The sequence below is a fragment of the Crocodylus siamensis genome, chromosome 9 (assembly GCF_052110815.1).
Source record: "Crocodylus siamensis isolate JL-2025a chromosome 9, ASM5211081v1, whole genome shotgun sequence".
NCBI lineage: Eukaryota > Metazoa > Chordata > Crocodylia > Crocodylidae > Crocodylus > Crocodylus siamensis.
The window spans coordinates 54,731,882-54,876,060 of NC_143403.1; the positions used below are offsets into that span (position 1 = coordinate 54,731,882).

Genomic DNA, 144,179 nt, shown 5'->3' on the forward strand with positions numbered 1-144,179 from the left:
CACCAGACTAGGATGAAGTGGGGGATGAGGCTTTCTTCAAACAGCTAGCAGAAGTTTCAGTCACAAGCCCTGGTTCTCATGGGGGACTTCAGTCACCTTGACATCTGCTGAGAGGGCAATACAGAAGTGTGCAGGCAATCCAGGAAGTTTTTGGAGAGTGTTAGGGACAAGTTCCTGGTACAAATGCTACAGTGGCCAATTAGTGACCATTCTTTTCTCGACCTGCAGCTCACAAACGGAAGAATTGGTGGGGGATGCAGTAGTGGATGGCAACTTGGGCAGCAGTGTGTGTCCCTTACTGAATGGGGGAGGCAACCCTGACAGGAGGCAGAGAAGGCTGAAGTGCTCAATGCCTTGTTTGCTTGTCTCCACAGGCAGAGGTCAGCTCCCAGATTACTGCACCAGGCAGCAGTTTGGGGAAGAGATGAGCAGCCAACAGTGGCATGGCAGCTTGGGCTCCCTCTATCCCCTGCAGTGGCAAAAGAACAGATTAGGAACTAAACTGGACGCACACAAGTCTATGGGACCAGATGGGATGGGATGGGATGCACCCGAGGGTGCTGAGGGAGTTGGCTGATGTGAATGCAGAGCTACTGGACATCATCTTTGAAAACTCATGGTGATCAGGAGAGGTCCCAGCTGATTGGAAAAGGCCAAACATAGTGCCCATGTCTAAGAAAGGGAAAAAGGAGGATCCAGGGAACTACAGACCAGTCAGCCTCACCTCAGGCCCTGGAAAAATGCAGCAGATCCTCAAGGAATCCATTTCTAAGCACTTAGAGGAGAAAAAGGTGATTAGGAACAATTGGCATGGGTTCACCAAGGGCAAGTCATGTCTGACTAGCCTGACTGTTTTCTGTGATGAGGTGACTGGCTCTGGATGTGAGGATACCGGTGGATGTGATATACCTTGATTTTAGCAAGGCTTTTGATATGGTCTCCCACAGCATTCTTACAGGCAAGCTAAGGAAGTGAGGGCTGTGTAAGGTGAACAGAAAAGGGGCTGAAGCATCAGGCTCAGAGGGTAGTAATCAATGGCACAATGTCTAGTTGGCAGCCGGTATCGGGTGGAGTGCCTCGGGGTCAGTCCTGGGGCTGGTTTTCTTCAATGTCTTCATCAATGACCCAGAAGAAGGCATAGAGTGCACCCTCAGCAAGTTTGCAGATGACACCAAGCTGGGGAGAGTAGTAGATATGAAGGGTAGAGCTAGGATTCAGTGACCTAGGCAAATTGAAGGATTGGGCCAAAAGGAATTTTATGAGGTTCAACAAGGACAAGTGCAAAGTCCTGCACTTAGGGCAGAGCAATCCCATGCACCGGTACAGACGGGGGTTACAGTGGACAATAAGCTGAATATGAGCCAAGTGTGCCCTTGTTGCCAAGGCTAACAGCATACCAGGCTGCATTGGTAGGTGTGTTGCCAGCAAGTCAAGGGAAGTGATTATTCCCCTCTATTCAGCACTGAGGCTACATCTGGAGTACTGTGTTCAACTTTGTCCCCCCACTACAAAAAAAGATGTGAACAAATTGGAGATTCCAGTTGTGGGCAGCAAAAATGGTGAGGGGGCTGGGGGACATGACTTATGAGGAGAGGTGGAGGGAACTGGGTTTTAGTTTGAAGAAGACTGAGGGGGGATTTAACAGCAGCCTTCAACTACCTGCAGGGAGGTTCCAGAGGACTGAGCTAGACTGTTCTCAGTAGAGGTGCACAGATATAAAGAAAATTGATTGCACAGGAAATTGGCCTGATTTGGCTGATAAATGCTCATGCATGTGCACAACTGCAGCGCAGCATGTAGGCAGTGAGGAGCACAGCCCGGCAGTTTGGAGAGCTGTGTGCAGCTAGTAAGTCTGTTGTAGTAGAAAGGGAGGAGAGAGGGAAGGGGTGTGCAGCGGTAGATCAATGCCCCCTGTGATGAGTGGGGCAGGGACAGGCACTGTGGCTTGTCTAGGGGGGCAGGGGGGTGGCTCCTGCTGCTTCGCACACCCTGGGAAGGCATGGGGGGTGCCCCCAGATCTATGCAGTGGGAGGCTGCAGCTATAGGCTGGGGCCAGGGCTGCATTGGGCTCTTCCTGGTGCATGGGGGTTGCACTCAGGTGGGTGGCACTGGGAGGGGACTATGGGGGGGGGGGGAGTATGGTGAAATTTGGGGTGGGTGCAGCCCTCCTTGTAACTCCCCTCCCAGTGCCACCCACATGCCAGGAAGAGCCTGGTGCAGCTGCAGCCTGTGCAGATCTGGGGCATGCCACTCCCTCCATGCTCCATTGGGCTGCATACAGTGGTGGGAGTCAGTCCCCACACCACCCCCCAGACAAGCTATGGCTCTATCCCACGCCTTGCCCTACCCCAGCTGGGCAGCGCCTGCCCTTGCTCCATTCCCTCCTTCACCACATGACCTGCCCCCCCAAAAACCCTTTCCCTTCCCCCTCCCCATCCACCACAATGGACTTACCAATTGCACACAGCTGTATCAGATCAGTAACAGCCAATATGCCTCCTTAAAAATCGGCTTTCAGTATTGGCCCCAAAATCTCTATCGGTGCACTTCTAGTTCTCAGTGGTAGCAGACGACAGAACAAGGAGCAATGGTCTCAAGTTGCAGCAAGGGAAGTTTAGGTTACATATTAGGAAGAATTTTCTCACGAGGAGGGTAGTCAAACACTGGAACAGGCTACCCAAAGAGGTGGTGGAAGCTCCATCCTTGGAGGTTTTCCAGAGCCAGATAAATAAAGCTTTGGCTGGGGTGATCTATCTGGGGGTGGTCCAGCTTTGAGCAGGGATTTGGACTAGATGACTTCCAGAGTTTCTTTCCAAGCCTAATTTTCCATGATTCTATTAATTCTCCATTGCTCTGCTTCTCTATCCCATCCCCATTATCAACTCCTCATAATTACCCAGTAGGGACTGATTTCCCTTTATTGGCTTTCCCCTTGGAGTGGTAAATTTAACCAGTTTACTGAAATAACTTAAGGTACCAAAAGCTACCTTGCTCTTGGATACCAGTTCCACTTTTTGTTTTGGGTCTGCACCATAGCTCTTCACTATCCCAGAGAAATTGCTTAACCCCTCTTGGAGATGCCTGGGTATCCTGATAGTAAACTGCCTTACCAGTGTGTTAACATTTTGTTGTCAAAAAGCTACACAGAATTCAGTGGCAGAGGGTGACAGGAATGTAGAACACACATTGCATGGCTCTCCTTTTAGTTTCCTGAAACTCAGTATTTATGGAATAAGCAGGTCCCACTTGCTCTAGCTAACTGGTTCACTTGTCTTGAGCTTTCTAGCAGTGCTGCAGTTGGGAGAGCCTATGGTAGATAAGCATAAATTTTCTCATAGGGAACCATTTTGGGTACGTGGGCTTGTTTTTATTTAATGTGTAGGCTGCATCATTGAAATGCATAATTTCCCACTAGTACCCTCTCCCAAGCGCATCAGTCCTGCAGTTATGCCTGTTGGTGTGGGTCCGGAATTGGTCTGTACAGCTTTTCTTGGTGGTGTCCAAAACACACTGAAGTGAGGGGAGCAGCACTGCTGGCGCACAGAGAACTCATGATATAATCTGACCTCAGGCCTAAAGCCCCAAAGGGATTTTGGCACTGTTTGGTGTCCAGGTCTAAATCTAGATCCTCTGAACCCTGGAACACTTAAAATCTGTAGGAATTAGATCTGCAAGTGACTCTTCCAGTTTACAAGCTAAGTTGGGGATGGGATACTCACTCCAGCTTGTGGAAACTATTCCATTTCAAATATTCATTGGGACAATGAAATTCATTGGGACAATTTATTTTGTGAAGGCACAGTTACTGCCACTGCAACGTGTAGGGCTCAGTTCATGAAGAATGCCTCAGGTTTGTGGATTTCTCTGAAGTCAGGCAGCAGCTAAGCTAAGCTAGGAGTTTCAGGGTTGTAAGTATGTTTGGACTTAAATACCATGCTCAGAGAGAGTAAAGCTCTCCTTTGTTTGAGGAATTGCCCAAATTACAGGGATGGTTAGTCATACACCCACTTTTAAAAGAAAGTATATTAAGCAATGGTTGCACTGCTGCCTGACAATAGCATTTATTCATATAATCTTAAGCCTTTCCTTAAGTCCTCTTCTTTTCTCTTCTTGTGTTCAGGGGGAGTGTGTAGTGCCCTGGGAATTAGTGCCATCATTCCACAGCCATGGCAGTAAACAAACCACCTCTTCTCTGTCCCCTTCCCCCCTGACAAGGATAATACTGTGTAGCTAAAACTCTGCACTGAAAGTCAGCTCTTTACCCCGGATAGTACAACGCTGGCTGGTGATGTAGCCCAGTTGCGGAGGGAGGGTCAGAGGACAGAGATAACTGTACATTGTTAATTTTGATTATTTAAAAATTCTTCTTTTGGGGAAAATAAAAGGTTTCCGGAGCAACCTACTGAAAACTCTGGCTTTTAGTCATAACTAAGTAGCCAGCCATTAGTCAACTGTGGTGGGCAGCTTTTTTTGTCATCCCTTTCACTGTTCCTGTCTTGGTAGCTGTAGTGCCATTGTCACTATCTATGCTGTCTTGCAAGTGTTCTGATTATTTGTATTCAAGAAGCCAGCTGTATTTGCTGAACAGCAGACTCTGCTTTGTTCCAGACCTAGTAATTAAGTACCACAAATAGAGCATCAGCTATACACACTACAATTAGTCCCATGTTTTATATCGAGACTTACAAATAGAGCCTGAAGGTTTAATGCCTTCACAGCTGAACTGCAAAAAGGTTTGAGGCAGAGTTAAGACTTTGCTCTGTTATATATGGAAACTAAAGGGTTCTGGGCCCATGCAGAATTCAGCTCTTGTCCAGGGACTCTAAACCGGTGTCTCCCCCAGCTCAGCTGCAGGACAATCCTATTAAACTGTCAGTTCAGGTCAAGTCATTCTATCCCCAAACAGCTGAAATGCAAAACGCCCAAAATCTAGTGTATGCTTTATATAGCCAAGACTTGTCTTTGACAAGCAAGTGACAATAACTGCACCAACTCATAATGAAAAAGATCATACTGCACAGCATTCCAGCAGCACTGGGTGCACGCTAATGGAACAGGAGGTTTGATTCAAACTCATCTTAAGCATTGAAGCTATACACTGAGGAGCGATTCACACTTTATTTGACAACATGCTGTGTTCTTCAGTTTTGACCTTTTGGAAAGCAACAGCACTACCTGAAATGTCACTCGGGCAATGTGCTGCACGCATGACTACTCCAACCACAAGCACAAAAGTTCCAAAACATCGCAGCAACCAGGTGTTTAACTACAAAAAAACCACAAGTGTCCTGCCAAATTCAGTCCTTGTTAAAGAATTGGATTCTATTTAATATGGGGTTTTGTACCACCCCGGTGCCATGAGTAATGTAATAATTTACCCGATGTTTGTTCTCTCCTTTGAGGGGAGAAGCCAGGGACGCCTTGCTTTGGTGGGTTTTCTTCTGTTAGTTTCCTATACTAGGTGAATGAATTGGGTTAATCACATTCTGTTCAGTTACTGGAAGAATGAAATTCCTCCAAAGACCAAAGCTGGGTGAAGAGTTGGATTTATTAGCTGCTACTTTATATTCCCCCACCCACTGCTGACAATCTGTACTGTTATGTTTATTTTTGGCTGTTGCTAGGAGGCTACAGTTTTAGGTAGATGCACAGCTCCTTGTTACATTCACTTCTGGACAATAACATTAGGCTATTTGAATAAACCCATGACAGTGTAGCCACTGCAAAATGAAGTTTTCATTGCCCCCAGTCATTTTCAGCAGTAAGGTGAGTTAATGAGCCAGTAAGAATTTGTGCAGTGTTCTTGATAATCAAAAGGCTTAGTAAATATTTTACTTCACCAGTTTCTGGATTATTTTAGTTTTACAATTCTGATCATGCATCATAGGACTGAAACAATGACTTTTAAATAAGTATTCTGTGTGCACATTAAAATAGAAATAAAGGAACATTTAACAAGTCAGCATTTCATCATATACATCAGATAGTAGGCACAATAGATAAATCAAGCAGTTTGGTTTGATGTAGAGCATTTCCATGAAAAATGTCATGTAGACCAAAATGTAACAGTAGCTATTAGTAACCCTCCCCCACACCCTCCAACAAAAACCTTTATTGGGGGCGGTTATATGCACAAAACCAAAAACACTGATCTGTAGGAGGACAAATTAAGTTACTGTAGGCAGCAGTGCATATTAAAAACTCTTCCTGTGAAAGAATACTTCAGACCCTGTAAAAATTGGTTTTGTTAAAAATAGATGTATTTACATTTTAAGTCTGATCTAGAGAGTTTTCCTACCAGGTGTAAATTAAGATGTACAGTAACTTGGCAGATTGAGTACAATCTGAATTATATTTGTTGGTCTTTAAAAAATTGCAGCTCTTAGGCATTACAGCACCAGACTATTAAAATGGTGGGATGAATGAACTAACTCTGTTCCCTTTGCTATTGGTACATTGCCAGGATACTCCAGAACCCATCATTAGATTATGTTGTTGGTAATTAAAAGTGCTTTCCTGGCTCAAAAATCTGTGGGTTGTTTACCAGGGGCCAGATTCTTCTTCCAGATACTCACATGCCTCTCTACCAATGTCAGTGGGTGGGGTATCTGAGGGCAGAATTTAGCTCAAGGTGTTTGCAGCTGACTGCTGCTATAGTAAATGAAAACAAAGGTAAATCCCACCTCAGTTCACATCAACATGCTTTAACTTTCTGAAGTCACTTATGCTACTTGCTCAGGGTACTAAAAGGCTGAATATTCTGAAGGTTAGCTCTTTGGTAAGCTTATACTGCTATAGATAATATAGCTCCTACTGCTGGCTGCTCTGTTAGGATGGCTTAGTGGTATTTTACATGGAAGGAAACGTTCATTTCACCATGCCGGTCAATATTATTTGTTTTATTTGGTTATTGTTCAACAACAAAGTTCAATACTTTCCCGGTGGAGCTTGAACTGATCCTCTGGTTCCCTTGCTTGTTGATAATAAAAGATAATGAAGAAAACAAATCCTGCACTTTTTGATACCTAAAACCTCATTAATGCTAACAAGCTTTCAATTGCAATTTGATGGTACAATATTTCTTCATGGGCTCTGGGAGGATTAAGCTGAGGCCCCTCCAGCATCTGAAGATGGCTGTCCACAACCACCATTAAAACAAAAAAGCTAGTGTTGAAAAATGCACAGTTTACAATAAAAAAGTAGAAACTGATTCAATTCCCTTTTGTTACGAATATAAAGTTTCTTGTAAATATTTACAGTCCTTTGAGCTATTTCTATAGCAGGAAGCATTTCACGAACAAGACACAAGGTATACACTTTCAGGACTTGACAAGCCCATATCTCAGGTCACAAAGATTTTCCGTGAGATGCAAAGATTTAAAGACTGATCTCAGTGACCTTTCAAAATACTCAGACCAGGAGACAAAGTTTTCAGCAAGTTTCCTGCCAAATCATCTGGTCTAAAATAACCCAACAGACAAGAGAACAGAATACAATATCCATGAAACTCGCCAAAGTACATTGACAAGGCATTTGTGTTTTATGGGGGTCTAGAACAGGTTAGCACTGGCTGGCAAGGGACAAGCGGAAGATATAGAACTTGGCCAAAGGGAAAATTGGATGCAGTTTTGCTCTTTTCCATTTATAGAGAACATGGTTGTTCACTAAGAATGTTGCCAAAGCAGACTGAATGGTCAAAACCTGCCTTGAAAATCATTTGCTCTCTGCCTGAATTATAAGAGATAAAATTCATGGCAAAGGAGAATACGAAGCAATAAATGGCTTGTTTAAAAAAAAAACAAACCAAAAATGTGAGATGTTGGGTAATTGCAAAAGCTGTTTATTGCGAGTATCCTCTAGTGCCATGACTCCTAGTTCTTATGGTACGACAAGATAGAGCCCTCAAACAGGCAAGAAGGATTTTGCTTTGAGCTGACAATTGTGTACTGCTGCTTTCATGCTTTCTTGGTGGTAGAGCCAAACTGGCCACTGTCCTGGGGAGATGACTATAGGGATTGTGATACAATTTCTGAATGGGATGGTGTTTAATATTGAGAAGGCAAGAAGCAGCAACAGTGATTCTTGTCATATAATAAGGATTGCAACTTTTCTTTGCCAAATTCCCCAGTAAATAATGGCAATTATTTTGCAGCATACTCTAAAGGCTTCAATTAATTTACAGGTGAGGTACAATACAATACTTAGCAAAGCAACCTAAAAGGAGAGAGCGGCCAGAGTGATGGTGCAGCAGCATGCAGTGAACTGCCATGCAGAGGACCTGGATAAAGAGTCTTACACCCCAGTATGTTGGAAAGAATGCACTTTGTCTTTGGACATGGGGACAGTGACTAATCAGTCAGGGGATCTCCCTTTCAATCAGCTGAACACAGAGCTGCATTGGGGCAGTTGTGGTAAGAGTTTTGGAAAGTGACAGGTGAACAAACTGATCTGGATTAATTCTCTGTAGTTCATCAGAGAATACCCAGTCACAGTGTCTTTTAAACACCAGTCACTGTGGCCTTCCAGTTTACAAGGCCATCAAGAATTCCAGTACCTTTGTTTTTTCCAAACTATGATTTATTATCTGGTAAATGGTGCTAACCACATTAAAGACTTGGGGTGGGATCCTCATCCCATTGGATTTTTTTGATGAACTGGTATGGACTAAAGCTAAGTACAAAAAGTTCATGAACTGCTTGAAAGAGTAACAGTAGTACAAAGTGCAAAAATATGACTGCAGGAAGGTGCAGGGAAATAAACTGAGATGCAGACAATCCTTGAAAGCATCATGTGTCTCCTGACATGGAGCCAGTTCTGGCCCAATAATGCTGTTTAGATGACTGGGCAGAAGTATGGAGCGCATATACTCAGTACATTTCCTTTGTTTTTCCTGCAGATCAAGATGAGGAGTAAATTTGTCTAGCTGAGACTTATACTGAAGACTGGTCCCAGACCTAGTAGGGAAATAAAATGACAGTTACAGGAGACATGACAATCAGGTTTTCCACGTTGAGACTTGCTACAACTGAATGTGTATTTTAAAGTGGAGTAGGACCAGAGTTCTTTTCCCAGATAATTGGCTTTTCATGGTGTACACAGGTCCCCCCCATTGATAAAGTGAGATTCTTTCCTGTGACAAGGAACTGTCAAGGGCTCCCAGCTTACCTTGTTAACTTGTGAGAGTGGTGTTCTTGCACCTCCCACAGGCATACGTCCCCTGCTGCTCTCCTCAAACAACCTCCCAGGGGACCTTTCCCTGCGGGTGCTCAGAAGTCTGCCTGGAGATTTCTCCCTCTCCAGTGGTCGCCCAGGAGACTTGTCCCTGCGCAGCTCTGTCCTTCCCTCTCGGTACCGATGTGGTGTGCTTGGTTCTCGAGGGTGGCTTGGTCCTTCTGGTGGTCCTGGGCTTGATGCTACCCGCTTGGTTATGTGCTCATTATATGTAGGGGGACCTCTTTTATTAGGGCTACTGTCATTCAAAAATAATGGACGTGGACAGCTGAGCGACAAAAACCTTAAAGTTACATTTCCATTAGGAGCATAGCCACCCCACTCCCCTCCCCCAGTGTTCCCACAAGAGGGTCCCATTTAGCGAGGACTGCAAATGCTTCCCTGTAATTTTAGGACAGACATACACCGTGGGTATACAATAGCACCAACCCAAAAGTCTGTTACCAACTACTAGGCCTGTGCAAAGCGGCTAGTATTCACTTCGGATTCATCCAGTTAGGAGGACAGTGATTCAATTCGGTGATTTGAATCACTGTCCTGAACCAATCTGGCCGAATCACCCAGGCCAGGCCCATCCCTCACCCTTCTCCCAGCCCAGCAACAGCTGCCCTACCGGCCCCAGTTCTCAGCACTTGGGGGGAAAAAACCCACTTACCAGGTGCTGCAGGGCAGGAGGGAGCTCCCTGCTGCCCCATGATGGGTGGGGAGCTCTGCATGAGCCCTCCCCACCCCCCCTGCTTCCCCAGCCCCACCCCATGGCTGCCCCACCCACCCCAGCTCTTTTTTTTTTTCTTTTTTCTTAAAGAGAAAAACCCCTGGACTCACCATTCCAGCCAGCAGGGGGCAATACCCACTGCCCTGTGCCACATGGGGAGCTCTTCCACGAGCCCCTCCAAAGTCCCAAGGCCACTGCAGGAGTGGTGAGTCCCACTGTTTTTCCTCGGGTTTTTTTCCCTTAAAGAGCCGGAGCTGAGGCGGGCAGGCAAGGGCAGCCATGTGGGGGCTGGGACAGCGGGGAGTGGGGCTCATGCAGAGCACACCATGGAGCATGGGGCAACAGGGATCCCACCAGGCAGGACCCAGTGAATCGGGACCTTTTTTTTAAAGCACTGGGAGCTGGGGCAGGTGGGGCAGCCATGGGGGGACTGAGGGAGCGAGTGGGGGTTAAGGCAGGGGATGGGGCCTGGCAGGGGCGCCCATGGTCCCCTCCCCCACTACTTACCAGCTCTGAGTCCGGCTGCAGTTCCGTGCTGCAGCGGGCAGGGACCATCTGAATCATCAAAGCTCTCCCAATCTTTTCCAAAGATTGGGACAGCTTTGAATCAATTCGGACCTTTTAATTGGTCTCCTGATTCAATTCAGACTTGGAGATTCAGCCACTGAATTGGGCCATATCGCCTCCAAATTAAATCAGTACCTGCAGCTTCACACAGCTTAACCAGCTACTGTACACAAGAGTCAACTGGCTGAGCGGCCATGATTAGGAATGGCATAGTCTTTTTGTATCATTTTCTCTTTAACATGAAGTCCTGAAGAGGCTGAAATGACCATTAATAAGAAGAGACTAGCTGGTGTGGCTGAAAGAAGGTTATAACCTCCAGTAATCAACTGTTAAAAACCAATGTTATGCTTGCTAAAATACTGCCACACAAGCCTCTGCATCTAGAGATTACATGACTTCAGAAGGCTCTGTTAAATAAGGCATTCCAGCTCAAGGAATAATGAAAGCTTAGCACAAATCAAGGCTCCATAGAACACCTACAAGAACTACTTTTTTTTTTTTTTTTTTAAGGAATACAACAGTCACTTTTGCCTATATAAAAAATATTAAAATTAGTTTATCCCTTCTCAGTTGTAAGATTTTAAAGGGACAGCAAAAATTATGGAGATACTGAAATAAACATCTGATTACATTTCGTGTGGGTGACTAGCTTACGTTGCTTATAGGAAACACTGTTCTCTTTCCAAGTGGTTGCTGTTAGTCACAATAAATACTTATCTGCCCAATTTGTCTTTCCTGTGTTGCACAGACCAAGATCTTATCACCTTATGGCAGCATCACCACAGTCCCCTACATTATTACTTTAAGACTCATACAGCATTCAGGGATTTTGTTTTTAAAAACATTTTAGCAATCCATGGTTTATTTTTATGTCAAAATAGAATGTGAACATTTGTCTCTCCAGTCACAGCTGCAGTAAAGCATCACTTCTACCCCAATCTTCTGCTTGCAGCCCCAGCTGTTGGAGCTTGGGAATAATACCATGGCTACAGACGACTAGTTTCATTGATTCTAAAATATTTCATTTAGGAAATCTATGTTTAAAAATCAAAATGTTGTTGTTGCCTGTATATTCAGCTGCAACAGAACATTTATACAGTTTTTACAATCACAGTAAGAGGACAATAGCCTCACAATTTCATGTGGCAAGAATTCATCACTAATTCATCCAGTCTAATTGGACTGGTTGAAGATTCCTGAGCAACTGACTATCCCCGTTTCTGTAAAGAGGATTACTGTTTTTGACAGCAACACAGAAGGCCTTCTCAAGTTACTGATCAGCATAACCTAACCATAGAAATGGAAATCAGCATAACCCAGCCATGTACTGGTGCTAGAGGCAAACATGGTTGTGGCACAATTTCTGAAAGGGGTCAAACATGCAACATTTTCCTCTTTTTGACAACTATTGCTATCTGAAAGTGGATGCAAAAACCATGCCATGCAAGCCCTACCCCAGGACAGATCATCTGTGGTTAGAATACCTGGAAAGATTATGCCCTTGAAAAAATTGGTTTGGATTTAGTAGTCAAAATAATTTCAGAATGATTTAAAACAACACTGACGTACACAAGATTCCTGAGCACTTGCAACCACAAGCATTGCTTCCTAGGCATATAGAAACATCCAGAAATTTTTGAGTAATAACATCCAGATTATAAGACTTTTTTATCTTGAAGGTATTTGTGGAGGAAGTTACCTCAGCCCAGGAAGCCCAGCTTTCCTAAGGGGAGGTCCTAGCGCAGTAGAACTGTTGTATTTGCCACTGATCCCTGCAGCATTTTTAGATGCTCCTGAGAGAAGCTGACCTTTACCCAAGACTGAAACAGGGCTCTCACACAATAATCCTCAAAAAGCAGTCTTGATGTAATGCTGCAGGCATGGCAGACAAGAGAGAGGCAGGAACACAGCATGTTGACTTCATACCTGCGTGTAGCAGAAGTTCCTCTGTGATGTTCATTGTTGGACTCCTTTACTAGATTTCCCTTGCAGCAAATCACCCTTAATTTGTCCTGGTAGGATGAGGCCAAGTAAATAGCTCCAGATGAAATTGCTGGCCCCAGATACCGAGGATTAGGGATCTCCAAATGGGCTCGGGCAGGAGTGCTGAGTGAAGGGGAGGAAAAATATCAGTATGATCTGGTTATTGTCCATGGTTCTTAGAAGCCTACCACGACTGCATATGGACATGCTGTTCAAAGTGCTGAGCAGATAACTTACCCTAGAGAAGCACGTGCCTGAATCTCAATCACTTCAAGGGAATTGAAATGGGTCACAAACAGATAGGGTTCTCTATAGGCTGCAGCACCACCACAGTCACAGAAAAAACACAGCACAAAGAATCTACATTAGCACGAATTTGTTAGGAAACTCACAGTGTGAACATGACAGCTTCCTGCCCTCCTACAGCCCATGGTTTGCTTTGTAGCTCCTATAGTCCATGGTTTGCTTTCCTTTGCTTTGTAGCTCTCTGTTTCTATAGTATTATGGCAGGCAGAATGTCACACAGAAGGGATTAAAGAGTAGACTGAACTGAACAAAGGCCCTAAGGTTTCATTCTGATATGATAGATTCTTGAGTACTTCACAGACTTCCAAGCATCATTAAAAATGACACTGGCCCATTTAGCCACTGTCAGTGGGAACACTAACCAAATGCATCAATTTGATTTAATCTTCCTCTATTTCTTCACGCTTCAGAAGGTCTGCTGTTTCCCAAGGCTTATAATTATCTGTTACCACAGGAAAAATTACACTATTTCTAAGAGAGTTAGAAAAACACTGAATCAGAAGCCCGCCCTTATCACCAGGATGCCTCCCCGTTATCACAGCGCCTACAATATTGAACATTCCAGAACAACGGAAATGGGCAAAACCAGAACAATTCTAGTGAGTGTTGCTCTATACCTACCAAAAGCCAAAGGCAAGCGACTCCATTTCAGGTCATCTGTCCGACTGCGTCTTCCATAGGAATCCACAAAGACACCAAATTCTGCCAAGAACCGATGTCACATGTTTGCAGCATTTACTTTTTTTTTTTGGCAAAGACTAATTTAAAAAAAAACCCACCAAAAATAAAAGCATATCCAAAAGGAAATCAATATGCAAACTTCTAAAAAAGGAAAGGCTTACTCTGAGCTGTAAGCTCAAATTTATTATGAACAAAATCACGCCAAACTTGATCTCCTTCAACAGAGTAACTACTTGGGTGGATGAAGGGAATGCATGGAGCAGCAACCTATGTCCCATGACCAGATCTGGCCTGCTTAGAGATTGGATCCAGCCCATTTTACCAGTGGCGAGCTGAAACCTTATTGCAGCCTAGCTATGGGATGCAGCGCAAATTCCACATTCTACATTTTACTAAAGGACAGCTAATCCTGCTGCTCCACATAATCCCAACCCTGGCTCTGTGCACAGGGCTGCTCTCTCCTCCAACACCGCACTGAAAAATCACTCTGAAAAACTAAGCAAGAAATCATTTAAAGGAGGCTTTGGGGGAGGGAGCAAGAGATCAGTCCTTCTCAGCAGTAACAACTGGGCACAGCAAGGGATGGGCAGCCCACAGTGCCAGCTGAGTCACAAACAAGTAAAAGGTTGCCACTCCTACACTAGACAAAACTGCTGCAGTGGGGATAGACAACTGACTCAACAGCCACAAGAAAGAATGGCAGGAGGTTTTAAGTGGAGTCTGACAAGGGTCTGTCCTGCACCCAGTGCTGTTCAGTGTGTTTGTTAGCTATGTGGATGCAGGAACAGAGAGCTTCTTGAGAAAATATGCAGAGGGCAAACCAGGGAAGGACTAAACATGCTGGAGAATGGAAGCACAAGTCACAAGGATCTTGACATATCAGAAAGTTGGCTGGGGTTAACAGGGTGAAGTTCAATGCTGACAAATGCAAGGTACTACACCTTGGGAAGAATAATCAAAAATACAATACAAAATGGGTAACACCTAGCTGGATAGCAGCTCCTTGGAGAAAAATCTAGGAGTCTTGATCATAGATTCAATGAGTCTGCAGTGTGATACAGCTGCATAAAAGGCAAATGCCATTTTGGGCTGCATCTGTAGGAACATCAGATACAAGACATGGGAGGTGATACTGCCTCTTTCACAGCACTGGTCAGGCATCATCTAAAGTACTCCACATTTTAAAAAGGACATGGAGAACTTAGAGAGGGTCTAACGATAGGCAACAAAATGATAAATGGTTTGGAAGGCAAGCCATATGAGGAGACATTGAAGGAAACAGGCCTGTTCAGCTTGCAGAAAAGAGACTTGAGAAGGGACAGGATTGCAGTCTTAGCCTTCAAATATCTGAAGAGCTGCCATAAAGAACACCTTCTGTCTCTCACTGCAGAGAGTACGATGCAAACCAATGTCTTGAAGTTGCAGTAAAGTAGTTTTAAATTAGATATCAAGAAATTTCTTCACTGTTTGAACTGCGAGGCAGTGGAACAGACCACCTAGGGAAGCTGTGGAATCTCTATCATGGGAGCTGTTCAAGAAGAGGCTGGATAAGCACTGGTCAGGGATGATCTAAGAGTAGCTATACCTATGATATACTATAGGCATTTCCTATTCTTCTGGGCTTTGCTGAATGCCGCATGGGGCCAGGAAGGAATGTTTTTTTTCACCTCCTATTGCTACAGCTGCCAGGGTTTTACTCCATCTTCCCCAGAAGTATTGGTTGTTGGCTGCAGTCAAGGCTGGGAATTTTGACTAGGATGTGCCATGTCTCCTGCCGGGACTTAAACCCAGAGGTTCCTGGTCAAACAATGTTACCCCTCCACTCAGGTTCTGACCAATCACCATGTTTAGGGTCAGAAAGCAATTTTACCCCCTAGTCAGACTGGTAAGGACTTCAGGCGGTTTTGCTTTCCTCTTTTGAGGAGGGTGTGACCTTTCATTGCATCTCTTAAGTATACTTCTGCAGCAGCAGGACACTAACCACCACTGTCCCCTTGCCTCACCTGTGGCAGGTTAGGATGCTATGCCTTGTAGCTGTATGACAGGGCTGCTTTTGTAATTCTAATAAGTTAACAAGGATTTGCATGGGATGGTTTGGATAGGGATGATTCTCCCACAGGTTCCTTCCAGCTCTACTTTTCTGTGATGCGATGATTCTATGAAAAGGCCACTTTTCTTTTTCAGCTGTTATAGCCTCCAGAATAACTGACAGTGCATTTTGCAAATATTACTGGACTTAGGGATAATTTCAATACTGAAGCTGTTAGAACTTGAGTTCTCCTTACACTAATTAAGGTAAAGCTGTTACTTCTTATCCTGCTAGGAACCCAGCATCTGTAAATGGCTGGAAGACATATGCTAGTCACAAAAGTGTGCCTGCTGCCCAAAGAGGCTCTTACTGTAAGTTGCAGAAGAATTACTGTTGTCATGGCTAAAGGTGCCTTGTGAATTTTTGGGATATCGACCTAAAGGCTCAACAAAAACCATTACATAAAGAAATAGCTTACAACCTTTCCTTTCTCTGCGGGAAAAGTAAAGCAATCTGTTCCTATGGAAGCTAAATCAAAACAGTTCATCAACTATTTACACTAGACATTCATTGAAGAGATAACATTACAATCCCTCAGCATCTCACATAGATATTTAGTAGCAGCAACTGATCAATAAGCACAGAGAATTTAACATAACCTGGAAGAGATCTGACCAAAGCATGTCTAAATCAGAATGTTGCCATTTTAGTTTCAATATCCTGTACATCTTACTATGAAGACCAGCTATTGTTTGCCAAGCATTCTCTGGTGCTTTTAGACCTCACCACTGTCAGCAGTTAAGATTATCAAATGTTTTGGATACCATGCACCACTCAGGTAATTCAAATGCCTAGGTTCCCCAAACCACAGTTCCTACAAAAATAAAATGGCAGGTTAGTCCAACAGCTTACCATAGACTTACCGTGGAAACAAAGCAAATATTCTTCCCTCTGCCCTGTGGGGTTCACCTGTATGATACTGATTGGGAAACTGTTGGTGGAAGCAGCAAATACAGCAGAGGCTAAGGAGTGGTCATTCTTATCCAAAAACTCTGGAAGAGGGTGAAGTAAGAGACCAGTGTCAGCACCAGCTTGTCTGTAAACTAATATCTCTGGCTCCCACTTAACTAGACATGTATTTGGCCCCAAACACATTTACAGTTCTGTTTAGTGTGTGTGACAAGAACCAACTCTTACCCTCCAGTGTATACTGTTTCAGCTCAATTTCATAGAACTTGTTGGTTCCAATGACAATACTGTAACTGGTCAAATGGATACAGCTGCATGGCTCTGAAGTTTCAATTTCCTGGAACAGAAGGGCAAGTTATAGATCAACATTAATTCCCCTATATTGCTCTTACATATTTTTCTGAGTTCTAATACAATACATCCTCAGATATTCAAATCTCTTTAGAAATCAACTGCCAAAGCTGCTCAGATAAGTGAAGCCACAGGATCTTGTGAGGAATCAATATATGCTAATACATGATACATGATGTAAAATTGTACCTAACTTAGTAGGGGTGAATTGATAAAGATTTTTTTTGTCTGATACCAATGACCGATTATTAACCAGCCATACTGGCCAATACCGATTCTATAGATGATTTACAGAAATGCAGCCTGGCAGCTTGAAGAGCTGCATTCAGCCAGGAAGTCTATGCAGGAGGAAAGGGCAGATCGAGGCCCCCATGGTGAGGGAGGGAGTGGGGCAGGGGCAGGTGCTGCCCAGCCAGGGCAGGGCATGGGACAGAGCTGTGGGAAGCTCATCTGGGAGTGCAGGGGGGTGCGCGCCTCCATGCTGCTGCGCACAACCCTGAGAGACACATGGGAGGCATGTACCCCCCTGGATTTGTGTTCAGGGTGAGTGCAGGCTGCTCACCATGGGCTCAGAACCAGGAGCTATGCCAGTCTCTATCCAGTGGGGGCTGGGCAGGGCTGCACTCAGGGCAGGCAGTGGTGCTGGGAGGGGAGGCTACTGGGATACCACAGCAGAATTTTGGGGTGGCTGTAACACCCCTCCCCTCAGCGCTGCTACCACCCCCCCTCCCCCCCCCGGGCAGAGGCTGGTGCAGTCCTTGACCTTGAGCCCTTGCTCACCCTTGCCCCATGCACAAATTCAGGGGACATGCACAACAGCAGGGAACCGCCCCCCTGCTTCTATGGATGAGCTGCCAGCAGCTCCGCCCCATGCCCTGCCCCAGCTGTCATTTGGATAATTGAAGGTTTGGATAACCAAGGAACACCAAACCAAGAGCCACCCACAAGAACAGCCCAGCCAAGACAGGCAACTAGCACAAGAAATACCCAGGTAAGAGACAGGGGCCCAGATAGTCCTTGGATTAGGGGGGCAGTGCATACACCTCCAGGAGGTCTTAAATGCCTCTACACTAATGCTCATAGCATGGGGAACAAGCAGGAGGAGCTTGCCCTCCTGCTAGCTTACACTAACCCGGACATAGTGGGGCTCACTATGTGAAACTATGTGAAACTTGGTGGGATCCAACGCATGACTGGGCAGTAAACATCAAGGGCTATAGGCTGTACAGGAGAGATAGAACAGGGAGGAAAAGTTGGGGTGTGACACTCTACGTCAAAGAGCAATACACATCCTCAACAAACAGCACTGGGTCAGAGGAGGGACAGACTGAAGTGCTCTGGGTCCGTATACAAGGGGGTCGGGGGAAAGGGATTTAATGGTAGGGGTTTACTACAGGCCACCCAACCAGGGGGAAGAGCTGGACTGAGAATTCTCAGGTCAGCTTGCAGAGGCAGTTAAGTCAAGGGACATGGCCATCATGCATGACCTAACTACCCAGACATCTGCTGGGAAGAACAGTCAGCCAGGTCTGACTGCTCACATAGGTTCCTAGCCGAGTTACAGGACCTCCATCTAACCCAGAAGGTGCAGTCCCACCAGGGAAAATGCCTTGTTGGACCTGGCACTGGCTACAGGAGATGACCTGGTGAGTGGACAGCGGGTTCTCAACCATCGCCTACTGGAATTCACCATCCAGTGCAGGGTGTCAAAGGCCTGCAGCAAGGCAAAAGTCCTGGACTTCAGGAGGGCAGATTTCAATGAGGTAAGAAAACTAGTTAGGGAAGCACCAAGGTCCTGGAGGGGAGGGGAGTTAGGAGTCCAGGAAGAGTGGTCGTTCCTTAAGGAGACAATCCTCCAAGCCCAAAGGGTGACAATTCCAATGCGGATCAAAGCGGGCAAGAGTACTCAAAAGCCCCCATGGCTCACCAAAAGCATCCAGGAATGTCTCAAAGCCAAAAAGGAGGCGTACACCCAATGGAAGGGAGGGGCCATCACCAAGAACGATTATACCTCCATTGCTCAGGACTGTAGGGGGGCTGTTAGGAAGGCTAAGGCAGAAATGGAACTGGGACTAGCATCCCAGATCAAGGATAACAAGAAGTCCTTTTTTAAATATATGGGGGGGTAAAAAGAAGGTACTGGGTAAAGCGGGGCCTGTGCAGGACACGCTAGGAAATCTAGTGGTCACACCAGACAACAAAGCTAACCTATTTAACAATTTCTTTGCCTCCCATCTTTTTGAGTAGGGACCGGGGTATCCCCTACACTGGAATCCCTGATGGACCCAGGGGAGGCGCAGCCAGGCCCAGGGTCAGTGAGGACCTAGTCAGGAAACTTCTGGTGGGACTAGACGTGTTCAATCAGCAGGTCCTGACCATCTCCACCCCTGAGTGCTGAGGGAATTAGCAGAGGTCATTGTGGGACCCCTGACACAGCTTTATGAGCACTCGTGGTGCTCTGGCGAGGTACCAGAGGACTGGAAAAGGAACAATGTGGTCCCCATTTTCAAAAAAGGGAGGAAGGAGGACCCAGGAAACTACAGGCCCGTCAGTCTTACCTCGGTCCTGCAGAAGCTCTTTGAGAAAATTATCCAGGAGCATATCTGCGAGGGACCAGCAGGGGGGATCATGCTTAGGGGCAACCAACATGGGTTCATTAGAGGCAGGTCCTGTCAGACCAACCTGGTGGCCTTCTACGACCAGGTCACAAAACCCTTGGACACAGGTGTAGCGGTGGATGTAGTCTTTCTGTACTTTAGGAAGGCCTTCGACACTCTCACCCCATTCTCATTAAGAAATTAGGCAACTATGGCGTCGATGCCTAAACAGTCAGATGGGTCGCTAATTGGCCAGAGGGCCACATCCACAGAGTGGTGGTGGATGGGTCATTTTCGACCTGGAGGGATGTGGGCAGTGGGGTCCCCCAGGGCTCGGTCCTCAGGCCTGTACTGTTCAACATCTTCATCAGCAACTTGGATGAGGGGGTGAAAAGCACCCTGTTCAAATTCGCGGATGACACTAAGATGTGGGGAGAAGTGGGCACGCTGGAGGAGAGGGATAGGCTGCAACTAGATCTAGACAGGTTGATGGGATTCTATACTGACAAGTGCAAGGTGATGCACCTAGGGAGGAAGAACAAGCAGCATACCTACAGGCTGGGGAATTCCCTTCTAGTCAGCACAGAGGCAGAAAAGGATCTTGGTGTCATTATTGATTCCAAAATGAACATGGGCTGCCAATGTCAGGACACGGTCAAGAAGGCTAACTGTACCTTGTCATGCATCCACAGATGCATCACAAGCAGGTCCAAGAAGGTGATCCTCCCCCTCTATGCGACATGGGTCAGGCCGCAGTTGAAGTACTGCATCCAGTTCTGGACGCCACACTTTAGGAAGGATGTGGACAGCATCGAGAGGGTCCAAAGGAGGGCCACTCGCATGATCAGGGGCAGCAAGGCAGGCCCTACGAGGAGAGGCTACGGGTTCCTGAACCTGTTCCGCCTCCACAAGAGCAGGCTGGGGGGGGATCTGGTGGCGGTCTACAAACTGGCCAAGGCGGATCAGGTTATATGAGAGTACCTGTTCCCCCGAGCACTACTGGGAGTAACGAGGATTAATGGTCATAAGTTGACTGAGAGTAGATTCAGGCTAGATATCAGGAGGCACTACTTCACAGTCAGGGCGGCTAGGGAAGTGGTGCTCCCTCCTACCCTGAGGATCTTCAGAAGGAGGCTAGATTATCACCTGGCTGGGGTCATTTGACCCCAGGTTTCTTTCTTTCCTGCTGTGGCAGGGGGCTGGACTTGATGATCTGCTCAGGTCCCTTCCAACCCTACCAACTATGAAACTACGATGGACTGTATTCCTGGTACTGGCAGTCTCAACGTCTTCAGCTGTCTCTCTCCAATAGTTAGAACAATGCTCATGCTACTAGGATAACTATTACAAATCTGCCTGCTATATGAGCAAATCCCCCTCTTCTTTGACCGCATTTGCTAGCTATTTGTAGGACAGATGTCTATGTAAGGAAGCTTAACTACCATGAGAAAAGCAGTTAGCAACTGCTACAGCCACATCAGCTTTTACATTCCTGTACAACAAAAGGTTGCCTTTTTTTCTTTCAGATAAAATTCAAAGTACTCTCTGTAGGGTACTTTACAGGAAGACAAGCCAAATAATAGCTGTTGAACACCTACACTGCTCACAAAGGAAGAAGCTGACTTAAGCACCTTGGACAACCGTTTCAGAGGTGTGCAGCTTACTTCCTCTACAGCAACTGTTTTCTTAAAAAGGGTTTTGTCCGTATCAGTTCTACTGTAATGGATGCAAATGCACCTCACATATGCAAGGTAAGAATTTCTATTTAGTACCAATGAACACTACAATTGCCAATATGCTCTGTGCCTCCCTACACTATCATTCGCACCTTCACACAGAAAAGCAGCTGCAACTCTTCCTCGTTTCCTTGCAATTCAAACTCTGTTAGTTGAGGACTCCAAAAAGCAGGGATGGAGGGTCCAAACCCACTACAACATCTCAGAGAATATGGTAAGCATTCTTTTTTCTAATGCGTCAGCATGGATCCTACGATAAGTGACTGGTAACCAGCACTCGCTCAGAAGATGGAAGGCACAAGGGATTCCAGCTGAATCAGTGGAACAGTGACTGCAGAAATGCTGTCCTAAATCTGGCATCTCAACTAGCAGCTAAGTCCAAAACAGAATCTTTGACAAAGGTGAGTGGGTTACTTCCTGACTCAGGAAAAAGGATTCTTGATATGTGATTTGAGAGGTACATCCAGCTGGTAACACAATTAAAGTTAGTGCATTATCTGTTTTGATGTTCTTTGTAATGAGATGGCTTAACCCCTAGAATATCCAGATCGGGAAAGGCCGAAGGGTGTGATCCTATCAAGATAACAGAATAAACCCCTTGATACATATAATATAAGCAGATTCTTTTCTCTCCATGTCAAGTTGGGGTTTAGGAATAAAGCAAGTGTTTTGGTTGAGGTGAAATTCTGACAACGCTATAAGCATAAATTTAAAGCCAGGTATTAGCACCACTGGGCTGACAGATGCTATTGTATGGGCAGGGATGAATGAAAGGGAGTCAGTTGAAGTGGCTGATGTAAACCACGTCTCCTGAATGATGCACAACCACTAAGACAACTGTCTTCAGTGTGACGTATTGAAAGAAGCATTCTGAGAAAGGTTCAAAGAGAGGTTCCATGATCACCATGAGCATCATGAAGTCCCAGCAGGTATAGACTTTCTAGCTAGTGGTTAAGATGGAACAAAACTGTACACTAAGACAGTTAACTCAGATTGCTGTAAGGCAGCCCTTTCTAGACGTGAACAATAGGTCAGCCTGTTATAAATGAAATAATTAGTTGAGGATCTTCAGTACTGAGGCCTGGAGTGGGTGCAAATCTTTGGCTGGAGTTCCTAAGAACCTCTTCCGTTAAGAAAATATGTTCCCCTGGTAAATACTTTTTTGCTCTGTATCAGGATTTTCTGGACGTGCAGGGAGAAGTCCCTTTCTGCAGTATTCGACCAGCCAGAAACCACAGTGACTTTGTGTCTGGATAGAGTACCTGGGTAGGGTGCCATGAAACTATTTCTGAGTAGCTTGAGAGCTAGATTAGAGACTGTACATTTATCAGCCAAAGTCATCTTGACCACTATGGAGCTAAAATAACAATATTGGCTTTGTCTCTTGATTCTGGAAACTGCTTGTAAATCAAGGTTAATTTGTCACTTCAAGAGCACTGGTAATGATGACTAATTATCAGTAATTACCAGGGATCCAGGTTTTCCATTTGCTATGGAAAAATACAGTAAAACCCATATTTTCTCATTTTAAGGAGAAAAACCTGGATTTCTCTTTTAAGGAGAAAAGCCCAGCTTTTCTCCTTTAAAGGAGAAAAATGTAAGTTAAGGAGGCTTTCCCCTTCCAGGCTAGCAGAGTTCCAGCCTGCAAGGGGCTGGGAGGAATGGGAGGAAGGCGGTCAGGCAGGGAGCACCATGTGCATGGACACACATACACATGCACATGGCCACCAGGCAGCCTGGAGAGCAACTCCCACAGGTAAATTTGGGGGAAGACAGGACGGGAGACAGAGGCCCTCATAGTGAAGAAGGGACAGAACTGGGAAGGGCTGGGTGTGGGCCCTGGGCCACATGTGGTTGCCAGGCCCAGGCAGGGAGTAGGATGGAGCTGTGGGCAATTTGTTTTGAGGCTGGGGGGGCTGGCTCCCTGCCACTGCACACACACTCCCAGGGGGACATGGGAAGCACATGCCCCCGGATCTGTGAATGGGGCAGGGATGGGTGCAGGCTGCCCACTGTGGGCTTGGGCTCCCCGCCCTACTGCCCTCCCCATGGGGCTTCCAGGCACGACCCAGCAGGGAAGCTCAGTGCTGCCACCACAAGCCCCATGTTGCAATGATGAGGCGAGGCACCCCCTGCCCGCCCAGCAGCAGCAAGGAACACAACCCTGTGCTGCCACCTCCACTGCTACTGGGCAGGCAGGGGGCACCTCGCCATGGCAGTGCAGAGCTTGCAGCAGGAGCACCAAGCTCCCCTGCCCCACTGGGTCCCACCCACTGGGTTGCAGAGGCCCTTGGGGGAGGGCAGCGAGGCGGAGAGCCTAAGCCCGCAGCAGGCAGCCTGCACCCCCTTTCCCCATGGCTCTGCTCCAGCCATGCTGCCTGTGAGGGAGGGCGCACACTCTGCTCCCTGCTGGGGCCACAGCAGCCACCACCTCTTGTGGGAGCATCCGACATTTGGACACTGCTGTGGAGGGCAGGGGGTTGCGGACCCAGGAACATGGCCCCATACCTTGGCAACTTGGGGGCCCCCCTCTGGCAGGGCCGAGGAAGCGGGGGGGCTGTGGATGGGGGGTTGAGGGCTTTGGCATGGGCAGGGCACTGGCATATCAGGGCTGCTCAGTGCCACAAGGCAGTTGCGGGGTGGGGAGGAAGAGAAGCCACAGCTGGACCCACATCCTGGTGAGCTAAGAGGGCAGGGACAGCTCTGATTTTCCATGATAAGAAACCCAAAAATAAAATTCCAAAATTTATAGGTATTTAGAATGTATTTTACTATAGTAATTGGGGCACTGGTAGGCTACCAAATTGCTTTAAAATTGTAACTATATCAATAAAAATTGTATTCAATTGATTAGTGGCGTTTCATTTTAATCACAGATTTTAAATCAGAGAATTTGCAGTTTTTAAACAGAGAAAACCAGGATCCCTGGTAATTACCCATTTTAGCCCTTTGTAAGATATATTTTGCATGTCACATCAATACTTAGTATAGAGTTTTTTTTTATATTTATAATGAAGAAAAAATATATTAAGAATGCTGGGTGTAAACTGAACATATTTTGCTATATGAGAATTGGATGATTATACATACAGATGCTTGAAGTACAATTTCGTAGTACAAAAATTTAAAGTGCAGATTATGATGGAATAGAATAACAACAGATTTTTTTTTTGCTTCACTCCCTTATATGTACTCATTGCCGAAACAAACGATAATTCTACACAACGGGACAATTAATCATCTATATCTTGCTGAGCCAAGAAAGGCTGAAGAGTATCCATTGCTTCGCAAACTATCAGCTGGCTTGACAGGTGCTATGGAAAAGATAGGTCAGTACTTTTAAAGATGACTAATTATCAGAAGCAAATTTCCACTGTAATTTAGTAAGCATAGACATTTATAAATGACTACACTTTAGCAGATGATCCATTAGCCAAGTATTGTGTATATAAATCAGTATGATAATGATGAAGATTCAGTATACCAACTACACAAACATAGAAATGAGTTAAGCTAGGCAATTGATTAACCAAATCTTACTTTATTACCTCACTTATCTGGTGTTTCATTGTGGAATAGACTTGCCCAAGTCAGAGCTGGAGCAGTCACAGAGTCATATTATGTTTTTAATATGCTGGAGCAGTCACAGATACATGGGTGTCATATGTTTTTATATGAACCTGTGATGTAGGAGTCCCAGCCATGTCCCTACCACTGTGGCTGGGTTTGATTCTAACCTGAGCAGTAGTAATTGCATTGACAGAAATGTCTGCAGTTCCTGGAATCAAACAAGGTTCCTATGACCTCTATCTCTGTAATAGCTTAAGGGGCATTTTCCCTAGTTCACCAAGAGAGCTAGCAAGAGAGCAGGGAAAGGGTTGCTGTCATCTCCTTTTAGAAATCTGCCTTTAACACCATTTAGATAAGCATAAGTGGATGTCCCTCCTACTGAGAAGCATCCCTGCTACAAATCCACACTTGTGGAGACCTTTGGTGCTGTGGAGAGTTTGAACATGTACTAGTAATGAACAGGCTCCATTGTGAATCATGCATTTCTTATGGAGTTTGGTATCCTGCTTCTGAGTTGATAGAGGTACTGGCAGCAAGGAAGCTGGTACTGGTGCTGGAGTCATCAGCACCAAGACCTTACTCACTGAGGAGTTCACTGCCTTTGAGGGAAGTAATGTCAACATCACAGGTTTTGCCTTCTTTCCATTGCTCAATCCCATAGTATGACAGTCTAAATGCTAGCTGATACTGGGCTGCTCAGCCTCCCTCTCCTCATAGACATCATCTGTGGACCCAAAATTATGTGGTAGGACTGCTCTAAAAGATGTAACAAACTCAGCCACCCTAGCCTTGTGGGTCCAGCAGGGAAAGGATTTTCACACAGAACACCAATCCAGGATGGAGCTCTCTTTTAACTAGAGGAGATTCTGACTATAGCTGTCCCTTTTAGGGATTATTCTGTCATAGGACAGATAGGGTTTAAATCCTGAGGTTTGGATTCTGCCCCCAAAGGTGATTTCCAATCCATTAAAGAAAGTCCTGTAGATGAGTGTGAGGAAATAAAATTTCTTCAGAAACACTGGCTGGAAAACATCCACTTAGGATCTCTGAACAAAATACCACAATAGATACTTGTAGGTTTGTCTCATTGTCACTGACTCTAAGATTGTAAGAGGCAGTAAGAGGAAGAATTATGACTGCTATGCCCTTTTATACCCTTCTTACATGGGAGGCAAGGTAGCCCAGGGAACACACACAACCTTCTTGGACACAAGTACTAAAAAAATTCAGGTCTTGTGCACATGAAGTGCATACACATTAATAATGGGATCTGCATTGACAAATACACAAAGAAATCTGTCTAACTGTCTCACATTGTTGGCTGAGAGGAACCAAATACATACATCAGGGCTAGTATAGGTGACGAGAGATACAGTAAGTTATTTTAACCTTTGGTACATAGGTGTTTTCATTGCATAAAGTATAGTTCAGAGTATTTGTTGCTTCTTCAAGTGAGTTGCTCCGTTAACATTTTTAAGGAAAGATGGTTAAAAGCAATTCCTCCTGATTGCACAGAAGTCAACTAAGAGGGCCAGGGAACATTCCCAAATGTTTATGAGGAAAGCAATGCTTTGGGGAGATGGACAAGGCCAAGTTTAGATATGCCCACATGTTCTGCTTCCTTCCCCATTTGCTAACTCTTGTTATAGGAAATTCCTATCTGTTCTGATTTTAGCTAGGACAAAGTAAAAGCTTCCCACAAGTTTAGTTGGCAAGCACAGTCCATACAGATTCTATAGGCTTTAGCTGCTAAAGCAGAGTGGAGCCTTACATGGGACTGTTGTGAATACACTACTAACAGAGAAACCAGACCTACCTTCCTAATGCAGAACTTGCTTAGGCTCTCGTTATAGCGCAGAATGACCACTTTGTTGGGCATGGCTGCACAAATGCAGAGTCCATTCTCAATCTGTAGGGAAGATTAGAAATACTGTGTCATTCCAAAGCTATGGAAAACATTCTGAATACATGAGAGAGTGCAGTTTACCTCTCACTAAAGAGTGATTTGTGAAGATCGGCAGGTATATTCGTAATAGGATAGCAAAGAATAACTGCAGATTAGTAAAAAGGCTCTTTACATTCTCAAAGGAGAGAAAGTATCTAAACTGCTTCTATGATTTTTTGTGTATCTAAGGCAAATGTATTAAAAGAACTGCAAGCTTTTAATAGAAAGGAGTTTTCATTAAGAGAGATAATGAATCCAAACAAGTTACAACTAGATCCAACATGAGTAGATTAACCCCTTGAATTTGTATCTTGAACAATGCGTTAAACTGAATGATGTTCAGCTTTCCCAAGGACCTGAGTCATCTGCATAGACAGTTTCTGCTAAGAAATTTTTGTAGTGGCCAAAATTCCACATTGAAACTGGAAATTGGCACACATGCTGGACACTAGGAAATGGTACAACTGCATGAATAAACTGTCTACCTTGGAAAGAACTACACTGTTCAAGAATGAAAACAGGACTTCATTAATCATAAGAGTCTAAAAATGGAAATCAATTATCTATAGTTATGCTGTGTTTATCTCACGTCCTTATTATGTAACAGGACATCGTATAATGTCACTTAGTTGCCTGTTTATATTTGCGGTTCTTTCTTCAAATCCTGTCCCCACTCTATTCTCTTCCTCTCTTAGCTTGGAGAAAAATAATTAAGACAGGAACACAGAACCTGGACTCAAATTATGACAGAGGATAAAGTTGTTGACTTGCATATTTCTTCCATATCTCATTGTGCGTGGGAGCATCATATGGAGAGGCTGAAATACAGTGCAGGGCATTAAGGAACTATATCTTACCTTGCCAGCAGCAAAAAGGTGACACCCTTTGACAGCCTCAAAGATGTTTGGTGAGATATCAGGCTGGGCCGGGAGGTGAGACTGGGCTAGAGACTGCTTTACTTTCTTTACATCAATAAGACAAAGAGCTCTCTCTTCTCCTGAGAACAAAAATGGTTACATTTTGTCAATACTATGTAGTTGAGCAAAAAAAGAATCTCATTCTTTTTTCTGCAAGACCCTATTCTCTTATACAACCAGTAGCTTCTCATTATGGGAACTCAGGTAACAACCACAGAATGCTATGTGTAAAAAAATAATTCCATAATATACTTGTTAAAAGTGCAAGAGGAGTTTACATTTCTTTCCTACAAACAAGAAATGTTTTTTAAAAGGCCAGAGCATAGTGTACAGCAAGAGTCATCTCCAAGGTATCCATACTTTTTTTTGTTAATCCCTTACACAGAAGTTTCAGTCATTATAATGTGATTACTACTAGATCTCCAAGCCAAAGGCAGGCTCTACAGCTCAACATTTTCACAGGCAGAATGTTCTGTCCAGTAGACATGTAGCCAGGGAGACATATTGGTACCATTTTTTCCTGCTTTTTTTTTTATAAGCAGAAGATGAAAATAACCCTAGTTACGTTACATGGGCAGGTATTATGAGCTCTTGAAGATGTCTGCATCAAGAGAAAATAAATTGGTAGCTGATTAAAAATTGAAATGTGCTCCCTGACCAGCCCTACAATTTTTTAACTGAAGTGTTTATCTCAGTCCTGTTGGTGCAAGGTGACATTCAAGGACCTAACAAACCATCCCCATTTCCGCTGTGGCCCCCTGAGCATCTAAACTGTGAGCTCCAATTGGGATCTAAATTGGGATCACTCCAAACAAAAGCTATTTCTTCTCTGCTATAGCTGCTCAGAAGCATCCCATACTGCATCGCAGAAGAGCAGTAAGCTGCTTCTGTTGTTCCACTGCCTCCTCCTGATGCACTACAGGAGTGCCGGAAAGAACAGTAAGGACTGGAACTATCTGAACCCAGTCAGCTCCTAGCCAAGAATGGTATCCTTCCCCATATCCACCCAGGTCTCCTGCAAGATAAGAAGAAGAAACTGGGAAGCAACAACAGTACATTTATGGACTGACTTCAAATGAAAAATGTGTAGGATCAGCACCTCTGATAAACCAGACACTTACCTAGGTGCTACATCTGAGTTACAAAACTTAGTTTCAGTAACCCAGTTTTCTGACCTGTTGCCCAGTTCCTCAGATGTAAGAGAGAGAGATATCACTGCCTTTCACACAGAGGACATTAGCAACTGATTACTAATACATTAGCAAGTCTACTGAATACAGGTTTCCCTCGCTTTATGCAGGTGCTGTATATGCAAATTCACTCTTATGCGATGACCCTTTTTATACCCAAAATTCATTATATGCAAGGTAAATTTACTCTTATAAGATCAGCATAGGCACACTCCTCCCCACCCAGCAGATAAATCTGTGGGGGAAGGGCAGGGGGAAGGGAAAGGGCCTTGGGCAAGGGGGAAGATCGAGGTCTCAGTGGTGAGGGAGAGAGCAGGACACAGGCAGGAGCTGGGGCTCGGGTGAGTGGGTCCCTGGCCAGGCTATGTGGTGGAATAAGTGGAGGCCCAGGGGACACATGTCTCCCCAGTTGGTATGCGGGGTGCAGGCAACTACTGCTGCATGCTGCACTTTACTCCATGCTTCAGCTGCCCTGGGAGCAGCTCTTATCTCCCACCAAGCAGTGTTTCATTTTAATCACAGAAAAATGTATTTGGGGTTACTTTTTTTAACCTGAAAATTGGGGATTTTTTTAAAATCAGAAAATCAGGATCCCTGGTAATCAATGGCTCGATGTCTAGTTTGCAGCCGGTATCAAGTGAGTGCCCCAGGGGTTGGTCCTGGGGCTGGTTTTGTTCAACGTCTTCATCACCAGTCTGGATGATGGCATAGAGTGCACCCTCAACAAGTTTGCAGATGACACCCAGCTGGGGGTAGTAGTGGATATGCTGGAGGGTAGGGCTAGGATTCAGAAAAACCTAGACAAATTGGAGGATTGGACCAAAAGAAATCTCATAAAATTCAGTTAGGACAAGTGCAAAGTAATGCACTTAGAATGGAACAATCCTGTTCACCAGTACAGGTTGGGGACCAAATGGCTAAGCGGCAGCTCTGCACAGAGTATGCGGGAGTTACAGTGGACAATAAGCTGAATATGAACCAGCAGTGTGCTCTTGGTGTGAAGATGGCTAATGGCATACTGGGCTGCATTAGTAAGTATTGCCAGTAGGTCAAGGGAAGTGATTATTTCCCTCTATTCAGCACCAGTGAGGCTACATCTGGAGTACTGTGTTCAGTTTTGCACCCCACCCCGCCATTACAGAAAGGATGTGGAAAACCTGGAGAGTCCAATGGAGGGCAATGGAAATGGTTCAGGGGCTAGGGCATATGACTTCTGAGGAGAGGCTGAGGAAACTGAGCTTATTTAGTTTGGAGAAGAAAGACTGAGGGGAGGGATGGGGGGATTTAATAGCAGCCTCCAACTACCTGAATGGTGGCTACACAAAGAGGATGCAGCTGGACCAGGGTGGGCAAAATGCAGCCCACCTGGCCATTCTATCCAGCCCGCGGGGCCCCTAAAATATTTAGAAAATTAATATTTATCTGCCCGTCTGCCTGTCATGCAGCCCTCAATGGTTTGCCAAACTCAGTAAGCAACCCTCTGCCCAAAATAACTGCCCACCCCTAGCAGATGATAGAACAAGAAGCAATGGTTTGAATTGCAGCAAAGGAAATTTAGGTTAGATACGAGGAAAAACTCTCTCGAGGCGGGTAGAGCACTAGAACAGGGTATCCAGAGAGGTTGCAGTGTCTCCATCCTTGGAGGTTTATAAGATGTGGCTAGACAAAGCCCTGGCTGGGATAATATAGTTGTACATGGTCCTGCTTTGAGAAAGGGGTTGGACTAGACGACCTCCTGAGGTTCCTTCAAACCCTAATTTTCTATGATTCTATTGCTAATTAAGAACTGTTATATATTATTTACTTTCTAAATGGTAGTATAAGAGTGATGCTGTAGCTGTGGTGGTCCAGAAATTATGCAAGAGGCAAGAAATTCATTCCATTGTAAAGACGTAATAAATTCAACTTTATTACTATAGTTGCTTGAATAAAAAGTTTAAAAAGAAGCAACTCATTGGCATATGTAGTAAATGACCCCAAAAAGCCTGTAATAGAGGAACTCAAGAAAAGCAGGTCTTTTGTGGCAGGGCCCCTTAACCATCACAATCTGAGTACCTCTCAAAGGGTTTCTGCAAAGGTCAAAAGGCATTATACCTGCTATTATATCTGGCATTATACCTGCTATCATGAGTAGCTTATCCAGGTCCTTGATGAGATGGATTTGAAAGACAGCACCAACTCCTGGGATGTGTGTTAAGGAATTTTTCAATACATTCAGGGCATACAAACCTTCCTCTGCACCCACTAGTACTACCTATAAATACAAAAATTCAGTCAACATGGCATGAAAGGAAACAAAGAATGTTCCAAGATTTGTGCACATCAGCTAATGGCAAAAGGAATCCACCCACCACGCATGAAACCAAACATGTTCTTATTAAGAACTTTGTCATTACATACTCCATTCATGCCAGATGTATGATATTCAGTTGAGCAATATGCAGTGATGTCATTACCTGGTCACTGAAGGGCATTGTGCAATTTATATCCAGGCGGTCTTCCCCCTCTAGCTTCAATAGAGAGTTTCCAAGCAGTTTCTTTCAAGTGATCAGAACAAAACAACATAGATTAGACAAAGACAAATCAAACATTTAAACAACACCATGCTAGCAAAAATTGCCCTGGCACGTTCTTTAACCCTGGAGCTAGCAGAGCTACTGCATAAATGATGTCCCGTAACTTTTAAACAAACATTGCTCCTACCCTTGTGCTGCTCTGGTTATAGTTCCCACTAAATAAAGTATTTCGATCAGAACTGAAGCAAAGCTGCTCAGCATTAATGGCTATGGAAAAAGCTCTTTTGCTACCAGACTTTAGTGCTAAAGCTGCAGGAACCCATCTGCAAAGCTATGTACAATTCAAGCAAAGTTGCCACATTATGAGGCACAGCACCTGTATAAGTCAAGAAGCAAGACTGCAATATTTGAACCCATGCAGAAGGAAGATACTTCTAGGATAGTCACACCAACCTACTGGTAATACCAAGGTTAGAAGATTCATTAACCTACTTATCATAGTGACACTGATACCCCTACAAAGACCTGATGTGTTTATGAGGGAACCTATGCACAGCCTATGAATTCAGGTAATGTTACTAAATTGAAGCATCATGAATGCTTCAAGTTATGTGGAATCCACCACCTGTTGACAGCACTGTCACATGGCTCCCAAATCAGGCACAATGGAGGGTCATTAAACCACTAGAGTCTATGGCAGCTTCGTCACCCAGTCCCATTTCCATGAAAAAACAACAGTGACTGGGCTCAGGAAATGTGCCAGAGCAGTCAAGGAAAGAAACAGTACTGCAGTCTACTTTAAACCAGGGGAAGTTTAAGAGCAAGTAAGTCTGACACTGGAACCCAAATATAATAGCCTCTATGCCCTTGAATTACAGCATGACATGAACCACCAATCTCGTAGCAAACTGTGGCTTATAGCACTCCTACTATACAATCTTTGGTAGAAATAACAAGAAGTTCATTTCAACCTCTGTATGTCAAACACTGAGAGAGAAAACGTTAAAACTCTGTTGCCTTCCAGAATATTTTAGGATTAGAATGATCTCTCTGTACTTACAGCATCAGCCTCAGCTTTTTCCCTAGAAACCCTCCCTCCTGCCACTATTGACTCCAACGCTGTCACCCACCGCTGCTTATCAGGGAAACTGGGTGCTAGTAGGTAGAGGGTTCTACCAGGCCAGCATGTGGTGTGTGGATGCGACTCCAATTTTAGTACATATGGCACATCTGAGGAGTTGCAAAGAGAGAACAAGATTTGGATTAGTATTCAGAATGTCATTGAACTTCAATTAGCATCTTCAGCATTGTCAGAGAAGATGTGTCACCAGACACTATGTCAATGTTTACTGCTGCAACTTATACTATCAGAAGTGGGCTTCTTTATTAGTACAGCCTAGCTGAACATTCTAGCATGTTGAAACACAAACTACGTTTTAAATCACTTTATAACAATGTTATAAGCTACTAAAATTTACTTCTATTTAAACAGTCTCTTGTTCACAGTTCAACCATCAGAATTGAAGCAATGAGCTTTGTAGATGTAATGTATGATGGCTGACCTATTCATAAGTCATATTTAATTTCAACAGAGGTAACTTGAGAAAGATTTATTATCAGTTTAAAGGTTGGCTACAGAATTAATTCTGTTCCCCCACACTTAAACGAAGATTGATGCCAAGCCACTTTTATCCATCACATGAAATCCTTTTGATCTCACCTGCACTTACCTGTCTTTGCAGTATTTGTAAGTTCAGTAGCTCCTACAGCACCATGAACAGTTACATCTCCATCAGGAAGGCACAGCTCAAACTCTTCCACAGGCCTCTGTCCAGCTTTGGAGGGAAGTAGAAAAGACTTGAATTAAAAATGAAAACAAGACAAACACAGAAGCAAGCAGTGAGACAATAATGGAAAGCTGGAGAACAGAACTGAGCAATATGGTCTCCACACAACTGGAGGACAATAATATTTCCAACATTGTAACAATGTAAGATTAATAAAATATTGCGGGAAGCAAAACAATTCTATCTAAACAGACAGTTCAGTGTAAATAAATTCAGCAACAGCTAATGCTAATATAGCCTTTAGGCCTCTTAGTCCAGCAAGCGGTATCGAAAGACAAAAGCCCAGTTTGCTAGAAGAGGGAAATTACCTTCTCTTGCCTCTGCATCATAAATAAGCACTTTGGTTCCTTCCAGGACAATGTATTTTCTGTCCCAGCCCTGCTGCCCACGCTTATTATTCCTGAAAACAGCAAGCACAAAACCACATCAGAATTTCTACCAGGATTGTTGAGTGGTGAATAACCCTAGGAAGATAAGTTTTGTTAATAACACAAGACTGACATGGCAAAAAGAGTTCATAGTAGTTGACTCATAAGACCTGAGATAGTTTATGAAACAACACCATATGCACCAGCCCTTGCTCTAGCACACAGACTCCTGTTTGTACCTTGGAACCTTCATCCATCCTTCCAGACGTAAACTGCTTCCCGGCTCCTTCAGCTGCAGCCCTGGAGAGTTCATTTTATCTCGGCAGAAGGCTTCAGAGAAGTGTGTGGCATATTCTGCAGGCAATCCACATGTGGCTGGCAAGCAGGTTGAGCACTTTGGGTGACACATCACCTGGCATTCTGATAAAGAGAAAAAGCTTTTAAAGCATACATATACATGTGCACGCACGTGCACACTCACACCCACACACGCATACAAACACACAGGCTCAGTCCACTCAATTTCTAGTCAGCCACAAAGACAACCCCTTCTGCAAGCATTCCCTCTTCACTCTAGCCATCTGATGTTTTCAAACATGGAGTATTGATGAGCTAACCTCAACATTTCCGTAAGTGAACCTTGTCAACTTTCATCTGCAGGGAGAAACAGAACTGGAAAAGTAGTCTCTGTTGGTGTGAACTGCTATCAAATGCTCCCATGGAATTAAAAAAAAACTTGAGTGATTTCTCCAGTTGACAAGCAGGGCTGGTCCTGCAGGAAATATACTTTCTTTGGTGAGGTGCTCTTGTCCTGTGCCAATTTCTAGCTGTTCATACCATAACAATATGCAAAAAATAACGAGGAGTTAATAAAGGGAGAGAATCAGTAGCCGGCCTTTCCAAAAGGTCTTTTTCATTGGAACCCAGTAAATGATGCTGGAAAAGAAAAGCTAACTCGTGTTGATGAGAAAGAACCATGGAATCTATTCTGGAAGGCTTAAACATTAACCTCCATTCTATCATCCAGTCACCCTCTATTCATGCATAGGCTCTGCTCTTACCAAGGCATTTTGATGCTTGACGTCCAAAGTGCACAGTATCCAGACATACTGCACATTTTGTTGCCCTCATATTTAGCCCCACATTGAAGCGGTGAGGAATATTGTGATGCATTCGTTCTTTCAAACGCCGACTGAATTCTAGAAGAGAAGAAAACGTGAGGGGTAAAAACGGCTTTTCAGTATGGTTTCAGCACTTTGAGTGGAGTATTCTGATCTTGGCTAAGGCAGCAAAAAATGACAGAGTCATTAGCCTCCATATACACCCTCTACAGAATGTTTTAATCAAGAACTGACTGGGATCAATGAAATGGCTTAGATATTCATGCCGTGTGATTATTCCAATCAATTAAGCTTAGTTTCAGGTGTGTACTTTGCATCTATTTTTATAATGTGTTAGACTAAGCTTTTTATGGCACTCCCAAAAAATAAACCTTTCACCAAAGCATCTGTCATTCCACAGGCACTCGATGCCAAGCAGACTTTCTATCAACTTCACACTCCTGACAGAGATTTTCCTCCACTATCAATGCTAACCATGAGCACCTTTTAGTTCCTTCCAGGACACAAGTCGTACACTTCTGATTGCCGGTAAGACAATCTTACCCCTTGTGAAAAGTCCTTTCCCCATTGAACATCTTCCCTTGGCACATCCTTTACCACTGATTGAATATCTCTCTCCTTTGCACCTATGTAAGTTGTGTCTACACAACATGGAGTGGTACCCAGTTCACCTTTAGAGACTGGACTGTAGAGGCTTATGAGCCTGCTAAAGCCTTTTGACAGAACGAAATCGTCTCTTAGCTCACAGTAAAAGCTCACAGTATCAGATCCAGAATTTCTGGATTCCAACTCTACTGCCAACAATTCACTTGGAGATATTCTGGTACTATCACTACAGGTTCCTTTTCATCTACAAGTGAGCGTAGCCCCCTCAACATTCAGTTCTACCATTTTTTCAAAAGTAGGCTTCTCAGTAAGTAATCTGCTTCTCACATTACCTACTGCTTACACCTTTTAGGCACACTTCAAGCTTAATAATCTTTGCACTTTATTATGAATGCTGTTGGAGAATTTCTGCTCAGCTGAATTATGTTCTAGCTTAGACAAGTAAAGATACATTAACCTTGAGAGGCAGCGAGCTGTTGGGAAGGGACGGCCTCCACCTCTCTCCGTTGGGGAGGGGGCTCTTCTCAGCTAGACTGGCTGACCTGCTCCACTGGGCTTTAAACTAAGCCTGCTGGGGGATGGGAAACTACTGCCGCTGCTGGCCCACCGAGTGGCCCTTGCAAAGCCAGCAGGCCATGGCACATAAGAGATCCCACCCTAGCCCCAGCCCTGGAACAAAATGTAAGCAAGGCAAGAGCCCCTAAGGGGACACTTGCGTGTCTATACACAAATGCCAGGAGCCTGGGGAATAAACAGGAGGAACTTGTTCTCCTCCTAAATACAAATAATGACAACATCATTGGGATAACAGAGACCTGGTGGGACTCTACCCATGACTGGACCACAGTTATAGATGGTTATATCCTGTACAGGAGGGATTAAGTGGACAAAAGGGGTGGGGGCATAGCTTTCTATGTCAAGGAAAGCTACTTTCCCTGCAAGCCAACACTGGCACCCATGGTGGATGACTTGAGACCCTCTGGGTTAAAATCCATGGGGAACATGGCGCAGGGGATACAATGGTGGGGGTCTACTACAGACCCACTACCCAGAGTCAAGACCTCAACCAGGAGTTCACCAGGGAATTGGCTGAGGCCGCACAATCCCGGTGTATGGTTGTCATGGGAGACTAACTACCCAGACATCTCGTGGGAGGAGCACTCGGCCAAATTCAAGCAGTCACAGAGCTTTCTCTCATGTGTGGACGATCTCTATCTGATGCAGGAAGTCTATGGGCCGACAAGAGGTAAAGCACTGCTCGACCTCATACTGGCAACCGGGGATGACCTAACTGACAACCTAACAATCGAAGGGAAGCTGGATGACAGTGATCATGAACTGATCACCTTCACCATCTGCTGTAAAGCTGGCGAGTCAGTCAGTTGTATGGAAGTCCTCGACTTCAGGAAAGCTGACTTTGACAAGCTAAGGAGGCTCATCAGAGAGGCCCTAAAATGCCACAACCAAATGGAGAGGGGAGTTCAGGACACGTGGATGCTTCTCAAGGGAGCAATCCTGGATGTGCAAGCAAATTCCATCTCGTCTCAAAGGAAAGGCAGCAGGAGGGCACAGCAGCACCCTTGGCTCTCAAGGAACTGGCGGACCTATAAAGGATGGAGGACTGGAACCACCACCAAGGAAGAATACTCTGCATTAGTCTGGACTTGCAGAGAGCAAATCAGGAAAGCCAAGGCTGTGACGGAACTCCAGCTAGCTACAAATATCAAGGAAAATAAAAAGTGCTTTTTTAGATATGTGGGGAGCTGGAGGAAAAGCAAGGGCAACATTGGACCCCTGCTAAATGAGATGGGGCAACTGACAACTGATGCCCAGGAAAAAGCTAACTTGCTAAATGGGTACTTTGTGTCAGTTTTCCATCAGCCCCATAGGACGGTCCTGCCCACTATGGGCCAGAGAGGCCCGGGTGAGGGAGATTCCTTCCCCTCCATCGAAGCTGACTTCATGAAGGAACACCTCGACAGGCCGGATACCTTCAAGTCAGCCGGCCCTGATGGGTTACACCCAAGGGTTCTCAGGGAGCTGGCGAGCATCATAGCTCTGGCCCTGGCATGGATCTTTGAGAGTTCTTGGCGCTCTGGTGAAATGCCCGATGACTGGAAGAAGGCCAATGTGGTCCATATCTTCAAGAAAGGGAGTAAAGTAGATCCAGCAAACTACAGGCCCATCAGCCTGACCTCTATCCTGGGGAAAGTCTTGGAAAAGATTATCAAGGAGACCATCCTTAACAGACTAGCTGAAGGCAATATCTGAGGGATACCCAGCATGGGTTTGTTGCAGGTAGGTCTTGCTTGACCAATCTCATTTCCTTTTATGACCAAGTGACTTATCACCTGGACAAAGGGGAAAAGATCAACGTCATATACCTCGACTTTAAAAAAGCCTTCAATCTGGTATCCCACAATCACCTCTTGGTTAAACTGGCTAACTGTGGCCTTGACGTCACCACAATCCATTGGCTGGGGAACTGGCTCTGCGGTAGGACCCAGAGGGTGGTGGTCGTTGGGAGCCAATCGTCTTGATGTGTTGTGACAAGTGGGGTCCCACAAGGCTCTGTCCTAGGGTCTATACTGTTTAACATCTACATCAATGATGTGGGCATTGGTATCAGAAGCAGACTGCCCAAGTTCGCCGACAACACCAAACTCTGGGGTAAAGCATCCACACCTGAGGACAAGAGGGTGATCCAGGCAGATCTTGACAGGCTCAGGAAGTGGGCAGACAAGAACCTGATGGTATTCAACACTGAAAAACACAAGGTTCTCCACCTTGGGAGGAAAAACCTGCACCATGAATATAGGCTCCGTAGTGCTACACTGGTTAGCTCTACAGATGAAAGGGACTTAGGAGTCATGGTTGACCACAAGATGAACATAAGCCTTCAGTGTGATGCTGCAGCTAGTAAAGCTTGCATCCACAGATGCTTCTCAAGCAGATCCCGGGACGTCATTCTCCCGTTGTACTCGGCCTTGGTGAGGCCACAACTGGAGTACTGCGTCCAATTTTGGGCTCCGCAATTCAAAAAGGATGTGGACAAGCTTGAGAGGGTGCAGAGGAGAGCCACGCACATGATCAGAGTTCAGGAAAACAGACCTTATGATGAGAGGCTGAAAGCAATGGGGCTATTCAGCCTGGAAAAGTGCAGGCTCAGGGGTGATCTGGTGGCCACCTATACGCTTATCAGGGTACTCATCAGGATCTGGGGGAATGACTGTTCACCAGAGCCCCCCAAGGGATGACAAGATTGAATGGTCACAAACTCTACTGTGACTGGTTCAGGCTGGACATAAGAAAGAACTTCTTCACAGTCCAAGCCCCCAAGGTTTGGAACGGACTGCCACCTGAGGCAGTTCAAGCACCCACTTTGAACGCCTTCAAAACACATTTGGATGCTTATCTTGCAGGGATCCTATGATCCCTGCTGACTTCCTGCCCCTGGGGTGGGGGGCTGGACTCGATGATCCTCCAGGGTCCCTTCCAGCCCAAATGTCTATGAAAAACCATTGAGGAAACATCCATAAAACTCTACAGAAAGTAAAAGTTTACAGAAAATAAAGTGTACTCTAGTGTACACTTGTACACTGTGAGTAAAGTGTACTCTAAAAGAACAAACACAGTATTATTAGACTAAATACTGCTTCTTAGTGACACAGGGAAGTACACATATTGTATGAATCTGTATTTTACATAAAGCACTGTGATTTTGAAGTGACACTGTTGAACAACCAGAAGAGTGAAATGGATTTGGTCACATTTTTTATTGTCAATCTTTGCAGAGACTTAAAGGTATACTGTCCACTAGTGACAAGGAAGGGGTGAAAAAACAGACTAAACAAGCAAAATAAAAACTGTCCTTCCATCTTGGAATTTTATAATAAAAAATAGCAAAAACACTTTTAAGTACATTACGCTGTGGATTTTACAACACTGTCTCCAGCTAGTTTCATTGTCTCCTATTCAATTTCTTTGATTGAGCAAGCCATACTAACAGCAACAAGGGAATAGGAATACTTTTTGTTTGGAATCCAGGTATGCTGTTTCATGGATCCTCTAACAGAAACTAGGTATGTTTAGAAACAAATCAATTTAACACAAAATCAAGAGTACACCTGCTAGTTAAATAAGTAATACTGAACTTTGATTCAGAGATTTTTAGACTAAAGAATGTAGGCAAAAGTGACAATTAAAATATTTATTAAGGTAGGAATTGTTAGTAAAATTCATCACCTACAGTGAGATTTAAGAAAGACCTGTCCTGTCACACAGACCAGGACTCTTTATAATTGTTTCCAAGCCTGCCCCCTAAAGCTCACAATACTTGTCACCATGTCTACCAGTGGTTCTGAACTTTCTAGGCTCAAGGTACCCTTAGAAAGTGCCAGCTCCTAGTTTTCAGTCATTTTTCTGATTACAGGAAAATAATAGAAAAATTCTTCTGTTGCAACAATTCAGAAAGACCACAACAGGTCAGAATTTTTTAACACTGCAATTCCTATTTGAAATCTTTGGATTTCTCTTGTGAATCATGTTTGGAATGTATGTCCATCTAACAATGCTAACATTGAGTGGCACCCCACAGCACCTCTGAAAAGATTTTGTAATGCCCTGGTGGAGAATCCTTGATGTATACCTGCACAAAGGAGAAAAAAAGACTGCAAAGGTGGTTTTGAAAAAAAAAAAAGATTCTGAATAGAAAAAGAAAACTATACAATATCTTGGAGGCTTACCCTCTGGTGTGGAGGACTCTTTTCTGCGACTTGAGGGTGGAGCTAGCAGGCTGATGGGAGTGGGCTGATGTTCTGGTGAGCGGACAATGGCAGACATGATGATCTGCTGCCTAGCCGTGGCTGGTGTGGATGGATGAGGGTGGTCTGTTATTTTCCGATGAGCAGCTATAGACAGACAAACACAGCTTGTTAACTTTCCCCAATACGAGGCTGAGTCACAGCAGCGGTTCGGCATAACCATTCAAGGGTTACAGCCTGCAGAAAACGTGTAGTCCTACTGCATCTTCGAAACAGCAGGCAAAGTTGGAATTACTATATTCCAGTGTTACAGGGACGCAAAATTTAAGCCATGTTTTCAGGCCAAAAGTGTCTTTCTCCTCCAGATTCAACTTTTCTGTTAACCCCTACCTTCTTCTCGAGCAGATCTGAGTTCAATGCGTGTTTTCTGTAGAGCTTCCTCCAGCTCAGCGGAACGAGCCTTCTCCTTCTCCAGTGCCACTTTCAGCTCATTGTACTGCAGAGGAACCTGTGTGGGTAAAGAAGGGTCCTCTTTCCGCCGACTAAACAGGCCCTAGCAACAGAAACACACAGACAACTCCTAACTCCTAGTAAGAGATGGCTTAAACTAGGTAAAGTGAAGCTAGCTAGCTGCAGGCCAGAGGGCCTAAAAGTAATTCTGACACACAAAAAGATGGCCTTTTAGTTAAAATTGGAGCTGGAGAGAAAGGTTGAGGCCTTGATGTTCATTAAAAAGGGAGCATACATTACCTGTATTATAACAGCAGCTTGTATTTCCTGTAGCAGAGGGTCTCAAGAGGAATCTACACAGATCTACACCATGATGCCCTTTACAGACTGGGGAAGGTTAAATTACCTAAACTCCAAATCATAAAGGGGCCTGTAGCAAAGCTGAAAGCAGAACACTGGTCTCCTGACTAATCCTATGCCTAACTACAAGATGAGTCCTTCCTGATACACAGTATATGTATATACTTACCATTGTTTAAAAAAAACTTGCTTGCACATTTTTGCTATGAAAGATTCAATTTACCTAATGATGTTTCCTCAGCTGCAACAGGGGTAGAACTACTGGGTTCTAACTCAACTCATTGTAGGAACACAAAAATACTAAAAGGCTACAAGGACAACATGCTGCCCAACCAAGCTTGCATTTGGTCATTTATAACATTCCTTAAACTGGGATGTGTTTGCGTTATGCAGTAATTGAGAGAGAGAGAAGGAGAGAATAGGATATTTGGAACATGCAATAAGTAACTAAATCATGAAGGCTTCAGACATGTAACTTCATGTTTTAGTTACTTAAATCATGCCTCTCACACCTTTCACCCACCTTCTTCTTTTTGGCTGGCTGATCCATCTTTGCTTGCAAAAAGTCAATGAGTTTTGTTTGTTGAGAAATAGTGCCTTCCATTTTCACCTTTTCATGGGAATAGAGAACCTGCAAACCATACACACATAAAAATTGTTGCAGTGATAGACATAGGAAGATATCAGTGCAATAAGAGAGTTACGATATCATGCAGCAAGCACCAGGCAGGAAATAAAATATATGTTTAGTTCTGATTTTATCCAATAAGGAAATGTAGTATGTGATAATGGCAGGTCTGTCTCCATAAATCTGATGTTTGAGATTTGCAACAGACCCTTTTTTTTTTTTGTTTTCTGTTTGTTAAACTTCACCTGAATGTTTTCTAGTTGATATTCCAGGTCACTCCTTTCAGTCTTCAGAAGATCAGCTCGATCCAGAGCCTCCTGCAGACCCTGAGTGAGGCGGAAGATGTGGTTTTTTTGCAGATCCATTTGCTGCTGCAGCTTTGCCTGCTGTTAGTGGAAAAACAGAAGCCAGAGACAATTTCTAAAGAAGTCATTAACATTACTTTTTGCAGAATAACTATCTTCAGAGAACTTAAGAGTAACTGTTTTGTTTACAGTTTAAATATTAAACTTCCCATTTATAAAATCCCAGAATCTGTCCTTCTACTCAGAATGCCATATGGTTAAATTTCATACAAAGGCATGCAAATCAAGGATCTATTTGTGTTATCTTTTTTTAAGCTCTATATATTGAGGTAATTTATTTAAGCTGATTTCTGGAATCCTGTGGCTAGACTGGTAAGAGAGATCAAACAAAATTCTAGGAACTAGTTTTCCATATCTTCTATATACATATTCCTCAACATCTCCACTAAGAAAAAAAATTTCCTAGAAACCAGGACAAGCATCTATCTCTCTGGTAGATATAAGAGATCAAATCAATTACAAGTGCTCAGATCTCTGCATTTAACTTGTGGCAGGAGGAGCCAAGTGTTGGGCATCTTCTGGCACCTTAAGATCATAAGCAAGTAGGGCTGGAAGGGATCTCACAAGGCCATCTAATAACCTGCTCAAGGCAAGATATTTCCCGACTAAACCACTCTAGTCAAGTGTTTATCTAACTTGCTCTTGGGAATTTCTAAGGATGGAGATTCCACAACTTGTCTAGGTAACCATCATCGTAGTCAGAAGTTCTTCCTAATCTCCAACCTAAATTTCCTCTGCTGCAGTTTGAGGCCATTGCTCCTAGTCCTGTCTCCTACAACCAAAGAGGAAAATCTGTCTATCCTCTATAATCACCCTTCAGGTATTATACTGCTATCAAATTCCTCCTCAGTCTTCTCCAGGCTAAATAACCCTAGTTCTTTCAATCTTTCCTTGTAAGTCATGCTTTCTAGGCACCTAATCATTCTGTCACTCTCCTGGACTCTATCCAATTTGTCCACATCTTTCTTAAAGTGTAGAGTTCAAACCTGGACCTCACCAGTACTGAATAGCGTGGAAGAATCACTTCCCTTGGTTTGCAGGTGATGCTCCTTTTAATACAATCCAGTATGCTGTTGGCTTTTTTCAGCAGTAAGCACACTGTTGGTTCACACTTAGCTTATCATCCACTGTAACCCCCACATCCTTCTCTGTAGTTCTGCAGCCTAGCCAATCATTCCCCAGTCTGTATTTGTTCATTCAATTATTCAGCTCCAAATGCAGGACTTTGCCCTTGTCCTTACTAAATTTCATCTGGTTGATTGTAGGCTATTTCTCTAGCTTATGCAGTTGATTCTGGATCCTAGTCCTACCCTCCAGTGTCTGCAGCTCCACCCAACTTGGTGTTCTCCACAAATTTGCTAAATATGCCCTCCATCCTATTGTCCAAATCATTAATGAAGATGCTAAATAATTCCAGATCCAAAAGAAAACCTTGCAGTCTTCATCTTCACTCAACACCTTTCAGCCTACTTGTAAAAATAGCTATTTTTTGATTTCACATGGCAGATCCTCCTACTGAAATTATTATAATATAAAATCCCATTACAAGTTAGTCCTTACTTCCTCCAGAAGCCTCTGTTTGAGTTCCCGTTCTGTCTCAAGCTTCTGTTGCAAACTGCGAGCATTCATCTCCAGCATGGCATGTTTCTTCTCCAAGTCATTGAGCTAGACATTTGGGAGAGACAGACCAAAATACAGCTGCAGATGCTAATGAATACTACAAAACCCACAGATTCCAAAATAGAAATTTCCCAAACAAAAAAGCCAAGAATGAAAAAATATATATCTGCCTTTCTTAAAAGAAAACTAGAAAACAGTTTGGGTTGTTGCTGCTCCAATGTGGATGCCAAATGAGAGACAGATCTGTTAACATTTTATATCACCTTGATGTACAGCAGGAGTGACAAACCTGCAATATGCATACCACAAGTGGTACAGGCAGCTTCTTACATGGCATGTGGCATATCAGGAATGGAACAAGTAGTGCAGTAACAGATAGGGTGGAGAGCAGACAGCAAAGCAGCATGTTGAGCAGAGGGCAAAAGAAGGGAGCTGAAAGCAGAGCAGCAGACTGGATGTGGGAAGACAGGGCAAAGAGCAGAAAGCAGGCTAACAGACTGGGTAGAGGAAGGGAATTAGAGTGGAATTCGGGAATGGCATGGAGCTGAATTATAACCAGCCTGCCAAAAAGGTTGGTCTCCACTGATTTATATTTGGCTTTAATTGGTGAGAAATCTCAGCTCTTCTCTCTGAGAACAAAACCTGCACTTCAAAACTGCACCCTGAAAAATGAAGAAGCTTCAGCCCATAGGAACGAAGTACATGGGGGCCCAAGGGCTCTGGCCTCCCTTGGGAAGAGGGTAGGGTGACCACCCATCCCTAATCGGGTGAGACAGTCCTGAAATGGGAACATCAAGCCCCAGTTCCAGGCTGCATGACTCCAGGACAGCATTTGCCCTGAATTCCCAGCATCATGCAGGGATCCAGGTTTTCTATTCACCACAGAAAACCAGGGGAAACGGTAGGTTTCTCCTTGCAGGCTGGCAGAGTTCCAGCCTACAAGAGGCTGTGGGGAGTGGGATGCAGGGTGTACCACGTGCATGTCCCCCTCCTCCCTCCCGACACTGCAAAAATAAAAGTCAGTACCTATGCCTCAGCCTGTTTGAAAATTTATTCTTACATCTGAAAAAGGCTGTTCTATACAAAACCACATTGGAAAGACTGAGTTGGGACTTTGTTCTTTAGTGAATATATGAAGGTTTTAAGTAAAAAGCTACTGACCTTGTCAGAGAGACTCTCAGCTTTGAGTTTTTGTTCCTTCAGTGCTTGTTGGAGAGCTAGAATCTCTGCCTTATGTTCTTTAACAGCTAGTTCTACCACCTGGCGGGATTCAGTAATACGTTGATCTGCTCGGACTCTGTATTAAAAATAAAGAAAAGCTATTACCTAACATTCTCATTTCTGGGACAGATCTCCTCCTAGGATGTCAAGAGATCAATAGAATCCTTCAGAGATTTGCTTCAGACTTTCAAAATCCCATTTTATAAAGCCAGTCAACTTAAATGTGATACTTCCACTTTACACAAGTCTTGGTCTCTTCCCCTGATACAGCTATGGAATGGAAGGATCAATCACCAGTGCAAGGAAGTAAAGGAAATAGCTAGTTTACTGTGCAATGCCCAGGTTATAAATTAAGTTTGAAAGATACTTTACAAATTACAACAAGAAATACTACTTTGTCTAAATTGGTGCCCTCACATAGGAATAACAGGAGCAAATACACAAGTATCAACTTGTATGCCATCTTTCAGATTTACTTTGTGTGAACAGATGTTTGATGAAGTTTCTAGATGCACAAATTACACTATTTCATACAGCATTTTTACACACAAATTAACGAAATCATACCTGCTCTGTTTCTCTGTATCTAACATTCTCTGTAATTCTCGAACCCGGCATTCAAATTGAGACTTTTCATCCCCTAAAACATTTCTCCATGCTTCCCACTGACGTTCCTTTTCAAGAAGTTCATCGTTCAGGGCCTCCAAGTCCATCACTTGCTCTTCCAGCATTGTACATGTTGTCTTCAAGGCCTCCATTGTCTAAAAATAAATCCTCCTATAAATTTGTTTTTCCTACATCAAACATGCACCTCAAGATGCAGCTTTACTATTTCAGGTACACAACATGCAAATCAGCAGCAAGCATCAGCTGGTAAATCACAACTCATCTCAAGGCATGTATATATTAAATCATGGTTGCTTTTAATGTAAGCAATACCTCATGATGCCTTTGGCACTGAAGGTCACAAAGCAGAAATGAACCAAATTTTATGTTACAGTACCTTTAGGAAACACAGTTCTTTAACAGTGTTGTAGGGAACCATATAAAGAGATATTCCCCAGATCTTACATAGTGTTACATTGCTTTGGAAGAACATAATCACTGAATGGTCAAGTTGCTATGTGAGCCATAGGTTAGTGCCAGTGCACCCCCCAGATCAGAAAGAGGAATTTGTGGCTAGCTAGTCTCACGTTTGGCTGTCTGACAGATTTTAAACAGAATTTCTAAAGCTCTCACTTGTTTCTGACTGGTAAGCTGCATTTCCCTCTCTGTGATCTCTCGACGAAGATGGTCAACCTCACTTCGCAGCTGGACAACCTCATCACTGGCTCCAGAGGCCTCATCAAGCTGCTTGGACAGGAAGAAATTCTGATTGTTCAATTCTGCATTGTCTTCACTCAGCTGATTCAGCTGCTCTTCCAAGTCTGTAATGACCTAAAAAGAGAGAAAAAGAAATCGGGTTATATGTCAGTGAGTACAGTTCTCTGAAAAGAAGTTCTCTTCTAAAGCCCCAAATGCCAAGTAAGTAGATGGCTCCTAAGAATTTCTGTCAAATTCCAACATGAGCCACATCATAATTGCAAATGTTGTGAATAAGAATGCATTTAAGTTAGGCACTCGAGTCTCCCTTGTCCCTTACAGAAAAATCTCAAGGTGCTTTTCTATCTGCTTAGTTTAGTTTAAAGACTATAAATATGTCACAATCCAGTACGGTTTATGATTTATTTTAAGGGAACACTCTACTAGTTACAGTACAGAATCAGGTCTTCTGATTTTGTTCCTAGACCTGCTACTGGCTCACTCTGTACCTTAAGCCAGGCACATCACCTCTTCTCTACCTCAGTTTTCCCATTTGTGGAATGAAGCTATTCTTTTTACAGAGGTTTCTTAAGCCTTAATATTCAAAATCATTGGATGAGAAGTGCTATATAACTGACACTTGGAGAGGATGCCCTAGATATGTGTTAGGTTGCTGTAGGTAAAATCATAAGTAGCCATGAAAAATACAAACTTTTCAAGGAAATAGTTCTACTAAGACAACAGTTATAGACGGCAATGAGAGGGATATGATAGGAAAAAAGTCTGGCAGCGCAATGGATTAGAGTAAAAAATTCAATTCTACCAACAGTGAAAATCAAAGACTCAACCAAAAGGGCAGCCTTGTCTTTACAAAGCAGGTTTGTTTATTTATTAAACTACTGTACCATCCATCCCAGTGTGCAAAGGTTGGTTTATAAAACAACCCACAGCATTTTGAAAAATATTAATAAAATGTGGTTTTTTCATACCACCTTCTGGTTTGTAAGAGTGGAAATCAGTATGAAAAATTTTAGGGGAGATCAACACAAAAAATCCTGCAAGACCAATACCATCACAGAATAGGAGGGAGAGGAGAGAGAGAGAGAGACTTTAACACTACGCCGAAAACAGGTTAACAAGAAGAACATAGGCAAAGAGTCTAGTATAATTTATGTTCAAAAGTCCCAGATAGGTTCAAGAGGTGTTTTAGCATATTTTCAAAAACTCGCTGTATATTAAGCAACCAATCTACCTAATGGAAAAAATAGATCCTAAAATACAGCTAGCTATATATATAAAAATATAAATATTTCCATTTTCCATGTAAGAATTGAGAACCTCCTCACCTAAAGCAGTATGGCACCTTTCAGCTATCTGGAGAAGACAACCATTTCTTTTTGAATACAGGCAGTAAGGCATACTTTGGCAGCCTTTTACCATGCCTCCCTTAGCTCTAAGCCAACTCTTTTTGTTTTTAAAACTTTTGGCAAAAAAGGCTAATTGAAATCTCTCTCTATTGGGTGAAAGGAAGTTCTGTCAACACTTTGTTTGGGACCAGCTCATAGATGATTCATACCCTAAAATGTAGCATCAGTGAGTAATGATTTTGATAGCGTGGTTGTTACTTGAACATGCCTTCTGCTGTGCCGAAGAAACACATTCTGTTCTGCTATCATTTATATACCACATTAGTTATTTAGGAATATTGATTGCACCACAAACAACATTAGTCCCTACATTGTTGAAGGGACCCATTTAGAATTTTAAAAAAATATTCATCACACCTGCATCTCAATGTTTTATTCAAATAACATTCAATATCTATGTCAAGTAACATATCAACATTTTTTCTACTTTTACTCCTGTTTATTTTATACTTTTGACAATACCACATGTCTACTACCACCTTATTTATATATTCATGGTTTCTCCCGTTTGTTTTTTATATCTCAATGCAATTATCTCAACACAGTGTTAGACAGAATAATTTTTTTTTTAATATAGGCAAGCACAAATCTAAAATGACAAATATGGGCAAGATGATTCATGGGCTGAGAATAGTAGAAACAAATTAATTAATTTTTTAAAGAAAAGACTTAATTTCAAGTTGATAATGTCCATTTGAGCTGAAAAGTAACCTACCATTATAGACCTGATTTTGACTTGTTTCTTTTATTGTCACCAAAACTAAAACAATTGCCATGATATTTCAGGCAGATTATTATACTTCAAAACAGAACATTTCTTGAACATCTGACATAAATCTGAAAAGGTTGGGTTTTTTTTTTTTAAAAGAAAGCGATGAACTGATACAATTCTATTTTTTGCAGAATTTTCCCTCATATCATTTAGGCTTATATGACTCCAAAAATGGCTTGGTTTACAATTGCAAATATATTATAAATCAGCTGTTTTGGGCAGGATTGATACCTCTGATTAAGGTTTCTCTTCCACTAGATGGCATGGAGGAAGGGGAGGTTTGTTGACAGATTCAACTATTTTAAGTAGCTTCATGATAGCCTCGACATGGAGTTTATGAACTCTACATAGCCCAGTCACAACGGGAACAGTTGCAGAAGGGTAACAACATGAGGCAAAACTCATGGAGCAGTGGATGAGAAACAGCTAAATAGGAAGGTGAGGACCAATTTGTAAAATAGATGGCTTTCCTGGAAACCAGGGAAAAGGAAATCATGGAGAAATATGTGGGAGGCAGTTTGTGAGGAGAGGGAAGGGAGGTCCAAGCCTACCCAGCTGGAATCCTGAAACTGACAAAAACATCTGTACATGCTTTTAAAATAAAAGGAAATTCCCAGGAAAAAACTTAATATAGATTAAGAAAAAGACTCCTAAGAGAACATTTAGCATGCTTTGAAAACCCAGATACATTAAAATACCCTGAAATTCAAAGTTAAACGGTTAATGCAACAGCCAAACATTAGAAAGCACAGAAATGCAGTTCCAGGTCACCCAAGTAACCTTATCACACCACTGTGTCGTTATCCAGAGAAGATCTGAAAACAAGTCTATCCTCAAACAGCGCACATCTTCATCACATTTATAATTCTGAAAACTGAGATATGATCTAACTGGATCATCTTGATCTTGCTAAAAGACTGACTATTCACTACTGTAGTATTTAAACGGAAGTGTTGACTTATCTTAACACTGCTACGAGCTATACCTGCCGTTTTTAATACCATAGAAAATAACCAGAAAATGGCATCTCCTCACCAAAAGTAACCCCACTCGGGATAATTCCTGCATTACAGACAACATATCTAATTCAAAGTGGTGTTATATTATTAGATTGCACATAGATACATAGCTATTATCTTTGGACCTATAAACTTCTTCGGGGTGGATCAGAAATCTGGTAGTCAGGAGTTCAATGAAACATACATATCAGATAGCTGTACAAAACCCGAATCAGAATTCAACACCATAGGCAAAGTAAGCAAAAAAAGCAGATTTAGGATATTCTTATTTGCATAAGTGCAAACTTCTTCAAATCTTTATTCCAACCTTTCATTAATGCATCTCAGTTCTTCTCAGAACCCACCAATAGGTGTTCATGGAGGACATCAGATGCAAGCAGACTTAAATTTTTTGGGTGACCTCAACAACACATTTCAGTACACCTACTGTTTGGGGCTGATGCCATTTGAAGTACAAACATAACCTGGAATTTTTACTTTTCCTTAATCCTTGCTTTACAGCTAGCTGTGAGGGGAGAGTAGAAAGACAACCGAACCTTCCACAACCCTAGAGAGTAGGAAAAGGAAAAGGAAGAACAGAAACAGAAACCAGGAAGAAGCAAAATATACCTACACTTGGACCCAGAGAAACATCTCACCTCCATGTAAGATAACGCATCCCCAGCAGGGAAGACAAAATAACAGTGGAATTAAGACATATAGCAGCAGGTCATCATAGATTTGAATCCTGGCAGGTAGTTTCCAGTAGCTGAGAGAAAAACATGCAGTTGCCTCCCTCCCTCCCCTCTCTCCTCTATGACTGAAGCATGCTTTAGATCTGGGTTCACTTCCAAGGAACTCTTCTCCCCTGAGGGTGGGATATGGCTGTGGGTCAGGAGGTATGTAGCAGTTTGGTAAGTGCCAACATGTCTTTACCATGTACATGAAAGTTTTTGACTGTTTTGGATTTTTTGGACTTCATTAACCCTAATATGAAGTTGCTGAGCTTCTTCCCTCAATCATAAACCTCATTCTTCAAGGACAATACTGAGATGGAGTTCCTCAGGTCCCATTTGAGGCACCAGATTTCAAGGGCCTTAAAATTGCTCTAAATACGTTTTCACAAAAACTGCAAATATCCATCTTCAGCTGTGACTGACCCTTACCACTTTTTCTAAAACAAGGGAAGTCAAGGGCTCCACCCACCAACAGGATAGTTGAATAAAAAAATTATCTAGGTCATAGCAAAGCTTTTGCCTTACCTTATGAATTCTGACAAAGTTTCTTTATTACGAATGTATTTTATACAGCACCAAAAAGAGGCATGTGGTGCTTTTAGATAAGTCTGCAAACTCCAGAGCACACACAAAACTTTACTCATGCATGTAACATCATACTGAGTCAATACACAATCAGAACTTTAATTTGAAGTCAATTGGACTTCATATATGAGTAAAATTACACATGCGCCAAAAGCATTTGGAAGATTGATGCCTCAGGCTGCTTACAGACGTGGAAAAAAAACCCAAGTACCAAGCGCAGCACATGCCCAGAAGAGGAATCACATCAGTTTAACATGGTTCACCCAGCATCTGTATAGCTCATGCACTTCAGCGAGGCTTTTTGGTGCTTTTACCCAATCGCTGATTGAATCAGCTATTAGATAAAAACACCAAAAAGCCCTGAAGCGAGCAACCTATACAGACACTGGACAAAGCAGGTCAAACTGACATGATTCCTCTTCTGGTAAAGCACTGAGTTATTTGTGTTTTCCACATCTGTCAGCATCCTGAGTCCCATTCTTACAAACATTTGTTCATGTGTGTGGCTGCAGGACCAAGACCTAATAAGGATTAAGATAAAGAGTAAGGGAATGACAAAATGATTTAGGTACCCCTTTTGAAGGGAGGAAGAGAATCTGCTTTCCTAGATCATCTTTTGGATAAATGTAGAGACTATACCCAATCGGTATATTCAGGTTTTCCATTTTTCTTGTAACAAAGAAAAATAATGTATTATTGCACAAGTGTGAAGATTCAGATGATGATTATTTTCAAAAACCTACAGGATAACTGCTTACGGACATTAAAAACAAACAACAAAAAAACAACAAAAAAATAGTACTTTACTTTAAACTTGGAATACTCCCTCGCCAAGCCCAGTACATGCCCAGAAGAGACATTATGTTAGCTGGACCCAGTTTGCCCAACATCTGTATAGATCAGGCACTTCAGTGGGACTTTTCTGGCACTTTAATAGCTGATTGAATCAACTATTAGATAAAGGCACCAAAAAGCCCTGCTGAAGCACTCAATCTATACAGATGCCGCGGAGCTGAGTCGAACCAACACGCTGCTTCTTCCAGTAAAGCATGTTTTTGTTTTTGGGTTGTTTGTTGTTGTTTTTTTTAACATCTCTAAGCAGCCCATATTACTAAGCTCAAAGTTTCAATGCTCATTTCTTTATGGCCCAATTTTTTTCTTCAGATTTTTATAGACATTACTCCTATCCATTTACTGAAATTTATGTTTATGCTTCTAAGGCTGAGCCTAACCTGATCGTTTTTGTGTCCACAAATTATTTAATCCAATCATAATCAATTAGCAGCTAGATGGTAGCCATCTTGACTGACAAAAACATAACCTCCCCATTTAGCAAAATGCATTTTTATTAGTAGAATCCTAACTGCCTTGAAAATATTTGTAATGCAATTTCAAAAGTCAAATGGATCATGTGAATAACGCATTGACTCTTTAGAAGTAGCAAATCAGACCTTCCCCTCTTAGCAGATTTGTTGGATAAACTATGATTGTGAGACAATATGGTTCTTCAAGTGTGCAAGCAGGAAATAGGTATTACGATTTTAATTGTAATGACATTATTCCATTATTTCTTACAAGATTGAGAGACTGGAAGAGCAAAATTTGTTTTTCTTCTCGATTGAAATGGAAAAAAAATACGTTGAAATTAATTAACTAACCCAGGGCTTGATTCTATCACAGACTAATTGAATATGCAGTGCACAAACAATACAGAGAAAGTTCAAGTAGGAACAAATGGTCTCCAGTACAACTACCTGACAACATGAATCCCAAAACAATGAAAATTTTAGATAGAAACTTTGTGAAACCCCAACAGTTATCCGACCGGGGCCATATGAACCCAGCAAAGAAATGGACACAATTAATGTGAGGGTATAAACTAGACCACACATTTGAAGTGTTAACTTTCCATGTCCCAAAGCCCTGACCCCCTAAAGAACTAGAGAGCTAGAAGAAATAATCGAAGAAGGTGAATGGGAAGTATTTTTATTTATCTTTCTCAGCAATCACTTTTCTCCCTATATTATCAAAACCGTTTTATCTCCAGTTATGTTTTTTCAGTTTGTGTCATTCTTCCTCTATCCACTGGACATAGAATTTATTTTTACATTATTTACATGTCCACAATAATTGCTTCAAGAAAGTTCAGTATATATCTCGAAAGCATGTTGCTTAAGAACATGCCTTATAAATATGCCCACTAGTTCTTAGTAGCTAGTAAAACGGAAGCATATTTGAATTACAATCCTGATAGGTCAAGTACAAAAATTTTAACCATATTAGAATAGCTATAATCTGGACTACATATTTTTGTGAGCTGTATTTTCACAGACAGCAAAGACTACATCATACTGATCACTATGAAAGAAAGTGGAGCTGAAAGAAAAAAAGAATGATAAACATGCATTAATCTCTCTTTGGTCAATAAAGGACTGTCCTGTCAATCTTTCCAAGACACTGAAGAAAGAGGATAGGCATCTATAATACCTTATAACACATAAAAAGGAAGTTTGTGCCCATAGTCAGCTGAAGGAAGACTTGAGAACCTATACCTTTCACTCTTTTGGGTGCAAGAAGAATGTGTTAAAATTTCTCAACACAGTTACTAATTTCTTATTAATGAGAATGGCTTCTGACTGAACCTGCTCATCCTTTTGGAGAATCTAATATTTGCAAATATTTTTATGTAGCCACTTCAAAGCTTACAACATTCTTGAAATGACAGTCTGTCAAGTATGCTCCTAAACCAATCTTCACGGTTTGAAATTGCTGTCCGTTCTTTAAAAAACAGCGACCAGGTAAATAAAGAGCTTTTATTTCTAAAAGATAGCACATTGCACAAAAAAGAGAATGTATGGATTTGTGGAAATATCCACAGATTATGTGATATCTGAAGCAGGTTAAATCTAATCTTTGATATCAGTCATTTCAACAGAAAGCTGCCATTCTGCGTTTAGAGCAAGACAGAACAAGGAAATTGAAAAGAAATATTTTAACAGAGAAACACAAAAAACTGCAGAAGAAATAGAAACTGATGCACATAAGTATGAATGTGAATTCCTCTATCTTTTTGTATAATAGAAGGAGATGAAAAAAGGTACTGGTAGTATGAACTTCTTTTTCAGAATCTCTCTCAAGAAGAGGTTAAAGCACTTTAGATTATGGAATTTAGATTATGCCTGCCTTCCTCATATCTTTGTATCAGTACATTTTATAAACAAAGTAAAGGAATTTGGTAGCCCTAAGGAACAAGCGTGAACAGTAACAGAATAGACTAGTCTTGAAGTATACTCTTAAAGATGAAATCTTTTATCCTGGGTTTGGTTTTTTTTTTACAGCACCACTTCCACAAGATTTAAGCATGGGAAAAAAATTAACTACAGGGATGTCACTAGAAAGAACCATGAGAAGAGCTAAAAAAGCAATTAGGTCCTGTTACCAATTTGGGGAAAGGAAGATTAAGGAAGCTTATGTCCAATTCTTAAACAGGTAGCGGTGATGATAAATGTACCCAACACTTCCATAATTTGCAAAGAGTGTCTGATGTCATCACAGTCCACACAGTACTGAAGATAAATGTGCAAAAAAGAGTGCAGATCTTGGAGAATGCCTAATGTTATTGGACACAAAATCTAGGCCCTCTGCCCTTGATGAATGAAATCAATGACGACACATTTCAAAAGATTACAAGTAATAGAGAATGTGCCAGGTAAGAACCTAAGCTCTGTGAGGAACAGACTGCATATCAATGTATTACTCAGACTCATAAGGTCTCTTTTCCTTTAAACAGCATTCAGTGCTCTCCTCAAAACCCAGACTACCAGGTCTGGCCTAGCTTTCCAATACAGCTAAGGATTTAGACAGGTAGATTTTTCCTCTCCAGGTAAGAGGAAGAAATCTTTACCTACATTTGCTGCAGCTGCTACACCATTCTTATTAGCTGCACTGCAATGAGATATTTGAATTGACTTCCTTCTCCAAAATGATGAAGAACAGTGTCAATTTTAAATCAGAATAAAACCTCTAAATTGAGGTTTAACAAAGGCCTAAAAGAAATCAAATCCAATCAGGCTAACTCCTGCTAACTCCTTGAAGCCAGAAGCCCATGTCAGGAGCCATTGTCATCAAGGAGTAAATGAGTTTATTTCCTTCCTCATTCTTAATTTCAAAATAATTCAATGATCTGTATTTAATACTCACTGTGCAGCTATTACGAAGGGCTTCAAATTTACGCTGGATTTCATCTCTATGTGCCTAAAGGAGGTAAGAAGTTAATCATCAATTTTTCATACATTAGAATTAGAATGCAACAGCTGTTGCTAAATAAACTGCAGAACAATCTACCAACAAGCAAAGTTTGGAAGGCAGATGTTGCAGGCTATGAAAGCACTGTGTAGTGGCAAAGAACTGATTAGCAGAAGTCACATCCTACTTAATCAGAACACACTCATTCATGCTCCCAAATCTGAGCTACAGTAGCAAAATGCACAAACTCATAAACTGGATCACACAAAATATTCCATTTTAAGGAGTCTCCAGAAGGTAAACAGCAATTTAATGTTGAGTTTTTATCTTCTTGAATCTTAAAATATTTTGAATTGGCTTTACTGCCATATCTGGATTAAATGCATGTAAAAACTATTTTTAATACTAGCATACACCCTTTAATGCTTGCAAAGAAAAGCTACAATGAAGCATTATGCAAGTTACCCCAAACAGCTCGGCTAATCTACCTCAACCCTACTCTGATTTAGCCCTTGTCTCAAAACAGTAATGAAATTGAATAATGATGATTTCTTTGGAAGACAAAGTCCAAAATACTGAAAGGTGCAAAACACTTGTTTTAAAAAAAATGTAATAATGCATGCATCATTTTACTTCCTAATTAACAAGCAAAGCATGACAAAGCAAAGTTCATGTTTCAGCCTCATGGCCTCTCTCAGAAGTCATTTATACCATCAAACTGATTTAGCTTGTGACTAATGTCATATGCAAACCCAGACCTTACAGAGGAAAGGCTAGTAGTACACTAGTACATCCAGTCACCTTTTTTTATTCAAGATATTTTCCTTACAGCCAAGAGACTCAACAGGAAACACTGTTTAGCAGAAATCAAATGTGAAAATTAAAAAGTTGTTTTACCACAAAAGGCAATGCAAAAAATACCCAAAACAAGGACACCTCAAACCCACTGAACTGGATTAACAGAACAAAGATGCCAGATCTTAATTCTCAAACAGCTGGTACAGAAAAACTACCATTTCATCAGAGTAGTTGCAGTAATAGCTGAGTGAATACAGATTACACACATTCATCTGATTCATTGATTTGGTAGGTAGAAATATCAAGCATGTCATCTTGGTTGGCATTGCTGCTAACAACACTGTCAAGTTTTGGATTTCAGTAAGACCACGTCAAGTTTGAGCAAAAACAACTGCTTTGTACTTGAGATGGACCGATGTCATGCTCTGTTCCATTATTGTAAAATACTACAATTGCTGCTGCATTTTCCTAACAGATCACATCCGGCCTATGCTCACATTAGAGAAAGTGAGCACAAAAGAACCTCCCCCTGCCCAGGATATGCAACAGAATCAATGAACAAATTCACCAGTCTTTAGACAAAACCCAATCCCTCTAAGCAGTGGAAATGGAAGAAATAAGAACTCCAATACTATTTCCTTTTAGTCAGTTGCCCCAGTGGCATCTGATATTTCCTATACTAAAAATAACTGAATAAGACTAATACTTCAAAGGAGTGATAGTGTGCTGTTAAAGTAGGAAGTTAAATACTTCTTTAGTCTCCACAACATTAGCTAATCTTCATACAGGAAACATTATCTAAAACACATGTTTTGAAACATAATTTTGAAGTCAGAAAACAGCAACCAGCAGCACATCATTTGGTATTCAACTCACAGGGTACATGAAAAGATGCTAAGTTTTTTATCTTTTTTTTTTTTTAATTCTGTATCATTCCCACCCTTCACAAAAGATTGAAGATATGCAAGTGAAAATTCTCTATGGAATTAGAATTAAATTAGAGGGAACAATATTTTTTTGATTTTTTTTTTTTAAGAACTAGCACAGAGTAGGAGCTAACAGTATTAGAAAGAAAATACCAACATATTTCTGATCAGGTTCCTGAAACAGCAGTACTTTCAAAGATCATGCAAGAATTTCAAGAGATACAGCAGAAATTCATACTCTTACACTAGGAATAATTTTGTGTGGGGCTTTCAGCTTAGAGTCAAGTGATAATGTTCTCACAAACAGCAAAATCACCACCAACATATGCTACATACATATGTTTAAAGTAAATGAGAAACAAAAGAAAGCTGATGTTTTAGCCATCCATGAATCTACCAATCCAACGCAATATCATACTTTGTAGAGCAAATGACCAAAACAAAATTAACATAATACAGCCTCAAAGCCTGTTATGAAGTGCACAACTACATTCTTCCCGATTTGCCATTCATAGTGCCAATCCAGAATTTTAGGGCTCACCGTGAGAGCTTGAATCTCCTCTTCTGCTTCAGCTGTAGTCTCCTCTAGTTCAGTTTTAGCTTCACGAAGTTGATTCTCTAGGGCTGTCCGTGCAGCCTGCAGCCCTGAAATTTGAGATTCTCTCTCCTGGAGGGTCAGCTGCAGCTCAGTTAACTGTCGTTTCAATTCCAACTTTTGTTCTTCATGCTCTAAACTCACCTGAAGACAGAAACAACAACACCCAAGTACGAGTTAGGAATAAGGAAACTGAAATCTCAAGCCCCATGTTTGTTTGTTTCCAAGAATCATCAAAATATAGGGCTGAAAGAGGCGTAGTAGGTCATCTAATGCAACCTCCTGGCTCAATGCAATATCATCCCTATCCAAACCACCCAGATGTTTGTCTAAGCTGTTCTTAAAACTACACAACAACCCTTTTGAAATACTACTAGACACATTGCTGCAAAACACCAAAAGTAACCTAACCTACCACAGGTAAGGCAACAGGATGAGGGCAATGTCAATGTCTCACTGTTCCTAAAATAAACTTAAAAAAAAAAAAAAAAAATCAAAGGAAGAGGACCACACCCCTGCTATAGAGGAAGACAAAAACCTCCAACAGCCATGCCGATCTGACTATAGGGTAAAATTTCTTCCTGATCCCAAATCTAGCAAGCATTCTGACCCCGAGTAGAGGGGGGAGACCCTCCAAACAAGGAAGCTTTGGGTTTTTGTTCCAGCAGAACTGGCACACCCTAGTGACACTGAAGGTCTGGCTTACAACTACAGTCTGGGATTGCAATGCCAGCTATGTTGTAAATGCATATTAAGTTCTGGTATCAATACCTGTGTGAGTATAAGAGTTAAAGTACAGTATGACTGAATAATGTCGCTAACTACAATTTAATATATTGCATTGAGGCTCTTTAGAAAAAATATCAATGCTAGTCTTAGTATATCTATATATTGTGCAATTATTTTCACATCATTTCCCTTCAGATTCTTGTTGCAGGCAGATCCATCTCCTAAACAGATGAAACATTTACCTCTGAAGAGTGGCAAAAATACATTTAAGAAAAAAATCTAAGCTACTTCCGTAGTGGTGGTTCTCTTGAATGATCTAGTCCAAAGATTTCTTTGGGGCAAAAAAAATCACTAGGCCTATTGTTCAAATTGTCATTTCCTAGAATATATGAGAGGCACACAAATGATGTGACCTCTCTCTAAGCAGAAACACTTTCTCTAAGCTACCTGCCTCCTTATATCATGGCAAATGAATCTACCATGACATCACAGATGTGAAAGTTCTGATCTCGCCCTGATCTCTAGAAACTTGTGGCCACATAAAGGATTTATGTTGGCCATCCAAACCCCTTATGTAAAAAAAAAGATCTTTGCTTTTTATTGAAAATAAGTAGAAGAAGAGTAAAGGAAATAAAAAGAGATTACCAACGGGTGCAATGATCTCACGTATTATTCAATATGCAACTTAAAGGATATTTAAATGTAGGAGCGTAAGGTATTTAAATGTAGGACAATATATACAGTTTTCCGAATACTTCTCTTTTTAATTTTTGTTTGTTTACAAATTAAAAAGTAACTAGTGTCTTATGCTTTTGGAAAGAGAAGTTTTTGTCATGTCTGCTTGATTATCCTTTTTATTCTAGAATAAAACATAAGCCCAGTACCTTCAAGTCTGCCACTGAAGTGAAAAGGGGAGTCTGTCATTCTGCTTAGTTAAACATATTTAGTGCGCCCCATAACCAGAATACCTGGGCACTAATTACATGATGTACAAAGGAGCTCAGACTTCACTATTGAGGAAGACCCCAAAATATTTATGCTCAAGTTTTTACCTTTACTCAATTCATTCCGGCAAGTAATACTTTAAATTTAAAGAAAATGTTAAATCAAGATCAAGACATTGTCCAGCTACTTAATCCTAATTCTAACTGTAATGCTTTCAGTGGAATACATGCAAGTACATTTGTCTGAAAAGGACTGAACCCAAATTTTTACCTCTCTCAATCTAGTCTCTAACTCCAACAGGCGGTTCTTGTCAGTATGTTCCTGATGATTGATCTTTTCCAACTGTTCTTCCAGTTTTCGATTCTGGGCCTCTAACTTCCCAGCCTGTGTTTCCAGATAGAATTTCTGCTGTCTGAGTTCTGAAATCATCTCCTCTTGAGCTTTCCTAATAAGAAAAAAAAAGATATACTCAAGATATAGGTAGGCGTATGTTATTTCATTGGCGATAAAGAGAAAACAACACAAAACAAGCTTCTGGATAAGCAGAACACAAACACATCTAAACTAGTTCTTCTTGGCCTAAATGTTAGGCCACCATTATGGAAAAATTAATCTTAATGTCTGTATCTTCACCATATATTGAAGGAAATGAAATTTCATGGTTCCTAAGGTTGTGCATCTGTGAAAATGAACATCAAATCTTGGTAACCACAATAATGCCTGATTTAGAGTTCAAAGTTCTTAGCTATTTTATTTCATGTGAGTTTTTTCCCCACTTAGAAGAAAATGAACGCAGAGCCATAGCGTCAAACACTGTGCATCCACTTTAAAGAATAGAGCAACCACAATTAACTTTATCTTACACAAATTAGATTTGGATTTTGGTCTGCTTAGCAAGTTTCCAATATGACCCTTGAGCAATTTGTTTTTTGCCTCACTTGAGAACTTTTTTATGCACTGAAGAAAACTATTTGTGCTCTGAGAAATTCAGAAGCTGGTAATGTTTCTGCTGGCAGTGATCCATTTTCACCTTAACTGCAAAAGAATAGAAAAGCTCTTCTTTCATTAGTGGTACAGTTTCCTATAATTATTTTATAATGTACTTGAAAATTTTGCATTGTGCAGCACCATTCAGGTGTTTCAAGAACTTTGCAAATATTAATGAATTTGTATTGAGAAAATAACCCTGAGATAGGTATTATCATCTCTATTTGAGAGAAATTATGTGGGTTGCCCAGGATCACAGAGACTTCAGCAGAACTAGAAATAGAACCCAGGTCTTCTGACTCATAGTGTTGTGCTTTGCACACAAAACCACCCTTCTTCCTTTTTTAATCTACTTCAAAAGATTATTGGCAGTCAGAACTGCCAAACAGCCTGCGAAATAGCAGAAAGAAAAATAAAGTCCTCTCCTCAGCAACCTGATAATCATTACTTTTCTTAGTTACTAACAGAACAAGCTTGTTGAGTTCCATAGCTCCTTGAAAGCTCTAATCACTAGTTGTATACATCAAAGATGCTTAGTACAGTAATAGCTTTGGTGGATTCAAATATAGTCCAAACACCTATTTAACAGCCTTTCCATAAGTCAGGGAGGGTGTCTGCTAGAAACATTTCATACCAGCTATCTCTGCCTTGAAGGGATGACTTCTTTTACTGCCTAATATAACACATGGCAAACACCACTAATTAGTGCCTTGCCAAAATACTTTCTTAGCCAATCCTTCCCAAAATGTGACTGTCTATTGTAAGAGGAGACTGGACAGTCACCTCGCTGCGGTCACTTGTCCCCAGTTGTCTTTTCCTACCTAGTGCAGTGGGACTGGACCCAATGATCTACAAGTTCCCTTCCAGCCCCTAACAACCTATAAATCTGTAAGTCACATTTCGAAAGCATTATTATATATTCCTTCCTCTGTCTGCATGCTGAACTTTCATTGGCTATCCTCCTTACAGAGTGCTGAAAAACTGTGCTTTTAGCAGTGTTTCTTCAAAACTGTTTATGCAATCTCTTTTCATAACTTCATTATGAATTATTTTGTTATTAGGATATTTATATAGTTCCCCATTGCTGTAGTACCATGCCTCTAATTTATCATATTATTTAGTATCCATGACAGTTCAAAGGTATCATAAATATATATGGAAAAAATTATTATACAGCATGGTAAACTTTGAATGTTGATCTGTTATGTAAAAATATCCCGCTTCCAAAGTTAATGTTGCTATTTGCAGAATACTGCTTTTAAGACATGTAACTATATTTTCAGTAAGATGAATATTTGGCAAAACTCCAGGAGAACTCAATGCTATTAACTATTTTCTCATACACACCACACACTCCAATAAGACATGCACCTTGTTTTGGGTAGACAGAATAAAGAAAAACAGATTTTTCCAGTCATGGCTGAATGCAGGGAATCCTGACTCTAATAGCTGTGATTGTGAAAGGGTTAACACTGTAGCTCTGATCCTGAACGGTGAACTCTGCCCCCCTCCCTCCCTGAGGCTGGTGGAGGGAGAAGCACAGCATCCATCTTGCAGCAATGTCTCCCTGCTTCTATTCCAAAGAAGAAAAGTCAGCTTTCCCATACAAGACATATAGCCCAATTTTGGAGGACTGATTTTTATGGAAGAGATGCATATGGTATGCAAGTAAATAGAGTATGTTGAGTTCAGCACCACTAACTGTGATGCTAGGCCTCGCATATGCTTTTTCAGGTAGAAGCTGATACATTACCTCTCTTTTTTCAGATTAATAGTAAATTATAATTTCAGCTACTTCAGCAAAACTTACTGGATGAATAACTGGAGGTCATCTGGAGCCCATGCAAAAAAAGCATATTCATCTGCATAAAAAATTAACTCATGCATAACCATCTCTAAGTTACTTCTATGGAAGATTTCAGGTTCTTCAAGTTAATGAGCTTGCCAGATATTTTACATTTAATACCAATTCCTACCTTTACATCTCCAGTAGTATAATCCATCATTGCTAAGAAGAGCCAAAAGATATCCTATGCCAAAACTCATCCTGGCTTGACTCTATTTGATATTACAAATGGGTCTGACCAAATCATACACAGAAAAACTACCCAACACTCTACTGTGCAACTGACAGACAGCACCTCCATATTTCTGAAGACAAATACACTGTGATGGGTCTAATAACTCCATGATTTGGAGGCATTAATCACTTGCAGGGTATCAAGTATCTTGCACTCTTTCCTACACAAAAAATTAGGCTCTCATGTAATTCAAAAGTATTCTGCAAGTTTTAAAAATCACTTAAAAGAAAACAATAAAATGCACTGAAAGCAAGTTCTGAACTTTGTGGAAAGACACAGCCTATTAAAATCTGAACTAAAATCCCATTCTGAGTGGGAATTACAAAGATCTGAGAAAATGGCAAGAAAATACTCACGGATCATAAGGGTCTTTTTTCACTTTTTAATAAGAATGTCTCAAGAACAGCTGCTGATGCTGAAGTGAGTGAAGAAGACACAGGTCTCAGCAAAAAGCACATGGGAGCTACTCTAGAAGAAAAGTAGGATCCCTAAAATGCCAAATCTGATAGCCAAAGTGACCACTGATGAGAAAAAATGAAGAGGACCAGGGGACAAAAAGCATACAGAAACATTGTGGCTAAGTTCCTGAGTCAGGATTAAGAAGCAAAACAATCTGAGAACTGAGGATATATTTTGAAGTTGTGGCTCTGGCTCTCCATTTCATCACTGAAAGAGGCACAGGAAGCATATACCTTCCTATCTGAGCACAATATTTAGAGAGTTGAAGAAAAGCTGACTAAAATGCAGTTTTCTTATGCGTCTTACCCTCTGCTGGGGGGCAAAATGGAAGGTCTATGAAGAGTGGACATTTAACAGTTTCCTCCCAATCTTTGTACATCAAGGAAATAATTCTCTCAAGAAGCATAGGTAGTGAAGTCTCAAAATACTATAAATACAAGGAATACAGCCTTGAGCCTTTGTTGGGAAGGGCAATATATAAATCAAATTAAAATAAACAAATAAATAAATAGGCATATGTCACCCCTAGAAACATTACTGGAATTTCTGTTCCTCTGGAAGTATCTGAAACAGCATGTAATTTTTTAAATTAGGAAAAAAGTGAAGCAGCACCAGCATCAGGAAATGATCCAAACTTTATGTCGCATTACAGACTAATAAATCTTAACAGGCATATCAGATAAAAAATAAAACCTGGAGCACACTTCAGCTACTTAGAGAAACAGCACAGCTCTATCAGAGTACAAAGTACAAAGAAATAAATGTAGAAAGGTTAGAGAAAAAGATTATTTAAACATCTGGAAAACAGATTTTAGTGAGCTTGCACAGTGATATATAAATTAGTGTTGTAGCCATTTCTATACTTAGTGCTTTAGCTACTCCTATACTTACATGTTTCTCTGTGTAAAAAGGCTGCTATTTGCTGCAAGCTTATTAGCTTCAGACAATTCCACTATTCTTTGCTCCAGTGACCTAATCTTCGAATCCATGGCATTGATCATCTGAAACAGACCAGTCTGCTTTCAAGATTACATGGCAAAAAGTAATGACAGCAAGAAAACATTAAAAAATAATGCCCAGAAACGTTTTTATGAAAACAACAAAAAACAGAACATATTAAGTAATCAAAAAGAAGCATCATGTATGCAGATATTACAGCAGCCTATATCTATTGTCCAGCCTCTTCCATGCCTAAAGCAGTAAGTCCACATGTTAACAATACATGGTACTGCTAGCTTGGAACATAGCAGGCCTGGATGACTTTCATTGAAGGGAATAATCCCAAAGACATACTGAATTAAAGAATATCTATCTCAATTTTAAAAAGGCCACATGCAAGAATGCCAAACAATAAACCAGACTTTAATATTAGGAATATGCTATGGTAAGATTTTCTTGTTCCCTATCAGCTACTCTTAAAATATTTTGATTTCCAGTTCAGTGACACCTACCGCCTTCTGTTCAGCCAAGAGTTTGCACTTCTCACGTGCTTCTTCTTCATGTCTTCGTAGTATATTCTCAAGTGCCTCTTTATCAGCAAGATCTTTTTTCATCTGATTTTCCAGCACCTAAAGAAAACAAAAGATCTCCTTCTTCATACTAGCTTCTCTAGTCAAATGTAATCAGAAAAATGAAGACATAAGGGAAGGTATAAATGTGCTGACAGGGGTTGACCACTTCCCAAACAAAATTATACACAATATATAGTGGTAAGAAATCACAGGAATAAAAGTATTTGAAGGCAGTGTCCAGCTAATTCAAAAGATAAATGAAGGAACACAAAGCTCCTGGAAAGACTATGGGTTGTTACTGTTTAATTAAAATCTAAAATTATGATAAAAATAGGCCAGATTGATAGAAACGGAAAATGAAGTCCTCTATTCACAGAATAAGCATGGCACAAGAAGCAACAATATAAGCTTCCTTTAAGATATCACACCAATATGCTTCAGTACTGACCTAAAATGTGTGAAAAAGTAATTTCAGCCCCCACGCCTACTTAAATAATGAAATGTATAATAATGATGTCAAATTTAAGAGGTCTATATTTATATGGATATGTGGCTCACCAGAAACTGGACTGAAGCAGGCCATTTTGGCTATTATTTGTTTATTTAAACTCATAATTTACATACATGCCGAGAGTTTTATATAGATGTATTTTAAATAAAACTGTTGGGGAAAAGGTACTTAATTATTTTTCAAACTGTACCAAATGTCAGTGGCTTAACTGTGAAAGGACTAGGAAGGTTGTATTTCATGGTTTGATTTATAGCAATGGTAGTATGTCAGGAGGACACATTTTGAGTCGGTTGAAAAATCTCAACCAGTTTTCCATGGCCAATATTTCTCAGGCAATCTCCCTTTGGAAGTACATCTGCATTTCAAGCTCACTCTTCCCCTCTCTAAAACTGAAAACAATCTTTCCTTCTAATCCCTTTCCTGAGATCTATCTAATCATCATCTCCTACCCTCTACATCCAACGACTTGTTAAAGCATGGATTATTTTCCAATTTAGAAGTAGATTTTCAACAGCACAAAAAGGAGTGTGGCATCAGAGTTACAGACAATCAGTGGAAGCTCAGTACCTACGTCCTTCCGTCCCAGCATGTCAAAGCACTGCTGCTAAATCAACTGGAGTTTCTGGTCCTACAACATGCCTTCCCTCTACTAATTTTTTTCATTAGCATCCTGTCCTCCATTTACCAGTCCAACATAGCTTTGTTCCAACTTTCACTTAAGTTTCTACTCCCGCCTACCTTTCAAATTACTGCTTTCTTGGTCTCCTTCTCCCCACCAAATTTTGACTTCAAGCTTTCATTCATGTATTGCATAGTATTTGTGTTCTAATCTGCCAAACACCCTCCCAGTTCTCTTCCTTTTCTCCTTCATATTTTCCTGCAAGGAATTTGTCTTCTCCTTTTATCATCATAATATCCCCTTTCTCCTTAGCAATTTTTGAATAACTTCTTCAAACTAATCTCTTTGAGCTGGTGAACATGGTCTTTACATCTTTTAAGTGCAATGAAAATACATAGTACTATATAAATGCATTAAATCATAATAAAAAAGGGCTGGATATAACACTTAGCAGACAAAGATCCTTATAGAATGCTTTTGCTGAATGATACAGTACTGATTCTCTGGATAAACTTTGACGTTTACCAAATGCATTTATGCCTCCTTTCTGGCTTACCTAATTTTAGATGATGTTCTCAAATTCTATTTTTGAATGTTTGTTAAAATCTTAAGATATTCTAAAGAAGAGAAAAATAGAGTAGGTGGATCCTTTGACTTCTTGGCAGATGTTACAGCTCCAAGAAGATGAGATTTCAAAAAGGCTCTTATATTTGCTGAATTTAAATCCACCACAGTAGGCTCATAGGAAAGTAGGGCTGGAGGAGAACTCACAGTCATCTAGTCCAGCCCCTAGCTCAAGGCATGATCATCCCAGACTAAATCATCCCAGCCAACTGTCTAACTTGCTCTTGAACACTTCCAAGGATGGAAATTCTACAACTTCTATAGATGGTCAAGCACTAGAATAGATTATTTTCATAGTTAGAAAGTCCTTCTGAATCTCCAATGCAAATTTCCTCTGCTAAAGCTTAAGGCTGTTGCTCCTAGTTCTGGCCCCTATGGCCACAGAGAAAAGCTCATCTCCATCTTTTCTATAATCCCCCTTCAGGTATTTGAAGACCATTATCAAATTCCACCCCCTCAATCTTCTCTTCTCCAGGCTAAATGACTCTAGTTCTTTCAGCCCTTCCCAGGCCCCTGATTAGTTTGTTGCTCTGCAATGGACTCTTTCCAATCTGCTCACACTCTTCTTGAAGCATGAGGCCCAAGCATACATTGTGTTAATACTCTTAAGATCAATGGAAGTTAACCCAAAGAATTACAAGTCCCTCCAAAGGTTTTAATTTCCACAAACTTTATAAGAATAATTTGCTCTAATGTCTGCTCAAATCACTATAGATTTGACTTGCAAATCTCATATAGATAACAGTCTTACACTATAGATGAGGGTAATAAGGGTACATGCTAGATAAGCAGTTATTCAAATATCACTTGACTTTCTAAAGAAAACTCAGCAAGTGTGACGTGAATGAGCAAGCAGTGTCAATGGAATCAGATTCCAAAAGCAACTATTCGGGTTTAAATCCAATACAACCGTATGAAGACAATGAAAATGTATCTTTACTTTGAGTTTTTCTTCATAGAACTGCTCTTTTTGTTTTAGCTGCAACTCCAGATGCTGTGCTGCAATCTGTGCCTCACGATGCTTCTCTTCCAGCTCCTGAATACAGCAGAGATTTATGTGAGACAAAAAGAAACAGTATACACAGAATTTTCAGTATATGTAGCAAATACTCATTCTCTCTTATTTCCAACATGAATCTGAGGCCTTGGATCTCAGCAGCATGTAATATCATGAAATTATACATGAACACTTTAACAATGCTGGTCATATGTGCTGGCCTAGATTCTGGGTTAAGTGGCAAAATTAAAAGAGTAAGGAAATATTAGAAATAACTAGTAGTAGATTTCGCTCCAGCCAAAAGCTGCCTCCAGAGCCACTGCTTCCCAAACATTCATAAAGCATTCCCAACAATGGAGCCAGAATTATTTGTGATAACAAGCAGTTACGAACAGCTTATAGCTGTGATAGAATTACTTAAACTCCTTAGTTTCATTTCTGAAAATCACTCTCTTTGGGAGGTTCTTAAGACCCTGAACTGAGAATCATGCAGAAAACCCCTACATATGTGTGGTTCTCCCTCCAGTGAGGCCTTAATAAATATGCTTCTGATTCCACATTTCTAAAGAGAACTGTTTACTTTCCCATATATCCTAAATGCGTGCTCTCAGAATTAATGTTTATAAAATGAATTGTAAATTAAAACTTTCAGCAAGATATATATTAGCACAGGGATCAGCAACCTACAGCTCACAGACTGCATCCAGCCTGCAAAGCCATTTTATTAAGCTCACAGAGCCAGGGGCTTCCATGGCATTTTGGAGTGAGAAGAGAAGGGTAACTGTAGTTGCAGCTGTGGCAGCAGTGGCAAAGGTATTTGGCAGCAGCCCACGTTCAGAATTAAGCTCTGTTAAAGTGGCCCCTCAATTCAAAATGTGGCTGGCCCTGTATTAGGTGGTACATTCATATTTTTATTTTCTTTGGCTCACAAGGGTGGTTCAGGCTTAGAACATAGTAAAAACGGCATTGTCTTGAAAGTATGCTAGTTTTATAAGAAAAACAGCATTTTTGTTCCCTGAAGTTATTTAGAATAGCTCTACAGTCTCTCTTAAGGTTTCCTCTCAATAGTTGAGAATTTGAAGAATGTTATCCTCCTTCCTGGCCAGGTTTGCCATTCTAAATCTCTTTACAGCCCAAGAGGCAGGTCCAGATCTATCAATCAATGGACAGCCAGTTAGCAGACTGCCACATAGCAAGCTCCAGATTTGGGTCATGTCTGAATCACTTGCTAGACTTCCTATCTGCACAGCATAGGATGATTCCCTGATATTTCTTCAACTGGCACTTCGCATTTTTTATCCTCTGATCTTCCTTCCTCTGATCTCAGGAAGCTACCTTGGGAATAACACAAAGCTTTCTTTGCTCCAGTCACTCCAGTAGCCACCCTCTGTTACGAGCTATAAAACATAAGGAAGTCCATCAAAAATTAGCTATCTAGATGGAGCCAGCTACATTTAGCGCCCTAAACTGCTGCATGGAGGGGAAATCACTATTTTCTGCAACTGGAAACGCTCCCAGCAACAAGATGTCAAATTCAGCTCACACACAGTCTAAATCAGCAATTCCCAATCCCGGGTCATGACCCAAATGAGGGTTGCAAGGGCAATGCTGGTGGCACTGCACAGAAAAGACAAGCCACACCACATACCGGGAGGCCCCCCACGCCCAGACCACTGCCACAATCTGCTCCCAGCAGCAAGGCATTGGTGGGGGGGGAGGTTAGGAACCATTGGTCTATGTCCTGGCAATGTATTAGCCAATCAGAACTACCACCAGATTTTTCTTCTGCAGTGGCACTTTGCAGTCGAGGTGGATTTGCCCCATGTCTTACAATCCATCATGAGCATCCATCAATTCGGCAGCATAATGTGCCTTAAATGACTTGGGGTGCAGCAAACAAACTCCTCCGAAGAGTTTTAGTTTGCTGCCCCTACAGCCGTGGAGTGAAGCACCAAGCTCCATGCAGCTCAGGGGCTCTGCAGAAAGCCCTGCAGGAAGCCTGGCAGCAGCCCGGGAAGACAGGCTCCACCTAAGAAAAGTGGCAAGCCTGATCTTTCCCCCCAACTCCGCCTGGAGCCTGCCTGCCTGCAGGGGACCCAGTGCTTCTCTCCACGGCTGTGGTGCCCCTCAGGATCGCCTGAGTCGGGTGCCACTGAGGGTGGGGGGCCCACCACTGCCACAAAGAGAAGCACCAGCCCTTGCCCCAGCAGCCCAGGGACCACTGTACCCAGCAGCAGCTCACCCTCCCCTCCCCGCCACCAGAAGGGAAGGTACATCAGGAGGGTGTGTATACGATACGGAGATTTAAAGGGTCCTAAATTGAAGCAGTATTTTTAAAAATCCACCATTTCAATTTAGGGCCCCCATTTAATCTACCACGGCCTAAATATATACAGCATAAACTATTCTTTCTTTTTGTTTGCAAAAATATTTATTTCTGTACATATATGTACATATATAGTTATATACACACACACACACACACGTCCACATATATATGTACACACACACACACACACACACACACACAAAACACTGTACTTTTTTTTTTTCTTTTTTTAAGGAAAATTTTTCGTGTTCCAAGTCAAATTAGCCAGATCAGGTCCAAATCCATTTGAATCATCCAAGCCTGGAGACGTGGGGTTTGGATGCCCCCAAGTTTGGCTTGCCCTCAACCGTATGACCACAGAAGCAAGCTAGGAAGGACCGTCCCATTTCCATAAAGTAGCCGAGATCCTCGCACTGGAAGCTAGCCAATGGGAAGCTAACTATGAGGCTCTTGTAGGGAGTCCAGTCCACAAACAGAGAAGGGTGCAACCCTCCACCTCACAGTGCCATTTTAAGTGCATTACCTTAGTCAGCATATTTCCCCTGTCACCATCTGCTCATGGTATTTCCCCTGCCAGGTTATTTATGATATAAATCCAAAGCCAAAAGGATCATGATCTACTAGATAGTTCATTGGGCTGGCCCCACAATAATCAATGGGATTTCAAGCCATGGTGACCCCATAGCTCAGCACTGCTCACTATGCGCATGTATTCCAGATACCCCCACAAAGGAACCATGCCCCCCACTCATGCCTGGAACCAAGTGTTCTTACCATGTGATCTGGGATCCTCCAAAAATTTATATGCAGATGAGAGATAGGGAAACCTGGTCCAGCTTCACTTCATGGAGGGCGGGGCCACACTAATCATATGCACAAGACTGAGAAAGAGGCCAACAGAGGGATTCTGGGTAAATTGTTTAGGGCCCCATTTGGCAATGTCTGCCAGACATTTAAGGCTGGTGAAGAAAGAAGAATCATTGGAAATGGGAAAGAAAGCTGCGGACTTGGTGTAGTTAGAGCAGGGACAGGGAATTATTTCAGCAGGAGAGCCACTTAATGAGTTTTGGCAAGCTGTCAAGGGCTGCAGACGTAGCCCCACCCCTTGACCAGTGCCCTGTCCCCTTGTCGCCATCCTGAGACCAGAAGTCCTGCTCATTCGATAGAATTCAGAACTGATTTGGCTGACTTGGCCCAAAACAACATTTCAAGAAGTGGTAGATTCCCATCAGCATGTTGGCTTAATATGGGCTGTGTGTTTTACAGTCATGCTCAGTGTTGGTTGCATTTAACCAACTTCATAATTGGTTTCTATTACTGAGCACATGCTGCTTTGGCAGCAGTTTAATGACAGACAATGTATTACTGAGGTTTCTTTGTATGCAAATGTAAGACAAGGGGTTTCTCTCCCCACTCCATGCTGACTGGAGGAAAAAACCTTGTTTTGTATTCAAGTAAATATGGTATTTCTTCCCTCATAACCAGAAGAAACAGAGGTCATCTCTGTTCCTGTATCTTCATCCATCCTCTCTCCATTTCCCTAAGGACATTTTGTCAAAGTCCTCACAGAAAAAGCAAAATTATAACACAACCAAGTGTCCTATATGGTTTAAACAACCTTTCAACAGGAATACATATATTCTTAAGCTCCAATCACTATCCTACTCACCATGCCACCATAACAGAACTCAGAAAAAGACTTCTATTCAGTACAGGAGATGCCAATATAAATCCATAATATTCAGATAAAAGTACATGTGTCCTGCCAGTTCTTTTCTCTCCAGAAGAAATCAAAGGCAGCATTGGTTAAAACAAATTTGTTTAAGAGGGATAGAGAAAATCATCCACTTCCTCAGAGCAGTCTAAAACTCACAACACAGAAGAGCAAGAACACCAGACACCATAAAAAGAACTCCCTAACTTCAAGAAAAACAACCTTCCTCTTTATTCTTTTCTTTGTCCTTCCAAGAAGGCTAATATTTTCTTCAACACTGGAGGAACCAAAAGGTAGAAATCTCAAAGAAACTACTATATACAAGGTTATTATGGGTTCCAAATATTCTGCCTGAAAATGCAGGGAATGGTGAAACAATTAGAAGATATATCTGCATTCTCTTGCATTTCTTCCCCATAGGGAATTTAAATAAATCCAAGCAACAATGCTCAAATACACACAAGTGGCTTATGAAGCAAGTCAAAGTTTTACACAATTTCTGAATATAAAACTGGCTCACTGCCCAGCTAAGCAGTAGTCTCCCACTTACAGTGCCTTCATGTTATCAAAATAGTTTGAAAGAAAGAACACTGCCAAGGACTTATTCTCCCTTCTTTTTGGTGTTCAAATGTTCTGATCCTCAAAGTCCATATATGCAACTCTCTCTCAAAGCAATTATGGATCACCTACTAACTTCAAGAAATAGAACTGCATTATCATTCAGCCTATGTACATGACATTTCTGAGGTTCTCCCATAGCTGGGACTAATATCAATAAAAAGTATGATTTTTATGGACTTATTACCTGCCTCTCAGTATGTTCACCATGTTAGTAATCCTAATAGACTTAAAAAAAATAGCAAAGAAAAAAATGGGGCCCATATTTATCCCACTTTAAGATTATTCTCATCTTTATTAAATTAATAAAGGATACCAAATCCAAAATACTTCTCCTGCAACAATACTAATCCACCCTCCCTTGTAATGACACTGCCACTAATCTAATTTTTGGAATGAAGAGGCTATGAAGAGGAGGCTAAGTTCATGATGATCTCATGTCTCCTAATAGATACATTTGCCATTTTATCACTTCTTCCATAGGATTTTTTAAAAACTCACATTATATCTTTTTGTTCTCCACCTCAAGCACTGTAGACAGGTAGCTTAATGAAAGATGATTCATATACTCATAAGGAATGATATAACACTACAATGTAAAATATACTTCACCCCTAGAAGAAATCTCACTAGGAGCATTTCCCCAAGACAACAGTCATACTTTGGGGGATCTGGTACGCACCAGTTAGTACCTGGTATACACCTGTAATAAAACATCACTTCCTTTTGCTTGGTATGTTTGGTCCTGCCTTCTATACTGCAAAGGAAAACCTACTGTCTGAATGGATATTTAATAAACAGAACTCAAAAGTACCACAAATTGATTTACATGCCCTATCATAAAATTATGGCTTCCTACCTGCAGAAAAGTATAAGTACCACTGGTACTTCTGTTCAATTCCCTTTAGACTAAAAAGACTAAAAAAAGCCAGCTAACCAAAAACTAAACCAAAAGACATAATAGATCTAACAATGAGAGAGAAAATAAATTGTCAACAATAACAAAGGAAGAAGCTGTGTGGGTGAAAATGGATCTCTGACACACATCTTCAGAGAAAAACAGTTTAGATGACTAATTTTCCTCTACTCCAAAATGTGTTTCAGATAGATCTGACCCATGAAGTCCTTTGCAATTTAATCTCAACTCTAATGATTAAAGTTTTCATTATTAGACAAGCCAGGACTTACCTGAGAAAGTTATGCATTTGAAACTGTCATTAGAAAACAAACAGTATCCTAGTGAGTTAATTCCGTTGACGCAACTGTTATTTTCGAATAGTAATTTGGGAAGAGATGTGTGGAGCTGGTTTATAATGAAAGCTACAGGATATAGAATTTAAGCAGTGAAGTTTTTCAAAGATAAAATGTATATTATCAATTGATTTTCTTCAGTTCCACGACCTCTTTTCCCTTCCCATACCCTTCTTCTATACTCTTACCCTTTATCTTTCATTTCTATCTCTGCTCACCAGAATTTTTTCTGCCATCTGTTGAATCTGCTGAGACTTTGTCTGAATATCTTCCTTCAGTCGGTTTTCCCTGCGTTCCACAGTCTCTAGCCTCTTCACTTGATTCTCCAGAGAATGGCGGCGCTCCTGCAGGGCAATTATAAACTGCTATTGAAGATTACCAAGTCTGGATTACACATAACAGTGAGCAGGCTTCAGGAAAAGTCAGCTGAAGCAATCAGTATGCAATCCTCTCCTGCTTCTACAACCACCCCTCTCCCAAAAATCTCTTATCCTTGCCATGCGCTCATTTTGTATCCTCATGAATAAATGAAATAATCACCCTAGTCAGATTTCTTCAGAGAAATATATATTTAAAAAATGAAGAACAGATCAATTCCTAATATCTTTTTCCCCATGACAAGTTGCTACCTAGATGCAAGTCATTAATTATCTTTAAATTAAGGGTTTTCCTGTAGATTAGTCCACTGTAGCCAGAAACACTCTGTTCACCTCTGCTTCAAGCAATTTCTTTTTCATGCTTTCATTAGAGTCTTCGCGATTCTGCAGTTTCTCTAACTCCTTCTCTGCTCTCTCCTTTGCCTGACGGATATTCTGAAGGAGTTCAGTTGCCTCAGAGCTGGCTTTCACAGCCTATGCCAAGGCAAGAGCAGGGGGAGGGGGGAGAAAAATCAATAGATGTTACTACAGATGTGTTTACATGTAAAGAAAATTTTCAAGGTACAAGATACAGGTATAGAATGACAGCAACTTCAGCTGTTCAACATTCTACATAGAGCCATTATAAAAGCTTGGCCTACCAACCTAGAATTAGGACAATGTACAAGCACATGAAGGAATCCAAGTTCCAACCTGTGCTCTATACTGCAATTTTGAGGCTGAAAAACATTGGAGCAGATTGTACCTTGGACTGAATGATAAAACCCCCCTCACTGAAAACAGATCTATTTGTTGAAGACCTGTAATGAAAATGTCATCCCCATTTAGCTGTTACCCTCTGCTGTTCACCCTACAGATTCACCACCCATAACAAAACCCCCTATATAGAGAGAAAAAGCAAGCCAACTGAAGGAAGTTCAGAAAACTCCCATAGTGATACCTTATAGCTAGCTCCCTCCCCTCTCAGAAAATAAACATTTAGTTCAGGGCCTATCTGAAACACGCATTTTCCCAGAAGCCTTTTGATTGTTTACTAGTATTACAGTGTTGATGAGAGGTAGACTGATGAGGAAATTATGTACCATAGATAGTACATTGTGTACTATGGATAGTAAACCATGGATGCTTCCGACAGGTTACAGTGTTAATGAATCTGAATCTTGTCATGAACTCTTACACCTATAATGTTTACCTTACTAACAGAGCTGCCATTGTTTGAATCACTAAATCGCTTTCCAGCTAGCAAAGTCAAGGTCAAAGGTAGTCCAGCAAACTAGCACTTTTAGAGCAAGCCAGCACAAAATGTAGTGTGGCTAGCAACAGATTCAGTTGTCTTTGATTTCCTCCCAGCCCACAGGACCAGGTACCCAGCCACTGTTAAGACAACTGAAGATGGCCTTCAGTTTGACTCTGGAACAAGGCTTGAAATCTCACCACTTGATTTGTAGCAAAACACGTCAATTGCTCTATCACTTAGAGAGTAAGGCAAGACCAACAGATGTTTTCACTGGTGAAGAAACAAGAAATAAACCCTGATATCTCCAGGAACAGAAGGCCAGGCTGGTGTATTGCATGTCACACACCCAAGCCTTTTAAATAAAATTTTGTATTCATTATTCCAGTTCTGATTCATATTCATTTGTAAAAATAAACACTGTTGACACATTTCAAGAGCAGAAAGCATATTGAGAACTCTAATGATTTCAGATACCAGCTCCCACCACCCCCCTTTCTGCCTCTGTTGTCCCCCAGGCTGTGACTAATTCTATTTTTGAGCGTAAAACAAAGTGCCTCCCTCCTCTGCATTAGAATTTTGCTGGAAAGTCTTATGAAGATTTAATACAGAAATTATTCCTATGAAAATTTCCCTCCTACCCCATACACTTTACCTTTGTCAGCTTCTCTTGTAGCTCCTGGATTTTGCCCTGCTGTTCTGCATTGATCTGTAGTCAAATGCAAAGGAGAAAAAATTAAGGGAAGAAAGTCACCAGTATATCACAAGTATGGCAGACTTGTTATTTTTGTCTCTTTTCCCAGAATCTTTGTTTCTCCCTATAATTCCAACCTGCCAAAACAATCTTATGCAGGCTTGATTCTATTTTACTAAGTTTGGTTAGTCTGTTTGTCACATTTCTGTCATTAAACAGATAATTCAGTGTGACAGTGATTGCAGAACCAAAGCAATTTATTTTTCAAAATAATCATATTTTTCAGTTGCCATTTTGTAGTCATAAAAGGAACCCCATGTGTACCATTAACCCAGCTCCAACATGGACTGCATATAACAACTTGTCTTTGAATGGTTACTGTAGTTCTATTGAGCACAGACTGACCAGACCTAGCTTTAAGCCAAATCAGACCGAACAATCAGTCCCACGAGGAAAGAGAGGATGGAAGTGTGTTTACACCACTGACCAACCGTAGATATTGTGGGTTTCTGCGAACAACAACTTGCTCATACAGAATCAGGCAGCAAACTCCAGTAACACTACTGAAGCATACCTTCTCCAGTTTGGTATACAGCTCTCCTGCTTCAGCTTTTCCTTGGTCTTTAGCCTGTAACTTAAATATAAAATATATAACTTTGAGGAAAAGTTTTAGGACCTTGGACTTCACCCAAAATCACCACCTTAGGCAGTTTAAATGTAAACAGCCTTACAGGGAATAAATTAAATTATTCCAAGTACACGCCTAATACAAAATGGCTCCCAACTGTACATTCTGCACTGAGCTTCTAAGGAGTTTTATGCAACTCTGGTGTAGAAATACACTCTAGAAATCAGAGTATAAAACTCCTTTCCCAAGGAGCCTCAACTACCTTCTGTAGCTTGTTGTGACATTCTGTAGCTTTACGTTTGAATTCTTCCGCTGCCAATCGCGACTCTCTCAACTCTGATTCATAGAGATCACTACGTCTGCGAGCTGAAATAAGATCCTCTTCTAACTGATTCATCATCAACCTCATCTCTTCTACCTGGGCTTGATACTCCTGTAGTGGGAGGAAAGGGGTATTACATTTCAGAGATCACAAAAGAAAAAAGAAAAAAAAAAAGAGTAGTAAACTACAGGACATGCAGGAAAAGAGTATAATACAATATGAAAGGGAGAGCCAAACAAAACACTGTATTCTGTAACTCCCTAGCTTGTCCTCCATGGCAATAATTCTTGCTATTTTCAAGCCAATACCTCAGAAAACATGCAAAAATATAACCAGAAAAACTATTTTGAGAGAATCTACTTAAAAAAAAAAGCAAACACATGGTTCCAGAAACAAAAATTAATCTATTTTCATGTAATTTCTCTCTCAGTGTTAGTGTCTCTGTCAAGAGGTCTGTTTTTTCAAAGTAAAAGTTCTCAAACTGGTAATGTGAAAGTAACCACAAGCCTTAGTAGTAGGAAAAAGGTGGATAAAAAAATGTGTTGCGGCCTCCAGCCATCAACTTGATGGCTTTTTTTTGACAACTATGGAAAGAAACATAAAAGCCTAAACACAAAAGTCCTCTATCATTTTGGAAGAGAGAAACTGGTAACCTAATAATCAAATGCTAGCTTTGGAGCACAGTCCCTGGAGAGTCCTATTTCCCCTCCAAAAAGCCATTCTTCTACATATACCCCTATTTCTGGGCCCTACAAAGATAGGAATTAGGAAAAAAAATGAAAAGTTTTGTTCTTTGATTTTTAGGTATTAAAGAAACATTTGAACTAAGTATTCCAGTTAGGTTGTGCATCCAAGGTGATATCGGGTACAGACAGCTCTTCAGATCATCACTCAGGATTTCATTACAGACCCAGGTTGAATGGTAATTTTTATTAGTAAGAATTATTAGAATCCTGGAAATATACTGGTGTTTTACAAAACCAATATAAAAGAAAACAAGACATTATTGTCCTTGTTCTAAAAAGCTTGATTGTTTCATGTATATAGTAGCTAGAAGGGTGCTAGACAGGTAGATAACATAAAATGAAAGTGGGCAAAGGATTTAACAGAGATTTTTTTTTTTTTTTTAACTCCTTGCACATGAGTCCATGTCTGGCTTTCTGTTTTAGTCCATTATAGTATTCCCATTACATCCCATTTTCAAATACACAGCTACAATCCTCACTGCCCACTTCATCATAACACTTCTCAAGTAGTCATGTCTCCCAGATCAAATGCCCACAGAAAACTGTCATGAACTCCACTGATTCCACAATTTTATAAAGAGGTGCTGATACTGATTCCCAGGAAGCTTTGATCTTCAGTAGACCATCCTTTGGGAGGTGCTGCTAATACCCTGCCATACTGGAAATTGCCACTAATCGTCTTCTGGCCTAGAATGGCTTTCTGGTTCATAATGCACACAAAGGATCCAGGTCACTCAATCTCCTAACAAATATCCTTTGTCACAATTCTTGCTACCCAAGTATTTTCTTTTTTTTTTTTATATTGGAGGTGATAAAAATAAAAACATTACTGTAGAAAATTCCTTTTACACCAATTGATTGACACAAAGAAATAAGAAAAACGCTTTGTGCTCTGCTGAGAGATCATAACTTGTGTCAGCACTTTGAGAAACACTCAACTTATAGAGCAGTGATCATTTAAAGAGTTACAACTATGACCACACCTGCCTTTGACAAAGCTAATAAATTTGGAGGTTGTTAAATAGCTCAGTTTTCTTGATTCCTGCCATACTCAAGGTTCCATCTTTAAGAAAAATCTCATAATTAGGTGAGAGGAACTTGCCATGCAACCTAAGACCTACAAGATGTTCTGGCATGCATCTTACTGGAATGCAACAGACACTGAACACCTGAACACTGAAATGCAGACATAAAGGCTAATCAGAGATTAAAAAACTGTCAGAACAAAAATATACATAGTCAAGTTATTACCAGAAGCCAAACTAGAAAGAACAACTTTCTTTTTCCATTGACTTTCCACACTAACGGTGAATAGATAGCATTGCCTTGAAAATACCAAATACTTGAGCTTTAACAGCTTTCTTGAGATTTGTCTTTTTGTGTAAATATTATGCAAGCAGGTTTCTCCCCAAGCTTGGCTCCTCTATAAAGAAAATCATAAGGATCAGATCTCTCTCACCCTTTATGTTCTTTCTGCCTCAAACAAATAAGCCAGGCTCTCTTATTTTCCAAGATCCACCTGCTAATGAGTCAGCAGAAATTTTTCAACATATTTTATGCAGCTTGAGGAACCCCAGAGAAACCCTGCATAAAAGGTCCTAAAAACCTGTTACAATTCCATCTACAACACCTTAATATACTGATTAATCTTAGCCAACATGTATGTTCAGAGATACTGAGTTCAAGTCATGTTGGGATACAAGTTTTATTAAAATTCCTAAAATTATTTTTTCCTTTGTCAAATTTTACGAATCTAAATATTTGATTGCAAAAACATTCTACACCAAGTCATTTAAAGAAATCCAGCTAATGAAGCAACAGAAAGCAAAGTAGCAAGACTTAGAACACTGCCATTTTGAAAACAATCAGCTGAATGAATACTTGATATGTGTATATAGGTCTGCCACTTCCAGAGGTTGTATATGCATTTAATTAAATTTTGCATAAAAGAGTAGCTCCTGCCCAGAGACCTATTACCAAGGGTTCTATGCTTCCGCATCTCATTTACCAAAATTAGTCAGTTAATGTTTGTAAAGTGCTTTGAAAGAGAAAAGCAGTAGATAATTGCTTAGAATTGTTTGAACTCCATAGCAAATTACATTTCCATTAAACAATGGGATGGAATGGATTCTGTCCCACAATACTTTTAATCTGAAAATTGTCCACAATGTCATATTTTCATTTAAGTGTTTATTATTTCTTCATATAAACAAGTCTGCGGATTAATTCCTACCACTTTTCTAGAGCAAAAAATAACTCTGAAAAAAACATGTACCCTGCAAAGAGGCTAAGCCAGAAAAAGAACAGTTCAACAACCTAGATGATATTTTGAAATACCAACAAGGTAAGACCATTAGAAATTTAAGTTGGTCGAATCACAACAACATTAGATCTCATGTGGTTACCCTCCACCCCTACTCCCCCCACCCCCATTTCAAAACTCTCACTGTAAAGGATTCATGAACTTCTGATGAGAACTAAGGGGAACTTGTTAATTCATTTAAAAACTTTATTTTAAATTCTCATGCTTTTTCAATACAGAAATTTTATTAAAAATATCAAAAGTCTCTCTCAGTTTTTTTTAGCTTTTTTTTAAAGACATTTTATGTGATCCACTTGATGGATTTCAAGAAAGCATCAAAAGGTCTGAGAACATGTGTGCTTTCAATGTACACAAAAGTCATATTTTCTCTGCAGGCACTTTAAGAAACTCTAAATACCTCCATGGTGTAAGCCTTTGCATCCCATCAATGAGGTCAAGGGCCCAAAAAAGATAAGCTAAAGTAAGTGAAGTGTGAACTTAAGGTACATCAGCTGCTCTGCATTACCAGGTACATGCTCTTACCCTGCAGTAAATGAGGCAAATTTACTGAGGGGGTAAGCTGCCTCACATTTACTTCAGAGTAAAAGCATGCATATAATCAGCTACTAGGAGGTTGTAGATGCACTTTAAGTTAACACTCTAGTACCTCATAGTAACTTACCTGATAGTAACTTGTGTGCCCATATGCCAAAATGTGTTCCTGGCATCAGAAGTGCAAAATACAAGCAATGCAAATATACTGTCAGGCACTCTGCTACCCAGAGAAGCAGTTATACCTGTTCTTTGATCTCCTGCAGTTTTCGGCTCTGCTCTCTGATATCATGAAGAAGCTGCAGCGCCTTATCATCCTCCTGAGACACCTCCATCCGTGCCTGTTCCAGGCTTCGCTTTAAGCTCTGCAGAAAGCAAAATTCTCAATACACAGATTCTTTGCCTTTGCACATTGTTGCATAAGAAATATCCTCAAATAAAGGAACACAAAGCTTCTCCTTGAGTAACACGAGTCAATATAAATTGAGACACCAAGCCTAAAAATTCACTGCTATTGAACTTCAGTTTTTCTATGTGGATAGAAACAGCTTGCATACAACCAAAAAGCTACAACATTAAGATCTTTATTCAAACACTATTTCTGCAAATCAAGTTTGAAGTCAAAGAATGAACACAGGTTCCAAAAGATAACCTTTACTGAAATTAATTATCTGTCCTTTATCTAGCAGTGTTTATTCATGACCCTAATACCATCATTCACTTAATGCTACTATTATTACCAAGACTGACATTTTTTCTCCATACAGGCTGATTAAGTTGAATCCTCTGCTTGTCCTTCAACTTTTTGTTAAAGGGTAGGAGTACCTACTATTAATAGTAATACTTCTTTTGTTTCAGGCTGTCTAATCTTTGCTTAGGATTTCAGGACAGACTAACAGTCTTGCAACCTACCTATATTTATTTTTTAGTTTTCATCCAGAAAGATCCAAATCTCTGCAGTCATGTAAAACAGTAGAAATTATAAAATACCCATAGCTCAACCCAACTTCAGATATGTTTCCTAATGTACATTATTTAATTGTAAAGTTTCCGTTTACACAAATACATTAATGCCTTCTGTGCTATTCAGATAAATGAAGTATACTCCATAGGAAATGCCTCTCACACCTCTAAAACTCAGTGACCTCTTTACTGCTAACACTGCAGTTATCTACACCAGTATGCTAAAGACCACCAGTACCCGCATGCTAAAGTTTTGGTGGGAGAAGGAAAGGAAGACAGACTATCATATGCAGCTGAAAATAAAAGGTAGCACTGGTATGTAGAATGTAAACACCCTAACTGAAATTTTGCCAAGACAACTGGGCAGACATCCCTGCTCCTGTATAAAAGTGCCAAAAACTCTTTAAAGGCAGATTTAGGGCTTCACTTTTAAATCCCATTTGAAAAGCAGCATCTGTCATTACAGTGCCCATACCACAATACTAGGGAACTGGATCAGATTGAACTCAGAATGCTACATCTTGAGTCAGCACTTTCACTTCCTGAAACACTTTAGCTACACTTGGATTGACTAACCCCACCTTTGATTCCACCATCTGCTAAGAACAGAACCCCAAAGTAGTGCAACATAGCTAAAAGATCAAGAACAAAACCACCTCAGGGTGCTTCAAGGCAAGCAAGAAATCAGTCATACCTACTTTGTAATTATTACTGTATGATATTCTAACAACATCATCCAAGTTTAAGTAAAATCATATCTAACTGTAGGCTGAAAACAATTTACTGCTCCATTTTCAATAGACAACTGTTCCTCTTGCATCTTCTGTCTTTAGTGTGTGCTGCACTGAAACCTCTATGGAACAGAATGCTAGAGACCATCAGATGTAACCCTTCAGAGGGAAAAGGGTAAAGGCTCACACTGCATTCTGTGATGTAGGTAGCCAGATCTTGCTCCAGGAGGGATCGCTGGGTCTCAGAGGCTTTCAGTTCCACCTCCTTTTGGCTAAGTACAGCCTCCACCTCTGACACTCTCCGATGCAATCGCGTCATTTCCTGCTCCATCTGCAACAAAATTGAAAGATTAAAAGGGATTTCAAAGGCTTTTTTAGCTGCTAACTTCAGTGTACCTTGTGTGACAAATTTCAGTCTCAGAGATCCTAGCAATAAATTCTCCAAATGCTGTTTAAATTCCAATACCATTGTGTCTGCTCCTGGGAATTCACAGTTCTTCTTAAGGACAGGAAGTAAGTCTAAGTCACCCCATTCATTCAAGCTGCTTGTTCGTATTCAGTCATTCTTCGAACCCCAGTTAGCAAAGAAGCCACAATCATTTTTCACCTGATTTGCAGAGATGGATCACTTTAACTTTATCCCAAATCCATGTTGGACCAGAAGATGGTTCCCCCCCATCTCCTTGTGAGGGACAAATGGTCAAATCCAGCACAGAGCAGGGAGACAAATAATTGCACTCATAAAAGTCTCAAAAAAGCAGTGAGTTTGAATAGATTCCAGTAAGTTCCTTTTACTCAGGAACCGTAACTGTTGTAAAATGTTCACTGTAATCAATGAAGTAGTAACAGTTACGTAAGTAGAAGTTGAAGGACTAGGAAGAGAGACTTGTAGCACTCAGAACAGAACCGCTGCAACTGATGAGGAATAAACGCCGCCTGCTGGAAGAAGCAGTTGTCTGTGTCATGCTGAGAAAAGGGCTGTTTAAAATCCAGAGCTTCCTCTTGTTAAGATTAATGTATCTAGAGCAAAGGCATAGCCTAAGGTCATTTCCCTCTGTAATGAACAGGAAGCCACTTCACTGAAGGAAAAGCACTTTGCCCACCACAGATCCTGATGATCAGCAGCATCTGACAGATCCCTTGGTATACATTGGTTGTAGATTCCTGGAGCAATGAGGATGGCCAATCGCATAAATAAATACCTTATGACACTTGTCCTGGGTGTCTTGGAGCTCTTTGCTCTTGAGAAGGAGTTTCTTTTCCATGGAGCTGATTTTGGCTGGAGAGTCCAAACTTGGAACAACAGACCTAAAAGAATAAAGCCAAACAATGCATAAATATAGAAAAAAAGGGTACAAGAATCTCCATTTAAAAACAGCCTAATTTACCGCCAAGCAAACACTAGGATTAAGTGAAAGATAAAGCAAGTACTATGGTATAACAGCTAGGTCAATCAACACTTTATGTCATTAAACACCTTGCAACTCCTCTCATCATGTAAAACAATGAGAGACACAGCAGGCATTCTTTTATGATTCTCGTATATATTTACAAGTGTGATGAAGCCAAAAGTCAAAATATTTTTACCCACTCAAGAAGTTAGTTTTCTGAAAATTCATTGCCTGCTGCACAACGTTAAATACTTTTGAAAAAAAATAGCATTAAAAAACACACTTGAGAACTCAACAGGCCTTGCCCTGATCCACAGCAAGCGGATTTTCCTTCTGCTTAGCTTCTTCTCTATTACTGAAGGATTCAAACCATAACCAAGCCATCTCTTAATGCCCCATTTCTGGCCTAATCAAAACTGATATGGTTACCCACATTTCAGAACTTCAGAATTGCACCTATAATTTGTGACTCATGAGGAAAATCTATTTAATTACAGCATTTGCTGTTGTTTGACTCCAGAAAATCGAGTAGCATTGTCTTTAGGAGCCAAGAGGCACACAAGAGAGAGCTAAAGAGATAACCATATCAGTTGGTTTTAAATTCCTTCTAAAAAAGCTTTAGAAGTAATTCCTTGCAATGCTGAGCAGATTTTGTAGTTTAAAACAAATAGGGTTTCTTTTAAGTCTGATTCAAATATACAACTAAATATAAAATCATAAAAAATCTGCATTCAACAGACACTAGTCTCTATAACACAGCACAATTCAAACTAGATAGTTAAGCAGTTAATGATGGAGCCAAACTTAATAGAAGAAGCCTAGTGCTCACTTACTGTTGAGATTTTAGATGTACAATGAAGGTGCTAATAAAAGAACCTGCAGTCTGCCCACACATTGCTTTACTGCTTCTCCTGGCCACAGCTTTGGTATGCAGCCAGTTATCCCCATGGAGAGAAATGAGCTTCAAGCAGCTCTTTGCACACAGCCACACACCCACACACAGCAACAGTATCTCTTCTTATACCAAGGAAAGTTTGATTCCACTACGACCATTTTTTGAGAAAATGTACTTCCCAGTTGACAGAAACACACAGGGTATTAGTCACACACAAGACAAAAAATGGATTTTTATGAAACTGCTATAGCTGTACATATGGAACAAAATAGATCTTAAGGAGTGCAACCAAAGCCATTTGAAAACCCAGTCCCAATATGAACATGTAAATATAGCACAGTCCACTGATTCCAAACCATATAGAAATTTCTAATCCAATCACATCTTTTTTTAAGTTACCTAATAAAGAAATAAACCTATTAAGAGAATGCATCCTCCCATATCAATTGACAGGATATGATCACAACTTATTAAAAGAATAAATCTTAAATGTGAATACTTTTGTTAGGTTTAGTTCTATTGGTAGGCTAACCCAGGGGTGGTCAACCTGTGGCATGTGTGCCACAAGTGGCATGACCAGCCTCTGTGTGTAGCACATGGCAGATCAGAGATGGGGTAGGCAGCAGATAGGGCAAGGAGCAAAAAGCAGAGCAGCAGATCAGGCAGGGATCAGGGATGGCCCTCAATGAGAGTACAGGGCTAACTTGTGGCATACCTGCTAAAAAGGCTGATCCCCACTAGTTTAATAAATCCAATCCCACAGTTTATCATCTTTAAAAATCAATTTATCAAAATATCACTATACTCCTACAGAAAAAAGGCAACCTACCATCTGAGAAAAATGCTTATTAAACCCCATCACAGCTGAGCATACAACAAAGCTAAAAATGGATAGCTGAGAAAAACAGCCTAAAAATAAAAAGTAAAGCGCACATTAACCAAAAAAGATGCTAAGTAATCCGCTTTAAAATGTAATTCATACAAATGTAAGTAGCTGCAAATGTGTAATGAGATAGTTCTGACAATTTTTTAGCATTAAAATATTAACTTTAGATTTCTGAACTACTTCAGCTAAAGCCATTTTTAAAAGACTCATATTAGTCATTGCCTTTTTGATTCAACTTGAACCACAGGCACTAGCCCTGTAAATGTTAGCTGGTTCTAATGAAGATGGGGATACATGTTCCACTCGCAGCACTACTTCATTTTGATACTTCAGTTTCTTCCCTTGGTGCTTTTTTAAAAGGAACGTGTTCATTATATAGTGGAGGCCATTTTACAATTCAGACATTCTCCTGGAGAGCCAGCTAAAAGGTCTAAATGTACTACAACACTGGGGATACAAGGGTAGAATCTATGAAAGAATACTGAAAATGCTGATATGACACACTATTCAATATAAGAGTGACAAGACAGGACAGAGTGTATTGTTACTCTCAACTGACATCTTCTGACCAAAGTTTGGCATGTCATTAAGTGGTTTTGGCATGCTTCTCAGGTACAGTGTACTTGTTGGGAAGAAAAAAAAGAGGAAGAAAAAGATGGCAATCTTCCCCTTCGTCCCTGTCACCATAGCACCCCTAAATTAAGAAATACCTTCAAAATGCGTGTACCACTCAAGGGATAATCCCACCACCTACCATAGGGAATCAGCACATCTCAACGTCCCATGACACTGATTTCTAACAAGAATTGCGATACGTGCAGTTAAAAGCTGAAAAAGACCACTGAAGTTAATTTCTCCTTTCATGCAAATTATTGTAAGATTGCTTCATGACAACCCCTACCACCTTTAAGTCTCAAGAAGAGAAAGTAATCAAGAGAAATGGGATTCTTACTAACCTAACAGAAGCCTTGTCATAGAGCTACACAGTCCCAACAGATTATGACAAGATGTGAAATAAGCATGTTGTAAGGTCATTGTTATATTCCTCTTCAGTCAGCGTTATCTCAGAAATTAAACATATTCAATATGACAGCAAAAGCCACCATGCGAACTTATCACTCAATTGGTACTGTCTCAAAATATTTAATTCAATTAACTGTTAAATCAGGGGTCAGTTTTCTCAGCACAACAGAGTAGTGTCTGCAATTTCCTCTGAGGTGTGAAGAACTGATTAACAACAAAGGGTAATCAACTCATAAATAAGAAAACTGCAATGGAAAGGATGCTAAAACCTTCAAGTCTTAGTCAAGTCTATGACAGCAAATGTTAACCATGCTGATTGTGCCATATTTTCAAGAGGAAAAAATATCTTTGTGAGTAATGTGTCTAAATGAGTTTGCTTAAGCTAGTTATCTAATGATCTTAGAACAACTGAAGCAAATGGTGCAAGAATGTTCATTGTGCAAGGGCTTCTCTTCTAATATTCTGTTGAGAAAAAAAAAATCACTACAGGAAAAAGTAGAAAAATGAACAAAAGGGTGCAGGAGATGGAAGTTCATAGATCACCCTGTATTATACCTCTTCCTTCTTCCTTATTTTATCCCAGTCTCAGAAGCCTCCAACTGATGCTTCTTCCTTCTCCTAGATGTCATAGTGCTCCTTATCCTAATTCTGGCCCCAATATACAAGTCTTTTCCTCCATCCCCCCCAACCAGTTGTCCCCCTCCTCCATCCCTCATGCTCTATTCATCATCCATACTCTTCCCTTCCTCCAGGTTTTTATCTGTTTTCTGCTTTCTCTTAAGCGCCTATTCCAGCCTAAAAATTCCTCAACACAAAACAATGATATCATTAAGATGTGAAATACAGTAAACAAATGACAGCATACTTTTGAAGCCTTTGTCTTCCCTTTCCACCCTTTCCAAGGCTGAAACACTTTATCAGAGACCTACAAGTGGCTGGATCAAATATCTGAGAGAGAGATAAAAGTTGAAGAAACTCTAACCAGCAAAGGCTGAGGTAACATACTAGTGCCAAGCTCTGTTGCTCAGAAGGGGACAGGACCCAAGATATTTAAACAAGCTATGTCCCTCTGGCTTAAGGGTTCCCCATTTTGTATCAGCCTAGGTATCTGATAAATTTGAAAAACCAGACACCCTTCAAGCTCCTTGGCCCAAATTCTTTATTGGCACAGAAAGCGTAATCAGCAGGGAGGAAAAGAGTAAATAAACAGATTTCTGCTAGTTTAGTCCTCCCTTGCCCTGCTTTTTGGGTGCTACTTAGCCACCAGAAATCCAAGTGTCTACCTCACCTGTTGCTCCTTCTGGCTTTACTAAGCAGTAGCAGCAATGTGAAAGCAGAATGGCCCTTGGTAGCTGGCTACTGCCCACTAGGTTCTGAACAGAAGCAGGGAAAGTTATGAGGACCTAATTAATTACACTCTACAGCTACTTGGCCAAGCTGTGAGCAGCAGCAAAGGCATTAGCTATCCATTTGCAGATACAGGAGAACAGCTCTGCATCACTTAGCAACCAAACTTATTGTGGGGTGAGGGGTAAATAAAAACTTAAATTCTTCAACAATGAGTTAGGACATCATAGTTGCCAAAGAAATCATCCTACTTAAGACTAACAAGGACACAAGCTTTTCTAAGTTTTGCTTCTGTAACTATCTATAGTTGTTGCTCATTTACTGGTCTGGAATTAGGTTGTTAAATACCTTGGGGTAAGTAATATATCTTATTTGCTCTATAAAGCAGAGTAGGCACTTCATCATAAATAAGAAGTCATCCTTACTTCAGGCACCAGCAACAGGATAGAGGGAGCTCACTAGCTACTGTGCTAGTTGAAATAAATGACATAATGGAGTCTCCATACAGTCCTCATATTTAATAGCCCCTCCTTAAATAAAAAGCAAGAGCATGCTGCCAAGGCAAAGCCTAAAATTAATTTATAAAAATCCTGTTTGAAATTATGGAGGGTATGTCCTCTAAAACAGAATCTTCTTACACTTCATTTTTCTCCAAAATAATCTTAATAAGACATTGTTTTTGTATTCTAACATGAGAGAAATGAGGATACAAGAGACAATGCAACATGACTTCAGCCATCATAATTCCTCCATCACATATTAAATTTTGGCCCACTTCAGCTGAACCCTTACTATTTTACTACTAAAACCCAAAATTAAACATCAGCAGACAGGTTTATCTGTCAGATGTACCACTTACTATCCAAAATATCATTGAGAAAACAGACCAGCATTGACCTGCAGCACCTATGTTAAGCTGAGCCTTTAAACACCAGAGATACGCCAATGCACCTGAGATTTAACCTCAAATGCTCTCTTTTTGTACTGGGGCTCCAACACACACACACACACACACACACACAAATCCAGTATGGGGCCTCTACGGACAGTTAGATGAATGACATTCTGGTTCTGTCACATGGAAGTCTATGTAGGGATAGATCAACATCATAATTCGAGAAAGATTTTAACCCCACACATCTCCAGGTGTTATTTACCATGCATCTCCCCAAAAGTCCTTCTGTTGATAATGTTAGATAACACCCTAATAGATTACATTCCTTCTTTCAATTGTTATTACGCCTTCCTCTTCTCCATCCTCTACCCTGAAGGCAACACATACTGGAAGGACAGTCAGTGGTTCCCTTATTACTAGCCTAGCTATCATATAACCTTGATTCACAACATTGGAAAGATCAGGGATGCCAAGATACCACCAAATTTAGTTCTAGTACTTTTAGTAGCACAACCAACATGACAAGAGACATTATAACTTGATTAAGACATATTGTCAGTTTTAATTCCCAGTGGGGACCAATTAGCAGCAATGAAAGACAATGGTTGACATTAAAATATAATACCTTAGTATGTTGAGTCACCCAATCAGCTAAAGCCTCAAAGGCCTTCTGGTACTGGGGTAAGGACTTCTCAAATTGATGTGCTGCACTAATGCTTTCTCATTCACTCTAATACCATAAGCCATGCACCCATCATGTCAAAGCGTTTGCACTATGCTATTCTTCCTCTCCCTGTCTCAGTTTTCATTACAAAATCTTTACTTCCCAAATAAAGATATTTTTTCTAGAGCTTTTTATCTCATCATATGTTCAAGGCCAGCACAGTTCATGCAGATCTCTGACCCCATAATATACTAATACAGCAGTGCCCAGGCTCAGCATTTAACTCGACCGAGCAGTACATCCTGCCAGCTCAGTGAAGCTCAATCTCTGGTTCACTGGTCCATCACCACATGTTCCCAGATTACTGGAGCTCTCTCTCTGTGGATCACTGACCCAGCCTCACTCTCCCTACTTCTCCTCCCCCACCCCCCAATCCAGTGGTGCCCAGCCTCTGCATCTCTGACCCAATAAAACACACCCTCACTTCAATATCCGAAGTCCTCTTCCAAAGATCTGCAATACCAGAAATCAAGCCACCCACTCCCCTCCAGACAACAGCAGCCCTAACTAAAAGAAAGTAACTAAATCACAATTATAGAAAATTCATTTTCAGACTCAGAGAACAGTATCAGATGTACGATCACAGCAGCAACAGATAAAGCCTCAAGCCAACAGCTTTCCTAAAGCAGAGTGGAGGCCAGTTCAGAGCTGCTTTCCACCACCTCCCCCAACCTGCTACAAATGCTGATTTTCTAACAATCCTTTTCACTTAAACAGTAACCTCTACTTACTCTGATCTGAGGATCCCCAGTGTCTTGATAAATGAAAACCCCACAAATGGCAAATCTTCACCAGAAAAACCTGCTGGGTTCAACTGGCGCGGAGAGGATAAAACCCGCAAATTCTTCTCTGGTTCATCAAAATTTGAGGTGTCATCATCAGACTTGAGGGTAGGAACGAAGGGGGGAGGAGCTGGTGAAAAAAGCAAGGAGAAAAGACAAAATTCAGCTACAGTTCACTCTGCAACGGTCCCACTCATCCAGTGCTTGCAATGGCACTGCAGCTCCTGCTTTTAATCTTGCTAACACAAGCAGACTGAGCTGCTGCTCTCAAATCGTATTACAGCAACAAGAGATTAACCCCTCAGCTACCAACATGGCTACCATTCTGCAGGCAGAATGTCTCCCATGCTGGTTAAACTGGTTTTCTTTTTAACACAGGTATGTTAACTAACACCAAGAGGAACCAGCATAAAAAATACCTACTATATTTAAAGGTCATTTGTTCCTGATCCTTCTAGAAAAAGAAAGCTCTCTCTAAATTTGCCCAATTAGTAGAATAGAATATTACATGAGAATATAGTCTGCTACCTTGCTGGCCAGCTAACAGATCATTTCTGCCTATCCTCGCTATTTAAAGCACTCCCAGTACTGATTTCTGGTCCTGTTACCAATAAATTGGTCTTGTTCCTGGAAGATTTCAACAAGCTGTAGCTAATAAATTCAAACAGCTCTTGAAAAGGGGAGAAAAAGAAATAAGGATTATTCCCCCAAGATAGTTTACTAGGGATTTGGAACTCTTGGTGGGACACCACTGCAGTCTGGCTCCAATACAATCACCTTTGAATAAAGATCTCATTGGCAGGAATTATAACTTCTTACCCTAATGTCTACATTGGTGACAGCTTAACTTGCAGTTGTTTAATTTCAGCCCATTTTCTAACATTTGCTGCAATTTAATTAAGCCAAAGAAACAAAAGTTCTTTTAAATGATGTGCAGCACCCTGGTTCCCTGCTGGTTTGGCTATGTGAGTGAAAAGAATGAATGTAAAAGCCTGCTGTGCAATTCCTACCTTATTAAATCATGTTCCCTCCCAGGAAATTTTTTTTTTAAACATTTCATCACTTAGGTCCTAAACTCACTGAAAATCTACTAAGCTTTCTTTTGCTCTGTGAAGGAGACAGCTCTTCAGTCAGCAACTTGAACACAGCTCATTGTTACAAGCTGATGGAAGTGCAGTGTGCTAAAACCGTTACCATGGATCCAGTATAGATCTCCTGTAGCTGAAGGGCTGATGAGAATTGAAGAACCAGGAACAAACATTACAGCCCCTGCAGTGCAGGCTCCCTGCTCCTCACTCTGTGCATGCTCTGAGTTTAACCCTACCTGCCTACATTCATGACAGATGCTGATGCTTATCTGACTGACACAAGCAGAATGAGTCACTGCTGGAGCTTGCTAGCTCCCTCTAGGTTGCCAAAGCCTTTCACAGCCCTGTTTTTAACTCTTTACTTTCTATACAAATTTATGCTTAAGATAATCACCAGACCAGCATTAATAGGCAAAAATCAGCCTGCTTAAATCACTAAATTGCAACAACACATGCATGCTTCATTAGTGACTCTCCAGGGAGCCATCCTGGAACTGCTTCCAAGCAGGGAAAAGGAAGAAAACTCCATGAAGCAGGCAAGATTCTGTCACACACAGTAGTCTCAAGCACAGAGTGGGGTGAATGGAGGAAAACCCAAAATTAAGAAGCATGCATTAAAAATACATCATTTTACCTCTCAGACAGTCTTCAGAGCTTTTAAGTCTTCTTTGTTTGTATCAGGTTAATAAGTTCTGAAATTTCTAATTTTTCTTTTTTTTTAAATCTAATTAATATTTGCCAGGAACTCTGTTATGCTGTGAATTAGTGTCCAATATGGCTCTTCTGTTCTCTAATTTCATTCATACAAGCACAAGAGCAACTGAAAACAATTCAACTTCATTAATTATAGCATCTTTCATACAAATGGTATTCCATAAAAATGTTTTGGCTTTTTTAATCTAATATTTGAGGGTAAAAATGAATTAATGATGCTAAACAACACAGGAAGGAGCAAACTACCTCATTCATATAGAAAGTCTAGAACCCCTCTTGGTTAGCCAAACACATCTCTTATCTCCATATAAAAAATGTTTGGCAGATTTTTTTTTTTAGCTTTGAAAAAGAGATAACTAGAGTTTCACCTTTTACCAGGAAGGTAAAAAGTTACAGATACCTACCTACTTACCTACTTATATACAAAAATACACATAACACATACATACAGAGAGAGCCATGGATAGATGGAGATAGGAAGAGAGACCATAAATCAGCCTCAAGCAATTCAACAAAATCTTTCCTCTTACCAGTAAAAATCTTACAGAAGGCCCAACTCGGACTACAAAAATTAAAGAATGTCCAATTTAAATAGAGTTAAGATCACATTTTATTCAGTTATTCATTGTGAGGTTTAAGGAAAGGTCTACAGAAAAGAAAGATAGTGAAAGCAAAATGAAAAGAAAAAACCTGAATTTGCCCTCTACTTTGCACCTCCTGGGGAGGCACTCATTTGAGAAGAGCAATTACCAAGCTAACACTGCTCAAAAGCACTTCTTTATAACCTTGTTACATTATTACTATCAAGAAACAATAGAAAAGGAAAAAAAATGTGACTAGGAAGTCATTCAGCAAAGACACTTCTGGTTGTAAATGTATCAGAACAGCTAACACTGACCAAAAGTGAAAGAGCTACATTTGAAGAGGTTTCATGCCACTGTAGATGAGAGCAAACTCACAGGAGAGAAGGAAAGAGATGATGCGCAGATCCGCTCTGCTGGTTTGGCTTTGCTAATTACTTGGTAATGACTTCAGATTCTTTTATTCCTACCACAAAGGAATTTCCTTACCCAATAAAAATGCCTATAGGATAAACTGCAAGCCTTAAAAGTATAGAAAAGGGAAGAATCTGGTTGTTACACAAGGGTTCTGTGCAAGGGGAGCTTTGAATAAACTGGATTCTTACTTCCTGTTTAAAATCCGAGTCCCATCCCTATCCAACTATGTAACCTCAGAGCAGCAGAATGAGCACTAGTGAATACAAAAGTGATATTATGTATCCAGAATATTCCCAGTTGCTTCTCAGAAAGGAAGAAACTCACCCAAGCTCAAGCCAAGACTGTGAAATGAATGGAGAATGCACACCATTCTACCCTGCAAGATATTTTCTACTCCCTCTAGGTGTATTCAACAGGTGACAAAACTATACTATTCAGATAAGAATCTAATCCTGATACTTCAAGTCATATAAATCTGATCAGTGTATGGATTATTTTCTGCCTCTGATATGTGGCAAATAAGTATATATGTTCTGCTCAGCTTTTATATACCTTCCAGTTGTATACTGCATAAAAATCCATCATATGCCCAGATATCCATCTCACAAGGAAGGCTATAACCCTCACCCATCTGTTCCAAAGAATGACTTTTGGAGGTAAAGGGGTATTGGTAGTTTAATATATATATATATCACTGTAGTACACTATCCAGTTTATCATAATCTTTAAGATGAATCTAAATAGCTCTTCTGAGGAAAAACAGTTTTTTAAACGGTGTGTCAGTATGTAGACTTACGGCTACTTCAACAAATATTACCTTAATAGGGTCATTCCATCATTTCAAATTATTTCCATGTAACTTCAGAGACTGGATATTGCATTTCCCCTGGGTCAGTGAAAGACTTTATTGGAATAGGGGATTTAGAGGAACAATAGAACCTTTCCACAGAACAGAAATATATCTTTTCTTGACCTGTCAGGTGATCTATATATTCTTCCTGGAGTCAAGAATTTACACAACCTTTCCAAGTAGCTTTAGCATTATTCTCTCTAGTGTTTTAAAATACCTACTGGAGTTATTAAAGGAAAAAAACAATTTATAGCATCTGCTCTGAATGATATCTTTAAGGATATTTAATCTAAAAGAGACTAACTGAACAACAGTATGAGGAAAGATGTAAAAACACAGGCCTAACCTATTTAAAGCAGTATTCACTATCAGAAACAGAAGCTAACCTTAGTATGTTATTTTGTTCTCTGAAGACAATGAACTTCCTAAAATATCTCCTGTGAGCAGCACGCCTCCCAACCTGTATTGCATCAGGTATCAAATGGACTAAGAAAGAACTTGATCTTAGCCCACAAGAAGCTGAGAAGCAATCATGGATTTTCCCCTTTAAAGGAGAAAAAAATGGGAAACTGTGGATTTCACCTTCCAGGCTGGCAGAGTTCCAGGCTGCAAGGGGCTGCATGTGGAGCAGGGAAGGGCAATTGGAGGCAGGGGGCACCACATGCCACACACATGAATGTGGCAGCCAGGTGGACAGCAGCTCTCACAGCTCCCTGCAAGTAAATCTATGGGGGCGGGGGGTGGGGGCACAGGCCACACAGTAGGGGGCAGGGGGGCACAGACCACAAGATGAGGGAGCCACAGGCAACTTGGCAGAGGGGCAGGGGACACAGACTGTGCAGCAGGGGATAAGGGGTACATGCCCCCCACAGATTTCTGCACCCACAGAATGGCGCAGGGCTGCATCTGGGCCAGACCAGCTGTGGGCAGGAGCTGCCTCCATGGCCCAGCAGGCAGACCCAGTGTGTGAGGGAGAGCTGCACCACCATGGCTGCCAAGGTGAGGCACCTCCTCCCCACCCAGCAGCAGCAGGGGCACAACTCACCATAGAACAAGGTGTTGGTCTAAGGACATAGGCAGGCAAGGTTCTTTGGGTAGATGTAATATCTTTTATTAGACCAACTGACTTGCTGGAAAAAACTTTTTGCAAACTTTTCTCTTTTATTAGACTCGGTTAGTCTAATAAAAGATATCACATCTACCCAAAGAACCTTGCCTGCCTAAAAAATGTTTAGCATGCAATATTTGGATCAGTAGCAAGCAGATCATACCTTGCTTCTTCTGTGCATTTCTTTTTAGGGTGTTATCAAATGTTTGAAAGGATTACATTTTGAATTTTCCTGTTCACCCCTGATTATTAAAAGGGAAAAACAAAATTACTCTACCTATTAACCCAACTTTCATTCCACCCCACCCTTCACTGTCCCTTCCTATGGAGGGTCGGGCCAGGCCGGGTGGGCCCCTGAAACCTGCTCGTGGCCCTCCAGGAGGGCACAGGACCCCCTCTCCCCACCCCGGTTGAGAGCTGCTGCTTTAGTCTTCCAAAAGCTAGTGTAAGCAAATATAATGGACAAACATTTTATTGTTTCACAAACACACTTTTGATAAGGTGCAAATTAACATTAAAAATGTTTCAGATATCTACTGAAGCAGATTATGCTGGCTGACTGAATTTACTAAAACCTACATTCTCCTGCTACCAGAACCTATAGAGGCTGGAAACTTCATAAAGTGGAAGGTCCAGCTTTATGTGCAAAACAAAACATCTTACATTGCCATAACGCCAAACAACAATATCAAACAAAAGATCCTTTAATGGCTCAAATCCTAAACTGAAATCTGAAATTCAAATCGATTATCCTGGTACTTAGAGGGGTGCAAGCACAACAGTAATGGAGTGCTTCTTAAGTATAAGCTAGTACCAATGTTTTTTAATAGAGTTTGAGATTCTTGAAAAAAGAAAAAGTTGATATTCAGCCCCACAAGATAAGCAGATAAATAGTCATCTGAAACTTGTGGAATGGATTTAATAAACTATCAAGAGGCAGAACTTTCTTAGGGTGATATCTTTTATTGGACCAACTACGTAGCTGGGATAGTTAGACAAGCTGCTGAATGCAAGGCATTCTTCAAATGCAGAAAGCCTGTCTAACTTTAATTACAACTACACAGTTAAGGAGTGGACAATATACTGCCTGCCGATTGACTGTATCCGGCCTGCAGCTGCTCCCACAGTACTCTGCATGAAGCTGAGCCTTGCTTGCTCCCGCCTGGGGAAGCCCACACCACACTCCCACCCTCACCCGCCCAGCACACACAACACTGCTGCTGTGGCTGCACAAGCACTGCTCAACTCCCCCTGCCTCCAGTGGCTCCTCCTCCTTCACTGCTCCAGGCAGGGGGAAACCACAGCCAAGTAGCTTCTGCCCCAGCGCACAGGGCTCCAACTCCAGCTCCTGGACATCTTCCAGCCACTCTGCCCTCCCAACACAACAAGCAGCCACCTGTGGGCAACAAAATGGGTGGACGGTGGCCAGGAGCTAGAGCCAGAGTCCAACACAGTGGGGCAGGAGCAACACAGCTGCAGTTTCCCCCCTGCCTGGAACAAAGCTAACATATTTAACGATTTCTTTGCCTCTGTCTTCCTAAGTAGGGACCAGTTCAGCCACCTCCCTGCTGGGCCCCCCTCGGGCCCCGAGAGAGACACGCCTGGGCCAAGGGTTAGCGAGGAGTTAGGGTACTTCTGGAGAGGCTGGACGTGTTCAAGTCCGCTGGTCCGGACGATCTTCACCCTAGGGTTCTACAGGAACTGGCCGAGGTCATTGCGGGACCCCTGGCGCGGCTCTATGAGCACTCGTGGTGCTCTGGCGAGGTGCCGGAGGACTGGAAGAGGGCCAATGTGGTCCCTATCTTCAAAAAGGGAAAAAAAGAGGACCCGGGAAATTACAGGCCAGTTAGTCTGACCTCAATCCCGGGTAAGCTCTTTGAAAAAATTATCCTGGCACACATCCAGGAGGGCCTTGCGGGGGAATGCATGCTCAGGGGCAACCAACATGGGTTCATCAGTGGCAGGTCTTGTCAGACCAACCTGGTGGCCTTTTACGATCAGGTCACCAAATCATTAGACGCAGGGGTTGCTGTGGATGTAGTCTTTCTGGACTTCCGGAAGGCTTTCGACACTGTCTCTCACCCTGTCCTCATCAAAAAGCTGGGAGACTGTGGTGTCGATGCCCACACGGTCAAATGGGTCGCCAACTGGTTGGAGGGCCGCACCCAGAGGGTGGTAGTGGATGGGTTCTTCTCGACCTGGAAGGATGTGGGCAGTGGGGTTCTGCAGGGCTCGGTCCTCGGGCCCGCACTGTTCAACACCTTCATCAGTGACTTGGATGAGGGGGTAGAAAGCACCCTGTTCAAGTTTGCTGATGACACTAAGATGTGGGGGGATGTGGGCGCACTAGAAGGGTGCAATAGGCTACAAGCTGACCTTGACAGGTTGCAACGGTGGGCGGATGAGAATAGGATGGGGTTTAACACTGATAAGTGCAAGGTGTTGCACATGGGGAGGAAGAACCGGCACCACACTTACAGGTTGGGGAACTCCCCTCTTGCCAGCACGGAGACGGAAAAGGATCTTGGAGTCGTCATTGACTCCACGATGAACATGGGCCGGCAGTGTGGGGAGGCAGTCAAGAAGGCCAATCGTACCGTCATGCATCCACAGATGCATCTCGAGCAGGTCCAGGGAGGTGATCCTCCCCCTCTATGCGGCACTGGTCAGGCCGCAGCTGGAGTACTGCGTCCAGTTCTGGGCGCCACACTTCAAGAGGGACGTGGACAATATGGAAAGAGTTCAGAGGAGGGCCACTCGTATGATCAGGGGTCAGCAGGGCAGGCCTTATGAGGAGAGGCTACGGGACCTGAACCTGTTTAGCCTCCACAAGAGAAGGTTAAGGGGGGACCTTGTGGCCTGCTACAAACTGGTCAGGGGGGATCAGCAGGTATTGGGGGAGTCCCTTCCCCCGTGCGCTGCCAGGAGTGACCAGGAATAACGGTCACAAACTGGCGGAGGGTAAGTTTAGATTAGATATTAGGAGGCGCTACTTCACAGTCAGGGCGGCTAGGGCCTGGAACCAGCTTCCAGGGGAAGTGGTGCAGGCTCCTAGCCTGGGGATTTTTAAAAGGAAGTTAGATGAGCACCTTGCCGGGGTCATCTGACCCCGGTGCTCTTTCCTGCTAAGGCAGGGGGTCGGACTAGATGATCTACCTAGGTCCCTTCCGACTCTAGCTACTATGAAACTATGAAACTATGAAACACATTAGGGGCAGGAGGAGGAGGAAGAGCTGCTGGAGGCAGGAAGAGTTGAGCAGTAGGGCTGTGTGAAGCTTTGTTCCCCGATTCGATTCAGTAGAGATTCGGCCCAATTCAGTGGCTGAATCTCCAAACTAAATCAGAGGACCCTTTAATCTCTTCAAAACAAAATCGGAACCCTCCAAATCAATTCAAAGAGATTCGGAAAGATTCAGAGATTTGAACATAGACACAGCTTTAACTGTTTTCTCCCACGTGCACACACCTGTGCCCCCCACCCCCACACAAACACCCACACACGTACCCCATCACACAAGAGTAAGACTTTGTTTTGAGCTATTATGCAATTGCCTCTATGTACACTATTAAAAAAAAACATAAATCAGGACAGAAAATATTTTTTTAAATATAATTAAAATATGTTATAGTAGATCATTGATTTTCAGTATATGATTTGTTAAATTATATCATCTGAAATATTTTGTGCATGCAGTCCTTGACAGCCCACCAAAACACATTAAGTGGCTCACCAACCAAAATAACTGCCTACCCCTGACAGGTGGTCCTATAAAAGATATCTCCCTAAGAAATCCTTGCCTCTCGCATAATTTATGGACCATCATGACTACATCATAACTCTTACACTACCATAAACTATCCAGGAAATTTGCTCCTCAGTTTATTAAGCATCAATGTGTTCGACTCCTTTAAAAACATAAGAAAGATACAATTCATGACCCAAAATCATTTGGTTTATTTAATTGTAAACAATGTTCCAAAAATGATAGTTTCAGAGACCGAGATGGTTTGCAGAGTACTTGCTTCTCACATGGTACTAGTGCCTCACTATTTCCAGCTGCCAAATAGGATTACTTTCCTGATATTACAACCACTGCTTGCATGTACAAGTATTTGTCTTAGGGGTTTTCTAAATATAAGAAGGTGGCTTATGTAATTGTAAACAGTAGTATTAACAACAAAAAAGAAAAATATAATCCTTAAATAGATGTCAGTCTACACCAAGAAAGAGTTAGAGAATCCTTGTACTAATTAATTTCTAGTAGCAAAAACTCCATTCTTTACTCTGATCCTGACAGCCTTGGCTGTAATGATAATTGGGGATGGTCCTGCTTTGAGCAGTAGATTGGACTAGATGACCTCCTGAGGTGATTTCCAACCCTCATTTTCTATGATTTCATGACACAAGTTTATACACAGAGAAGGTAAAAGGAATATGGTTCACATAATAAACTGAATCACAGTGGAGGGAAAGAGAGAGAGAGTTAAAAAAATTTCCCAGTCAAAGTGAAGACAGACAAACTGGAGTAGGAAAAAGTTGCAACCATCCACACTTTTACATAGAGGCAAAAATTGGAAGGGATCTTCTCAGTCACCAGTCCAGTTCCTTGTTATTGTAACCAATCATATCATGTCATCCCATTCATAAAATTATCAAACTCTATCTTGTGCTTTTTAAAATTCTCACCTGTACAACTGTAACTTACAATTTATGAATGCCTCCTATGCACAAAACAGAGAAAAATAATAGTTCTGCAAAACACATCTGTTCTCATACAGTTATACTGCTTTTTTTGTAGAGATGGACTGAGATATCAGTCGCAAATCAGATCAGCACCAACGAAAGGAAAATTAATATTATCACCTATTGTCTTTTTTTGGCCAATGTAGCCAATGTCACCGATAAATGCTGCATGCATGCATGCGGCCAGGAATGCAGCCAGGCAACTTGGAGAGCAGCATCCAACCAGTAAGTCTCTGGAGGGTGAAGAGGCATGGGGAGGAGAAGGGGCAGGGGGGGCACATTGAGGCCTCTACAGTAAGGGAGGGAGTAGGGCAGGGGCAAGTGCTGCCCAGACAAGGCAGTGAATGGGACCCTGGGGCAGGGCTCAGGGTGGAGATGCAGGCGGCTCCCCACAGCTGCATGCACCCCTGGGGGAGGCATGGGGAGCACGTGCCCCCTGGATTTGTACACGGGGCAGAGGCAGGCTTCCCACTATGGGCTCAGGGCCAGGGTCTGTAGCAGCCTCTTCACGGTCAGGGGGATGGGCCGTGATCGGGAGTGGGGCAGGCTCAGTTAAAAGGGGTGGGCAGTGGCAGTGGTGCTAGGACAGGTGGCTATAGCCCCCAACTCCCCTCTAGCACCGCTCCTGCTCAAGGTACTCCACTCTGCTGCCTCTCCCTCAGGAGCCCCATGCTGCAAGTCAGGCAGGGGGCATGTGCCCAGCACAGGGCTCCCAAGGGAAAGGCAGCAGAGTGGAGTGCCCTGAGCAGGGGCAATGCTAGGAGGGGCTTGCAGGGCTATGGCCACCACAAGATTCTTTGTAGCCCCCCTGTGTAGCCACCCCTTCCATCACCACTGCCACAGTTCACACCATGCGGCTGAGCCTGTCCCGCTCCCAGCCCTGGCCCAACCCCAACCCCATCCCCGATGGGAAGAGGCTGGTGCAGCCACTGGCCCCAAGCTTGCAGCCCACTTCTGCCCTGTGCACAGATCTGGGGGGTACATGCCCCCCATGCCTTGCCCAGGTGGTGACCACAGTGATGGGGCACCACCCCTCACTCCCCCTTGGATAAGCAGCCCACAGTAATATCCCACGCCCTGCCCTGGGGTTCCATTCACCGCCTTGACTGGGCAGCACCTGCCCCACTCACTCCCTAACCATGGGGGCCTTAATCTGCACCTGCCCCCCAAGCCCCTTCCCCCAAACAGACTTACCAGCAGGATGCTGATCTCCAAACTGCTAGGCTACATTCCTGTAAATCAGCTGTCAGAGCAGTATCGGCGGATATGGCTTGTTAATAATTGGCTATTGGTATCAGTCAAGAAATCTTTATCCATACACCCCTACTTTTTGTGAATAAGGATTCAGCTCAAAAGCAAACCAAATGTTCATTTTACTGATGTTCCTATGTTACTAAGATTTCAGGACCTATTTTTCATGTAATATTATTCTACTTACAATTGCGGATGTTATTCCAGTCAATTTTAGAGAAAAATGGATGGCAGCAGAGCCCCTCATAACCTAGTCTTTCTTTCTGCCCACAAAGCAGACTCTGGATCAGATCAAGAAATTCGTTACTGACTTTTACATCCTCTGGAAACTTCAGAAATCTCTGTATTTGAAAAAAAAATACCTCTGCTCAGTAAGGAAAAAAAACCAAAAATGTATAGGTTCTTAAGGTTCATAATGTTTAGATATGCCCAAGAATCTAAGTCCAAGGTGCGAAAAAAATGTTCTACTTTGTGCCAACATCAAAATCTGACAAAGAAAATCAATATTACTGCATACTGCAAAGAAATCTTTTTTAATTTATGCACTATAGATAGCAATTTTAGATATTTCTTCTAAAAATAATTTACAATCCAAGAGAACATGAAAATCATTTTCAGAATATGGCAATCACAAAACTAAAATATGACATAGTGGCACAAATCCATCTACTACCTCCCTCTTCCATAGAAATATATAGGGTTTTAGTTCTACATTTCTTTACACTGAAATATGGAATGGTCTCACTGTACCTGGAAGTTCATGATATTATTAAAGGTTTTGGCTGAAGTGCCTTCAGTGAATGGAGATTTCCCATAAATCATTTCATATGCAATGACTCCCAAAGACCACCAGTCACACTCAGGTCCATACAAAGCCTTGCCATCCCCATTCGGCACTGTCAACACTTCTGGTGCCATGTAATCTGGGGTACCAACAGGCAGTTTGGCATTAACCTGGAAACAAAGAAACAGCAGGTAAAATGACAAGCCTTTCTAGCGAGCATGTTTATGCCACCAAAATTATTTTTCACCTTGCTTATAAAAACAGACAGACAGGCATCAGGCAAACATTCCCTGACTCTTTAAGTAAATTTATAAGTAGAGGTTCTCTCAGAAATGAGAGAGTAAGATAATCAACAGAGTTATCATCAGGGATCCTGGTTTTCTCCGGTAAATAAAAAACCCCCGATTTTCAGATTAAAAAAAGTAACCCAAAATCCACATTTTTCCATGATTAAAATGAAATGCCACTAATATTTTTTATATATATATATATAAATAAAATCATTTTAATCATGGCATTTCATTTTAATCATAGAAAAATGAGGCTTTTGGGTTACTTTTTTTAAATCTGAAAATTAGGATGTGGTTTTTTTTAATCAGAGAAAATCAGGATCGCTGGTTATTATATTAGGAAACCTAAAAATCTTAAAATTAATAACTTGTAACAAAGCTAATTGCTATATGGAAGGAGTTAACACAAATTAAAAGAGCTAATTCTACCTATTAGCTATGTACAGCTGAAGTAACAACAAATTTAAAATGTTGCATTCTAAAGATCATGATGCGCCATATGTTAATAACTACTTATATTTTAAGTGGCAAGAATGCTTCAGTAATGCAACTTCAATTGACACTAATCGGAGTGTCACAGCTAAATTCTCATACACCAGTAAAATTAATGGATCAACATTTTTCAGCAGTTTCTATTCCCTCCACTTTATTGCTCAGTCCCCTTTCCCATTCTGCCCTGTATTTATAAACTGCTAGTAAAGTAACATTCACTAAAGTTCTGGTGTCTGAAGCGTTTTGAATAGGTGCTTCAGAAATCACTACTAGAAAAGTAAAGCACAAGTGAAGAGGAAAGCAACACAGTAACCAGGAAGCAGAAGGAGCACACAACAAGGAGAAATGGGTATCTCTGTAAGTATATTGTGAAAGTCAGTCAAGAAATACAGCATTATCAAGAAAGAACATATGGCAAAGACATAAAATGTAAGCAAAGACCACAACAAAGAGAAGAAATTATATATAATATGAAAAGAGAGAACAAAAGTAGGTTCAAATGTATAAATGTATGCTCTATGTTCAAGGTTTTAGATATATTTTAAATTTCAAATTATCACTTCTTAAAATGGATAAAATATCCTAAATTTAGAAACAGCCTTTAAAAGGAGATAATTCTAAAAAAGATTTTATTCACTGGAAAGCAATGTGTTCAATGTCTTCCACCAGAACATGACTAATTTTAAAACAAGCCTATCAAGAGACTTCGATATGCCATGCTCATGCACACACTCAATACACATTAGTCCATGATTCGACAAGGTTTTTTAAGTACATTCCCTAAGTTAAGCACACAAAAATTACTGTTACTGTTAATAGGACTACCAATACACAGTTGCATAAATATCTCGCTGAATTGGGGCCTTTCTGAAAACATCATTCCAAGTTTGATTTTCGGTAATGTTGAATCTCAGTGAATCTTTTGGAGTACAATGTCAAGTTGCAGTGCATCATAATGGTCACTGGAAAGGTAGGATGGAGAGCAGAAGAGTAAGGACCCTGGACTTCAGAAAAGCAAACTTTGACTTGCTCAGAGAAATCATGGACAGGATCCCTTGGGAAGCCCGTCTGAGGGGGACAGTAGTCCAGGAGAGCTGGCTGTACTTTAAAGAAGCCTTACTGAGAGTGCAGAAACAAACCATCTCACAGGAAGACTAACAAGTATGGAAGAAGACCAACTTGGCTTAGCAGGGAACTCTTCAGTAAACTAAGTCACAAAAGGGAAGCTTATAAGTGGAAACTTGGACAAATAAATAAGAGTTGCAGCTAACAAGGGACATGAAGGTAACAAGAAGGGTTTCTACAAGTATGTCAGTAACAAGAAGAGAATCAGGGAAAGTGTGTGCCCCTTACTGCAGTGGTTCCCAAACTTTTTTATACTGCAGACCAGCAAACTCACTCAAAGAACGTTTCATAGTTTCTAGGGTCGGAAGGGACCTGAGTAGACCATCTAGTCCGACCCCCTGCCAGGCAGGAAATAATACTGGGGTCAAATGATCCCACCAAGATGTTCATCCAACCTCCTCTTAAAAACCCCCAGGGTAGGAGCTAGCACCACTTCTCTTGGAAGTTGGTTCCAGATCCTAGCCGCCCTGACCGTGAAGTAGCGCTTCCTGATATCTAGCCTAAACCTGCCCTCTGCCAGCTCGTGACCGTTATTCTTGGTCACTCCTGGCAATGCACGGGGGAATACTGACTCTCCCCATGCCTGCTGATTCCCCCCTGACTAGTTTATAACAGGCCACTAGATCCCCCCTCAGCCTTCTCTTTTGGGGGCTGAACAGGTTCAGGTCCCATAGCCTCTCCTCATAGGGCCTGCCCTGTTGTCCCCTGATCATGCGAGTGGCCCTCCTCTGGACCATCTTGATGCTGTCCACATCCCTCCGTTGGTGGACTAGGTATCTAATTTACATACAGAGACCCTCGCCATTCACGGCGAAATCCACGAATACTGACAGCGTTCCACATCAGACCCCACAGCTGCCCCCTGCACCCCTCTCCCCCCGCCCCCAGTGAGGAGCTGAAAGTGCAGGGCTCCCCCGCAGTGCCTGGGAACCGACCGCAGCTGCCTCCAGGGGAGAAGATGCCGCCACCACCCCCCTCCCCATCGCTCACTCTCCGCCCACCCAACTCTGCCCGCCTCCACCCTGCACAGTGCTCCATGCCTGCTTACAGAGGCAGGAACTCGGTACAGCACCAGAGGGAGCCTGTCGGCTACCAGACACATCCTATCAGCGCCGCACACCTCAAATATTCGAATCTGCAAATAGCAGATTTGAGAATATCGAAGGTTTCCTGTATTTAAATTTAATTTTCACGTGGGGGTGGGGGTTTGCAAGGACTGGATCAAGTTGGGGCACCTCAGCCACAGGAACCAGGAGACTCCACAAGGGAGCAGGCTGCGTGGGTGGTGGTCTGGGGGGACCCAGCTGGGGTGCCTGGGAAGAAGGGGCTCCGCTGCCTTTCCTAGAAGGCAGCGGAGCCGCCTCACCGCCCTCTGCTATAGACGTTTCCCCTCCCACATCCCCCTGCTCCCAGCCATGGGTGGGGCTGGGGGTCCTGCCCAGCCTGGCATGGGACCCAGTACCTGCTGCACAGGCAGCACCTCGCCAGGCACAGCCATGGCAGCATGGCAGGGGGCACGGAGCTGGCTGCCTCCCTCCCAAAGCTGCCCCGGCATGCCATGACCCAGCAGCCAACCCTTCCCAGCCCAGTACCAGGCCACAGCCTGGTGGTTAGGAACCTCTGCCTTACTGGATGGGGGAGGCAACCTTGTGACAGAGGATGCAGAAAAGACTGAAGTACTCAATGCCTTCTTTGCCTCAATCTTCACAAGCAGCAGTTTGGGGAGGAGGTGAACAGCCAATGGTGGCAAAAGAACAGGTTAGGGACTACACCTGACGGTGCTGAGGGAGTTTACTGATGTGACTGCAGAGTCACTGTCCATCATCTTTGAAAAGTCATGGTGATCAGGACAGGTCCTGGATGATTGGAAAAGGGGAAACATAGTGCCCATATTTAAGAAAGGGAAGAAGATAGATCCAGGGAACTACAGACCAGTCAGCCTCACCTCAGTCCCTGGAAAAATCATGGAGCAGATCCTCAAGGAATCCATCTCTAAGCATTTGGAGAAGAAGGTGATTAGGAACAGTCAGGCTGGATTCACCAAGGACAAGTCATGCCTCCCCACTCTGTGGATGTGGGGAGACCAGCAGACGTGGTATACCTTGATTTTAGCAAGGCTTTTGATACAGTCTCCCACAACAGTCTCACAGGCAAACTAAGGAAGTATGGGCTGGACAAATGGACTGTAAGGTAGATATAAAGCTGACTGAAGCATCAGGTTCAGAGAGCAGTAATCAATGGCCTAATGTCTAGTTGGCAGCTGGTATCAAGTGGAGTGCCCCAGGGGTTGGTCCTGGCGCCGGTTTTGTTCAACATCTTCATCAACAACCTGAAAGATGGCACAGAGTGTACCCTCAGCAAGTTTGCAGACGACACCAAGGTGGATGGAGTAGTAGATATGAAGGGTAGGGCTAGGATTCAGAGTGGCCTACGGAAATTGGAGGATTAGGCCAAAATTTCATAGATTTCATAGATATTAGGGCTGGAAGGGACCTCGGAAGATCATTGAGGCCAGCCCCCCGCCCAAAGGGCAGGAAGTCAGCTGGGTTCATAGGATCCCAGCAAGATAAGCATCCAAGAAATCTTAGGAAGTTCAACAAGGACAAGTTCAAAGTCCTGCACTTAGGACAGAAGAATCCCAAGCACCAGAATAGGCTGGGGGCTGACTACCTGGGCAGCAGCTCTGCAGAAAAGGACCTGGGGGTTACAGTGGACAATAAGCTGAATATAAGCCAGCAGTGTGCCATTACTGCCAAGAAGGCTAATGGCATACTGGACTGCATCAGTAGGAGTGTAGGCAGCAGGTCAAAGGAAGTGATTATTACCCTCTCTTTGGCACTGGTGAGGCCACATCTGGAGTACCGTGCTCAGGTTTGGGACCCCACTACAGAAAGGATGTGGACAAATTGGAGAGCCCAGTGGAGGGTAACAAAAATGGGGAGGGGACTGGGGCACATGACTTATGAGGAAAGACTGAGGGAACTGTGCTTATTTAGTCTGAAGAAGAGAAGACAGAGGGGATTTAATAGCAGCCTTCAACCACCAAGGGGGGTTCGAAAGAGGATGGAGCTAAACTGTAATGAGTGGTGGCAGATCAAAGAACAAGGAGCAATGGTCTCAAGTTGCAGCAAAGGAAGTTTAGGTTAGATATTAGGAAAAAATTCTGTCATTAGGAGGGTAGTAAAACACTGGAACAGGTTACCCAGAAAGGTGGTGGAATCTCCACCCTTGGAGGTTTTTAAGACCCAGATAGATAAAACTTTGGCTAGGATGATCTAGTTGAGGATGGTCCTGCTTTGAGCAAGGGGTTGGACTAGATAAGCTCCTGAGGTCCCTTCCAATCCTAACTTTCTATGATTCTATGATAATGCCATCAACAGCTCTGGACTGCAAAGGATTCCCACAGTCTAAAAACATGCATAAGCTAGTGTATTTACTTACCTACCTAAATCTGGGCAAGACAATCAAGCTCATGTTTATAAGGTCATTTCTAAGTGAAAAGTATTATTAATACTTCATATTAGAAGGGAAAGATAAAAGAAAAAAATATGTCAATAGCTAAGAGTGAATATGAAATCAGTTTTCATTTTTTCCTGCACTATTCAAAATTTAAATCCACTGTATTACCATTTTGTTCACTGTCATTTTGGCAGCCGACCCAAAGTCCACCAATTTAATGTGTCCTATCCGATCAATGAGAACATTCTCAGGTTTGATATCTCTGTAAACAAACAGAAAGTAATTAATACTTTTCTACTCCAGTCAGTAGTTGTTCCCGGCTGTTAATTCAAGAAAACATCGTCCTGTTGCAGCAACACTCTTTCTGTGCTTTTAAATGCCACATTGTTCTTCGTCATCCTACATGGAGATTCTGTGGAAACCTCACTTCCATTTCTTTCTCTACTCTTAACATTAACCTTAGGCATTATAGCTACTGAGTTTCCCCACCCAAGTCGCAAGGAAAGCTAGTAGTTGCTGACAGGGGTGGGAAGAGAAAAAGGGTGCTGGAGTACATTACAATGTAATGACATTACAGTATTAGCCTGCTGAAGTAGTGTTGCAATGCAGTGGTTGATGGCTCTCATTCCAAATCATTAGGACACACTATTTGTGTCTTTCAAATTCTATTCATACCCCAAGTACTTATGCGGCATTAGGAAGCAGAGTACTGCCCTAAAGCCACATAGAATAAAAACATTTTTTTTGTCTGACCATTGACTTCAACCACTGGGATGAACAGCAAGAAATGCTCTGCACCTTTTGCATAAGCACAGTGTTTTTAGATATGACAGCAAGTAAGAGTGGCCTTAGAATGAACTGAATTTATTAACCTTGTATGAGTTAATATTAATTGCAGAACTATGTAAATACAGCCCCATGATGTGTTCCTTAAAAATTCTTGTAATGTATAAATGCTCCCAGCTAATTTAACATATGTGACTGGCTCCCCCATCTCTCACCCCCAGCAACATATTTCATCCCATTTCAATGATCTTTGACAGTTCACCCAGTTTCCTTTACTAGTCAGTGCCAAGAACAAGCATCAAGTCCTGAAAAAAACGCAGCAGTTTCCTTTAGTACCACACAGAATTGCATTCTACAGGGCTCACAAATGCATGTAACCAGAAGAACTTCCATGGTATCTGCTCAAAACTTGCACCAAAAGTTAGTAACTTCAGCTACAGTTACCATTGGGACTATATTAGTTTTTTGCTCTCCAACCCCTACCAATTCTAATATAATAAAGGGCTTAGTATGTCTGTCTGTCCATCACACTTTGGGCCAACTGCACATGCGCCGAGAGGGCGGGTGGCGATTGGCTGCACAGGCCAAAGTTTGCGCCGCTGCCAGGGAAGTTTACGGCCATGGCAAACACACCCTGGCTGCCTGAGCAGCAGGGCTTCCACACACCTCCTTGCCTGAGGATGAAGGGGGGGGTCACAGTGGCAGCACTGCTGTGCCGTCCATCCCCGATGCCCCCCAGAACAGCTGGCAGGGAGGGGGAGACAGCGGACAGGGAGGGAGGGAGAGAGGGAGGGAGGGAGGGGAGCAGGGCAGGGGGAGGTGAAGGGAGGGTCATGGTGGCAGCTGTTGTCAGGGCCAGGCAGCAGGAAAGGAAGGGGGGGGGTTACAGTGGCAGCGCCACCCCTACCACCCGGCCCTGACAACAGCCAGCAGGGAGGGGGAGGTGGCAGGGAGGGAGGGAGGGGAGGCAGGAGGAACCCCACTGCAAGGTAGAGGCGAGTGGGGGGAGAGAGCACCCGCGCCAGAGGCTGGAGGAGGAGGTGGCAGTGGCAGAGGGAGTCTTTACACAGCCAGCCCTGAAGGGGGAGCAGAGGGGAGAGAGAGGGACCATGTAAACACTCCCTGAAATACGTCGTTCTTGATGGGCAATTAGCTAATATGTTATATTAAAGACTGCCTCTACAATAAATGGAATACAGGAATTAATGTTTACCATTACAGTGCACTGATTCCAGAATGATACTGGTAATATCATAAATATAATGCAAATAGATGTCTACTCACCTGTGTACATAACCCATCTGATGGACACTTTGAATAGCCAAAATGAGCTCTGCTAGATAAAATTGTACCGTACTTTCATCTAATTGGTCCTCGTATCTGTTTAGGAGTGACAGCAAGTCCCCTCCAGGCAAATATTCCATAACCTGCATGAAATTTTAGATACACAGGCCTAATTCACATACAAGACACACCATATTAAAACTTTAAATACTACTTAAGGCAGCTATCAAATAGTGTCTCATAATGCAGGAAAATTTACAGAAGGAATTGTACTAATTTAAGCTACTGCCTTTTTAAAAAAAAATAAACAAATATATATAGAAGTTAAAATTTTAAAAAGCACAAAAAAGAAAATTAGCCTACTAAGTAGAGGTGGTTTTTGTCCTGAAATGCATATTGTAACTGTGGAATCCAGGGACTGATGTTCTGAGATAATATACTCCGTTCCTCTTCAAAAAATGACACCTACAAAAGGAACAGTACATTTTAAATAATGCCAAAAAGATTTAGGATTCTCTAGCTCCAAAAGCGTACCAAAGGCACATCCTTCATGTTCAAAAATGACTATACAAATGACCAACTTCCACTGACATCCTGTGTAATTGTGGGAAAGCCATTTTCTCTCCCACCCTTTCTTACCATATTTGTTTGGCTTGGAGAGTTTTCAACTTAAGACAACTCTCATTGTGTTTGTGGAATATCTACTGTTTGACATTAGCTATTGGGCATGGCCATAACAAAAGTAATAAATAGCAGTAAAAAACCAGGGTGGATTTGATTTAAATTGGTTTATATCACGATTTAAATCACTGATCAGGAAGCGTCGATTTAATCAGTGGTTTCTACAAAAAGCGCATTCTGGTTTAATATCCTTTATTCATTTAACTTCTTGAAACTGCACTTTTACAGAAAGGTAAGGGCTTGACTGTGTGTACACAAACTTGCAGAGAGACAATACGGCTGATGGGTGGGTAATCAGGTCTGTTCTCTCTTATCTCCATATACTACTGTTAACAAGGATGTTATCTCTGGAGACAACAAACTCTCTCTGTGCCCAAAGAAAGGCATTTGCACCCGAAAACTTGCAAAGAACAATTTTTCCAAGTATTTAGTTGGTCTGGTAAAAGATATCACATCTACCCAAAGAACCTTGTCTGCCTATGATCTCTGGAGACACAAATCCACAGTTTGAGAACTGAAACTAAGCGTCACAGAGATACTAAATGGGATCTTCTAGACCAAAGGCAGGCAAAATATGGCCTGCAGTCTGGATCCGGCCCACCAAGGCATCCTATCCAGCCCATGGGGCCCCTAGAAAATTGATATTTATCTGCTCCTGGTCAAAGATGACAGGATCCAGGAGCAGTAGGATCGAGTGGAATTTGGCAGCAGGACCCAGCAGCTCAGCAGTAAGACCTGCAGGCTCAGTCCCTAGCAGAGGCTTCTGGCCTGGGATCCTGGGGCTGTTCCTACCTTCCTGCACTGGAGAAGGGAATTCAATAAGATGGAGGCAAGTTGGGGAGAAGGGAGGCAGGGGAATACCACAGGCAATCGCCCCAGTCCTTGGGGCCAGGCCGGGTCCTGCTGAGTCCTGCAGTCTCAGCCATGCAGCCAGGAACCATGTGGTGCTGGAGTGACTTGGCAGCAGGCAGGAAAGCAGCAGCAGATGCACAGTGACAGCTGGGCTGGAGCTTGGAGCCCATACCAGTGCACCAGGACCAGGGCCAACAGGGCCCAGAGTGGGGCTGTAGAAGTTTGGGGCCTGGGCCAGCAGAGGTCTATGGAGTCGGGCCAGGCTGCACCAGCAGGGAGACGGGGGGAGCCAGCCTGGCTCTATAGAGCCCCTGCCAGCTGGCCACACACTCCTGATGCCCTGCTGGACCGCGGAAGCAGGGGGCCCATGCCTGTAACCTGAGGCCAGGAGTGGGGGAGGGTGGGCAGGGGGCTGTGCACATCTGTGCAATGAGGAACAGAGAGAGAGAGAGCAATGAGGGAGGGCCAGAGAGAGAGAGAGAGAGAGAGAGAGAGAGTGAGAGTGAGTGAGTGAGTGAGTGAGTGAGTGAGTGTGTGTGTGTGTGTGTGTGTGTGTGTGTGTTCATAGGGCAAGTCCCTATGCACACCCCACCATACACCTGCACTCACACTCCACCTTGTACTGCCATACACAATCCCCCACATCCCCTCACACACCCCAGCCATCCCCACCACAAACCCCATACCCACCCATACATCCACATGCTCCTTCACCCCACACCCACACACCTATCCACCCCCCTAAGCTGCCCCCGCCACACACCAAACCTATACCCACTCCCCCATTCCCCTCCCCCCACAATATACAAGAGTAAGACTTCATTTTCAGGTATTGTGAAATCACCTCTATGTACACTTCACAAACACATGTAAAATCAGGACAAAAATATTCTTTTAAATCAAATTAATGAATGTTGTAGATGTTTAATTATTAGAATGTAATTATAATTTGATATTCTCTGGTTCTGAGATGGCAAAACCCCTTGCTGAAAGGAGTACTTCTGGGGCAAGAAGAGGGACTTCTGGCAGCAAAGGATGGGGGTTAGGGAGCAGGACTTCTGGTCACAAGATGGCTACCAGGAATGGGGCACCTGTCAAAGGAAAAGGCTACCCATGAGGCCCTCGACAGCTTGCCAAAACTTTGTAAGCAGGCCTTCAGCCAAAATAATTGCCCACCCCTGTTCTAGACTGGGCACTAAGTCCCATTGAGTAGAGTGGTTTTCTTTAATCTTTACTAATCTAGAGAGGAGCCTCTGGGAACCCTATAACATTGGGCCCTTAATATAGACCATGACCTGTTGTAACCTTTTAAAATATTTTGTAAATAGATCACATGAATATACTGTCTCAAATAATATATAATTGGAAGTTATAATCCCTATTCCATGATGATAGCTTTGACCATAAACTTACATAAAGATAGTCTTAATTTAAGATGCATGCATTTTTTTAAAGCAACTTAATAAAAAAATAAAAAATACAATTAAATCAAATCTGATTTCAATTTGAAAAATCTGATTTTTTTAAAAATTGTTGATTTTTATCCAGCCTTGTAAAAAATCAGAAAAGAACCCAAACCTATGCTAGTACAATTAAGGCACAGAATTCCAGAGATCTAGTGTGGCAACAAAGTCTCTATAAACTACAGTTTTACCTTAAACTAAGTTAAATCAAACAGAACTGCAAACATGCAATCTAGCTAATCCAAAACATTCCAAATATCACAAAATGGAGCTAATGATACAAATACTGTTATTTCATCTAGATCAGGGGTTCTCAACTTTATTATAGTAAAGGCACCCCTTCATAACTTTTCTGACTTAAACAGCACCCCTTTTCAAAAATGTATTTTACTTGGTTTTTTATTATGGAAAATAACAGAGCAATTCTTCCATTGCAAAGAACTGATAAAGACCACAACTGGTTTGACCCTATGGATTCCTATTTTAAATTTCTGGGTTTACATTCTGAATTATGTAGGTAAATGGTATAGGTGTTTGCACACCTAACACTGCTGATACTGCACAGTACTCTGCACAGCTGCTAAAAGGATCTCATAGCACCCAAGTTGCTGCAATAGTCTGGCTAAGAAGCACTGATCTAGATCTTAACTATGTAGTATCTATTTTCACCTCCAAGGGCCTTCAAGGTTTATTCTCCACCTTCCTTATCATTTCTCAGTCAATACTGAGAAGTCAAGCTTCACCTTGGATCAGCCCATGACACCAGCTTCCAGATTCTGTCTCTCATGATTTGGAGGAGCTCTCCATAAAAACTCACCAAACCATTTTACAGTTTCTCCTTCATATGCCTTCTTTAAAACTCTCTTTTGCCCTGATATGTAAAAAAACTTGACAACAGTTAAGCTACTCAGGTGTGCTCAGACCACTGCCTATTCATCTAGCCCAGTGCTTCTCAACATTTTTTGTACCAGAACACATTTGTAAACATTGATGGCCAGTCCTGACCCAGTAAATAGTTTAAGTAGAAAACACACAAGTATTTTGGCCCCAAAATACTTATTGCCAGGGATCCTGATTTTCTCTGTTTAAAAATCTGTGGTTTTCCATGTTTTTCAGTGATTGTTTGCAACCCTTTCATATATTCTTGCAACCCACAGGTTGAGAAACACTGATCTAGCCAATACTGTCCTATTTCCTTATACTTCATCTCTCTGTATCCATCTGCTGTCTCTAGTTGTAAACTCCTTGGGATGGGGACTGGATTTTTTGTTCCACATTTATACAGCATTTAACAAAGATCGGTCCTATTGTTCCTAGGTAATACAAAAATACAAATAAAATAACCACTGAAATTTATTACATCACATTCCCACAAGTTAGAATCACCCTTTCCATCAGTTTTATTATCAGTTAAATGGGAAAGAAGAAGAAAACGTCCACTATATTATGTTTTGTAGTTGCAGTGACAATTCAGAGTAGACAGTAGTTAAATATACATACATTTTCTTGTAGCAACAAGGACTGTTTGCTCATCACTTTCATGGCATAGACATCACCAGTCACTCTCTCTCTCACTACTTGTACTTCTGCAAAGTGACCACATCCCACCAAACTCCTGACTTCAAAATCCTTCACACTGGGTTGCAATTCCCTCAATTCAGCTATTGTCTCAGCATCTATACAATATGAACAATTACTTTACATTAATGAAGTGATATTATATAACGAATACAGCCGTAGCAAGAGAAAATTATTCCTTTAGTTCCAGACTCTCAGTAACTATTAATCACTTCCTTACTTTCATCAAATATAGTTATTAGATAAAAACCAATATTAATGCAAAGTTATGGCTGGGAATTAATACACACAAAAGAAATTCAAAGATAGTTCCCATAGCAACCATAACTCATCCCCCCTTTACTGCATCATAAAAATTAGAAAGAGACTAGACAATTTTTCCCATCTTTACCAATGCAAGATTAGTCTCTAATTAGGAGTACTTCGTCCAGTCCAGTTTTAGAAGTCAAATGGTGGGGCTTTCATCACTTATTTTGGAGACACTATGCTATAGTCTAATAGAAATAACTATCAGGAATTTTCTTTTTCAGCTTAAGTATTCCTTTATTCAGTTTCATCCCATTTTTTCCTTATCTTTCCTTGGACCATACTAAACAATTCCTCTCTCTCCATTTTTTAACACTTTTGAAAGACTGGTAAAATTAGACCTCTCTAATAATAACTTCCACGTGTTGTTTTATAGGTTCTGCTCAACTAAACATTGTGCAAGTAGAGCTAAGGAAAAATTTAAGATGAAAATGCAGCAGTTCTTTTTTGGAACCTGAACATGTTGAGCCAAATAATTTTATCCAAACTGACATTATTTCTTAAGTGAAAAACTACTGCTTATTGAATACGGACACAAAAACTGAAAATATATGGAGTCTAAAATATTATACAAACCTAAAATAACTGCATATTTAGTATGATTCTTAGAAGTCAGTCCTTCCAAGCTTTTCATCTATCTCATGCTATCCAAGTTTCCTTGACATACTTCTGTTGTTTATGCCCTGAACTATACTAGTATACTGTGTGTGTACACGCACATTCTATATAGAATAAAAATGTCTTCTTAAACGAAGTATAGCATGCAGTAGAAATAATACGCTTTAAAACCACAATGCTTCAGTTGACTCTGCAGGTAGATTTTTGCATCTGCATAAACCTCCACTAGGGTCAGTGGGCTTCCACACATAATGACGTAAGCATACACACACAAGAATTCCTAAGATAATATTAACCAACTTAACTCCACAAAGCATTTAAATACTCAAACTTTTAACCACTGTATATGTGAATTAGTCCTAGCATTAGTCGAAGAAAACTTACATTTCTTTACAAAATTGCCTACATATTTAATTTTCATTAAAGAAGGATTGTTGCATTCTTCAAAAAGAACGAGAAGGGAATCAAGGATGCCTTCCCGAGAGAGAGGAGACATCTGCTGTTGAGTCACAAAGAGTGGCTTCCCCTGGAAAAGAAAAGCAACAACAGATGGGGTCTCAGCCAATAATGAAAAGCCTCAAATCAATAACATATGTATAGAACAGATTATATACAATCCATAAAAAAATCACTGCTTCAGAAATTAAACCAATAATATTTGAGAGGCTTGTCTGAAATAGATCACATCATTGTGTGAACCACTAATCACTGTTACAAACATTTTCCTTTTTTCATGAAACTAAATGTCAAAAACTACTAAAAGCTCAGATCTCAGTATTTGAGCACTCGTTCAAATGCTTCTGATTTGAGATGCCCTTTGCCATTCGACCACAGATTTTGGCATTTGCTTCACAGCTAGCAAAGCAACCCAAATATTTTCACAGGAAAAAATGCTGTCTTGACCCAGCACAAGAATTGTCAAGAGAGCTGCTTAGAGTGTAGCTGGCTGCTTAATACAGCTCCTAACCATTCTCATGTTAAATGAACATGAGAAGACTGTAAAGAACACATGTCCCAGGACATTACATTCCATCTCTAAAGTTACTCAGCATGAGATGCTCCGTTCTAAATCTGAGAGCTGTAGTAACAGCTTTATATTAAAAAAGAAAGCCTGCTGCAATCATGTAATTTTTATACAAATTAGCCACAGCCCTTTGGCATGGGCAACTTGCTAAAAGCTAAACAAAAGAAGATACGTTTTGGTACACTGCACACAGATCAAACAACATGCACTCATCAAGTCTGATGCCACATTCCCTTTACCTGAAAGAGCAGGTTCAGCCGTGAAGCACGGCTGGCTACAGGCTCCATGGGGCCCATCTGCACAGGACTACGAACACCGTACTTGAACTTCAACATCTTCACAGCTTACACCAGAAAGATGCATCCTAAAAAAGACAGATAGAAGGGCCATCAAATAGAAATGGTTTGCATGAATGACATTTTAAAAGAAATCTGTCAGATTGTTGTGGAAACAAGCTTAAACAAATACTAAGAAAAAAGGACTCTTTGAAATCTATTGGCATCAATGAGATTCCCAGGTCATTTTATATGGCATTTGCCAAGAGACTATAGCAATGAACAACAGTTCATAATCTCACAACACATAATACTAGAATAAATATTTGTCACTTTATTGTTTCGCTTAAAATAATCTGCTTAGATTTTAACATTTTGCAGACAGGCAGAACAATGAATTGACCAAAGCCACAGAAAGAGTTCATGACAGAACCCTTCTGCATTTAATGGTAAAGCCAATATAACTTTTTCTCTTTCCATTACCATTTCTCGTGTAGCAGGCAAACCGAGTTATGCTCAGGCTCTTAGCATAACTTTAAGCCTTCCTGGGACTAAGCAATTAAATTGTAGAGTGCCCTGTAAGACACTGGGAAAAGCGAGTGCTGCGCTTAGTACAGTGGGTTAACCAGGTACAGTAGTTTCCCTAAAAGGAAAAGAAACAAAAAAAAGAATAGGATTGGAGTATCTAATCTAAAAAAATGAGGTAAGAAACTTAAGGATTGGACAATCTGAGGTGAGAAAGTTACAAAGTAGTGGAGAAACATAGAGAAAGTCTGTGTTTTGTGTTACCCCCCTGGGGAGACAGGAACAACAATGGGGATTCTAGAAACTAACATCCCACACACGCAGCAGAGGACCTGAAGCTGGTGCCACTGAAGGTCGCTGTTGTAACGTCTGAAGAAACCACCTGCCAAGTCATATTACAGGGAGGAAACTTGTAATAAAGTATAGGGATTACTATTAAAGTTCACTTGATACCAAATCGGACGAGGGGCCATGTCAATCCTTGGGGGTCTCTGGTAAAAGGAATCCTAGGGGCAACTCTTATACAATTTACAATGCATGTTATGAATCCAAGTGCTACAGTAAAACATGAGAATCAGAAAGAGCCACATATTTTTTTTAAAAGTCAACAGCTATTTTCATTATACAAAAGTTACAAAATATAAACAAAGCCAGTGGTGGTAATTAAAGAAGATAAGATAGATTTGCAAGTCATAAACTAACTAAATTAGAGCGGTATAGCAAGAGCTGAGGTCTTTCATGAGCCTGAGGTCACTTCATCAGATGCTGCCAAAGGATAAGCACAGAGCAACAAATCAATTAGTGAGTGAGGTAAACTAAAGAGTGATGATGTAGGCAAGATGGTCTAGGACAGGGCAACTCTTTTGGCCGGAGGGTCACTTAGACAGTTTTAATGAGCTACTGCAGGCTGAGTCAGCACCCCACTCCTGCAACAGCTCACCAAAACTCCTAAAGTAGCCCCTGTGCACAGCCTGGCAGCTGGGGTGGAGCCACAACTGGGTGGGGAGCAGCAACCTGGAACGGGACGAGTGGGTGGGGCCATGAGGCCAGGGCCCAAGGCAGAGCCATGATCTGCTCCCCGCATGTTTCCACAACTGGCATTGATTCTGCAGGAAGGGGCATGCAACGAGCAGATCATAGCTCTGCCCCAAGCCCCAGCCCCATGCTGGCAGCATTTAACAATCCCAGGATCTCCATGAAGACCAGCCAGTACCTGCATGGGCAGAGTGCACAGCCAGGCAGAAAGAATGGGGCCATAGATGGGCAGGGAGCTGCATCTGGGAGCAGGCCAGGTAGGCAGGCTGAGCCAGGGATTGGGACTGTGGGGCAGTGACAGCACACAATCTGCTTCCTGCACACACCTGCCCACAAAAACAGCATGCATCACAGGGATGGGCAGGCTGGATCATAGTGCTACCTCAGCCCCAGGCTGTCACCACCCCATGATCCCGATGCCTGGCCCTGCCTGCCCGTCCTGTTCCTGGACATGTCTCTCCACCTTCCTATGGCTTTATCCCATCTGCCTGGCCACACGCCCTGTCCACGTGGTTCCTGTCCCTTGCAGCGGGCGCAGGGTGGATGAGCCGAGGTGCCTACGCAGCAGGGTGTGAGCCAGCAGCTGAAAGGAGCCACCACTGTGGCTGCTGGGAAACAGAGTCCACCTGCCATGCCACCAAGCCCTGCTACATGCATCATGACCTGGGCTGCTCCCTGTGCCTGAGCCAGGTGGGGCTATCATTCTTCACCATGCTGCACTAGGCTTGTACTGATCAGACCTGGTGAAGAACATCTTGAATTCAAAAACTGGGCTAATTCTATCCCAGCTCCGCAAGAGACATCACCCTAAGAAACCCCAGGAGTGTGTGTGTACACCACGGATGCAGCAGGGTGGGGAGGCAAGGAAAGGGGGGTGGAGGAGGGTTCTTCAGGGACAACAGAGCGCTGGGTGGGCAGCTGGGCTGGGAAGGCTGTGGCTTCGGAGTGAGGAGCACAAAGCGGGGCAGGGGGCTGCGGGCCAGGAGCACAAGGCACAAGCAGGACCAGGGAGCTGCGGGCCGGGAATGAGGGGCACCAGCATAGTCTGGGGGGAGGGGAACTGTGGGTCAGGAGCGCGGGGCAGCAGCAGGGCTGGGGGCTGTGATATAGGAGTGAGGGGCAGGGGCAAGGGCATATCACTGCCCCCCACGATCATACAACACCCCCCCCAACGGTGTCCTCTTTTTCGAATATGGCAACCCTAAGATGGAAGCGGGGCGCTCTCGCAGGGGGCACCCCCACCCCCTCCGGCGGGCAGAGAAGCCAGACCAGCCGCAGTCACTCACCGCTCCGTTTTACCGCCCTCCAGGTTTGAACAGAGCAAGGGGCGTTGCCCACTACATCATTTCCGGTGACGTTAGGCGAACGCCGACTCCTAGCCAATGGTCGGCGGGTGTGCTGGGGGCGTCATCACCGAGTCCCCAGCATGCCCCCCACCTCCTGTCGCTGGAGCACGTTTTGGGTTCAGCCGTCGCTGCCCGCAGAGTGGGGCCTATGTGCGTCACTGCCCGCCAACTGTCCTAACTGCCACAGCCTCGGCTCGCTCCTCCCGCGGGGCGGGGCGTCGGCTCCGAGAGGCCCGGACGCCTCAGCCTGTGCCTGGGTCCGTCAGCCACTTGGGGCCCCTTCACAAAGCGGGGTTTGCAGGGGCGCTGGGCGAGGCCCGAGGCGGGTGGCGATGGTGCTGGTGCTGGACCGAGGCAGCGGTGCCAGGCTACTGGTGCTTCACCGCAGCGTCACGGCCGCCGGGGCGGGGCGGGGCGGGGGGCTCCCTTGAGCGTCGCCCCGTGACCTCACGCAGCTGCCCCGAGCTCCAGCGGCTGCTCCCAGCCCCGCGGAACTCGTCCTTTCCGCTGAGGGTTTGTGGACCGACTTCGCGCTAATCGCTTTCGCTCTTTGGGCTTCCACCTTGCCTGTCACAAACCCGTGGTCGTCCCCACTCCGTGAGGCTGCTGTCAGGCTACGCTTGTATCTGTTCTTTGGGCCGCCCTCCATACGTACAGCTCTTTCCTGACCTGAGAGAGGCAGCTGCTGTGCGTGAATCCTACCTGGCCTAACTGCTCTGCTGATCCGCTTCTTTCCCCTCCTAGAATATTTATACCACGTTATTACACCAGCCTCTTTTAATTCCTTATCGGATTCATTCCAAATTTTGTTAAAAATGTACAGAGTTTTCTGCATGTAATTGACTTGCCAACTGCGCTCTGTTTTATTTCATTCAGCCCCAGGGACAAAGCCAGACTGGTTAGTTCTGCTTTCCACGCACAGCCACAACATGGTGTCTGGAGTCGCCTTCCCCTGTTCCCTGTCTCCTCCTCCCCTTTCAGCAACTCTTCTCTCTGAAACTATGGCATTTCCTTTTTTTTTAAATGGTCAGGGAGACCACTTGCACACTTAAAGCTCTTTGTAATAAAAATGCTTTTAGGAGGGGAAAAATTAAACAATGTAGCTATATTTGGTTTATTTTGAGGGTCAATGTAAGCATTAATCAATTTTGCCAAATGACATCAAAGTCATTTCATGCTTAGCCATAAGCCTTGCACAAGTTGTAATGATTTTACAAGTTTGTGTCCTCAAGTCATTTAAGCTATATAGCTACAAGTTTCAGAGGGGAAAGGCCCTCCTGTTTTTCCATATTTGGGTGAATAAAAGAGTGCTGCTACAGATGACTGTTTTTATGGGCTATGATCTAACAGTACTTCTAACAAACTTGGATTTTTGGGGTTAGTGAGTTCATAGACTAGGAGGAAGAAGAGCTCTTTCACTGTGGCAGACAGTAATGCCAGCTCTCATGAAAAAATCTTGAGACTCCTGATTTCCATTTAACTCTGACTCATGATCTCCTGATAAAGACACCAAATCTTGGGATTTTTTTTTTCTTTATGTGTATGTAGGGGGCACCAAGCTGGTAAGTCTGCGGGAAGGGGCAGTGTATGTACATTGAGGTCACAACAGCAAGGAAGGGGCTGGGGTGAATGGGGCCCTGGGGCCAGGGCAAGTTATGCAACAGGGGGGGTGTCCACTGAAGCCCCAGCCCTGCTACTGACCCACAGTACCCCTCATCTTGGCAGGGTGTGTGGGAACCCCCCCTTCCTGGGCTCCAAACCCCCCATGCACACCCACAGCCCCTCATACCTTCACAAATAACTCCCCCCACACACACAAACACTTAAAAAATAGCATTTCATGATTTTACATTCCAAATCTATTGATTTTTAAGAGTCTGTCTCATAATTTTTGACACAGTGGGATTGGAATGCTGCAGCGATGTACTTTCCAAGAATCAAGACTACTAAGTGCTCTTGGCTTCTTTCCCATGGGGATTTTGCTGTGGAAGATGAAAGGATTTTGCTTTGAAAGACTGCGTAGAAAACAGTAACAGGGCTAAGTGAACTGTAGGCACCTTCCCCAGACACCCAGCTTCTTAAACTGGGTCAGGTGAAGTTGCTTCCAGGCTGGACCCAGCAAGCAGGTTGTTGGGACTAGACACAAACTGGCTACCCATTGATCCAGACTGAATGGGATTTGATGGAGTGGGGAGAGCTAGTTCTGGCAGCATAGATCTATTGGAAATTCTCATTGGTGGGTAAGAAAAGAGTTATAGAGACTACTTCCAAAGTTACTAGAAGAGTTGGGTCCTTTACATTGTATACGCATGTATACTATGTTGCCATGTTTCCCAAGTTCATAACTTATTCCCTTTCCCTAACTTCCTTTCTTCATTTATACACTGTCTTGGCATGTTCTTAAGTGAGGTAGTCCCCTCTGTTAAGGGCATCCAAGGAAGGTGCATTCAGTTTTCCAAGCGCCTAGGTGATCACAAGTTCAAATTATTTAAGACAATCCCTCAATATATTTTTGCATGTATTTAACACCTGGTAGAGGATCACATTTGTAATATTTTTCTCTCTTGTTGCTGTGTGAAACAATCATACCATTTAAAGAAAATACTAAGCAAGAAAGACAACTGAGGTCAAGTGACCCCAGCCAGGTGACCATCCAGTCTCCTTTTGAAAATTTCCAGGGTAAGCAATTGCTCCACCTCTGGAGGGAGCCTGTTCCACAGTCTGGACACCCTAATTGAAGAAGTTTTTTCTAATGTTATGCCTGAAATGGTCTTTCAGGAGTTGGCGGCCATTACTCCTGGTTTTCCCGAAGGGTGCCCTGGTGAACAGTTGTTCGCCAAGCCCCTGATGTATTTCCCAGATGTAGCGGTAAGCTGCTATCAGGTCCCCTCTCAGCCTTCTCTTTTTTAGGCTAAAGAGTCCCAGGTCCCTAAGCCTTTCCTTGTATGGCTTACCATGCAAGTCTTTGATCATACGGGTGGCTCTTCTCTGGATTCCCTCGAGCTTTACTATGTCCTTGTTAAAGTGCAGTGCCCAGAACTTGACACAGTACTCAAACTGCAGTCTCACCAATGCTGAGCACAGGCAATGTGTAGGAGGGGCCCTTGCCAGTCAGGGACTGAGGTGCAATGGCCGATGCCCCCCCCCCCCAAAAAAAAAGTGCTGGTGGTACTTGTGGTTTGCTGCCGGTGCTTCCGGGGTCGATGATCAGTCACTGAGGGACACCCCTCCCCAGCATTGGCAATTGGCTGCTGGGGCACCTCCCACCGCTATCGGCGATTGGCCACTGGTGCTCCCCCAGAGCCAGGAGGCACCAGTCACCCATGATGCTAGGTAAAGCAGAAGAATAACTTCCTTGATTTTGCTTGAGATGCATGCCAGAGTATTATTTACCCTACTAAAAAAGTGCAATCAAGTACACTGGTAAAATTGAGATTCCATTCCATTATCATAATCATATAATAATTTTAGGAGTTGTAACAATGCTAGATAAAAACCTTCCAAATGAAGAATATTTATTTATCTTGAAATTGATGTCTCTGTAGGTTCTCAGGGCTAAACTACTGATTCTTTCATGCCTCTGGTATTTTAAAATAGCATGTTTCAAGGGAAGTCATAGGAGACTAATTCACTCCCTTCTGATTCCTTACTCATATTAGCAAATGTTTACTCATGTGAATAGTCTCATTTAATTTGCACGTTCACCAGCAGAACCCCTGCAATTATATAAAACAAAACCCTGTTCCCTACTATTAGATTAATTTATAGGTCAATCAAAAGCTTAACAGACTAAATAGCTCTTTGTTTTCCTCTACATCAGGTCCTGATATGCAGCTTCACTTGTTTTGATAACTCACCATGCATTGGATTGGCTGCCATCTGTTTGGCACTTTTTATTACAAGAGTAGGGGTTTCCCTTGATTTTCTTAGCCAAAATTTCCCTTCCTCATACTGTTGGGTAGTGTGCTGAGATGGCTGTGTTTCAGAGATTCTGTGTATCTGTAGTTGTAACACACTTCAAGATATTAGGTACTACATAAATATAAAACCTGTGTATTTTTACTGGTGAACATTAGTGAAATTAGCTGTCTGTGTGCAAATGTAAACCATTATATATTTGTTGGGCTCTAAATAAATTTTTGATTTCCCCTTTTTTTTTTACTTCGTTTGTGTGAAGGGTCCTTACAAATCCAATGATTGAGTATTTATATTGTTGTACTATAGAACTGAGTCATAAGTCTTGTGCAGCTTCAAGCTCTATGATGTTTTCCTTTTGGATCAAGAAATCGGGGCTTTTTTTTCCAGCGGTAATAAATACCATTAGTTAGTTCTTAAATAGATTTAACAATATTAGTGCCACCTGTACTTCCTTTATATACATTTTTGGGTGATCGTGATGTGCAGTATAGTTACAAATTTCAAATTCTAGATGAACACAGATTCCTTTTGAGCTAAAACCTAATTTCTTACATTTAGGTGGTAGGCTAAAGTATTTCCCATGAGTAATATTGAGCATCTTTCCAGTATGTTCTAAAGCAGTGGTCTCCAAAGTGGGGTGCACGCACTCCAGGGGGTGCACAAGATGATCCACTGGGGTGCGGAAAGAAAATATTAGAACTTCTGTTTCTATTTATATAAATTTATATTTATATAAATATACATATATTGGGGGGGTGCGCTCAAAAATTTTTTACTGATGGGGGTATGTGATCAAAAAAGTTTGGAGACCACTGTTGTAAAGGACTGTCACCAGTGTAATGCAGAGATAACCGAGCTGGTTTTAAATTTAATAAGCTTAGGTAGTACTGATAATAGACTAGACATGGCAGCATGGTGTTCAATTTACCTTGCTTCTCAGGGGTGTTTGCAGCCTGCACTGAGCTCTCTACTACTAGTATCTGAACTAGCTAGTTTAAAATTTACTTTGGATATCTCTGTGCTACATGGCAATCATTTTTGTGACATACTGTGAGAAGCTAAGGAAATGAAAAATCAAATGTATTAAATACAAAATGTGAATATAAAATAATGCTCAAATGTCTCTGGCCACTTGGCTTAGGCTGAGATTGGACATTCAACTGAAGTTGTACACATATACACACAGCTGTTTATGCTGCGATTGTACAGATTTTTCTTTAAAAGCCATTTTTGCTCCTTTAAAAAGGATACCATTCTTTGCCAGTTATTTCCAAGTAGGATTAAACCATTTCAATTGTGGATAAACTGTAATCTTAATCCTGGAAAATAATGCATTTAAAATAAAATATTTTACAAGACAAGCTCAAATTTACGGTGTCTGCATCACTTTTTATATGTGAACAAAGACTGTAGATAGATGTTTCCTGGTCCTGTTGAAGTCAATGGCAAATTTTCAATTTACTTGAACAGAGCCAGATTTTCATCCTCTACCTTTTTGCACATTAGGTCTTTTTAATATCTTACAACGCTTAAAATATCTGTCTTTTCTTACCAGGCTCCCCCAAAGTTGTAGCTCCAGGCTAACTTCCGCTTATGCTGAGATGTTGAGCACTGAACTCCTGACATCATCAAATGGGATTCATCTGTGTTAGAAAGGTAGGTAAGTAGATCACCAAGATATTTTTTGTGTGTAAGCTTAGTGCTCATAGAAGGTGCTAAATTGGAAAAAAAAAAGGTTATTCATACATGTCTTTGTTGGCACTGAAAATACAGCAAGTCCTTTCTAGATGTTCACCCTCCAAGGGATTTAGAATCCAAGCAAAACATACAATAGAGAAAGAGGTTTTAACAAAGGAGGAGCAATACACAAGAAATTTTTATACAAGTCAAAGACCAGTGCTCTATTTTTTGAAAGAACAGAGACAGTATTGAAGGTAACGGTGAAATCTATCTGTATGTGGCATTTCCCACAATAATACATATGTCTCTCAAGTAAGTAAAAAGGCAATACATATATATATATATATATCATATGCTCTGCTTTCATTCATAAAAAAGATCTCTTGAATATCTAGTTGAGTGATATTTTTAAATGATCATGACATGATTAAAAACTCATTAGGAACAACTGAGGAAAAAATTAGAATAAGGCAATGGATTTTGTTTGTTCTTTAATAGAAGACATGCAATTTTTCTTATCCCTTCAGTGGGCACAGGGCTTATTAAAGTTCTGTCTCTCATGTTCATAAGCCTCCCTACTGGTGACCTTTAAATGTTTCAGGCCATGGGCATTTGTAGTGAGATAAATCCTGTTTTTGGGCTCCAAAAAGTGAACATACAACTGCTCAAGTGATTTGTTGCCAAAACACTATGGCAATTCCATGACAAAATGTTTCCAACATCAATTTAGCAGCAACACAACTATTCCTAGTGCTGTATGTCCATTATACTTAGCTCCTTAGGCTGTGGCTTGGTCCTCTAGTATCACAAAAGACTTGGCTCCTCATCCCTACTTACCCCTCACCCCCACACCTCATGGCTCTAGGAAATCTGTCTGACACTCTGAACTCTATTTCCCCAGGGAGATGGAGCCTGGCTCACATCACCACATGGACTTGCTGCTCATTCCTATCTTTCTTCATGATGGATACAGTCCTTCCTGTCCAAAACACATGTCAGAAATCCACCTCCCAAGCCCTCCTGCCATGCAAAAAATTACCTGTTCCTGTTGTGTTAGCATCTCTGGGTTTATCTGCAAGGGAGGGTACAGAGCTGGAACTTGTGGATGGCTGAGCTGGCCAAGTGCTTCAGATTCATATCTTGGCTTTATAGCTGGTAAATTGCATGACTGAGGCAAAAGGGAGACTGTTCTGTGTCTCTCTTGAAGTGGAGGAAACATCAAAACCTTACAGGCAGGTGCAAGTCAAGGGACAGGAAGAATGTGTGTGCTTTGTGTGGTGACATGCAGCTGTAATTTGCAAAGGCCATGCTTGCATTGAAGGGGAGACTCTTCAGTCATCCTCCACTAAAGCAGACGATGTGTCAGAGCCCTCCCCCTGCTGCCAACCTCCCACATGTTGATGAGGCAGGTGAATCACTGTACCATCACCCACTGGATAGCCAAGGATACCTCCCACACTATCTGTGGACTTGTCTATGCCAAACTGATTGGTAGACCAGAGACCACCACAGCCTCAGTCATGTCTGTACATGGTGCAGCACACCAGACCACACAGGAGCTGTACAAGTTCTCCACAGAAGTGGTGGCAGCCTTGGCTCTGTACTGATGGGAGTATGGTATTCACAGGACCTGCTGGCACCACTGAATCAAAGGGCAATCTGCCAGCCAGTGGTAGATGATCTTAAAATAACCCATAGGCTGCATAATGAGACAACTCAGTATGGAAGACACAGTGTTATGTTTACTGAACTTGTAAGGATCATACCCAACCATTTAACCTTTTCTGGTGCATAGATGTAATACTCTGTGAAAAATATAGGGATACTCATTGGTAACATTAAGCAAAACACAATAGAGGTAGAGGTTTTGAGGGAAGAGGAACAGCACACAAAAAATGGTCATATGTGTTAATATTTTATAATAAAATATTGTACCTAGACCTGTTATGTGCATGGTGTGTCTATTCTGTACATTGAATTGAATATTTCAAGGTCTGTCTTTATAGAAAAGCATATCTATTTAGAGAAAAAGAGGACAGGTCTTTTTAATTGTAGCCTAGTAAGATATACTAAAAGAGTTTTCAAGAAACAGGTCAAATTTCCTTAATGACTCAACCTACTCTTGTGTGGGAGCACAAAGCATTTAGAGGAGACCCACAGGCATAGGAGGATCTGGGCTGGCTAGGATACTTTAGGATGGTTCAGTTATAGTTCTGTGACTTAAAAGAAAAGTCTGTCAACTTGTTTTGATACATAAGATTTGATGAGACTAAATATTAAAAAAATCTTATTTCTTTAAAGCCTTGTTCCAACTGCTAATTTAAAGACTTATTTGGCTAACAGCCCTCATGAGCAGTATAATAGATTTAAGGTTCCTAGAGAGAGAAGAATCAGATGCCTGAAATCCAATCACACCTGCAGGCTGATAAGTGGTATTCATGGTAGTATATCTATATTCTGGTCTAAGAATGGAAGATTCATGAGATTGCATCCTAAAATCAGCACGGACAAGAGGCTGAACATTGCACTTAGAGAAACCAGAGCAGGGTGTAGAGGTGCAGTTCTATAACTGAAACATGAGCATCATTTTTTATTTTCCATATATTCATTTGCATTTAATTTTAATTGTTTGTTTCTTATAGTATGGATCTTTTATTATTTCATATCTGGAATTTAAAGCAGATACAAACTGTACTTTACATATGTCTTCCTCTGGGACATCACTAACTCCCTAAAAGTGTGGTTATAAAATGATTTATTAAACATCACAATCTATCAAGACACGTGAATATTATTAACATCTTTTGTAACATCTGAAGAGTAAATGTATCATGACAATATGGGAATCATCTGTTTCAGTGGAACAAATGAGGGCTTAATTAACGCAAATATGAAAAGTTAACTGTGAAGCTTATAAGACAAATAGTTCTATTTACAAAAGGAAAAATATGAATAAAGACTTTGCTTGACAATGAATGCATGGCAGGGAGAGAAATATTAAAAAAAACTTACTGAAAGACAAAAAATAGTACAGAACACATGAAGTTGCATTAACTGATAAAAAAAAATTAAATATACTCTATTTCAAAATGTATACAAAAAATATTCAAAAAAAACTTATCCCATTATTTCAATATAATAATGGTTTAAAAAGTAGCAAAAGCAGACCATGTGACGATACCACTTATAAGGTTCTGTTGAGAATATCTAAACAAGAAGAACCTACTAAGCAGTAGGGCTATGCGAAGCTTTGATCCGATTCAATTCAGCAGATATTCGGCCTGATTCGGTAGCCAGATCCGAATCAGAGGACCCTGTAATCTCTCCGTATCAAATCAGAACACTCTGAATTGATTTAGAAAGATTTGGAGAGTCAGACATAGAGACAGCTTTAAATATTTTTTCTACATACTTCTAGGTAGCAGGGGTTCGTGAGTGCTGCAATGCTGGGGTGCATGGGGTGGGGAGCTCCACAGTGCACTCAGCAGCAGACCCCAAAGTGGATCAGAAGCACTTTCTGTCGACTTCCAGGTCCACCGGGGAGCACAGTGGGCAGCCCCCTTGCACCCCCACATATTGGCGACTGATGCCTCCTGGGTCTGTGTGGGACACCCAGGGTTCCCTTGTGGCTGATCACTGAGCCAGGGAGGTTGCCATTGCACTCCCTGGGAGACCTGGAAGTGGACCAGAAGTACTTCCAGTCCACTTCCAAGCTAGCCACCGAACACATGAAGGGCCCCCCTGCACTCCTGTGGGATGCTCCATGCGCCCCAGCATCGCAGCAATAATGAGCTGCACCTGCTACCTTAAGTTTAAAAAACTTTTAAAGCAGTGTCTATGCAGCATTGAACCTTCAGATTCGGATTCAGCTGTATCGAATTGGGAACAGTGATCCGAATCAACTAATCAAATCACTGTCCCTAACTCGGGTCAAATCCGAATCCAATCAAATGGGGCCTATTTTGCACACCCCTACTAAGCAGTATATTGTAGACTGAAACAGCCAGAGATGTTAAAAGCCATCATAATTAAAATTGATTGGTAAGAGTTTTAATTCTAAGTGGTGCTTTTGTGTTTTTGTAAATGCAGTCTGAAACTAATAAGAGTTTTGTTTCCTATGCAAATACTTTCCTTGCCTTAAACCAAAATACTACAGAAAACAGTGTTTGTTAAACCTCAGTTAAACAGTAATTGGCTTCATTGGCAATTTGCTAATGGGAGGATTTTTTGGATTTCATAGCCATGTATGCTACTTCTGATTCCATAGAACTTTTAAACTTTTCATACTTTTTGCAGACTGTAGATGATTATATACCCCATTTTTGGATGCAGTCATTTCTGACACTAATGTAGCCTGGAGCCGCACTAGGGAACTGTTGATTTTTGTATTCTGTTGGTAAAGTTTTCATAAGTCCACGTTCAAACTGTTTTGAGCAAAAATCTGGGTTTTTATCAGTTGTCTAACACCATAGTCCCAAGCAATATAAGCCCTTAGCCACAAGTGTAGACACACCAGTGTCAGCTGTAACACTTATCTAGCAGCAATCGTATAATACATCATGCTGACTGCCCTGGCCCTAATGTTGAACTCCATAAGCTAAGTTCAACCTGACGAGCCCTTCTTCCCCTCATTTAAAATATCCCTGGCTTCAGAAAAACCTTTTTCTGCCAAACCATTGTGCAGACAGGCTTAGCTTGCCACAAAGAAAAGCATGCAGTGACATCCCATATCTTCCTGGACAAAGGACAAGATGTTGGATCACCTCAGTCTGTGGGGAGAAGAAGTGCAAACCCAGCTCCATGGGAAGTATAAAAACAGAGACATTTATGAGGGTGAAGCAGGCTTTATGTATAACAGCTTTCAGGCAATGTGCTCCTGGCCATTTTGTACGTTCCTCAGGACTTTGTATATCCTAAGTTTGTAGGTTTTGATTTGGTCAGCTGGATGCAGGTTTGCTTGTTCTGTGTGTTTACTCTAAAGTTAAGCACCATTGGTTATTACCTCAAATAAAATTGTCCTCATTTCATATAAAATTCACTTGAGAACATTAAAACAAAACAAACCCTGATGGTTGCATCCATGTACAGGGACATGTTCCCCATTCTGTGCAAAGGCTGTGCTGTCTTTAGTAGAAAATATTGTCATAATTCACAACATAGCGTTGAAGTAGTCTCTTAAGGCCACCCTCAGCCAAATAATGTCTCATGGGCTCTAATTATTGCACTTATTTCTGGCAGCTCAGAAGCAGCAGGCAGTCTCTCCATCTCCACCTGCCACACTGTTGGCAAGGCTTCCCCTTCAGCTTTGCAAATACACAGCACATGGCAGGCAGAAAAACAAGGGAGATATTTGGTTGAGCCTTGTCATGAGAGATCTCCAGCATCTTATCTGATGTCCAAAAGGTCACTTAACTGCACCTGCTCAGTCAATAGTATAACCTCTTCTTGCTGCTGTCCAGATTGCCAAGGAATCGTCTTATGCTCTGGGAAACCGTAAATTAGGCAAGATTAGGACAAGTCAACCCCCCCACCCTCCAGAATGAGTAGGGCATCATAGATAGGACAGTCAGGAAAGAATGTTCCTGAGTACAGCATTTAGAACAGGCCTGTGTATGCCCACCCCAACAAGCCAACATTAATGACTATACTGTTCCTTGTGCAATACCAGTGCCTGCATCACCATGGATAAGTATCCCTTTCTATTGGGCTAGGGACAAACATTCAAAAAGCCAGAGCTTGAATTGATTCAATTTTTGCAGGCTAGTGTAACCTGCAGGTCTTGAGCTGATTTGCAAGTGGATAGACATTCACTTTTGAATCAAGAAATGCAGGCACATGCTTGCAGTGGCTCAGGCTAGAAGCTGGGGATGCTAGAGTGAGCTCTCACTTCCCTTTGCTGAGCTGAGGCGGGTGTGGCCAGGCCACGGCAAGGTGCTCTGATTAAGGAGGGGTTTAAATCCCCACCCTCCCTGCACAGTCCTTATCCGGGGTGTGCCTGGAGGGGGAGGGGGAAGCAACCCTTGCCAGACTTTTCCCCTCTCGCTGCTCAAGGGGCAGGAGTGTTTCCAGCCCCTGGCTAGCACTCTGAGGCAAGCAGGGGAGGGAGGAAGGACTACTAATGTGGACATGGATCTGTTGATGATACTAAGCTTTTTAATCTCCCTCTCCCTGCTACTTCATACTGTCTACAGCAAACTGACAGGCAAGCAAGCCAGTAGGGAGCTGATAACACAAATTTTATCAGCCCATCAAGAAAACAAAAGCCTCTCTCATTAGTTCATGCTCTTCTTAAACAGCTTTTCCAAGGAAGGAATGGAGGGACATTACCAGCTGACTTGTTGATTAGCTCCAAAAAGCCCTAAGTGGATACTGTTCTGTCTGCCTTTGTCCCAGTGAAATTGGAGACACACATACACAGACACTTCTCAGTATTAGCTAGCATGGGGGTGGCTGTGACCAGATGCAGGCTAGGGTATGTGCTGTGGGAGAGGGGAGGGAGGGGGGAGATCCCTGCTTGAGCACTGAGCATGGAGTGGGATGGGGTAGGGGAAAGCCTGGCAGACACTGCAGTCTCCTACTTCCTTCTCAGCCAGCCAGAGCAGTAATAGTGCTCCAGCGAGGGAGGAGAGGGGCAAGACCAGTCCTGCTCTCTAGAAAAGACAGCACAGTACAGGGCTGAAAAGCATACTAGGATGCTGGGGGATTCTGATTTAACTTAAACTAGGAAAGGATTTGGGACAGAAGTTCCATAAACCAGTTTGACCCAAATTAGTTAAGTCTAATTCAACCAGGTTTCTCTTAAACCAGTTTCAGCCATTTTGAAAGTGTTTTATGTGCACGGAACTTGTGTTCTCTTACAGGTTTAAACCAGTTTCTGATCACTTAAACTGGTTTATGTGTAACTTCTGTCCCTAGCCCTGATGTTCTTGAGCCTGGAGTGGGGAGATGGACTAGGAATATGAGTCCTATCACTTGCTCACAGCCCTCAGTTCAGGAACTCCGTCATCTCATACCCCTCAATTTTCTCTGTGTTGCCCAAAGCCTCAGTTTGTTTTGTAAGTGTTTCAAGATTGGATCTCAGCTAGTTTAGGTAAATCTGTCCCCAGCTTAAGCAAATGACAGAATAGATGGTATACTAGCCTCTACTACTGTGCCCGAGGAAGCCCTGGGATTGGGTCCAGAGAATGAATTTCAGGTGTTTAAGTTCTCTTTGGCTTCAGGACTCTCATTAGGGTTCACACATTCACTCACATTCCTAAGACTTAAGCTAGTTTGCTTGTTCCAAGCTTTTCATGGTGCTCAGTTGATCCCTTGCCTCGTGTTTGGCTCATCCTTAGGTTCCTGCTGCCCTTGGCACGCCTATTTCTCTTGGCCTGACCTTTGGCAACTTTTGTGTTGTCTCTGGGGGAGGAGCTTAATTGAAGAGCCAGTCAAGGTCAGGGAGAAACTAGGACTGCAGGCTTCAAGATGTCCACCTCCCTATCTGTTGTATGAAGTCCTGGTCTTTTGAGTGTTTCCATTGGTCCCACAGCCTTTGGCTTGCCCAGTGTCAGACCTGTGCCCCAAATCAGTTGACTGAACTACCTATGCCCAGGTCCCCTTACATAACTGCTCTGAACACATTAGGCCAACTGCCCAATAGGGACTTTACAACCTCAGACTGATTTCCCACAGTATGGTAACAGTCTAGTGTGACTGACTTTCACAGAGCAATTGCCAGCTATTTATTGATTCATAAAGCTCATCCCATTTTTGTGAGAGCATTAAAGGACAGAGACAAGCTTTGCACATGGATCCAGGAATACTGCATGCCTTTTATGAAGGTTTTTGCAGCCACTGCTGATTGTCCCTGATATGCATCATGATGTAATTGCACTAGTTCCTGTTAGCCTCCAGAGCCCAGAAACAATGTTCAGCTGCATTCAGATGGTTGGCAAATGTCTGACTCAGGCTGTGGCTTTTAACTGCTTTACATTCTTCTAATTCATTTGTCTGCATCCACATCGTATAATCATCCCTGTGTCATACTTCTATTGTCCATTGGAATAAATACCAAAAAAACCCCACACGGTCTGCTAGCAGGATCTACTGACTTGTGCAGGAGACCTCATTAGTATCTATGCTAATGGTAGGGAGTGAAAATGCAAGTGACTCTAGGCATTCAAAAAACTGCCATGCAAAAAGTGGGAAGGGGCAATAGGACCGAAAGAACAGTGTTGTGGTGGTTGGCCACAGGTGTCCACAACCCTTTCGTATAGTCTCACTTGCCCATAATATTCTGCTCCCATGTCCTACGGTGCACTGCATCAGAAGATGTTCCGAGAGCCACTGTAGTTTCTCTCTGTGGTTCACTTTGCATTTAGCCAGCATAGCTGCTCATTGTGCGAACCATGTTGCACCAGCACAAGCACAGTGGTGTGCACACACACTGACAGATCAGTATGGTGAGCCAATCAAACTTGCTTACAAAATTTCTAGTAGAGACATGACTTCTGACATCATCAAGAAAGAGATGTAGCAGACAGGCACTTCTTCTGCCAGTGTTCAAGATAGGTAGTGACAAGTACACGTGTATGTCTTTTTGGCTGACATCCAGAAAGGTATAGTGACATGAATTAATTCATGAGTTAGCTAGGTGGCGTTGGAACCTAGTTATATATTGCTATACCAGTGTGACTTCCTGGAATACAAATTGGGTGGTTGTTTAGAAGTTACTAGAATAAATCAGATTTAAATGGTGTGTTGCTACTGTTCTGTGTAAATTACAACATATAGTAAAATATAAGTTACCTATTTTGATAACAGAATGGCCAAACAGAAAATGCTTTTCTAGAAGAGCCTGAGTAATAAAAACATTGTGTCCACTGAATTTGAAGAAAAATTTTGTTCCACTTCATATTTAGATGACTTCTCTAAATAGGTGTGTTCCAAAGAGAAGCCAGTGAGCCCAACCATGATCAAATACTATAGATTTTTTTCTTGAACTTTAAATTCAGCAGATGAAAAATGAAGACCTAACAATAAGGGTTTTGGTAATATATTTCAATATGGTGGATCAAAAGATGGAATTTTTAATTTATATTAAATCTGTGATTCCCAAACAACATTTCTGGCTTTCAAACGCATGAGAGATATTGGCATTTATACTTTTTTTAAAGAAACTAATGGGCATGGCTAAAATCTAATGACCAATCCTGAGTACTATCAGTTAAACGAAAAATAAAGCTGCTGAATTACACCTACAAGTTAGCAACACAAAATACTGCAGAAATAGCATAATTCTTATAAAAACTAAGTGCTAAAGGAGATAAGCATATTTGTTTTTAATTATGTTGCCTGGCAATAGCAGATAATTTCTTAAGAACATTTGTGAAAAGATCTTTTGTTTACTTCATAAGCATTAGTCAAAGAGGATACAAAAATAAAGATATGGCTTCTTAACATGATTTAATTACCTTAAAAGAAAAAAATTGGATTGTCTTTAGAAAATTGTATCTAAAAATTTCAATAAGCATAATAATCTTTTCACAATAACCTGATGTATATAATAGTAAGTAAGAAAAGAGAACAAACAAACAACCGTGGTGCTTTTTTCACAGTATTAGTAAAAGTATCAAGATGAACAGTGATAGAGAAATTATGTAGAGGGAATCTTCCAGAGAGGACTATACAAGAAGTTTATATATAATTACCTGCCTTATTTTTTAATTTGGAATCACGATTTCAGTGCTCAAAGATTTAAGATGATCTCTCCCTGAGTGGGTGTGCTCATTGCTGTCTTGAAAAATTCAGCAGTGACATCCTACATGTTACTTTATTTAATTCTTTCTGAATTAGTAGTTCTATACTGTGGTAGTGTTGGAATGATGTAGCTGTGATGGTCCAGGAAACCTGCGAGAGGCAAGGATTTTTTGGATGTTATCTTTTATTGGACTAACTGGTCAAGATAGCCATGGACAGGCTTTTGAATGCAGAACATTCTTCTTCAGATCACCAATGTACTGCATTCAAAAGCTTTTCGAAAGCTATCACCACCATGCAGTTGGTTCAGAAAAGATGTCACTCACAAAAACCTTGATTTTTGCATAGTTCTATACTGGGGAGGAGGTTTGTCAGAACAGGCTAAAAAATATTAGCTATTTTACAGGGGTTAATACATGTTTCTGACTGTTTTCTAATCAGTTTTTCACGCTGAATATTTTAAAATAATTTAAAACATGCTTTAATTAAGGCATGGCAATGGCAAATAAAGTGACCCAATCTCATCAGTTGTCTGTTTAAATCTGTGCTGAATTTGACCAAGATGCTTGCTGGCCCTTTAAATATTACAAACTCAAACTACTATATTGTGGATGGGGGCGGTCCTGTTGTCTTTTTTTGGCAAGGGGGTCCTGTTGCCTTTTCTTGTCACTCCTGACATTGTTTGGTTATCAGTCATGCTTTACTGTACTTTCTTACCCTTTTTTAACTTTTCTTGCTACTTTTATTATGCAAGTGACACAAGCAACAGGAATCTCCCTTGGGATGGAGAAAGCAGCTTTGATTATTGACAAGGCTTTAGCAATCACACAAAGGTTAAATACAGACAGTCGAACAACCTGAGGCTGAATCAATTCAATCTTGACAGGTTAATTTAAGCTGCGTAGGTTGAACAGACATTTGCTTTTGATTCCAGAAATGCAGACACATGCCTGTAGTGGCCCAGGCTAGAAGCCAGGGGGAATTTGAGCATGCCTTCCTGCTCAGCTGGAGCAGACAACTTGAGCCAAGGCACTAGCCTACCCACTCTGCAAGGGATGGGTTTGCAGGGGAAGTGCAAAGCATCCTGGGATACTGGGTGAGTGAATTAACTTGAATCTGGAGGGGGTCTGGGACAAGTTCAATAAACCAATTAGCCAATTTAACCTAAATCAGTTAAGTCTGATACTACATCCATCCAGGTTTATCTTAAACTGGTTTTGGTCATTTTGAAGTAGGATTATGTGCACTGAACTTCTATTGTGTTACAGATTTGAACCAGTTTCTAGTCACTTATACTGGTTTATGTGTAATTTCTGTGATGATCATTCATGGTCTACATAGAATCTTCCTTAGCTCCTTATCTTAAAGAAGGGCTAAGCTATTGGGCCTTAAAAGATTTGTGAACTAAGTACAAGAACTTCCTCTGTAGAGAATAAAAAAGAGGGAGCTGCTTTGATTAGTTTTTGTTCTTGTGTGTTTGTGATGTATCTGTATCTTCTTCAATTTAAAAATTATTTATTGATAGGAAATGTTCAGTTGGAGTTGTCTGTATAATTTAATGTAGTGGGAACTGACCTTTTTGGCAGGCATGCCACAGATCACCCCCATGTCTTATCTAATTGCGACTCTGATCCCCTTCCCTGCCCTATCTGCTGCATTGCTTTCTATTCTCTGCCCTGTGCTCTGCAATGATCTGCTGCTCTGCTTTGTGATTTCTGTCCTAGCTGCCTCTGTGTTGTTTGCTCTGTCCCTGAACTTCCCTCTTCTGTTTGCCCTCTTCATAAACTTCTCCTCTATGCAGCACTGGTCAGGCTGCAGCTGGAGTACTGTGTCCAGTTTTAGGCACCACACTTCAGGAGGGATGTGGATGGCCTGGAGGGTCTTCAGAGGAGGGCCACTCATTTGGTTAAAGGCCTACAGAAAAAACCCTATGTGGACTGATTGGGAGACCTGAATCTCTTCAGCCTCCGCAAGAGGAGGCTGAGAGGTGATCTAGTGGCCACCTACAAACTCATTGGTGGGGGGTAGCAAGAAATTGGGGATACGATGTTTACCAGGGTACCCATTGGGGTAACTAGAAATAATGGCCACAAACTGAAAGAGATCAAATTAAGAATGAACATCAGAAAAAAATTCTTTACAGTGAGAATTGCCAAAATATGGAATATGCTTCCAAGGGAGGTGGTGCTGTCCCCTTCCTTAGAGGTATTTAGAAGGAGATTTGACAGACACCTGGCTGGGGTCATCTGACCCCAGCACTCTTTCCTTCCTGGGGTAGGGGGTCAGACTCTATGATCTAATAGGTCCATTCCAACCCTGACATCTGTGAAACTATCATCTGCCATGTGCCACACACAGAAGCTGCCCATGCCACTTGTGAAATAAGTGCTACAGGTTGGCCACTCCTACTTTAATGTATGGTTTGAGCTTTCCATGTTGTTATACTGAGCCTAGGTACAGATATTACACATAAACCTTTATAAGTAAACAGAAGCCAGTCTAAACCTGTAACACAACAGAAGTTCAGTGCACATAGACCAATTTAAAAATGGAGTAACCTGGTCTAAGATAGACCTGGATGGATGAAGTATCAGATTTAAGCAGTTTAGGTTAGAACAGTCTCTCAAACTTCTGTACTACACCTGCTCCTGACTCAAGTTAGGTCACATTCCTCCAGCATCCCAGGCTGTTTCTTGGACTCCCACTAACTCCCACCTCACAAGGTGGCTTGCTAGCCTTGGCCTGCGCTTGTCTGCTCCATCTGAGCTGGCCCCACCCTCAGGCTGTCACAGATACAAGCCAGAAAAACATCTGTCCCCAGCCCTGGCTCTCATCTGTGCCTGTCAGTAATGGTGGGGAAACAGAGGACTCCACCCCACCCAATTCCCCCTGCAGCTATGCTGTCTCAGACTGCTTTGCCTGTCAGTGGCAGAGAGGGAAGGGGAGAAGCAGAGGCCTGCAGCCCTGACCCCCCAGACCTGAGCCAGCACACCTGGGAGGGGCTGCTCTTCTCCCCCTTTTACCCCACTGCCACTGACAGTTAGAGGGGCCCAAACCAGCTCACCTATGAAGGACCTGCTCCACTTCCCCCCACCCCACCTACCAGCTGTAACCAACAGCTGGAAGATGACAGGAGGTGGGGCTGAGGAGGGGGGTATTAGCCAATCAGGGGTGGTCAGCTGCTGGCTGCTCTTGGCATTCTTTGGCACGCTGCTAGGTATCATGAAGGAGCGCTCTCGAGCTTCTGGCCTTGGCCAGTACAGGCATCATGCTTGCCTCCCACTCTATCTAAGAGCAAACTTGTGTTCTGTTCACTCCCAAACTAGCTGAGTCTGCTTAGAGAAACCTATGTAAGTTAGTTTCAATCTGCCTTGGGCTTTTTGAATGTCTGCACCTAGCCTGAGATATAAAAATGCAAAGAAAGAATGAGAATTCAGAGCTCCACATGACAGCTTAAAGACATTTGTTTTTCTACCTCCTGCTTATGGTGCTATTACAGGGGGAAAGGTGATGAATTGTTTGTTTTCCCCTCATGAAAGCTGCAATTAGCACAAAGATTATTTGGTGTACCTGCATACCTCACTTTCAAAATTAGAGTCAGTTCATTTTGAACTTCTAAAAATAACTCTTGTCTTCTTACTGATTTTTCCCAAGGACTGTACACAGGACTTCTGGTGGTCTTCAAATACAAATCACCCACCTTTTACTATAATTATGAGAAGAAACTTCTGATCTTTCTCTAGATCACTCAGCCTTCCTAAAATTGGCACAAAAGCTAGTATGCACATCTCTTATTTCCTCCTCCTACAAGCCTTGAATTCATATCAAATCATAAACTAGAAAAAAACCTAACAATCAAACTCTAATGCCAAATAAATCAATAAAACAACAGCAACTGGTAAGTAACCTTTTTCCTTGTCTTTTTCTGTGGAACCTTGTCTACATGAATTAAATGGTGTTTCAAGTTATTTGCAGATCAAAATGATGAGCAGACTACAATATTAAAGATGTATTAAATCCACTATTTCTGAGTGATTTCTAATATTTGTTGCCAAATTGTTACTGTGATTATGAAATTTTAAAAAATTAAATGAGAAAAGCTGCTACATTTGCACATGTAAAGCTCTGTCATCTGTTTTTTATCCAACGCACAATTCAAGAATCCCTATAATTGATCTTCCTTGACGGCTTAAGAACACTCACTCGCCCACACTGCACATATTGTGCTTCCTGACATCTCCCAACATAGACTGTGGTATTTCAGCAGAGGAAACTAGTTAAATCAGGTCAAACAAAAGAAGAACTAGAACCTGCTGGGTCTTTGCAAGTGGCTGTCTTTTGAAAGGGAAATATTAGTAGTTCTGTAGAGGTTTAAAAATAAAAATAAGGTTTGTGTAAGTGTTGATGAGCTTTCAGAAGAAAAATAAATTAGGAAAAATAGAAGCATAAATGCATGATTGCTGTTGATCAGATATAGCTGAAAATCTTTATTGTTTCTATGTAATATGATTTGGTCTGGAAGTTCTTTTTTTCTTACTTTTGAATAACACTGGTTCAGAACAAGGTTCCTACTGAGGTAAAGTTTGGCAATATAAGTATCTAGATAAATAAGGGGTATTTTTTTCTCTTTCTGACCTTGAAGCAAAATAATTAAATGAATGATACTGTGTCTTTAGAGAACATCTGAAGGTTCTATATATAAGTTTTAGAAAAAAAGATTGGTTTAGTAAATACAAATAGTTATCAAAGACAGTGAATTCCAACATTTTGGAGCAACCATAGTCCTTCAAAAGGTAAATATTGGACTACCATGTCATTAGATTAAGATCTACACTGTACAAGATTGAGCTTTCTGTTTTCATTCAGTTGTACATGCTTTAGCTTGAGATGGAGCTGGAATTGTTCCAGCACTAGCTCAATGACATTCAAGTGTATCCAACTCCTTAAGTATCCAGTTGTGATTGGATTGCAGCACTTGGGCCCACCACAGAAGGTGATCGTTGAGTCAGGTGAACGCCATACATAAATAAGTGTTCAATAAATTTTGCAAAATACCACCTGAAGCTAAGTGGAACAGCTTAGAGCACCCATCACAAAAACCCCAAACATTAGATCTCATGACTATATACCATTTTTGGAGAATCGCTAAATTAATATATGAATATGAAATAGTTCTCTGTTTTCTTTTCTTTCTTAAAGAATGGTTTGAAGCATATGAAGAGATATTTACCTTTCTGGAGTGGTAAAGGATTCCTGCATTATGGGTTTTTCTGCCAAGCTTAAGACTTGTTTTTAAAGACAAGCAATAAAATTATCCAGTGACTGTTCCTCTCTTTATAGGAAAGAAATGATTCCCTAAATAGTCAGCTCTAACAGCATTTTTTTTTGAAAGGCCAGAAGTTTATCTTCCCTTTCTTTCCCTCAAGTTCTCAGGGTTCTGTGGATCTGTGATCTTGGAGAAGAAAGAGATTGCTCTTGCCCAGCAGCTGGCATACTTTTTTTTTCCCTTGAGCGAAACAAAAAGCAGTATTTTCCAGCCAAGTGAAGAAACCAGGTGGTTTTCAGAATGCTCCTTTGTTCCCAAACTTCAGTATAGACAATCTGCCATTAGAGTATTGCAGTGCAATCCAGTCTGCCTTCTGTCTTGAACTCAGCAAGCCACATCCATACCACTGCAACCCTTCTGCTTTGAGAATCAAAGAATTTATAAGATTAATCAAATATAATATATTTTGAGGGATTTTAAAACATTTACCTAACACCTCAAAATCATTGTTTTCCCATGCTTTCATAGCAGACTGAAGGAGTTTTTCCCTGTCCAAGCTTAGGGATTTTCCTTATGCATAATTCCCATCAACAACAGTTAATAGTCTTCATAAAGTCTTGCATGTTAATGGAATGATTTTCCTGTAAAAGGGTATTAAAATAAATTCTTTATTGTCTTCTGGAAAAGGAAAAAGAAATGGATCGGTATAGAATACCTACAACAAAATGGTTGGAAGCCATTGAGATCTTGCATCTAAATAATTATGAATAATCTAATTCAAAATCCACTATAAAATTAGCCTGGCTAATTTAGCATGTGTAGGAAAGGAATTCTGGTATCTTCTTTTATTGTTTATGATACTGTGGTTTACATAGGTTATCCTTTTTTTTTTGTGGGGGTGGGGTGCTTGTTTGTTTGGTTTGGCTTTTTCAGATGATAAATCACCAGGAGAGAGCAGTGTAATGCTGGTTTGAAACAGCATATACTAAATCATGTACATAGACAATGAAAATCACAGTGGCCCAGTCTTGGCTTCATGTGCACACACAGCTTCCACGGGGGATTTTGAATGCATGAGGAATCCAAGAATGTGCTCCGAAGTGGTAACATAGCATTGCCAAAGCAATCTGTAGACTTTTATTATTTAAGATGGAAATGATCTTTTTGTCTGTTACTAACTTGTGGTATTATAAAGAAATGAATAGCGTAGTAGCCTGTAGCACAAATGCATAGATATCAGCATTATTTTTATGTAGGTTAAGATTTTAAGTAAAATTTTAAAAAATGCTGCAGTGCATAGTACAGAATGTATGTATAGTTAAGAGAATACTTCTGCAAAGTTATATTGAGTCACCAGTAGACCTGTTCACATAAGTAAAAATTCACAAAGTAGCAAGGATTGTTTATTCTGGCTTTAAATGATTAGCAGTGTGGTTTAGATGTACAGACATAGGACTAGGAATCAAGAGAACTAGTACAGCCTATGTAAATATGGGTGACTCGCTTAACTTTTCCAGCTGAGATTTTCAAAGAGGAACAGAAGAGTTAGTTGCTTAATTCCCTTGTGACTTTCTATGGGATTTAGGTAAGATAGCTCCGTTGAGCTCCTTGGGAAATCACAGCTGCTGTTTCCACATTTGTAAAATGAAGTTAGCAATATATACTCACCTTCTGGACCTTGAATAAAAGGTCCAAATTATGACAGGCTCTGCATTCATGGACTATTAAATTATCATTGTATTAATAAATGCTATATAGGCCATAACATAAGCACTCACAGCATGGCCTGTCAGATTCCAATGCATCTGCAAATTCTGTTAAATACTTTATCACAAGGACATGAAAAAGAAGGATACACGCACACACACATACACACACATATCTATCTATCCTTGTATGAGTGCTAATTATTGTATTCCTGACTAAACTAATAGTATGTTTCCTGCAGAAAGTAAAAGCAATGGAGAGAGGTAATCATAGTAAATCACCAGTGCTGAAACCGCATGAGTAACAAGGCCTTTGAAATCTCATGGGAAACAAGGCCTCTCTCTCTCTCACATTCTAAGAAATAGCACGCAAACTGATTTGACCTGGTTCAAAGACCTTAGCATACAAAACCTGAACTTGTATAGAATAATAGCCTCTGCAAATGAAGGTACACACATATGCAACATCCAAGAATGGATGGGCCTGAAATTGTGACCAACAACAATTGGCCTTGCAAAGAAGACCTGAAGTATTTTAGAACTACCAGAGTCTCTTTATGAAAGATAGAAAACCACCTGGTAATATCAGCATCTATATAATTCTTGCATGGTTTTAAATTATGTTTTAGTTGAAGTGCATTTGGTCTAAATAAATAATGCTTTGTATTATAAACATAGACTGGCCACTGCATAAGTTTGTCATTGCCCGTGACAGAAATTGACTAAAGGTGCTGAATTTAAGTAATCCTGATTAAGACAATCACAGTTTATTTCAGGGAGCTGCAGCATAAGAGTCTGATATAGTGGGAGAGAATGGTGGAATCCCTCTGACTGCAGGTGGAAGTCCTCAATTACAACTACAGAGTTTGGTTCTTAAAAATTAAAATCTGACCAAGTAAAATTATTGTAACTCTTGTTCTCCTGTTCCATTTCTGTTATATTTTTACTCTTTCTCTTTGTGAAGTATGTTAGTTTTGATTGGAAGCTGTTTGGAGCAGTGACCCTGTTTTTCTCTTGTGTTCAATTCTTATACAGCCAGTGGTGGTGAAAGAACAGGTTAGGGACAATTTAGAAAAGCTGGACATATACAGCTCCATGGGGCCAGATGAGATGCACCTGAGGCTGCTGAGGGAGTAGGCTGCTGTGATTGCAAAGCCACTGGCAGTACCTTACTGGCTGGGGCCTGCCAAAATAATGCAGGTGGTAGCTGACCAGAGGAACTCAATTGATTCCTCCCACAGATGAAAGTGATACGTGGCACTCTATGTCAGTTGTGTTGAGCTTATAACCTGTGACTGCCTCCTTCTGTGTTGTGCCCATGCAAGTAGCAAAGGTGGATTATCTTTTCCATCCAGTTTTGGCTGCAGTGGTCTGGCCAGTTGATATGGAGATGCTTGAGTTGCCCATATATCAATGTTCCTCTTGTGGCTTAGCTGGTCAATCCCAAAGGAAAGGCAGAAGCCAGTATATTTGGAACAGCTTGACTGCAGGAGCTTCCAGTACAAAGATCTTCAATCCTTCTGCTTTTCAGGGCTCTGCTCCTAGACTGGTTGGCAACCAAGGCTAGAGAGCCCAGCCCACCCTGCCATGGCATCTGCCTTTTGGTGGCATTTCCTCCACCAGGGGTAAGGACTAGTTAACCCCCTTTATGATGCTCCTCCACCCAAAGCCATTGGCACCATAGCAGTTGCTAGGCTATTTTCTGCCACCCAGCTCTTGACATTGACAGCTACAGATAATACCATCTACTATAGCAGACCTGGCCTGGTCTGACCTGACCCTAACCTGTAAATACAGGTAGTAGATTACCAAGCCTTAACTACTGTGCAGTAGTGCACATTGCTCCTGGTCAACCCAGGCAGTGGGGTGGGGAAACTCGTTTTCCAGAAGCAGCTGCTTCCCAGCCCTGTGCCCTGATTGACAGATAAGGGCACAGGGCTAGAAAAATGTTCCCTCCCCCAACTGCTTTATCCCAACCCCATACCCCAATCTGTGAATTGGAACATGGGGCTGAGAAAATGTCCCCTCCCTCAGGTGTTGCTTCCCAGCCCCATGTCCCAATCCAGGAATTGCAGCACAGGGCTGGGGAAATGTCCCCTCCCCTAGCAGTTGCTTCTAAGCTCCATGCCCTGATGTGCAGCTGGGGGAGGGGATATTTTCCTAGCCCTGTGTCTGATCTGCAGATCAGGGCATGCGGCTGGGAGGTAGCTGTCCTGGAGTCAGGACAGCTTCCTCCACCCCCTGGAGACTAGGGCCTGACCCCAATGCCCCCTGCCAGCCTGGGACTGGCACCAGAGGGGCCTGGAGCTCTCTCTGGCTGCTGTACGGGGACACAGCAGGGCTCAGGACTGAACAGCTCCCCTCTGAAGAAAATTTGCTCCCAAGGGGTGAACATGTAGACACCCCACCAGGGAAAGCTTACTGTGCCGTATTTTACTCCACCGTAAGCTTACAGCATATTAATAGCACATGTACATGAGCCCCCTATGGCCTCCTTTTTATTTCCACTTTTTACTTTCAGTAGACTTCAATCTGCAGATGGGTGATCATTTAAAGTTCCCATTATGGGGGCAACCTGAGAGAAAAGTACTTTATGTAATTGCGCTGCACCTACTTCCAGTTTAGTGCATAGCACTCTGATGGAAAAAGGGAATTCATTGATCTATGACAAAGAATTCATTTAAAACTGATGTTTAAAGATAAAGTAAATGCCTGTCTACTTCCTTGTTTCAGTTCTGTGTTTATGCTGGGTCATACATTTAAATGACACAAGATACTGTATGCTTGTTGTCTATATTGTGCTGAATCCCCTGAACTTCCTGATCAGATAATGCGTTAAATACTGTCAACTTTCATTTACTGCAATAGGAATTGACCAGAATTGTGAGGAAGGCAGTATCTTTTATTGAACCAATTTATATAGCTGGGAGAAATAGGAGATAAGCCTTCAGGCTTCAGGAACTCCTCAGGCCCCAAAATAACATAGGCATATACTAAAATATGAAAGATATATATTTTATAATGATGCTGCTGCTATGTAGTACTGGATTATATTGACAGGACACTTGGATAGGACTACTTATGAAGTCAAATGTATTTTTTTTAGTCATCGCTTTGAAGAGTTAAAGATCTTTCTCTTTAACTAAACCAAAATTTAGAAAACAATTTACTATAAATTCTGAATTAATTAACAGATTTCCCTTGTTCAGTTCACCAAAAAACAAAACAAAACAAAAATCCAGGTTGTGTTGCCTTTACCAGTAATGATGCAGGTCTATAAATAATGAGTAAGAGTTGTGCCTGTGTATTGCTAGCAGATGTTTTTTAATCCAAAAAATAACCTTTTTCAAAATAGTAGTGTAAATGATTTGTATTCTAATTTTAAATTATTGCAGACAATGAATAGTTAAACAGGTGACCGTAATAAAATTAACCTACCAATCCTTTTTGTGCACTGTTTTATCAATTATTTATTTTTACCTTGCAGACTCTCATAATAAATACTGACTAAAGCATAATCTATTAATTATCTTACTTAAGAGTGACATGTTATCATATAGCAGCATGCAATGTCATTTTTAATAAACAATCCTTTTTACCTTATGTAGCAGACTGCAATCCTATACAGCAGGGTATTTTAAATTTGATAGAGCCACCTTGACTATTATTTAGATATCAGGCCCTAAATATAGTATACAGTAGCCTGGTAAGTCTGTTTTTAAAATCAGAACAATATTGACAAATTAGGAGCAATTTAGGGACCAGCCACAAAAATGATTGAGAGGCCAGAGAATTTTTGTTTCCACATAGGATGAAAGAAATAAATAGTGGCATGTATAACTTGCCAAAATAACAGCCAGGGGAAAGTATCTGTGATAACCATCTACAGAAATCTGAAAGCATAAAGTAAACAGGAACAGTTTAAGATTGTACAAAGGAGTAGTGCTATGGTAATGAGATGAAATGGAATGCAGAAAAATGTAGCCTGAATACAATAGCTATCTTCTTACAAGGATTTGTGTTATGCCTTAGGGCAGGGATGTCAAAGATACAACCCACAGGTCAGATCTGGCCCAGACAGAGCCCTGTCATCCAGCACCCAGTGCTGTCCCTGGGTCTTAAGGTAGACCAACAGACCACGAGCATTATGCACAAAGCCTCGGAACCTCACTATACACAGTGCCTGTTTCAGGACCCACGCTACAACTGGGACCCATGTTGCACATGATGCCTGCCCTGGGGTAGGTGCCACATGAACTGTGGGTCTTGACTGGCCCAAAAGGGTGCT

At 41.9% G+C, this 144,179-nt stretch overlaps 1 protein-coding gene across 10 annotated transcripts; it reads right to left on the reverse strand.

Annotated features, from left to right (window-relative positions):
- Positions 1 to 7,093: 7,093 nt before the first annotated feature.
- On the reverse strand, positions 7,094 to 117,627 carry CIT (citron rho-interacting serine/threonine kinase). 10 transcript variants are annotated; one of them, XM_090063167.1, is made up of 48 exons: positions 117,521 to 117,627; positions 114,639 to 114,763; positions 113,760 to 113,901; positions 112,374 to 112,549; positions 108,241 to 108,342; positions 107,878 to 108,020; positions 105,976 to 106,069; positions 100,408 to 100,611; positions 99,845 to 99,998; positions 88,854 to 89,034; positions 82,164 to 82,269; positions 81,149 to 81,292; positions 79,513 to 79,632; positions 75,608 to 75,778; positions 75,292 to 75,345; positions 74,679 to 74,732; positions 73,123 to 73,263; positions 72,631 to 72,756; positions 66,444 to 66,539; positions 63,690 to 63,806; positions 63,130 to 63,239; positions 58,982 to 59,156; positions 56,984 to 57,181; positions 54,674 to 54,727; positions 45,892 to 46,089; positions 45,220 to 45,413; positions 44,593 to 44,728; positions 43,372 to 43,476; positions 41,692 to 41,832; positions 41,342 to 41,449; positions 40,399 to 40,516; positions 39,991 to 40,155; positions 34,580 to 34,717; positions 33,758 to 33,938; positions 33,459 to 33,550; positions 33,034 to 33,138; positions 32,364 to 32,533; positions 31,244 to 31,324; positions 30,906 to 31,041; positions 27,538 to 27,677; positions 26,552 to 26,644; positions 16,710 to 16,818; positions 16,436 to 16,564; positions 13,424 to 13,504; positions 12,734 to 12,812; positions 12,440 to 12,619; positions 9,166 to 9,469; positions 7,094 to 8,954 (listed from the first exon to the last, which is right to left on the reverse strand). In XM_090063167.1, the coding sequence occupies exons 2-48, from the start codon at positions 114,732 to 114,734 to the stop codon at positions 8,931 to 8,933; spliced, it is 6,165 nt and encodes a 2,054-aa protein (XP_089919293.1). In that variant the 5' UTR covers positions 114,735 to 114,763; positions 117,521 to 117,627; the 3' UTR covers positions 7,094 to 8,930. The 10 variants fall into 10 exon arrangements, with proteins under 10 accessions (XP_089919293.1, XP_089919289.1, XP_089919287.1 ...); XM_090063163.1 differs by having other exon boundaries at positions 9,166 to 9,499; XM_090063161.1 differs by having other exon boundaries at positions 40,399 to 40,561.
- Between the last annotated feature and the right edge of the window lie 26,552 nt (positions 117,628 to 144,179).

What these genes read in the sequence shown, in the direction of transcription:
- CIT (XM_090063157.1), bottom strand. Translation starts at nt 114,734, where the DNA reads ATGTTGAAGTTCAAGTACGGTGTTCGTAGTCCTGTGCAGATGGGCCCC. An exon ending in GGCTGAACCTGCTCTTTCAG is followed by an intron (nt 113,902 to 114,638) that starts GTAAAGGGAATG and finishes TTTCTTTTCCAG; the next exon opens with GGGAAGCCACTCTTTGTGAC. An exon ending in TCAAGCATCAAAATGCCTTG is followed by an intron (nt 33,939 to 34,579) that starts GTAAGAGCAGAG and finishes TCTCTTTATCAG; the next exon opens with AATGCCAGGTGATGTGTCAC.